At 35.1% G+C, this 141,381-nt stretch overlaps 5 protein-coding genes across 9 annotated transcripts in view; 3 read left to right on the plus strand and 2 right to left on the minus strand.

Moving 5' to 3' along the window:
• Window positions 1–1,585: 1,585 nt before the first annotated feature.
• Window positions 1,586–20,521, plus strand: LOC149410497 (cytochrome P450 9e2-like). 4 transcript variants are annotated; one of them, XM_089647965.1, is made up of 11 exons: window positions 1,586–1,690; window positions 4,092–4,314; window positions 4,423–4,634; window positions 6,298–6,461; window positions 6,902–7,045; window positions 7,379–7,587; window positions 15,841–16,075; window positions 16,784–17,005; window positions 19,501–19,601; window positions 19,970–20,138; window positions 20,245–20,521. In XM_089647965.1, the coding sequence occupies exons 3-11, from the start codon at window positions 4,426–4,428 to the stop codon at window positions 20,409–20,411; spliced, it is 1,620 nt and encodes a 539-aa protein (XP_089504091.1). In that variant the 5' UTR covers window positions 1,586–1,690; window positions 4,092–4,314; window positions 4,423–4,425; the 3' UTR covers window positions 20,412–20,521. The 4 variants fall into 4 exon arrangements, with proteins under 4 accessions (XP_089504091.1, XP_089504094.1, XP_089504092.1 ...); XM_089647966.1 differs by having other exon boundaries at window positions 1,599–1,690; window positions 4,068–4,314; XM_089647967.1 differs by lacking the exon at window positions 1,586–1,690 and adding an exon at window positions 1,788–1,998.
• Window positions 20,522–32,410: 11,889 nt separating this feature from the next.
• On the plus strand, window positions 32,411–43,789 carry LOC149410498 (cytochrome P450 9e2-like). The gene is made up of 10 exons (XM_089648258.1): window positions 32,411–32,447; window positions 37,615–37,782; window positions 38,037–38,180; window positions 40,629–40,831; window positions 41,006–41,231; window positions 41,735–41,956; window positions 42,420–42,522; window positions 42,636–42,642; window positions 42,739–42,907; window positions 43,565–43,789. The coding sequence occupies exons 1-10, from the start codon at window positions 32,411–32,413 to the stop codon at window positions 43,738–43,740; spliced, it is 1,455 nt and encodes a 484-aa protein (XP_089504384.1). The 3' UTR covers window positions 43,741–43,789.
• A 4,814-nt stretch (window positions 43,790–48,603) lies between these two features.
• LOC149410499 (uncharacterized) lies at window positions 48,604–103,353 on the minus strand. The gene is made up of 20 exons (XM_089648260.1): window positions 103,210–103,353; window positions 97,829–98,073; window positions 91,843–92,006; window positions 88,251–88,394; window positions 82,083–82,288; window positions 80,680–80,911; window positions 79,552–79,773; window positions 79,303–79,403; window positions 78,794–78,962; window positions 78,337–78,508; window positions 68,716–68,750; window positions 67,592–67,802; window positions 67,078–67,241; window positions 55,512–55,655; window positions 54,912–55,117; window positions 53,497–53,731; window positions 52,694–52,915; window positions 52,175–52,275; window positions 49,865–50,033; window positions 48,604–48,831 (listed from the first exon to the last, which is right to left on the minus strand). Exons 2-20 carry the CDS (start codon window positions 98,071–98,073, stop codon window positions 48,665–48,667), a joined length of 3,309 nt encoding a protein of 1,102 aa, XP_089504386.1. The 5' UTR covers window positions 103,210–103,353; the 3' UTR covers window positions 48,604–48,664.
• Window positions 103,354–106,666: 3,313 nt separating this feature from the next.
• Window positions 106,667–120,079, minus strand: LOC149410500 (cytochrome P450 9e2-like). Of its 2 annotated transcripts, none has more exons than XM_089647971.1 (10): window positions 119,222–120,079; window positions 116,565–116,775; window positions 115,637–115,800; window positions 113,642–113,785; window positions 113,334–113,539; window positions 112,816–113,050; window positions 112,058–112,279; window positions 107,387–107,487; window positions 107,046–107,214; window positions 106,667–106,888 (listed from the first exon to the last, which is right to left on the minus strand). In XM_089647971.1, the coding sequence occupies exons 2-10, from the start codon at window positions 116,771–116,773 to the stop codon at window positions 106,722–106,724; spliced, it is 1,617 nt and encodes a 538-aa protein (XP_089504097.1). In that variant the 5' UTR covers window positions 116,774–116,775; window positions 119,222–120,079; the 3' UTR covers window positions 106,667–106,721. The 2 variants fall into 2 exon arrangements, with proteins under 2 accessions (XP_089504097.1, XP_089504096.1); XM_089647970.1 differs by lacking the exon at window positions 119,222–120,079 and adding an exon at window positions 118,849–118,998.
• Window positions 120,080–133,355: 13,276 nt separating this feature from the next.
• The window catches only part of LOC149410501 (cytochrome P450 9e2-like), a 10,779-nt gene continuing 2,753 nt past the window's right edge, over window positions 133,356–141,381 (plus strand). Inside the window, exons 1-9 of the mRNA XM_089647969.1 lie at window positions 133,356–133,433; window positions 135,554–135,764; window positions 136,191–136,354; window positions 137,171–137,314; window positions 137,433–137,638; window positions 139,142–139,376; window positions 139,945–140,166; window positions 140,508–140,608; window positions 140,765–140,933. Of these exons, the coding sequence (XP_089504095.1) occupies window positions 135,556–135,764; window positions 136,191–136,354; window positions 137,171–137,314; window positions 137,433–137,638; window positions 139,142–139,376; window positions 139,945–140,166; window positions 140,508–140,608; window positions 140,765–140,933 (1,450 nt within the window). The 5' untranslated portion in view covers window positions 133,356–133,433; window positions 135,554–135,555. The remainder of the gene's footprint in view (window positions 133,434–135,553; window positions 135,765–136,190; window positions 136,355–137,170; window positions 137,315–137,432; window positions 137,639–139,141; window positions 139,377–139,944; window positions 140,167–140,507; window positions 140,609–140,764; window positions 140,934–141,381) is intronic.

The raw sequence follows: 141,381 nt of genomic DNA on the forward strand, positions 1-141,381 counted from the left end.
CCTCTGGTTATAGGCCATGAAAAAAATCACATTGTATCTTTAAATTCAACTAAAGCATTTCAAAGGAGTCGTGTATTGTTCAATATTTTCGCTTAATTATTATCGTTTTATAATATTAGCGCGCTCCCTCTAACATTTGTATTTATATTTCTACCTTTCAAACTATCTTTGAACGCTTACTACGGGGCCTTAACCCTCAGTGTGCCATTACATCCACTGTGGTTTTGGAGTAGCTCACCTATGCGTTTATGGCATTTTTACATTTAAAAATGCTCCTAGCGCACTATTTTTATTCGCTTAAATAATAATAATATATCTTAACATTTATCTAGCTTATGTATTTATGTATTTATTTTATATGTGAAAAACTGAGTTTGCGACTGTTGCATGTTTTGCGAGTATTGCGCTTCTTGCGAGTACTGCGAGTCTTTCAAATCTTGGATGTCTTTTGCGTCCCGTATAACTATCTACGCAATATTCGCCAGCCGCAAGACGCTGAGAAGAGTGTTCCTGTAACCGAAATACGGTTTATCCGCGAAGCAAATACACCAGAGGACATGAAAAAAATGTGGGGAATTTTTCGACAGAGAATTCTCTAACAACCTCCCCACCCATGGATTCGAAAAAATATTGAGGGGAATCCAGCACCGAGTGAGCAATACCCCAATTCCCCATACAATAATTCCTTTCGGCATAACATTACTAGTAAAAGTAAGTACAAGTGCGAAAATACTAGGGAACAGCTATTTGGACTAGATATTTATTCATACTTGTACCAGTTGTTCCAAGTATCAAGACGAGCTAGTAAGACTCACCTCTAGTACGGCCCGGTAGGATATCTCATTTCTAAAATCCTGTTCGGCTGCTGAAAAGGTTGGCCACCCATGCTTTAAACTATTAAGACGAATAGTTTATTTGCGCCCGTGCACACGCAATATGAACATAAAAAATAAATTTATTTCAAGAATTGCATTCAAATACAATATTCGATTTAATCACCGACACAATATTATACGATATTGCCTATCAAAAACAAAAATTTAATAACAGCTCGATACTCATTTTATTCCATTTTCACAAAAACACACACATCGACTCACTCAAACGACTGTAAACTAAAAATTGCGCGTCCAAAATGGCCGAAACTTTGGTGACTAACTGTCAAAAGATGCACAACTACATTCACTAGCTTTTATTGACGAGTACCGCCATATTTGCGTTGAGGTCGGAAACTTTTCAGACTACCCTCGTATTTGTACGCCTTTCTTGAAAGAATTTAATTTTTTTACGTACAAAACTATTTATTCATATTGCGCATGTACGGGCGAAAACATTAATTTGTCTAAAAAGGGTATTTTCATAACATAATTAAGTTATCGCCTAATAGGAATAAGGATATTATGACGTACGTTACGTTTACACTAAAGGAAAAAAAATATTGAGAGTAGGAACAGACATAATATTGTTGAGAGTCGTCTCCCTAAATAATTTCTTTACACAGGTTGACAATCTCTGGAATTGACAGGCAATGAACGCGGTACACCTAGATATAAATATATAATACAGTTAGTATTTTTCTTATCGGTGTATCCATTGAACAGTGTAGTATGTTCTTTTGAAGAGCCACTGTAATGCGAAGTACTCTGTGTAGATTTAAGTTGATAACGATATCATTTTTTTAACAATTTAAGTAAGTGACACCATGTTATATTTCTAAATATCCAAATTGTCTAACGATTAAAAAATGCGACGCAGACATATCTTTTACACACTTCTTTGACAGCGCAACAATCTGTATCTACTGTATCTAGTGATCAATTGAAACAAACTATCTAACACAATTTTATATTAGTGTCTTGTTTACTAATACCGTGAGAGTGATATATTCAGTTTTTGATCTTCTTTACTAGTTGGCTAAATTCGATGAGTTCAAAAGGTTCTTTGTTGCTTCGATAAGTCACCCCAGGCTTTCTTTAATTAAGTGGTCACAGTCTATTTGTAAGTCTAGATCTTTCACGTTTTACTTGCTAAATAATCATGATATAAAAATGTTTTATTTTATTGTAATAATTTTTAAGGTTATATCCGTTCATGTAATATTTAATCATAATAAAGAAGATATTAATGATTAATATAAAGGTAACAGTCACAACTGGAATCGAACCCAGGATCTCTGTCTTTCCGGGACAACTCCTTTAACTATTCGCCGTTCTTATATTATGTGTTTAGATTTATTAGTATTATCCACTTGAGTGATTTTTGGCATATTATGCCGAGTTTGTAAAACGCCTTGAGTAGGGAATGCAATCCGGGTATACCGGGATCCCGAAATACCGAGATCCCGCAAACATTTTGCGGGACTAATCTCGGTCGAAAATTTTGCGGGATCCCGCTGGACTGGCGGGATTACAGAGAAGCTTCTACAACTGCATCGTCGTCCAGTTCTTCCACATCGGCTCATTGTGAACCTCAACCATCAACAAATAAAATCACTGACCATTTTTCAAGCGAAAACAATACCGTCGAAGAGAGGGTACCACGAATGGTGTCTAAAGATGGTTTACCATTCCGAGTTTTCTGTACCTCGTCGGATTTGCAGGAGATCTTTTTAAAGCCGGGGGTTTTAACTTACCAACATCGTCTAATTCTATCAAATTAATGGTTATGAATTACAGCAAGACACTAAAAATGATGGTTATTCGAGATATTTTAAAGCTGAAAGAGAGCAACTACAGATTTACCCTCACTTACTCTGAATTACTTCGAGTCCGGTGGATTAAAAGGCACATACCTTCAATTCACTTACAATGCGCTAATGACTATTGTGCCAACCAGCGTGGAAGCTGAACGAGCTTTTTCAGCCGCTGGCTACCTTATATCCAATATCAGAAGCCGTTTATCAGATGACACAATTAAACTTTAACTTTTTTACGAAGCTATTTCCAAAATAATGTTTAACTAAACTTATGATGCTCATTGTACAAGAATATTGTTTATCGTGTGAACGTTATTATTTAAATTTAAGTTTCAGTTCAATTTCAGTTTCGGTGCCGGCAATCCGGGCGTTTATTTTATTTGTGTACATAGATTTATTTTACCCACCTCACTAGACAAAATCTGTTCCGAGGCAAGTATGTTATGTAAATTTATGTCTTATCTTATTCTTTGCCAATTTATGACTTAAACTTTACCTATGTCTAACTAAAGGTATACCTATTAATAAATCATTTAAAATGTCCCAAATAACTTGTTTTATTATTGGTATAAATTTAAAACTCTAAAAACAAGGTTGTTATATCTAAGTCCACTCTGCTGGATCCCGCAAATACCTGGATCCAGCGGGTCTAACATTGTTCAGTCCCGCAAATACCTGGATTGACATTTTCTTGCGGGATTGCATTCCCTAGCCTTGAGTGATAGCACGCCATAATATGCCATGTTGACTCGCAGAATTCGAGCATTTAGGATTTTTTTTAATACATCCTAAAAATATAAAATATAGGTGAATTTATTGGCTATATAACACTGTAATCAGCTTATACTATTGTTATTAAAATTCAAAGGTCCGATTTTTTTTAGATAAGATGAAATTTCCAATTCTAACGACAATCACTCAACTCACATTCCAGTTGTTGACACGAGCACTCGAGTGGTTAACTTCTTCTTCAATAATTAAAAATTACATTGATGGGTATAACTTACAAAAATCTTTCAAATAGAAATTAAATATTCGTTTTCGACTTGTATTAAAAGTCAACAGGTGTCCCTTAAAAATAAAACTCTGATAGGTATATCCGCGATACTGTCTTGGTTACAAATAAATTCATGTAGAACTTCGTAACCATACAAAAAAGTTTACAGCCAAAATATATGGGAATATTATTAGAGCTCAATTCTGAGATTGAAATTTGAGATCGACAAAAACGACGTAAAAAATCAGGTCGAAATGACCGAGTGGTTAGAGGCGTTGTCCCTGTAAGACAGAGATCGTGGGTGCGATCACCAGTTGTGACTTTTTATTTTCTGTGTCTTATTCTGTTTCACGTTTCGAATACATTACATATTAGTGGTGAACCTAGGTTCCATTACAGGAGAGCGAATATCAAGAACTCCTTCAATTGAAACCAATCTACATAGTTTTATGAGTGATTGCTTGAGCCAAACCGAGCTAAGCTAAGACTTTTCAGTTATATTTACTAAAAATTTACACGAAGGATTTTGCGTCAGACGACGAAGAGCAGTCGTCAATCTCGTCTTAATTGGCGTCAAGAGCGGTATAAACAACGTCACATCCGAGCCGGAGCGTTTAGATTGGTTGGTTATAATATTTTTATTTTAATTCCTTATACAACCAGAAAATTGATTGACGGTAAGAATGAATTCAGTTCAGTCATTATTTGAATTCAGGTTTTTAACTTCTAGAAAATGTTGTTCATCGTCCTTCTGGCCGTGGTCGGTTTAATGAGCTTCCTCTACCTGTTCTGGAAGTGGGAGGACACCTACTTCAGCTCGCGGGGGGTCAATAGTCCTCCAACTTCCATGCCCTTCATCGGCCACATGATGAAGGTCATTCGAAGTAAAGAGCACTTTAGAGACTGGATGTTAAGAATGTACAAGTATAGTCCTGGGGAAAGGTAAGAAAACAGAAACTGTGAAATACAAAAATAATAATTAGACACGAATAGGGTGTTCTAATAGATTTGTGATTCTGCTAGAATTAAAAGAAAATGTAAATTTTATTTAGTTATAATTTTTAAACATATTAATAAAACTATATATCAGTTTTAAAACGTTTATCTACGTAGGTACTAACATTTGAATTTCTCTCTGTTTTTAAATGTTTGTTTTTTAACTTCCTCGGATTAAAAAAATTTCATGCCAATATCCAGTTGTATTTATATATTGCATTTTTGCGTGCGGCCAACTGTTAGTTGCGAATGATATAACAAATTGCGATATCTTCTAAGATATGAAAACAATTTTTATCTACATTTTAAGCCAAATGTATCTAAAATGAGTTATTGGATAAGGATTGAAACCATATCGGTCAAAGACGCATCGTAAGTCTTTTTATGTTGCGCCTAATTTTACATTTATGATATATTCTTTTTTTTATGTATTTTTTATTTCGTTATAAAATTTTACATCTTATACCTAATATATTCTTTTCTAGGACTACTATAATATTATTTACTACTTACATACTAAAATTTGGACTTCACAACATTGAGACATAATCCACGAAAAATTGCAAGACTTTTAGCTTCCTTAACAATTACCGGGAGTTCATTGAACATTTAAAAACCTTTATAAGAAATATTGTTTTGTGTTCCTGATAAATTTGTTTTAGGAAGCCTAAAATCGTTGCAGTTTCTCGTAGGATATAAATGAACTGTACTATTAATTCTTACATTCTTTGACATATAGTCAGGTAACATTTTATTTTTTAACTTATAAATAAACACTAAGGTATTGTAAACTAATCGTTGCAAAACACTTAAGAGATTGAGTTGACGTTGCATGGTTTTTATCCTGGTGTACCTGCTACAACACAGTACTGACCTCATGCCTCTGTTCTGGATTATTTCCATTCTCTTAATTTGGGTTTTGTTACTCAGAAAGATTACACTTGTGCAGTAATTCAGATAGGGTGCTAAAGTGGTATTGTAGACTAATATCCTTGTTTTAATGTCCAATTTTCTCTTTATCCTACTGTTGTGTTCGCACAAACAGGTCTCCAAATCGTCTTAGAAGGAGTTTATAAATAAATGGTTCTTTTAAGATTAATCAGGGATTAATACTCCTTGTATTATAATGGTGACTCGATAGTCGACCTAACTAGTAGCTGGCTAATTGGAATCTGAAACAGTAAGTTTCTCTGGGAGCCTTCCCACTGGCCCTGGCGACTACTGGCCACTGGTTCCATCTTGCGGACTTCCACGCAAGCTCTATGCACTGCCATCTGTGCGTGCATCTATGAAGCTCTTACTTCCCAACACCTACTTAAGAATTTAACCTGTTAATTATAGTTAAAGATAGTGGTTAATTTTAACTTGTTATCGATTATGATTCCCAAAATATATATTTTACGACTTTATTACAAAACATAGAATTTTCTCTACTTTTTATAAATTAAATATGCATGTATTATATAAATAAAACTTCTAGGAGAAATTCTCAAATGATAGTGAAAACCATATCGAATTCATATTATTTCCTTTTTTATGGATAATAATATCAGAAGTTGCCTGTAGAGCACCAGAAATTAAGCTCACATTGCCTGATTTAAAATTTCAGCTACATTGGGGTCCGTCAATTCATGGTTCGGCTGGTCATGATCAAAGACTTGGAGCTCATGAAGCAAATTACAATCAAAGACTTTGACCACTTTACCGACCGTGTTGGATTGGTCGATGCAACCAACGATCCACTGTTTGGAAACAATCTTTTTATTCTAAAAGGTATGATTTTTTTAATTTTTTTTGAAAATTTTTCTCAAGTTTGATTTCAAATGTGCAATACGGAGTTTTCGTTGAACTGTATCACCTTTTACGTAAATATTTGTGCTTAATAATCGTGGTCAAAATAATCAACGAATCATTGTTATTTCAGCAAAAGATTATTATGTTTTTATAATGTGCACTATGGTATGTTATGATGTATCAAATAAGAACGCCATCAAAGTAACATGCAGGTTACGAACGTGGTAGCGCCTTGCTCGGTATCCTTACCTCGGCAGTCAGGCGGTCCGGCTTGCTCGCCCCGTCGGGGTGATGGCGACCGTGTCAGTTACCACGCCCGCTATTGGAGGTACTCCATTGTCATGTCGCTGTTGTGTTCGCTTTCCAAATTAATTTACTACGTCCCTGAACAACTTAACCCACTGTACTCTTCATCGCAGGTCAGAAGTGGCGAGACATGAGGGCCACCCTGAGTCCAGCTTTCACCAGTTCCAAGATGAGGGGCATGTTTGAATTGATGGTGAAGTGTGGACAGAACACTTCCGTCTTCTATTTGGAGCAGATGAAAAAGTCAGACTTCAAAAGTGAGCCCGTTACACCTATATGATAAATTATCAACGTTCTGCTTTTAATCTGTAACCAGCACTTGTAGTCTTTCGATATTAAATTATTTCAACCACTTTCAAGTAATGTTAATGATTTACCAGCTATGAACATAAAAATGTCTCATAGATTTCTGCAATTTTACCGATTATTGGCGGTTCTCTTCCAACCTTCTGAAACTAATCGGCTTATCCTATCTGTGTGTGGCCTCCGATGATAAGGAATTGCATCCATACACTTCGCATACTTTTATTCAGGGTGGAAATTGTGACGGAAACATTTTGTCTTGATGTGAATTATGTTTTGATTTCCAGAAACGGGTCTGTTAGAAGTAGAAATGAAGGACGTTTTCACCCGGTACGCCAGTGACGTGATCACCACCTCAGCCTTCGGAGTTGAGGTCGACTCACTCAAAGACGTGGACAACGTATTCTACCAGATGGGCAAAAAAGCAACAGACTTCTCAGGGGGTGCGCGGGTTCTTAAGTTCTTCTTACTATTTACGGCTCCTAAATTGATGAAGGTAAATCTATGAAAGTGCTGTACTTTGAATAGTACTGAATTGATAATAAATAACATATCTATAATGTCAAAATTATTGGTTAATGTCAAAGATATTAGAAGAACGAGATATGCTATGTTGGCGGAGTACTACCTAATTAGGGTACTTTGAATACTATCGGGACGTGTACGCACAGAAATCTGTTATATGTATTAGTGCTAACTGAAACGATACGTCCTCAGCGTAAGCGAAGGTGTGCAGTAGTATTGGTGAAAAAAACCGGCGACACTGGGCAAAACAATTCCACACAGTATGAACTGCTCATAGCACATCTCGTTCTTCTAATATCTTTGGTTAATGTAGTTATAACTTGACTTGATAACCGCATGGTGTTTTTTTAGAAATCCAAGCCAAGAAATCCCTTGGCTTTATACAGTGTAGCCAGGAGAATTATTTTGCAATCTGAGTGGGACGATTTTTAGAAGGCGGGTTGGCGAAGGGATTAGGAAGGGTTTAAAAGTAGGAAGGAAGAATCAAAGACGTGGACGGCCTCTTACACAGTTACAAGTAAGAGACATAGTTCGCTTTCATGCTGTCGATAACATCGGTGCACTGAATAATAATAATAATAATAATAATAATAATTTTTATTTCAGCTGGACAGAGCGGTGTGTGCAATGCTCTGCCTGCCATAAAAGCTTACATTCACGTTAATACATAAACATAAAATGAACAAAGAAATAAATAAAAATAAAAATAATAAATAAAAAATAAAAAATCAATACATTGATGTGCACATTAGGACTTTATGGTGGCTTGAGTGAAATTCTCCATCTCTGGTGTAGAGGCGCTCCCTGCCACTGGGCAACAGCCTGGACAAGAGTGTTGTCCGATCTCTGGTAGCGCTGACTCGTCCCGGCTATTCTGTGGCGCATCAAAGCAGCGAACCCATGCACCCTTCCTTCGGTGAACATCTGTGAGGCGCTGCATCGCCAGGGGAGGCCAAATAGGGCTCTGTATGCGTGGTTGTACTGTACTCGGAGTGTGTTCATGACGCCTTGTGTGTATGTCGTCCATAGTTCGCTAGTGTAGAAGCTCATACAATATGTTTGGAAAAGTTGCTTCTTCACCGGAGGACTGCATTTGTTGAATCTCCTGGCAAGCATGTTAGCTCGCACACTTGTAATGTTTTCGCCTTTTCACCATTTTCTTTTATTTTTATTTGTTTAAAACAATATAAAATTTTCTTCTCTCTTGGCTATGACCGATATTTAATCTTTTCTCTAAGGCTTTGCATATGTGTTCGCAGGGATGGAAAATTCCTCCCCTACAACACATAAGCCTCCATGAAAATTGGACCCTTTTCTTTGATATCTACAGAAAGCTACTTAAAGCTCTCTTGTACTATATATCTTCATAGACATATGTACTCAACTAATTAATACGTTATTTACGAACTTGAACGCAAATATTTCCGTATTTATATTGTAATTAAATTCCATCAAACGTTGTGTAATTTTTTTGATTTATGATATAGGATTTTAATTACCTTCATTTTTGTGGTAACCCCCTTGGTTCTGATCGAGGTGTTGAGTTTCACAATTTAATTGGTCTTTCCATTGCAAACCTAGACTTAAATGAATTCCCTGAATGAGCTAACTTTCCTAATGTAATTATTCTGATTCCCTGCACCCTAACAAAGTCGTAGTTAAACGCTGATAAAAGATATTATACATGTTTATTTAGACAGGTAATTAAATATAACTCAAATGGTTAGTTGTTAGTAAATTTGATTTTGGTAAACTCTTGGGTCTGTTTGGCGCCTCTCCTTTTTGATTCTGCTGCTATAAGGTACATGTAAAGATTGATTTAGTAGGTTAATGTAATTAGTTAATTGCATATTTGACGAACTCGGAATAGCCCATTTGCTGGCATAATTTGGCTCCAAATCCTCCTGCAAGTAAACGAGATGATCGTGAGTCAACAAGAAATTTGCACAATCCTTTGACACGGCTCTTTGATTGATACCTAAGTTATCGCGTCCCAAAAAGCCTTCCACGTCATCATGTACTGCATTCAAGTTTCCCCTCGAGTCCCGATACCCCCAAATTCCGACCCCTCCTTGGACTACAATTTACTTAGGGCGAACCGGTTTCGTCCTATATACAATCATATACTCACGGTTGGTGTGGACTTACGGGTCGTGAATCCTCATTCCACGTCTAAAAGAAAATGCGAGGGTGGTCTATAAGACCTAAAATGCAAGCTGTATGCAGGTCCGCATTCTCCAGTAAACAGTACATACGAATAAATATATGTATACATACAGTTTGGGAAAGGTTTATAACTCGCAATACGAGGCTATCTACCTCGCATTCCGAGCTCGGATCTCGCGCCAAGAACTCTGCGAAGCTCTAGGTCTGGTAACCGAATATATACGTACTAATAAGGTGATACTAATAAATACTAGTAGAATAAGGTCATATTTGATAGTTTGTTTTGGAGAGCTATCGAACTCCAGGCTTTTGTTTGTTTGGTTTTGACGTTTTTATTTAAGAGAATCGCCATCTCTATTGGATTTGGTTAATGGTCTTGTTATAGGAGCGACCACTGCCTCCTATTGATGAACTGTATTTGTTTTAAATTTTTCCTCCAGGTTTCAACATTAATTTTGTTCATCCTATCCCGTGATTTTCCAATTGTTTCAAGTAGTTGATTGCCACATTAGAGAGTACTCGACTCTCAAATGTCTCAGGCGACTGATGGGGTTCTGTATGAGCACCCAATCAGTAAAATTCAAATGTTTCGTATAATTATTCGATATAATCCTACTAACCCGTGATTTTTCAATTGTCGATTGTGAATGATAGGTATTTGAGAGCACGCATCTTCCAGCTGTTTCAGGTAATTAATAAAAATCTATGCGACTATCTAATCAATGATATTTAAATGTTTCATGTAATTTTTTGATATAAATCTGGCTAACCCGTGATTTTTCAATTGTCGTTTGTGATTGATAAGTATTTGAGAACACGCATCTTCCAGCTGTTTCGGGTAATTAATAAAATCCTTTGTGACTAACTAATTATGGCCAAGGTCGTTTTCAAACTATGCGGTTGACCCAATTCTCCAGTGATCCTTTGTTTTGTAAACAAATAATATAAACATCTCCTGACACACTAACCTAAATGTGAGATTTGTTTATTTTAAAATTCCTTAGAAGTCATTTGTGCCTCTTTACTTTTATTGTGCACTATCAATTAAAATATTTTTAAATCCTTTATTGAAGTTAAACTATTTATTTCATTTCCCGAATTTAGTAAACTTACTAGGTTTAATTGAAGAATAAATATACATATATAAGTACACATATCTCGATTATCAAAATATGTCAACTAAGAGTACATATATTAATAAATAAATATAAAATATATGATTCTACATGGTCTTGAATATTAATAAATACATATTTTCTTTTTCAATAATATAGATATGTCCTCGGGTAGGTATTAAAAATCGCTACCATTTCGATGTTTCGATTAATAAATAAAATACATATATATAATTACGTTACTCATATATATATTCTTTATATACAATATTTTATTTTATATTTATAAATATATATACAAATATACAATATACATATATTAATGTGTAATTCTTTGTTTTGTTGTTTTAATTTAATATTCAATTGATATACTTCCACTTCACAGCCCTTCTGTGTCTCCTGGGACCTGAAAATTATTTATAAAAGGAAAACTCACCCACGTCAAGGTATTTCCGGTCGGGTAGTACACAACAACCTTGATGAAGAAATCCTACCTGATTAATTGTATTTTTCAACTAATTTCAAAATAAATCTTTTCGACTATTTATTCCTATTTAATATTTTATTCTCGCTTGAATCGTATAAATTAGCTGATATTTAATTTTTCTTCCGAACGAAATCCTAATCCAGAAAACCCGTTGATTTAATAACACCTTTCTAGTTTAGGCTTTTGAATGATAGCTGTTTCAAATTCTTTTTCGAAATGATAGACTGATGATTAAAATTCCGGTTAAAACGACAAACACTCTTAACACTGTCGCTATACGCACGATGGATTTTAATTGAACAATTTATTAATTCTAAATTTCTTTTTATATAAATTGATAAGAAAATTTATTCCAAATTGTGCAAACTTTTAATTTACTCGACTATTAATAAATTAAATTTTTTCTAACTGTTAATTTTAGAACAAAGATTTAAACGTTTATTATTATCGAATCCTTTTTTTTTGTTTTTGTGTTTCTTTTAACCTAAGATGAAGTATTTATTACTATTATTATTATTTTTTAACCAAATTGACGTTAAATTATAATCTATTTTTAAATATCAATACGCGATCACGTTCACTTTAGATTAACGATAGCAAACTCTTAAATTTAATTTGAATGTTTTCACTTTGAATGAAATAATTATTTTTAAATTTTTAATTAATTCACAATTCACTTTTTGCACTTCACTTAACACTTTTAAGCACTGAGTTTAAATTATATTTATTTTCACTGTTTAACCAAATTAAACTGATTTAACAAAACTTCACTGGTGGGGTTTTCAGAATTTAGAAACTGAATTTAAGACTTTTTACAAAACTTTCTAAGTCCAGGGACTTGTTCAGAATTTAACACTTAGATTATTTCACTAGAATTTTACCAATAGACGTAGTACTGCCATGTAACAACTTTTCAAACCCTCGGCGCGACTGTCTCCTGACTGATGTGTTCCATCTTTTATACCCCTCTCAGGTTCCAAAAGACGTATCTGAATTTCTCTTGATGCTTAATTCTATCTCCTATCAACTCGTAAATCCAAACACCCCTTCCATCAATATCGATTGTCCTTCCATAAGATGTTCTGCTTTCCGGCTCTGGGCGGTAGTTAGTTTTTATCTCACAAATCTAAGTCGATAGGGTCCGAATCGGGTAAGTCTGTGTTAATCGCCCAAGCTCCCTTTGTCCTCTGTTCATACAAAAATGTAGTTAAAATCTCATGATTTTGCGTTCCTTTTTTTTCTCAATTCGCGATAGGTCCGTCCTCAATAACATATATATAGATCTCAATTTTATGCATCTCGTGCGAAATTGTTTAAATCCATGCTGAAATCTTTACTACGCATTTTTGAATTTCGATTCGTCTGAATTCTACTCAATTTTATTGTCCCTTATATGGGCTTTTCCATTTTCACCAGTACTTTCTCTCTTAATGCCGCAGATTTGAATTTTTCCTTATCTTCTTGGATTTTCTTTTATCCGCGACGTTTTCTTGCACAATTTCTTCTTGATTCTTATGTCATTTCTCATAACTCTTATAATTACTCATTTTCCAAGTCGTATTTATTAATTTCACGGATAAATTCGAATTGTATCGCTTTTCTCCACATGGATCATTTCCTATCTCCGTTCTTTACCCTTCCTTTTATCTTTTCTTCACTTTTCCCGATGTGTGTGGTCTCCTGGGAAATTTCATACTTCATTTATTATTAATTAATATATAGTTTTCCACACTTCTATGGGAGATATACCTAATTTGACTCTGGGATATCTGTCACTTTTATTGCCTGATCCAATCTCCGCCCCATCCTCCATCCCTCACTTACAAGATTTCACATAAATTATATGTCTGGACACCTGTTTACGTTTAAAATTTTGGTACTAGACTCGTAAATTTAATTTAATTTCAAACCTATTAATTTTAATCTCTTTTGACTAATCTAAATACTTCCATAAGGTCCACGTTAAAGTTAATCGCTTTTCTAATCGTTTATTACCTTAACGTAAATAAAAATCATGTTCGGATTTTGATTGTTTATCCTTCAAAATATACATGAGACCGCCAACCTTTTATCTTGTTTCGATCCCTCCGTAATATTGGGTAACTCTAATATATATCTAACCTAATAATCATGAAAATGTCTACTTTTCCTGAATCTAATCTATCGATATATGTTTAGTTTTACTGTCTTCTTCTGATACTCGATTTTCACGTCCCTAGGACCTTCGTAGCAGCTAAAATCTCTGTATTTTCCTTCCATTCGGTCGCCGCACTTTTCTAAAATGTCTATTTTTTTTGCGAGATTTTCATTCAAGATTGATTTACCAATATGTCCGTTTCATCTTAAATTGATAACGATTAATTTCCATTGTTTCCAACACTCACTCCTCTCTTTAGTACGATTTTTATCGAACATGACACCCTCCTTCTATCATAAATAATTGTACTACAGTTGAAAATTCTGCCAGTGATTTTCCTTCGCTTTTCCCGTCCTTTTTTATACTATCACGTTTATAATTTTTTCATTGCATTTTTGTGTGTGCGCTTTACAACTTGTAAAACTTCCAAGCACCCGATTTCAATGGTTCGATACCCCATAAACGTCTCATTTATTGTAAACAATTCCAGGAGTTTGTCACCTTGAAAGTCGATGTTGACCCTAAAGTGCGTTCACCTCTAATTTCTGTGGGAAAGAAGAAGCCATTAATTATCTTTTTTATTGCCCGATCCAAAGTTTATTCCTTTGTCCGTCGTAGACACACCTCCCTCCGCTCACTGATTGGTTACTCAAAATTTTATAGCTCTTTGTTCAGATCTATTGGTTGACAAAATTCAATATTTATTTATAGGCCTAGGAAAAGGGGAAGTACCAGTCGTCCTAGACGATTTTACGACCTCTCTGCTTAAGTCCCGGAACCTTGATTTAATTTCAACTATTACAGGTGTCTACTGCAAGCAAGCTGGATCAATTCTTTCTCCGCCAGATGTCGTTAGCATGTCCGTTTTCATAAATAATTTGCATATTTTCTTGCAGCTATGGTTTATCTGTTTTTCTTTCACTGTGATTTAAAGCCTTTCATCACACACTCAGTACTCTTCTTTGACGTTCTATGTCTTTTTTATCATTTAGGTCATCGGTGATGACATGCCCCAAATATTTGATTTCGCTGCAAATTGTCAGGTTGGCCCCGCCGAGACATATGGGTGGAATGACAGTGGGACCAGTATTTGCTTTAAATATCAGCAGGGATGACTTTTTAGCATTGTACATCAGCCCATGACTATCAACGTAAGCTTCGCATATTGCCAGAAGTTTTCTCATCGCTCTTATCGATGGAGCTAGTATGACCATGTCGTCTGCATAGCTAATATTGTTCATACATACCCCGGCAATATGGCATCCGATTCTTGTCGTATTTAGTGTTTTACTAAGTTCATCCATATACACGTTGAAAAGCGCTGGGGACATTGAGCCTCCTTGTCTAACGCCGCACTTTAATTTGGCTGCTTCTGATAGGCTTTCATTCCATCTGACAAAGTTTTCCTGTTGGTTGTACCATGTTCTCAATATATTAACAATTTGTGGTGGAACTTGTCGTTCGGTCAGTTTTTTCCACAACGCATTATGACAAACCCTGTCAAAGGCTTTGCTTAAGTCTAGGAAGCATGCGTACACCGTTGTTTTTCTGGCTTTATAGTATTCGATTGTTTGTTTCATGCTATATATGGCCGTATCAGTAGAGCATCCAGCTTTGAAGCCCATTTGAGAGTCCTCTGTATTGAGCTTGCCTTCCGTTAAATTTAAGATGACCTTTTCGAAGATTCTTGCAATAATAATAACATAGCATTTATATACTTAGCGCAGTTTTGTGTTGTTTCACTTCAAGTGCGCTTAACTATAATAAACTTAAAAATAAAATTTCCTATTGTGTTCCTTTAAAAAAAATTTAATAACATAATATGAAATAAAGAATAAACGGTTTACACAAAAGCAGAGAATAAAATTTAACAATAACAGTGCTATTTTAGTAGAGGACAACAATAAAAGACAATAACTGAAGTAACAAGTATACGTATATATATTCATAAAAATCAAAAAACAAAAAAAAAACATACCAAAACAAATAGTAATGTCTTAAAACTTCAGGATTTTGTTTCACTCAGCAAACATTTTTGGCGTATATTAAGAATTGTTGGGTTGTTGGTTATTTCAAAAAATTTGAAGAATTAATCAAACTTAAAAGATAAAAATCAAGTTTTGTGAAAGTTCGGTTATTATTTTACCATGGGTCAGTTGTTTATCACAACAGAAAATACAACAGAACTTGAACTGTACTTTAACAAAACTTGAAAATCAACTTTGAAATTTTATGAGTTCTTCAAATTCCGTCAACTGGCCCCAAGAAATTAGGCAGTTTGTTGACAAACCGTAATGAAAATAAAATGTTTTATTTCAGTACCTTAACATTTCTCTATTAGACAAGAACGTCCAGGAATTCTTCAGGAACTTGGTGGCCGATGCGATGGAAGGAAGAGAAAAAAACAACATAGTCAGACATGATATGATTCATCTGCTCATGGAGGCTAAGAAAGGAATGCTGAAACACGATGAATCGAGTAAACAAGACAACAAGGAGGCTGGATTCGCCACTGTGGAGGAGTCTGCAGTAGGGAAGCAGACAGTTAAGAGGAGTAAGGATGGTTCAAAATGTTTCTTAATTTACACTCCAAGACATAATTAGTAATTTATTTATTATTATTATTATATTTAGCTGCAATAAATAATAATAATTATTATTATTATTTAGAAGTTAGAAGTTTTCGATGACGGTATCGCAATTGTAATCCAATGAAATCTAAGAATTAGAAATATTTCGATGGATCAGTCAAGGTTGTGTTCTCCACTGTTTGCAGGTGTAATGATAGTTGCGCTACTATAGCACAGAAGACTCCAATAGTATAAGAGCTCCCGTTAGATATCTCTGTTATATAGGCTTACTCTTCCTAGGTTAAAACCAAAGAGAAATATAAAAGATTACTCTGAATACGATAAAGGTCTCCAGGCAGTCCTCTTAGTTACAGTATATAATACTTTGTACTATTATTTACTTACTATTTATTTACTTTATACTTATATAATTGAATAATTGATTGTAGTCTTCGATAGAAGACAAAGTTTGTTGGAAAGAAAAGACGGAGTTATTATTGGCATATCCTCGAGGTCATCACACAAAACAGTAGTAGATAGTTTTTTTAATGTTTTTGATAATCATCAAAATATTTTATTTTGCTGATCATTAACTTACTTACTATATTTCACCGGTGTCTATCAGTTTAATACGCATAAACTAGCTAAAAAATGAAATTAAAAACTGACCATTTTTATTTCAACGTTTACAGAATGGACTGACGATGAGCTAGCAGCCCAGGCTCTGCTATTCTACATCGCAGGCTTTGAGACCTCAGCAGTTCTCTTGTCTTTCTTGGCACACGAGCTGACGGTCCACTCAGACATCCAGCAGAGACTGCAGGGGGAGATCGACGAAGTGGCCAGCAACAATGGGGACAAACTCAACTACAATGATCTTCAGGGGATGAAGTACATGGACATGGTTGTGTCAGGTTAGCCAAAAAATGAACATTAACCATTTAACCCCCACCCTAGAAGTTGTTGTCGTTATGTTGAAAATATTTTCGCATAAAATTTGATTCCAGATAAATTGACTGTTTTTGAACGTATTTAAATAGTATATTAAAGTATAAGTGGATAAACAGGTCTTTAAAACACGCGCGATTTTTCGAGCACGACGGCGTAGCCGAGTGCTCGAAATAAAGCAAGTGTTTTAAAGACCAGTTATCCACGAATACTTTAAGCCATTTTTTTTATTGGTACACTTTGAAAACATAAATATTGATATTATTATTAAAAATTTTGTAAATAAGAACTATTAATGAATTCGTGATGTGACATCACAATATCTTGTTGTCATGGAAATGAAAAACACAAACATTAATTTGCAATCTGTCACATAAGATTAATAGTTGACATCACAGTTTTTACTAGTTATTGTGTGTTGTAAAATGAGTTCTAACATTCATAATTTAAATACCAAAGCAGAATCGCGGTTAATACCTGAAAAATCCAAAGACGTTTATAAAAAAGAATATGAAAGGTTCATAACATGGATGGAGGAGCAAAACGTAGTAGATGTAGATGAACGAGTTGTGCTTGCTTACCTTCAGAAAATGTCGGAACAGTACAAAGCATCGACTATGTGGGCCATACATTCGAAATTGCAATGTCTGTTGAGGATAAATAAAGGGGTTGATTTAAAATCATTTGTGAAAGTGCATGCATTCATGAAGGCAATTAGCAAGGATGACGTTGCTAAGAAGGCGTATGTATTCAAAGAAGATGATTTGCGGAAGTTTTTCACGGAAGCACCGGACATTACGTACTTATTTTTGAAGGTGGTAGCCATTTGCGGAATCATTTGCTCTTGCAGAAGATGTGAATTGTGCGATTTACGCTTATATGATATCAAAGAAGAAGGAAGTGTATTGCTCGACGTTTTACTGTTGGCGACAGTGGTGCAATTAATTATGTGCGTTTGATGAAGCAATATTTATCATTGCGACCCCAAAATGTAAGTACAGACAGGGTTTTCTTACGGTATGATAAGGGTAAGTGCACCAATCAAGTGGTTGGTATTAACACATTTGGATCATGCCCCTTACAAATCGCACGCTATCTTAAATTAAACGATCCTGAGAAATATACAGGACATGCGTTTCGACGTACATCCGCTACCATTATGGCAAATAGTGGCATGACAATTGATCAAATCCAACGACAAGTATGATGGAAATCGGCAGCTGTGGCGACTGGTTACGTGGAAGAGAGCATTAGCAATAAGAAGAATGTTTCAAGCATTATTGGAACTGCCATTAATGGAAGTGCAGCCTCATTGACTTCCGAGAATACTATTAATTTGAACAGCATTTCCCCCGATTTAAAAAACGGAGGTATTAATATTTCAAATAATACGAACTGCTCTTTTCACATCCATTTAAATAATTAGAATGTAAACGATGTAAAAAAGAATGTAAACTTTGAATAAAATTTTTGAAACATTTGTAATGTTTTATTTGACGTTTAAAATATTCCTGTCAGATTTATAGTTAAAAGTTGACATTTAGACTTCACATTTTGTTTATTTGTTGATGTTGCCATGGTAACTTTAAAAAACGCGCGTTCCATAAAGTGCGATTTAAACGCGCTAGAGCGTACTTTTAATGAGTAAAAAGGGCACCAATAGAAAAAAAATATATAACTGTTCTTAAAAATAAATAAAAGAATCCTCCATATTTTTATATTACTACATGCGAAAGTAAAACATATTAAAGTTTTGAACACAAACAATGACAACATAAACAAAAAGTTTTAAATACCGATGGTTTTAATCGTGTAAACTGTAATACGGAACTCTAGTCTCGTTTTTTTTTTCAATAATATAAAATCATCAAATATATTTTTGACCGTTATATTTATTTTTAATACGAGACTGGACTTAATAATTTTTAAAGTTAAAATTTTTGAGTCGTTTGCGGTTTTCTGTGTGACATCACAAGTCACAAAAAGCCTAAGTTATATTCAATTCTTTATTGCAGTATCGAGAGTTAAGACGTTTTTTATTTTTATGCTTTACCGCTTTTAATATTGAAGAAGGTGAAAGGTCACCATCTAATCACAACTGTTATTGTATTCTTCTTAAGTGCAAAAATAAATTTGTTACAGCATTTGATAAAACCAGATATAGGTATCTTTTAGCTGAGTAGTTTTTTGTAAATGTGTGTTCCTCTTTATGTATTAACTGAGTTCTGTAATTAAACTGTTCTCACGTAAATGAAAACATCTTTAAAAACTTGTATTAGATACATTTCATAACTTAATGTTAGGGATCCAAGCCAATTTCTGACAAACAATATCTTCAATCTTAGATATTGGGAGATCAATATCACAAGAAATGAACCATTCATATTATATTGACAAATAAAACGTGAAGTTTTCACAGCTAATATTTGATTGATTAATAAATATTGATTAATATTTTCAGAAACCCTTCGCTTTTGGCCGCCTGTAATTAACCTAAACAGAATTTGCGTGAAAACGTACACTCTTCCACCACCAAATAAGTCAAAGAAGCAATCATTCCAAGTAAGAAATGAAACAAGTTTATTCATTGTAATAACGTATTTTGATATTTCGATTGATTAAAATAGAAATGTTCACAAAAATTCAAAAGTAACATTGTAATCAGCACTATTTGATGCTATTTAACAGGGTATTTCAAATGAAAGGTCATTGAAAAGAAAACCGAATCACACACAATTTGTTAAACGCTGCTTCTAGGTCAATTTCTACTGCCTCAAATTGCGATTAAACAATGAAAATTCTATTTTAAAAATGCAAATTGTTTGGTCTCGGTTATCGCTCAAAGAAGAAGATTTTTAAAGTCTACTACCAAAGCCCTCTTTCCCAGTAAAATTTTTGTTTATTAATAATTTTATAATCACATTTCTCAGGTAAATGTCGGTGAGGGTGTTATATTCCCCGTCTACGCAATACACCACGACCCACAATACTACAAGAACCCGGAAACTTTCGATCCGGAGAGATTCTCCGATGAGAACAGGGGAGACATCAAGCCATTCTCGTACTTGCCATTTGGAATCGGTCCCAGAAATTGCATCGGTAGGTTGAACAATTCATCACCTAAAGTTTGCGTCAAATCGAATTTCCCAGTCCCAGTCTCAGTCCAAGCTTATTCATAGAAATTATCTGATTTTATATATTTCAGGTTCTCGTTTCGCCCTCCTGGAAATCAAGTCCGTGATTTTCCATCTCCTCCGTAACTTCGACTTTGTGAAGGTCTCGCGCACCCAGGACCCGCTTCAGCTCAAGCTTGACACTTTCGCCTTGCAAGCGAGCAACGGCTTCTGGATTGGTCTGAAGCCCAGAAATTAATGCGTGACACAATAACATCAATATCTTATGTCACAACTATTTGTAACTGAATAAACATTAATTTATTCGACCACAACAGCACAAGTTTTATTTTGTTATTATCATGGTGATTATTACATTATGAAGTATGATATAAATAATAATTCTATTTCTGGCGTTGTTGGTTGTTTTACTATCCATATTTACTGCCTTACAAAAAAACTTGTCGATTGACGATTAAACTGTGTATGTGAAAACATAAGTAATAAAGAAACTGACGCAAATAGTTGATGGAAAGATATACAGGGTGTTAAGGGACGTACTTCCCTTACTTTAACTAGTAGTACGAGAGCCCACGACCAAAATTTTTGTCTCATAGCAATACGGCCAAAACCGCATCAAATCGATAGATACGATTATCCTGAACTTGAAAATACCAATATCAGACATTTTCCGCGTAGCGTTTGATCTGACCGAATTTTCAAAATTGTCAAAGAATTTTACCGAACTGCATCATAGCAATATTAGGCCAGTCAATAAAGGTTCAAAATGAGGCTAACCCAAGCATTAATTCCCCCGTCGATGAAATTTTTGCAGTCACGTGGAGTATCATTTAGGGATGACGAATGACAAGAGATCCAACAAAATATTTAACGGGAAGTTAGTTATTTTTAGCAAAAACTGAAAAAAAATTATAACTCTCGCTGGAAAAGTATTTCTTTCGAGAACTCTTCACATATTGCTAGTATTAATTAATATCCACCTGATTAAATAGAAATCCAACAATATTTTTGTAGGGAAAGTGTTTTTTTTAAAAGAGATTTGTTTTTTAATTCTATTGTTACCGGGAAAATTACCCCCTCCAATTTTTGATCACGGAGTGTCTTTATATTGGTGTTTGCTTTATTTAATCAAGAGATCCAACATTTTTTTCTTTTGGAACATGCTTTTTTGATATCAGTCAAAAATATCGCTCCGGAAAAATCACCCGTCCAATTTTTTTACGCCAAGTTGATGGGATAGCTATGTAAAAACGATTTCTGGAAAGATCCAACAAAATTTTGAACGGCAACCTATTTTTTAAAATTAATTTCGAACGCACGCTCATTTCGCGTGATTTTTTGATGAACGGGAGCCCGCGGGGTAAGGGGAGGGGTGGGGCTAGTCGCACGGGGGGATAGCGAGCCGTTCGGCGCGGGATATAGCTGCCCGCGGGGTAAGGGGAGGGGTAGGGCTAGTTCCATTCGGGACTACGCTACGCGTTTGACGGCCGCTTCTAGAGTCTGTGTAAAATTAACAAAGGGCAAATTGCATGGTTTATTGACAACGCTTCGTATATCTGCTTTCGATTCGAGCTTTTAAAACCACAATTCCTTATGGATTAAGAAATCCAATATGGACTTTTTGTAAATTCCATTTTTATTCGAAAAAGAATCTGAACTCATCAATTTTATCAATAAATTGATTACACTTTTCAAAAAACTTTTTTTACATACATAGTTACATTGAAAAGAAAAAAAACATGACAATACTTCTATTAAAATCGAAAATAAAGTTGGCAGTTAATAAGTTAATAATTAATAACACAATTCTGAAACGAATTGATATTTGCCCTGAAACCGGGTAAAAACCATAAAAAAATGTTGCTTTATGATAAGGGTTGGCACATTCAACGATAATTAAAATACATTTTTATTAATAATTTAATTCATAACAAAACATAACACACTTTGGTAAATTTGATTTGATTTGGTAAAATTTGGTAAATTTGGAATTCCGCTTCACGGTAAATATGGAATGTTTATTTGAATTGATACTTGAATTTAGTTATATTATTACTAAAAGTCACTCTTAATGTTAAGGAAAACCTAAAAAAATATACACTTCAAATTTTTATTTCGTTTTAATTATTTCACATATACGATAATACACCGGTCGTCAACCAAAATCATAACGCCATATTACATTTGTTCGCGAGATTTCAAAGCAACTACAAAGTAATATGACATTTGCTGGAAATACCAACCAGACAAAATAAATCTGAATCCTAGTAAAAAAGCGAAAGTATCTCCTATATTCTTCTCCCTTCCAATTATTGCAATACGCCTAGAAACAAAACGATGTTTACGTTATTGTTCCTATAAGTATGTTTTTTATGTACCTGCCTACTTGTAGACGTAAAACGAGATCAGTTGACTGTCGAATTGTGTGTGATGATAACAAGTAATATGTTTTGATTTCTGTATTTTTGTACTGAATTGTATGCCACTCAATTTCAGACTTTCAATCAGTTTTTATTTGGCGCATGGATTTAAAATTACCATTGAGGTAAGTACCTGCAAACATTAAAATAAATAAATATAATATATATTTATTTCAAGCTGATTCCAGGTGAACGGGTCGGATATACAAAAGTGGGATAATAATAATGTAGTTCTTATAATTGCTTTAAGAACGTATCTCATTGCCCCTAAAATAATATATTTTACCTACTTTTTGTAGTAAATATGAAGATAGTTTTACGAAGAAAGATAATAATAATTTAATTCTGGGATTCAGTTTGCCAGCAAAAAATTTCTATGCAAAAAAAAAGAAAAATCGAGTGGGACTTTTTATTTTTGGTATTGTTTAATGATGTTTGTCGTTTTTTATAGGAAAAAGCAACATATTGAATAGCCAAGATGTCTTCCAGAAAAAGGATCGAACTTTGGTGTTACTTTTCTGAAGTAGATGGAGGGATGCATTGCTCCACAATTTAGAAATGGGAGTTAAAAAATAAACATCCGACTATTCCTCTCCAGGTCCAGCGCCCTGCGCCTTCCGTTTCCTTTGCGGCACCCATCTCAACGATTTTATTAGTGACTTGTAAAATTACTTTTTATTTTTGTTCGTAAAATAACATATTTATTATAAAGTTTGTAATATGTTTATTTTGTGGAACGACATATTGTTTTTTACTAAAGTTACTCCAAAGCTCTCCTCGCTTTAAGAACTCTGTGCTATAAAGTGTAAAGCTTACAAATACAGGTTTTCTAAGTAAAGTTATAAATGTACTTCTGCAATGTACAAAATAAATCCCTATATTTGATATTTTTTGTGTGTTTATTTAAAATGTTTTTTTAAAAACGAACACATTTATGTGAATGCGAAAAAATGGTTCATTATTGCTTTCTTTAAGTTTCCTAAATGTGAGCAATCTAGGTACAAAACCAAAATGAAGTGTCGAATCAAGGAATTAAATGAATGAATTCGATGAATTAGTTCACTTGACCAGGTGAATAAGAATGAATTGATTCATTATTGTGAATGAATCTGCCCATGTCTAGTACTAACCGAAGCCACCGCGTGGAAAGGCTCGGTCATTAGTCCGCCGTTTCCCATAGTCAAGCCCATTATTCGATCCCCTCCCATATGTTTTCTTAAATACATTGGCATCAATATTTTAAATTATGACAATAGTAGTGAAAATGATTTGCAAAGTGAACAACCATCTTCTTCAAAAAAATCCAAGTTTGTAGCGTAATTATTTCATCCGAATTAATTCAACAAACTTTTTTTGAAACACAGATTTTTTTTTATATTAACAGCTAATTTAATTTTTTTCCTCGCAATTAACACATTATGTGGGACATGTTATTTGTTTTATCTAGATTCTAGATAGTATGAAAATATTTCTTATGATCTTATTGTGAAAAAAATGTGTATTTTAAAATGTAGTTCTATTTCTATATTTTTTCTATCTTCTGTTTCTATAATAACAAAAATAATATCAACCTTTGTACCTTATTTTATTGTATTTTTGTTTTATTTTTTGGTCAGTTAGTAAATGATCTCTAATTTTAGTTTCGCAGAGTAATGTTTTTAAGGTGTAAAACTTTTTTTCATATTATAATAGATTTTTATTCAACAATAAAACGTTAAAAATAAGAACTGATCCCAATTGTTGTCATTGTATTGTAGTTACCTATAATGTCTTATAATTAATATTATTATTCCACACTAACTACACCCATTTAATTTTCTGTCACATAAATAGGCAGTTGTCAAAATAATGAATTGGTTAAAATAACATTATATTATGCAAGTATTTTAAAATTAAAATTGATATTATAGAAGCTTTACGTCTCTTTCATTGGTTTTAACAACGCTTTCGGAAATGCCTGTTTGTGTTGCTTTTTATTGAGAATTTGAGAATTATGAAACAACCTCATTTACAATGCCACAATAATTTAAAAATATATATTGAGTTTGTTTATATTGCAATTCGCATATAAACCACTAGTAATATTTAATTTAATTCTATGGTTACTATAAAACACTTTTACAGTAATAGAAAAAGATTTTGTTTAAAACATTCATTCTTCCATTGAGGTATAATATTCAATGCATTTTTCACATTTTCGGACAACCAAACACAAAAAACATCAAATCGGCTTCCCACCCCTCCCCAAGTCCCCACCGCGGCTTACTCGGCGGGCAGCGGTCAGCTATGCGCCGAACGGCTCGCTTGCCCCCCGTGCGACTAGCCCCACCCCTCCCCTTACCCAGCGGGCTCCCGTTCATCCAAAAATCACGCGAAATGAGCGTGCGTTCGAAATTAATTTAAAAAAATAGGTTGCCGTTCAAAATTTTGTTGGATCTTTGCAGAAATAGTTTTTACATAGCTATCCCATCAACTTGGCGTAAAAAAATTGGACGGGTGATTTTTCCGGAGCGATATTTTTGACTGATATCAAAAAAGCAAGTTCCAAAAGAAAAAAATGTTGGATCTCTTGATTAAATAAAGCAAACACCAATATAAAGACACTCCGTGATCAAAAATTGGAGGGGGTAATTTTCCCGGTAACAATAGAATTAAAAAACAAATCTCTTTTAAAAAAAACACTTTCCCTACAAAAATATTGTTGGATTTCTATTTAATCAGGTGGATATTAATTAATACTAGCAATATGTGAAGAGTTCTCGAAAGAAATACTTTTCCAGCGAGAGTTATAATTTTTTTTCAGTTTTTGCTAAAAATAACTAACTTCCCGTTAAATATTTTGTTGGATCTCTTGTCATTCGTCATCCCTAAATGATACTAAACGTGACTGAAAAATTTCATCGACGGGGGAATTTTTGCATACCTCAAACTCTTTATTGATTGGCCTATATGTCTGATTTGCAGACTGTAGTTGAATGATAGTTCTGAGATACCGGAAACATATTTTTCAGACGTTAGTGGTGTAGCGCAAACCCGTAAAATCACTTAAAAAAATTAAAAATGAGACAAAAAAAATGTCTCATAGCAATACGTCTGAAAATCTTTTTTATTAGTAAATTTTGGTTATTTGATGCGAACAAAACAATTTTCAGACGGAAATGTGAACGCATTAAATTTTGAGACCGTTTTGAAAATGTTAACAAATTTTACCGATCGGTATCATAGCAATATGTCTGAAAATTGTTGGACATGATAAAATAAGTTGTCCACATGTGCAAAAAATTTATATCAGACAAATTAAGTGTAGCACCTTCTCTATCAGACAACTTTTCGATACTCAGATATCATTTAAAAATCGTATTGAGGCATCTTGAATTTTCTGAGGCTGTTGAAATTAAATACTGATTGATTTGATAGTTTTGGTTTTATTTAAAGCACACTTGAGTAACTTTTACAAAAGAAATAAGTAATGACATCTGTCATCTGTCAAAGTACATATAATAGACAAGGGAGATTCTTGAATATCTATGAAGGCTGTAAATTTAAAAAAAAACATTTAACAGAGGCGTCGGCCAGGCGACTCCGAAACGTTATTTTCGTTTTTGGGAGTATATGCTACACTTAAAGTGTCTGAAAACAGGTTTTTGGTAATCATGGCAGCAATACGAAAAGTTGAAAAAAAAAATTATCCGTATTGCTATGATACAGGTCGGCTAAATTTGTTGACATTTTCAAAAATGCGCTCAGGCTATATGCTACGCGCAAAATGTCTGAAAACAAACTTTTTCGTAATACAATTATAAAATCTATGTACATTTTGGCTATCAGACGTATTGCTATAATACCGACTGTCTTTTTTTTTGACACAGCAGAAATGGCCTCCCACGCAGTTGCTACACTTTCGACCGTTACTACACACCTAGTCGGGTTCAGAATCATACAATCTAACGATTTTATAGGGTTTTTGCCGTATTGCTATGATACATGGTTTTGGTCGTGGGCTCTCGTACTATAGGGATTCTTGACATGATTTGGATTAAAAAATGTTAATAAAATTAAAAAAAAAAAAAAAAAATTATTAGGAATAGGACAGCTAGGGTAGATGTAAGGGGCTGGGCGGTTACTCGCCTGAGTGACCAGTGTAGAAATGTGGAAGAATTTTGTTTTTTGAAAATTTGAAAATGTTTCTTTTTTTTTTAAATTTATTTTTTAATGATTCTTTAGTCAGTCATAACTCAAATTGAAAGTTTTAAAAATGTTTTGTTCACATCGACGAAAAGACAAACCGAATCAGGTGTGTTTTAAAACATTAACTCTATACAGGACGCTTTGAGGGAAATAAGGTATATTTAGGTAGGAGTGATCATGGGCCCTGAAGAAACCCATGGTGTAGGATGGAGGATGGAGGCCGGAAAATCTTTCAGCGGCCAAGCTGTTAAACTCAAGATCGAGCTGTAAAAACGACCCGTTATCATATTAAATGTCAACCGTGCACAAATGTTGGGCGCACGTTCGACGTGTTTCCAGACTATGCACCTATCCAAATGGATCAATGAGGCCAGTTCCTCGGAACATCTTAAATTGGAATAACGGTAGGACAAGGACATGGCTCTTTCTTTACTGTGCCAAATAAATATTTAATTTGGGAGGCGGGTTTGGGTACCGCCGCCCCGGTAACCATTTATTGGATAACCAACACCTCTGCCACAGGTCACCCTAAGTGGTTCGCTACGTTTGGTGATTAAGCAAGGGTGCCCGGATTGATCGGTGAGATGTGATCAAGATGCGCCTACCCACCAGCCGAGGGAGGCTAGTTTGGGGAAACCCTTTGACCTCTCCGACTGATCTCTTGACCATACCTTGCCTCTTGGCCTTTCGCCGCAGCGGGAGGTATAGATCATTCATCCATCTCTCCTGGACACTCTGATTCCTAGATTCTTACCCACTCCTCGTACATTTTCTTTCCCAGAACCTCCTCGCCTTCTTTTGCTTCAAAAAACCCTCCGTAAAGCAGCCCCAAAGATGAACTGGCCCTGAGGGAAATTATTTTTCTCATGGCCTCCTGTGTGGGGTTAAAAAAAAATTAACATAATTGCATACAGAAAAAACATACAGCAAGTCATTATGAATACTCAATACACTACCAAAACTAAACCATACCTATCTGCTACACAGTGGCCATATTATCTGCAACTTTTGTTTTCGTTCAAATTATATAACGACCATGTCATTTAAAAATATATTTATATATATATATTTTTTTTTTATTTAAAAAGAAAGACAAACATTCCCGGGTTACGAATAACCTGACAATATTTGAAAATCTCCTACTACCACCACAGTAAGCTGTAAATGTTGCTTGTGTTGTGATGGAGGACTTAGCCAGCCGAGGAATTGAACACACTACGCCTGGGTGGGATCCAAACGCGATGTCAACTCGGCCACCGACCGGTCGAATATATTCCTTGACCTTTTTGATTTGTGTTATCTGACACTTAAATAAATAAAATTGCTGAAGTTATTTGCCAGACTAAGCAGTTATTGTTAAAAATTTCCAAAAAAGTGGAATTATTTCTCTGAATCGTTCCGGAAGACTACCATTCAGAATTGGAACGTGCTTAGCATAAGATGTTTTAGGCTCAAAAGTTGGGCTCTGCGCGGCCTTTTTTATACAAATTTTGATTTGTGGTCAAAATACCCAACCAATCTGATTTTGTTTAATCAATAGGCAAAGTAAATATCTTATATGGATATGTGTTACTTTATTTATTTATTTGAATTTTGTTAAAGATTTTAAATTTATTTTAAATGAATACAGAGATGAGTCCCAACTGTTCCCAACCGTTTGGAGCCAGATAGACTATGGCATCCTCAACTGGGGTGTATTGTGAGGCTGAAGGATATTGGGGAGGGGAAGGAGATGTGAAAGAGGAAGGTGAGATTGGATGGTGCTAGAACTCACTGTGAGATATTTAACTTCTTCATACAAGCACGTCTATTTCGGGTTGATGATTTAGATTAAATAATAAGGAATAGGGTAGACCAGCGATAATTGTACTAATGGTCAGTGGTACCAAAGCAAATAATTCGCTAACTACAATAGGAACGTACTCAATGATTGGTCAGGCAATGGCCCCGACACATGCAAATTCGTCGTCAATTTATCCGGTGGACACATTGGAACCCTGACGTGTACAATTAGAAGAAGTTTTGAGCGCCAGTAACTTTTTATTGGGGTCAGATAAAATGTGTATTATGTTAATTACAGTTAAAAATTTGAATTTCAATTTTAGAAATTGATAAACAACTGTTTCTCTCCGAAATTGTTAAAATTGGACAAATTCATACTTAAATTCTGTGTTTTAATCAAAATTCCTGTCCTGGTTCAACAAACCCCGTTATTGTAGCATTCCTTCCGATCCTGTTTACGCGTTTGCAATTTAATTTCTATAAGATGTAGAGAAAAAATAATATAAAAAATTGACAGACAACTAAATTAACTGTCTGTATTAACTGTATTTTTTTCATAAACTTTATATCTAAGACGCAGAGATCGGGAAAATTAAAAAACGGTACAACTGTCCATGGTCTCCCCTATGGGAACACAAAACACAGATATTATTGATGTATTTTTGTTATGACGCAATGCTTGACAAGATGACAAAAATAACACTGCAATTATATTTGGGTAACGGCAAGTCATATCACCTCACAACTACATATTTATCAAATAATAAGATATAATAGTGTAGGTATATTATAATCATATACATACACTTTTATATCACTACTATATATGATTATATATACCTACACTATCATAATGAGATATGATAGCGTAGGTATATAATCATTACATTCACTTCTAATTGGCAAGTTATACAGCACGAGATACAGCGAACATCGTAGCAAGTCATTATTAAAGGTTTCCGGAAACTCGTAAAACATACTGGAAATTGGTATATCTACATAACTGAAAACCAAAAAAAAACAATTTTTTTTACATTTTGAATTTAATTTTTTTGTTTTTTACATTTTTTCGGTAATTAAAGGCTTAAAAAAACTCCAGAAGCCGTGTCTCTACTCTTCGATGCATTTTAAAAGTCATTATACAGCTAATATTAACCCTCTAGCTACCATTTTTTTTCAAATATGACTAAAAATTTTGAAATTTCGATTAACTCTAAAACGAAAGCTCAAACAAAAAATTATAATACAAAATCGACTCCAAATGTGATTTGGATTCACCAGTTTCCCACTTGTACTACGAATTTCTGGACACCGTGTACATTTTTATTTAATTTTTATTTAAGTACATTAAACAGGCATGGTGCCCAAGAATTTACAAACATGGATGTTTAAATACATAATAATAACAAAAATAGTAACAAAATGAGTAAGCTAAATATGCAGAAGTAAATAACAAATAAGAATGGGTAAAAGGTAAGTACAAATATGTTCATAAACGATTTGTTATTGTCGCACCTGTACTGGTGAGACACTGATTAGGTACGTACAATGTTGCTTCTCATTAAATAAAGGATTTCATCACAATATCAGCTTAATATGATTAAAGGTAATACATTTTTTTTGAAGTGTTTAAATTGGTCATTAAAAATGTTTATTTCATTATTAGAGCCCATGTATAATGTTATAATTTCTTAATGTTCGCAGTACAGGGGAAAATATCCTGTATTTGTGTGGAAGGCTTTAATATAGAAAATGTCTTTCATCCTCCTTGTTGATTTGGAATATTGACGTTAATTTGGGATATTGATGGATCATGGATCCTCCTTGGAATATTGATGTTAATTTGGGATAAAATGTTTGGTGTATCAACTGATGCATGTATAATTTTATGTAGGAGCAGTACGTCAGAAAGTTTACGTCTGACCGTCAGTGAGTGTAGTTTTTAGTGCGAAATTCGGTCATTATATGTTCCAAATCGACCAGATAAACCTTCACGATAAGCTATTACACGGGCTAGTTTCCTTTGTATGGATTCAATCCTATAATTATGAATCTCATAATCGGGAGACCAAATTGTTGATGCGTATTCGAGAATACTTTGCACAGTTGATTTATATAATGTTTAAGTTAATTCTCTACTTTTAAAACAATTTGTGATTGTTAGCGTTAATCCTAATACTTGTGATGCACTTTTTGAAATTGTATCTACACGTTTATTGAAGCTAAGTGACGAGTCAAATGTCACGCCTAAGTCTTTGATTGAAGTTGTGTTCAGTAAAGGGATATTGTTAATGTGATATGTGTTTGAGAATTTATTAATGTTCTCTGTGAATGAAATTACGGCACATTTGTTTTCATTAAAATATAAATCATTTAGTGTACACCATTCATGAAGTGATGATATGTCTTTTTGCAAATCGGTGCAATCTTCTAATGATGTAATTTTTTTGTACAACTTAAGGTCATCGGCAAACAGGATATATTTTGATGTTTTCATTCTTAAAATTATGTCGTTGATAAAGATTAAAAATAGCAAAGGTCCAAGATGCGAGCCCTGTGGAATTCCCGACATTGCAGTAAAAAGATCCGCGGAGTACCCTCTTACAACCACCTGCAGTTTTCTTTCTGTAATGTAACTTTCGAACCATTTCAAAGTATTTCCATTAATGCCAAACTTTTCCAGCTTCTCGATGAGTAATGATTGATTTAACTGGTCAAATACTTTGCAAAAATCCGTGTTGATGGCATCTGACCTATAACTTGACCTTGGGTAGTTTTTATGTCATTTAGGTGCATCTCTTTTGGAATATCGGTTGTGTTTTTATATTTGATTTTTGCAAATTTCCAGAAATCATTCGGGTTAGCTTTTAAATTTTGTTTGATTAAGTCTAAATGCTTATGATAAAAAACTTTAATCAAATTTTTTGTTCTGGTTCTAATCAAGCTGAATGATAAATGATCTAGTTCATTTTTTTTTAATTTTTTTTTATAGTGAATACCTCACAAGAGTCCCAACTGCTCCCGTCTGGAGCCAGTGAGACTATGGCATCCCCAATTGGGGGATGTTGTGAGGCTGAAGGTAAGTGGTGAAGGGAAAGAGGAAGGTGGGGAAGTACCTGGCTATTCAGATCTAGTCACTAAACACGGCTAAAGCCATTTGGAGCAACGTTTCAATTCTGAATGGTGGTCTTACACCAGGGCGATACTGGTAGTATCTTCCACTCTTGAACGTGCCGCAAATATACTATATATTATTTTAATTAATTAATTGTGAAATAACACAAATTAATCAAATAAAATTTATTTGCGCACGCCGGGTTCGAACCCGCGACCTTCGGAATGGCAGTCCAATGCGTTACCACTGGACTATGCCGGCCGTCATAGTACCATATTTCTTATATTTTTCATAAAATTTGTTTTTTTTTTCTTTATCAAACGAATGAGATCTTTTGAGTACCACTTAGGAAAGTGATTTTTGTTCGTTTTGAGGGGAACATGAGAAGAGATAATTTGGTAGAGTATACTGTAAAACTGATCGACAGATTGATCAATATTTCCCTGATTAACGAATTCCCAATCAATCTCACGAAGATAGGTATTAAGTGAATAATAGTCGGCTTTATAAAAGTTTGGTCTTGGAGCGTTACGGGTTTCTAGATATGGTAGAAAATTAATAAGAACATTTATTTCTAGAGCAGGGTGGTATGGATCTTCTTTGCTTAGTGGAGATGAACAACGTATTACTGATATGTCTTCTTTATCTGATAAAATGAGATCCAATATTTGGGATTGGTGATTCACTATTCCGTTAAATTGTTTAAGATTACAGAATGATAGTGTATCGATGATGTCAGAGGCGATTGTATTTGTGTTTGTGGTGAAAGGTAATAAATTGTTTGTTTCATCGGTAATCCATTGAATGTTGACTTATTGAAATCGCCAAATATTAAGATGTGTTGGTTTGGTGTTGTTAGGTACACATTCCTAAGATTGTTTAAAAATGAGCTTACAATAGATTCTTCTTCAGTTGGCGGTAGATATACTGTGCAAACATTCAGTTTGATACTCCTGTTATTATGGTTTATATTGAGTTGGATCCACAAGTCCTCCGCTTGACATTCCCAATGCACCATCCTCTTCGCCTCTAGTTTTCTTGATACAACAATCATGACTCCTCCTCCATCTTTTTTGTTTTGTGAACTCTATCCCTCCGAAATACTTCAAACCGGTTATCTACTAATTCCGGGTCACAGATAGATTCCTTTAACCATGTTTCTGTTAGGCTTACTAAGTCATAGTCGTTGATAAGGACGTTTTCGTATATTTCATCATTTTTTGTCCTCATTCCCCTGATATTCATACACATGCAGTTAATCAGTCCTTTTCTTTTGAAGTCATTTAGTTTTGTTTTTATTCCTTTGACGTTTTGGTAGTAGCATTTCTGTTGGTATTAAAAAAACTTTCAAACAATCATAATAATACAAATTAAATTATTACAAAACTATTTACATAACAGAAATATACAAGTCAATTAATTTTCGATGACGTCCATTTTGGGATCACAAAAAGTTTCAAGAAAAATTAAATATTCGAAAAAATCTTTTCCATGCACAGAACAAAATATAAGTTAAGCATCTTCCCCATTACATAATCATTCTGTATCTATACGAATACTATATAAGATGCCGTATCACTAATATGTCATATCAAGTATGTCTTCTTGTGTTACAACACACAGAGAAGGCGTTTCTTTTCATATTTCGTTGTAAAACTCTATGAAGGCATAATACAAAATTGTTTAAGTGTAAACCAAGGTACCAACACATTCGTTACTTACTTTGAGTTCAGTGTTAGAAATAGTTCTTTACTTTTGTTTTTGTTTTCCACTTCCTTCTGTCAGCAGGTGTCACGATCTTTATTGTATCGCCTGATTGATGTTTTTAGATCAGTGGGTCTTTGGTTTTTCTTTGGTCGTTTGAAATTGAAAAAAGGAGGCCTATGGTCAAAGCCAGACTCCAACAGGCTCTCGGAGAAGAATAAGTAAAGTTCTAGATGTTCACTAGAGCTCTCTTGTAGTTATTTTTTCCCTCAATGTTTCCCTAAATATCTAACATCTTTTCAGATCGTTTTTTTTGTAGTCTTGTCCCGCAATAATATCTTTTGCATCCTCCTTAACACTATCCCTTATATTTGTAATATATTCCACTATATATAGTGTATCCTATTATTATAAGGGATAGTGTATCCCTTATAATTGTAATAATATCCATATAATATCCATAATCCCTTATAATATCCATAGTCCATATCCGGGATAGTGTTTTATTCATTTTGATTTTCGATTTATTAATTCTACTTATGAGTAGATATATATACTAAAACTTACATAGTCAGAATCAACGTTCATAAACCTATTCAGTGTATGTGTATATGCATTAATGACTAGTAAAAATTTTAATGTAACTTTTGTGGTGTTAAAATATTTAGTGAAAAAAAAATATATATGCCACTAATGTTTTAAATTATAAAATTCAACAAATGTTTGGTTCAGTGGTTTTTCTCAGGATCCGACCAACTACAATAGCAGTTCAGTGAAATCATGACTTCCTTCAGGTGCACTGCAATGTGCAGTGTGTAGAACTAGGTTTTAAAAGTTTTGAACGCATTTCAATACTGTCCATGAAAATTCCTAAGTTAAATATTGATATTGTAGATATCTGTCAATTATTTCATTTAAAATTTTCAATATTAGATTTGGCTTTGAGATATTTACAATATATTACCCGGCTTCTAAGGCTGGCCGCATACATACGTTTTTCGTATTCGATTTCCGAATTCGTTTTCCGTATTCGGACATCCGAATGCACGGAATCAGTAGAAAATACATTAACTGCCGCACACGTTCGTTTTAGTTCCGAACGGAACAAATTCCTTACGCACGTTTCAAATGCAAGCCGGCACGTTCGGAGAAACCGAATGGAAAAAACCTAATGACGTCATGTGGAACGCAGCTATTACATACAGTTTGTTTGTGCCGACGCAAACGTACGGAAATTTCCGTTCGTAATTCAGTGTTGCCAACGGATCTTGACCTAATATCGCCGTTTCTCATACATAAGGTAAATTCTCATGCGTAAAGGGAGGGGGCTAGAGAATTTCAAAAAAATAAAATTTGTCCCCAGAAAATAAAAAAAATTCGTGGGGGGGGGGGGTGGCTAGAGAATTTCGGGACACCTTTTAAGCTACTTCACTTAGATTCTCGCTCTGAGTAGCCTAAATGGCGATATATCGCCCTTGTTGGCAACACTGGTACTGACGTTTATACATTCCGAATGAAGAAAAACGAACGTTTGCGCTAGTCTCACGGAATTCCGAATACGGAAAACGAATTCGGAAATCGAATACGGAAAACGTATGTATGCGGCCAGCCTAAGGGTTAAATAAAAATAATAATTTGTTAGAGCAAGCCATTAACTTTAAGGTTTTTTCTTGATTATGTGTTAAAGACAAAAATATTCCCTGCACATTTTCTGTCATTAGATGCGTTTCGATAAAATATATATTTAGTACCTTCCTGTTATATGGATAAATACATAATTTAAATATAAAATAAAAACGTTTATGTATTTATTAGCTGTACTCCACCACTCATTGCTGTGGCTCAGTCTATCTGTGCACATAGAGAAACAGATAGAGCTGTTTAAAAATAACATATTTTTACCTGTCACAGGTCACATCTATATAATATATATAAAAATACACACGTATTCGAATGCAAAGTTGTGTCAAAATTTGAAAGCAATCGGTGAAGAACTATCGGAGATTTAAGATTTTGAACAAACGAACATTTACATTTTTGAAATATATATTTCCCCGGGGACTTATAAATGGTTTGGGGTAAAGTTTTGGGGTTGTGAGGCCCTTTTTAAGCTATAAAATTCCGATGTAAATTATGTTGATGTACCTCATAAGGTTCAGTCAGTGTTAGCAATGTAAATTCTCGAATATATTTAGTTTACGACTTGATTACAAAACATCGACTTTTTCTACTTTACTTGAATATAATATGAATGTATTGTATATTTAAACCTTTCTTAAGAAGTTTTCTTTAGATAGTGATTCTATCAAAATCCGTAGGGAAATTTAGAAGAACTAAGCGCACAAACAGACGCTAATATTTTATACTATTTAGAGATTGAACGCCCGTAGGGTTGATTTTTTTACATAATGCGGAATATAATTAATACCATTAGGTACCACAAGCTTACAATTTCATTTATTTATCATTTTACTCCCGTTATAAAGACTTCCAATCGGAGAAAAAAAGATAGAGAACTTATGAATTTTATCAACTCGTTTTGCACCTCCAGAGTTCAACAAATCCACTACATATGTTTTAGATCTATTTGAAAACAAAAAAAGTATTAAAGTCAACAGGCTTATAATACAACATTATTGAACTTGTTGTTATCTACGACATTGGAGTATATGTTTCCAAAACTTTGGATGCGTTTCATAGGCGCGTAATACTGTGACGTTGATACAATAACATGATAGCATGTTATTGCATTAAATATTTTTTTAAATGAATAAACAAGTTTCTCTCATCCCAGTCATTTACAAAACAATGAATCTATATAATTAGGTTCTAACCTAATTATATAGTTTAATTATTATGTAATTTATATAAATAAAACAAAAAAACCTAGGTTAGGTTCATAAAATAAGTTTTTTTGTTAATAAAATCTTGGTTTTACTAACTTTTCGGAATCACTAAAAATTGAAATTGGGCGGGGGTCATACAATAAGTCGTTTGAACTTGACCTAACCACAGTTTTAAAATGGCTTTAAAAAAACTATAAATAAACTGCAGAACTTAAAAATAAAATTATCAAATTTGATTAACACTAAAATAAAACATATATATATATTTAAACGGAGTTCTACGAATTAAACAAAAAAACAACAAATAAAAAAATACGTCATAACAATAACAATTGCTAAAAATCAGTGGTTTTTTAATCTTTAAAAATTATTTTTAATTTGTTATTAAAATAATAAGTTATATTTTTCGCTTTGCAGATGATTGCGTTAAGCATAACGGAGGTGTTACTACGGTTCCTGTTAGGCCTCCTGACAATTCTTTTCCTGTTCGGGAGATGGGAGGATGGATATTTCAAAAGAAAAGGCATCAAGACTCCGCCGATTCCCTTGCCCTACTTTGGCAATTTATTAGGCTGGCTATCAGGCCGAAAACACTACAAGGACATTTTGAAGGAGGCTTACGACTCTTTCCCGAACGACAAGTAAATCTTTTAATATGATTTTTAACTACCCGCACGGAAAAAAATGAGTGAAGTTAGTTTATTTAAAATTTATTTATATTATTGGTTATCCAGTTACAAACGGGGTTGTAGGCCGCTTCCTACGAACTTTTATTAAATTTCCAATATATCGGCAGACGTGTTTATGCACCTGCATTTGTCTTAATAATATACAATGACGAAATGCGGAAATATTAGGATTTTTGTGAATACGTGTTCCGACATCGTCATACTTTACTAAAAGTTTACTACGAAATTTATCAATTCATTCGTTGAGGGCCTGCAATTCCATTTTTAACCGGATTACGAATAATTTGACGAGATTCTTAATCAATTAGCAATATTCAATATAAGTTATTTTTCTCAATGCATGATCGTGCCAGTAGACTTCCATAACAGTGCTTTTGGAAGTTTTGAAATACCTGGTTACCCATCACGGATGAAGTGTTCGAACCAATATTTTTTGGTTGTATGCAGGTAAATCACGCAGAAAAAAAGAGCTACGAACTCGAGAATGTCAGTTGACATGACATCGATGATTATTATCAGGTGAGTGAACATCCTGAACATGTGGGAGTGACTCTGAAGTAGATACGGAAAGAGTATAACTGACTGAAAAGTTAGCGACCGTCGCGACGGTGAGTTTTTGATTTAGCGGAACATCTCTTGTGCAAGTTTATACATACTATTCCTGTTTTTAACCTTAAGTGATTTTGATATGTTTCAGATAGGTACTTTGGATTCAGAGAATTTCGAAATAACGTGATTATCTTAAGAGATCTGGACCTTATTAAAAAGATAGCAATCAAGGATTTCGACTACTTCGCGGATCATAATGTATTCATGGACTGGGATAGGGAACCTCTCTTCAGTAATAACTTGGTTTCACTTCAAGGTAAAACAATTAAATTTATTTATAGATATTTATTTTACATACAATGCACTTCATCAAACAGGAAATGAACTGAATAAGTCTCTGGGGTGCATTCATAGTAATTTTCAGAAATCAAGAAATTTCTGATGGGTTTAAATGAAATTTTTGAAGTGAAGTCTTGTGTATGGTCTGCAAATCTACAAACTTTGGATAACAGATTCAAATGTACTTACAAATACGAAATGTGAGCTTATGAATGATGCTTCTGCTTGCAGGACAGCAATGGCGCGATATGAGGTCTACATTGAGTCCCACCTTCACCAGTTCCAAAATGAAGGGGATGTTTGAGTTTGTCACTGAGTGTGCCGAACAACTGTCCAACTACTTGATGGAAGAGATGAAAGAGCGTGAACATAAAGGTAACAAACACTTGATAGATTATTTAGGATGGTTCATCTTTTCTATTTTTATTTATGAACTTACAGAAATTATTCTGCACTCCAGGTCATGTCTTTTTGATGATGATCTAAAACTATTCTTGGAAAAGTAAAACTTTCAAAGACTGCATTCAACTCCCGAGTAAAAGAAGTCAGATTGATTTTAATGTGTCTAAATGTATGATTCCTTCTTTCACAAGGGTATGGGGCATGTAATACTTGGTTTTACCGGTATAATGTGATCGCCTGAAGTTTAAAAGTTGTCTCCACCATGAATGCTCTTGGTATTATGTTTGATAGTAGGCTGACGTTTCATGATAATATTTAAGCAACTTAATTGAAAATGCTGGGTTTCGTCAAACTTACAGCGGGGAAATTGAGAGACACCCGAGTATCAAAGTATCTCATATAAATAAATTTATATAACACTTCTAAACAGTTAAACGGTGTTACAGTTACACATTGAATGAAGTCTGTACAAGCTTTGTTTTAAAATAATACTTTCTAAAAAATAATAATAATAAACTCTGTTTGAATGAACTGGCAACGTTGCTTTTCGCGGTCCGATGCATGCGCGTTTAGTTTGTCCGCCAAAATTTAAAGTAGCAGAATTTTAAATTTCTTCGGTAATCTCTTCATAAATCGTGATTTTCTTCATAAAATGGCCGATTAACGATCATGTTAGCATAATTCAAGATATTTAGGTACTGCTTATTTGGGATTCGTCAGTTTTAGTCAAATTATTATACAATAATTGTATTTTGAAAATTTTGTTTCATTTTAAAGTGAAGTTATTCCTGGCATCGTATATTTAATTTGAATTTGACGATGTGAGTTTAACGATAATTCCACGAAAAAGATGTTTTTGTAATGTTACAAAAACACCATATATGTATATGAGGGTGTGAGGGCGTGTTTTTATATGAGGGTAATCATGTATTCTAACCTCAAACTTCAAATTTTTTTTATTTTATTTTATGAACGAGATAAAAAGTAATAGTTTTCTTGCAGATTCCCTAAATAAAATATTTTTTGAATTTCGTAAATTGTGACACTTTTTGACGTATTTATTATCTATCTAACAATATTTAAATGTTTTCTTGTGTTTATTTTTACAAAATACGTCAAAAAGTTTCACAATTTACGAAATTTAGAAAAATATTTTATTTAGGTAATCTGCAAGACAAGTGTTGCTTTTTAACGGCATCTTCAAACACAAGAAATAAATAGCATATTTAAAATATTTTGTAAATATTCCGAATTTTCCAATGCTTTAGGTTTATACAACAACTAACTATCCTTTTCAGCTGTATAAAAACAGTATGTAAAATTTTTGTGGCTGTTATATATAAGTTTGGTCAATTTAATGCTTCTATGGAAGAGGGGTCCTGAAATATTTTATCTTATATTGTAACAAACAAACAAAAATGTACTTATATAATAAATGTAATAATAATAAATTAAGTTTATTAGTAAGTCAAGGTTTATTGCTAACAGTATGGAATATCTACAGTCTCTGGTGTCTAGGATGAACCAAGTATGTATGAAGAATGAGTTAATGTTGAATGTAAGTAAGCCTAAAGTCATGGTATTTGAAAGAAAGAGTATGGAAAAAGTGTGCAATATACTTGTGAATGAGGAATACTTGAAGCAGGTGGATGAGTTTGTGTATTTAGGAAGAATGTTTACGAGAAATGCGAAGGCTGACAAAGATATTGGAAGAAGGTTAAATGCAGGTAACTCCATCAATGGGGGACTGAACGCAGTTGGTGCTAATAAAAAATCGTCCAAAGAAGCGAAGTTAGCAGTCCACAATGGAGTACGGTATGGTACCTACCCTGATGTATGGAAGCGAGGCATGGAACTGGCAGAGAAAGGATGAAAGTAGATTGAATGCTGTTGAAATGAGATCCCTGAGGCGTATGTGTGGTAAAATCATGTATGGTCGTGTGAGAAATATGCAGATCCGCTAAGAGTGCAAGGCTGATTTAAGCGTAATGAGTAAGATTAGGAAACGGACGCTTAGATGGTTTGGGCATGTAGAGCAAACGATCGAAGAAAGGAGTGTAGAGAGGACATATGATGCAAATGCGAACGGGAGAAGAAGTCGGGGAGGCCCGAGTAAGATAGTCGATGCATAAATGTGAATGAGACTAGAAGTGTGTGCCAAGATTGAGTTGTTTGGCGGTCTCTCCTCTCTGCTTACCCCTGCGGGGAAATGGCGTGATGGTTAGTTAGTAAGGTTTTTATATTCACGGTTATTTATCAATATTATTTACGTTTTTTAACAATCTATTTTTGAAAAAGCATTAAAATAGATATTTTGTTTTGTTTTTAAAATAATAATAATTTTTTTAATCGAAACATTGAATAACGAAGTATTGAGTGTAGCTGTTTTAATTTTTATATAAAAAAAGTTATTTTTTACAGTCAAGGGCCTCGTAGAAGTTGAACTGAAAGACCTCCTCACGAGATACTCCACTGACGTGATAGCCACCTGTGCATTTGGGGTCAAGGTAGATTCTTACAAGGAAAAGGACAACGAATTCTATACCAACGGAAAGCAGACTATTGGTTTCTCCAAAACGACGATGCCTAAGATGTTGATGTTATCATTTCCCCTATTGGTTAAGGTAAGTAATTCCTTAAATAAATAATCATCACAGTGGTTTGTGCATAAATAACTCTTCGCTTCCAACTTTAATGTTTTAAGCACTGGTCAATACTAAAACACAAGCATGAGAAGTTTTCGGTATGGACAGTTGATTTTGTTAATAAGCCTTGAACATGTTTTGATTTTATTGTAGCTATTGAAGGTTCCCGTGCTAGCTGAACATGTGGGTTCCTTCTTCAAGAACATGGTGCTATCTTCCATTGAGACAAGGGAAAAGAAGAACATTATTAGGCCGGACATGATCCACCTGCTCGTAGAGGCCAAGAAGGGCAAGTTGAACCACAAGGGGGAGGGAAATAGCGACGACGCTGGCTTCTCAACTGTCCAGGAAACATTCTTAGGAACGTCTACCGTCAATAGTAAGTAACAATAATTATTTTTTATTGAATTCTAAACCCCGTTAATTAATGCTAAAAACGTGGCTATTTTATGGTAATCCTGGTTTCTCACTCAAAGGGTTATAGTTTTTTAATGAACTGTAAGGATATAAAACAACGAAAAAATTACCAACGCAAACTGATATTCTAAATTATAGAGACTCTATAGAGGTTCAAGACTGCTTTTTAATTAAACTTTTCGACAATCAAAACTGTTAAAACAACTAGTTAGTTATTTATTATTCTTCTTTATTCTTTTAGTTATTTTTTATTCTATGACTGAACATCTTTAGTATAAGCTATTTACTGAAGGATTGGTCGGCAAGTTAGTACTTGTGACTGATTGTGTCGTGGATTGACGACGCGTATGGTACATTGTTCTACACTCCCATCTCAGATAGCATTCAATGACTTCCAGAGCAGAAAATCTTGGCATTTCTGAGAATTAAACATACTTACCCATAATGTGTTTCCTGTCTTTGTAGAATGGACAGATGAAACTCTCGTAGCCCAGGCTCTGGTATTCTTTGTAGCTGGTTTCGACACAACGTCACAGGTAGAATGCTTTATAAGCCACCATTTGGCCATCCAACCAGATATCCAGAAGAGGCTGCAGGATGAGGTGGACGAGGTTTTTGCCAAAAACAATGGTAAAGTCTCCTACATCGATATTAACGGGATGAAATACATGGATATGGTGATTTCAGGTATTTGGGAAATCTATTTATTTAAGGAGAAAACACAGATACAGACAGTAATGAAAAGATAATTTTGTAAAACAATAACTTGAGAATTCGCTTGCATCCTAACTATTTCTCACAGATTGACTAATGTACTAACATTTATTTAATGTAATATTTATAATAAAATGTTTTCGATAGCTCCGGTTATATTTCTCTTTAATTCGCTGTATATGAAACATATTACAATATATCTAACAGCGAACTGTGTGGCTACACTTTCTTTCGAATAATTACTTAATTATTCAATGAATAGCTCAAGTTAATGGCTGAATTGTTGGTACTTTCAGAGCCATCCAGGTTTTCAATGATTTCCAGAGACTTTTCATTCTAAACTCAGGATAACCGGATAAACAGACTTTTGATTGGCAGACGCTTGTTTACAAAATATTGGTAATGGAATAATTTATTGAGTTTTGTCATTTTACAGAAACTATGCGGCTATGGCCAGCACTCGTAAGGCTGGATAGGAAATGTGTTAAGCCATACACACTATACCCCCTTCAAATGAATCAGGCGCTAAAGAAGTCAAAGTAAAATGGAGCAGATTTTTTTTTATTGAATTTCAATATTAACGGTTCTTAAACAAAAATTTGAAAAAGAAAAATCAGAAAGAGATACGGTCACATCTAAGACTTGAACCCAGGACCCTAGCTAATCCATGTCTCTATCAGTTGAACAGTTGAGATATTGGCGTGAGATTGATTATTACATTAATAGTTATTGAAACATTCCAACCTTATTTCCAGGTTGGCATAAATGAACAAATATGGATCCCAGTTAACGCCATTCACCATGATCCACAGTACTATGAGAATCCCACCAAATTTGACCCGGAAAGGTTTTCAGATGAGAACAAAGGAAACATAAACTCAATGGCCTACATGCCTTTTGGGGTTGGACCGAGAAACTGTATTGGTAAGTTTTTCGAATTTTCATCCTTCAAAAAATTTATTTAAAGAGTGGTAAGAAGAGCCAAGAGAAACTAGAAAAAACGAGAAGAAAAAAGAAGGGCAAGAAGGTGAAAGATGATGCAAGACGAGCTAAGGTGAGCCAAGGAGTGGCAAGAGGAGCCAAGAGAAACTTGAAGAAATAAGAATAATCAAGGAGTGGCCAGAAGAGCCAAGAGAAACTAGAAGAAACAAGAAGAAAAAACAAAAAACAAGAGGTGGCAAAAAGAGCCAAGAGAAACTAGAAAAAAACAAGTGCAGACGAGAAGAGCCAAGAAGAGCAAGATGAAGATGAACCAGGAACAAAGAGTCAAGAATAAGGAACACAACGCTCAATCAATTCATTTAATCATGCCCGTCCTAAATTCAAGCATTGACTTATAAGGTTGCCATGTACACATGTAAAACTCCAACTTCCTTCGCATTCTCAGAGGAACTGTGTTCAAATTTCTAATAAATCAGTGCTCCCTAGTGTACCGGTTTTACCGAGACAGAAATGTTCTTGGCTGGAGAGGTAACACTTAATTTAAAGTTTTTTTTCATTATAAGTTTGTTTATTGAAATACGACTATTTCGATCGTGCGCAATTGACGAAAATTAAATTAATTTTCATTTTGTTTTTCAGGTTCACGATTCGCCCTGATGAGCATAAAGGCCATAATGTTCTTCTTGCTCTCAAAATTTGACTTCGTCCCAACGGCCAAGACCCAAATTCCGCTGAAAATGTATAAAAATTACCTTTTCATGGTACCAGAAAGAGGATTCTGGGTTGGATTGAAACCAAGGACGAAAGCGATCTAACTTTGGAGAAATAATCAATTGTTTACAAAATAAAATCCATATCATGTTATTTGTTTATTTCATTTATCAACCTGCTTCAGAAGAATGTTAATAATGAATACTTGTGATTTTAAAATTAAGGTTATTTTTTTATTTATTCACATTTAAACCCGCTAAACTACTTATGTATTTTGTCAGCAGGGACATAGAGACAACATTTATACACTCATAAGATACAATTTGAACGGTACATAATTACATAAATTGGTTACATTGCAGAAAAGTTTAAATAGCAGCATAAAAGCCTTATATAATAAGCAAGTAAAAATAAATGTATGAACAAATTAGTATTATCAACAAGTACATCAATAGTTTCATAAATAGAGGTAGGTAGTCAGGTATTACAAAATAATTGTTTTTCCATTTTCTAAGAATATGAATTCCATTTCAGGGGCATCAGTATAGATCATTATTATCCAATAACCATTTCCTTAGATTATATTTAACATTAGCAGTATGCATGTTATTATTTTTAATTGTCATTGGTAATAGGTTAAAAATTTTGGGTACTATATAGTTTAAAGTTCTTTCACCATATTTATTAGTACATTTCGGAACTACCAGTCCTTCAATTTGAGTGAATCTTGTGTTATGTTCATGGCAAACACTTTCCCTATACAATGAATCAGACAATATAACATGTTGACTTACAATATTATAAAACAATAATCCTCTGACAGGTAAAATATTCAGAGACTTGTATATTAATTTAATGTTACTTCTGTGTTGATTGTCATATTTATGGATTAACAATTTTATGATGGAGTTTTGTAATGTTTGTATATAGCTTATATTAGTTTTACAAGAATGTCCCCAAGAAGTAATTCCATAACGTATAGTGGATTTAGCCAGAGATAAGTAGATTAACTTTAAAGTACTTATAGGCACGAAATATTTTATTTTATAAATCCTACCCACAATAGCTTGTAGACGTTTACAAACATTAGCAATGTGTACATCCCATTTCATGTAGCAGTCAATAGTAACACCCAAATATACATAACTTTTGACAAAATCAATGGTTTCACATGAACAGGGCTGTGCAACATTTTTATGTATGCAGTCAAATGTGTGTGTATACAATGAAGGAATTACATTACATCTGGCGTGTGGAGATCTGATGTGCATAATTTTAGTTTTTCTGGCGTTTATAAAGAGGCCTGCATCATGCGACCATTTCAGTAGGGCAATAAAATCATATTGCATAAGGTTCATTGCAGTAACCAGATCTTCGTGCGATATTACGAGCGCCGTATCGTCTGCATATACAAAATGTTTAACGAATGAAAACAATTTTCTCATAATTGAGGCATAAATAATATAAAGGGTTGGCCCTAGAATTGACCCCTGTGCAGCACCTGTTGAGATATATTTTCTTTTGCTAAATTTTTTAAGAATTTTACTCTTATTTGTCGATCAGTTAGTAAATTTTTTAATAAAACTAGCAGCTTTCCTCTAATTCCTATTGCCTCCAGTGTTTCTAATAGTTTATTTGTATCAATGGTATCAAATGCCTTAGAGTTATCTATGAATAAAACCAACACTTGTTTTTTTAGATTTAATTCATAATTTATGTGATTTGAAAATTCCTGAAGCAGCATTTCCGTAATTTTTTTCTTTTGAAATCCATATTGGTTGGGATCCAACAAAGAGAAAGATTCTAGATATTTTTTAAGTTTTATTGAAATGTATTTTTCAAGTATTTTTTCTAGGGCTGGCAATATGCTTATTGGCCTATAATTTTGAATATCTGTATGTTTGCCCCCTTTGTAAATTGGCCTAATGATGCTACTTTTTAGTTCATCTGGTATTACTGCTTGCGATAAAATAATATCGATAAAGTGTGTTATAACAGGCCCTAAAATATTAATATGTGTCTTAATGTCAAACATTCGAATGTTGTCAATCCCTGGTGACTTTGAATTGTTTAATTTGCTAACAATAATATTGATTTCTTGGCAGGTAGCTCTGGGTAGGTACATACTATGTTGCACTTCATTCGGCCTGACAGTCGATGCTAAATAATCACATTTATGTATCATAGAGCTAACACTATTTGTAAAATATTCAACAAACTTATCTGCTAAAAACGGTTTCTTCATTATTCGTATTTAACATATATTTCGAGATTATTTCGTCACAACTACTTTTGGACTTGCGTCCTAATAATTTATTTATTTCATCCCAAGTTTTTTTTGTATTTCCAAAATAATTTTTGAATTTATTGTTAAAAAAGGTAGACTTACATTTAATAATTTCTTTTGTCACCTTATTTCTGAAAGTTTTATATTCCAATTCAAAGAATTGATTCCTAGGAAAATTCTTCCACCTTCTGTACAATGAATCTTTTTTTTTAATGTTTTCTAAGATATTAGAAGTTATCCAAGGTTTTATTGACAGATTTTTTTTTGGGTTTATAATTCATAACGATTTTTCTCTGTTCATACAAATTCTTAAAGTTGTTTTTAATTTTACTATATAATATATTGCAATCTTGTTCCTCAAGCAAGGAGTGCCACTTAAAATTATTAATGTTTTTGTCGATTTTAAATTACGATAACGTACTTTGTTCATTAAATTTAATAAAATTAAGGTTATTTATATGAAAATAGATTAATATTAATAAAAAAACATACATAATAACGACAGTTTTCAAAAGAAAAACATAAAAAAAAATTCCTGCTGAAGGTAATCCAGCACTCCCTTACCGATTATTTTAAACACAATGTCTCGATGGATATGTATTAAAGTTAAACGCAATGTCTCGATGGATATGTATTAAAGTTAAACGCAATGTCTCGATGGATATGTATTAAAGTTAAACGCAATGTCTCGATGGATATGTATTAAAGTTAAACGCAATGTCTCGATGGATATGTATTAAAGTTAAACGCAATGTTTCGATGGATATGTATTAAAGTTAAACGCAATGTCTCGATGGATATGTATTAAAGTTAAACGCAATGTCTCGATGGATATGTATTAAAGTTAAACGCAATGTCTCGATGGATATGCATTAAAGCTAGTCTATTCAAACGCAATGTCTCGATGGATATGCATTAAAGCTAGTCTATTCAAACGCAATGTCTCGATGGATATGCATTAAAGCTAGTCTATTCAAACGCAATGTCTCGATGGATATGCATTAAAGCTAGTCTATTCAAACGCAATGTCTCGATGGATATGCATTAAAGCTAGTCTATTCAAACGCAATGTCTCGATGGATATGCATTAAAGCTAGTCTATTCAAACGCAATGTCTCGATGGATATGCATTAAAGCTAGTCTATTCAAAAGCAATGTCTCGATGGATATGCATTAAAGCTAGTCTATTCAAACGCAATGTCTCGATGGATATGCATTAAAGCTAGTTTATTTTAAACGCAATGTCTCGATGGATATGCATTAAAGCTAGTCTATTCAAACGACCTTCTGTCATTCTGCTGCGATGGTTTTAATAATTTTGATTCTTGTAGGTAGTGGGGGGGGGGGGAGCACGCTATCATATTTATTTATTTTCTTACTATTATTGTGCTTCTAACATTTTCCTTTTAAAACTTCCCATAAAACCTTAAGAATTACAATAATAATGGGCATTCCCAGAGAAAACCTACATTACGATAACGTACTATTTAATAAAATTATCTGATCGTAGAATCATTTCCGATTTAACGTGTTTGTATAAAATCATTAATTAAGCAGGTCTGTTACAAGACAGTACCTACCATATTATTGTAGCAATTCTATATCAACGTCCCAATATCACACTCCTATGCGACGGATTCAACAGCTAGGAAATAAATAATCTGATGTTTTTGATATATTTAGTACATCAATTTCATTATATAAGCATACCTTATTGAAGTTTTTTTCATCAAGTAGGGGAATATTTTGATAAAACTATTTAAATTGACAGTATTACAGTATTTTGCATGTTAACAGAATTTTGTCGGCTGAAAGAAATTTTTTTTTTTTAATTTTTTATATTTATTTTTTGTACCTACTGTGTGAATCAAATTAAACAATATTTTTTTAATATATGTGTTTTAAACAGTAATTTCCTACACTATTTACGAGTGTAATTTCTTAAATATTGTTATATATGTATGTAAAAGCCTTAACAGGAGTAAAATACAATGAAATAAAAATAAATAAATAAATACTGCCCATGCACTGGGTTGACTTTTGTAGACTTTTTTCAAATCTGCACTTTTTAAAAAGGTGTTTAAATTTTTTTTTTGTGAGCTTCACGATTTTTTATTTTATTCATTTTGTTTTATTAAATTTGACCTAAAAAATTCTATCTTCGGACTCGGTTTACTTAAAAACGAATGCTGAAATCAAAAAAGTTAAACCACAAATTCGATACGAAGTACTTCGAGTTTCCAGACGCCGTGAATAGGTTTATTTCTTCACTGGTTGAACTAAATATTTCAATAAAGTTTATCGAAAAAATATATCGCGATTTTTTCAGCGTAAAATAATTTTTATGAAATTAAATGCAGCGGAAAAGAAATAGTTTCGTTTCGTAAATTTCTAATCACAAAAAATCATAAAAAATTTACACACAACAATATTTAATTATTTATTTCACCGTTGGATTAGTTACTCCCTACCACCCCGTGTTCGAGGGGTAAAGCTGGATGTCGTGGTTTCAAATCCCGGCGTGCGCAAATAAAATTTATATTTTTAATTTGTGTTGTTTCACAGTTAATTACTTTCAATAATATATTTGCGGCATTTTCCAGGGTGGAAGATACTCTCATCATCGCGCTGGTGTAAGACCATCAATTCGTAAAATGTGCGCAACAGAAAATAATGTTAGTTACAAAAGTAAAATAACTTTATTAACAATAACTAATTACACATGTTGTGTTATCATATATTTATTTTCTTGGCTTTAGACCGACCCAAAAGCCATCCCGTGCGGTCAAGGTGAAAGATTCGTTCTTTATCTGAAGTGGATCCTGGGTGCGTGGAATCTTTACTAGTTCAAAATTGCGGAGGAGGTGGTAAATACAGGCCTTGGCTTCCATCAGGGCGAAACGGGAACCTGTAATAAAATATAATCGAATGATAAAACACAATGATCTCTTTAGGTAATGAAATGGGGCAGTTGAAAAATACAGAAAGAGGGACAGAAATACAGACACAATAATAAAATAGAGTATGGTAGACAAGATACAAAAAATGATAATATGCTAATTGTAAACCGTATTCATAAACCTGAAACGCCATTTAGCAACTTGTAGCAAATATAGAAGACACATGCTCTATCATTCACAAATTACAGTAGCATCCTACCAAAGAGAATTCTTTAGAAGCGAGCAGGAAGAAGGAAAGATGGGTGACCTAATTGAGATACTTGGAGGTGAACTTCGTACTCTATTTAGGACATAAAGAGTTGTGAAGGAGAAGGAAGGTTCCTCTGGGGCTAAATCAAAACTCTGAATATTTGCAAGAACTTACCAATTTTCTAAACATCCACATATCGTCAAGCTATCGTCAAGATCAACCCGACAAAGCGAATTTTTGATTTGCACACAAAACTAACATTAGAAAAAATCCTGGCAGTAAGTCAGTTCTGTGTAATACACACATTTGTAATATTGACATTCTTAGCAACCTTCGGCGGTATCGAACCAAGAACGATCATAAATTAATGCAGGAGTTTAAAATGTCAGGTAATCTAATATCAGGAGTATCTCCTATCCTTATCCTCCTCCTCCTCCTCCTCTCCCCTTTACCTACTTATTAGTTTTAAGGCATAATAAAGCTCGTTAATTTCCTACAAATAAGTACATAAATTGATGAGCCGAAGGTTCCTTCATCAGTATACAAAGTGAACTGTATAGGCATCCTGATGAAGAAACTTTTGATGCCGAAACATGTTGATAATTTTGATTATATAGTGGATTAAACAAAGTTTATTTAATTAAAATGATGCAACACAGTGAATTTACATTTGTTGAAGACGACATTTTTATATAATTGATGGTGGTAATTACACCCAGAGGAATCATTGTGAAAACCATTTCATTGTTTTTGTTTTGAAACGTTATATTTTAATGAGTTGATCAACTTACCGATGCAATTTCTGGGGCCGGTTCCGAATGGAAGGAAGGAGAATGGCTTTATGTCTCCCTTGTTCTCGTCGGAGAATCTCTCTGGGTCGAAGGTTTCCGGGTCCTTATAGTAGCGCGGGTCATGGTGGATTGCGTAGAATGGAAACAGAATTCCCTGCCCGCGTTTGAGCTGGAAAAAAAATGTGTAATCTCGATACCTTTATCTACTTGTGTCTTGGCGACAAAAGCTTCAACCAAAAAAATCTCTAAAAAAAGCCTCTAAAAGAATCTCATAATACGAGGGTTGTCCAAGAATTTTGAGACCTTTGTCATTTGCGGCGGTATGGACAAAAAATATTTCTACGAGTAGCTTGTAACGCGTACTTCCCGCTCGGATCGGGTGAGTAGTTTATTTATGAGCAGTGGGGTATAACTCCGATCAAAAATTGGAACCGTGAATTCTGACGTCATATTGTTGCCTAACTATATCCACCAATGAACGACTTCAGAATAAACGATTATATCATGCTAGCTAGAATTCCATTTGTTTAACTTATCAATTAATGATTTAACCTGTATTTATAATTTATTGTATGACTGAATTAATTCGTTCCATAAAAATATTCAGTTCACAGTAGAAATAGGAACTAATTGTAGTTTAAATTTCCTAGTCCTATCCCTTTTCATTATTAATAATAAATTCAATTTTAATATTTATAGAAAACCTACCTTTACCGATACAGTTATTAATAGTACTTCAAACCATCCCATTTCCCATAAACATTCCGCTATCTAAAATTACCTTTAATATTGAACTCTCTGTAATCAAATTTATCGCCATAAATACCGGATATTTCCATACCTTAATTGATAAAATCCTTGTAAAAAAACAATGACTCATATTTTCTAATAATTTCCTGTACAATTGTATCCCCAACATCACAGTAAATAAAAACCAAGGTTGACGTAGAATTTTATACATGAATCACTTTTCATTTTCATATGTTTTAAAATTTCGAACAGAAATTAAAGTCGCTTTTTATACCAATAATAAAATAGGTAAACTTTTAATTAAGTCAAAGGATAAAGAAAATAATTTAAGCCATTCTGGCATCTATAAACTTAAATTAAATGATTGCGAAGCATTTAACATTGGTAAAACTGCAAGAAATGTTCAAACGCGGGTAGTTGAGCACTTGAGATGCTTAAACCACATGGGTTTTTCGGAATTTGCAACACATTTAACAGATAAAGATCATTAATTTAATAAGCCGGTAAAGAAAGTGGTATTCAAACAAATATTTTATTTTAATTATTATAAAATAAAAATGTTTAATGTGTAACTGAGGTTTTTTTATTTTCCTGTCGTGTGATTTTGGAAATTTCAAAATTTTTTATTTTAGGCTAATAAGTAGGTTCCGAATACGAATTGTACACTCTATATATCGGCATATCTACGGTTAAATAGAGGACCAATTTGTTTCATACAAAAAGCCCGTGAGTATATTGAGTGGTTTATTTATGTTTATGAGTCTGGTGTGAGTGGTTTATTTATGAGTCTGGCTGTGCCTGCTGTTAGAGATGGACGCTTCGCTGTCGTCTACCGCCAAATGCGAAGTACGCTATTATTCGCCTTCTTAACTATGAGAATGGTGGAATTTATGGCGATGTAATTTTAGGAAGTAGGTGTTGAGTTCTCGAGAGGTACAACAGATGTGCATGACAAGGAAGGTGAGGGAGGTCTTCTCAATTAATTACGCATTGTTGGAGAAAATTCAGGCTAAACTTCATCAAGACCGCCCTCTGACATTCAGGGATCTCGCAATTTCGATTCCAGAAGTCATTAAGTCAACGATCTAAATCGTTATTATGAAACGTTAAAAAACTTAGAGGAGCGTTAAAGGGAGATTGAGCAAGGGCGTTTGTTTGTTGCATGACACACCCGCCCCATAGAGCAAATGTAACCGTGAGATGTCCTTAGCCACCCGGTTTATAGCCCTGACCTGGTGCTCACTGATTTTTATCTCTTCCTTCACTTAAAGCAACATTTGGCCTGAAAACGCTTCACGACCGACGAGGAAGTTCAGGAAGAGGTGTCAAGCTGGTTGCGGACCGCGGCGGGAAATTTTTATAGCAAATGGATTAAGGAACTTGTTCCCCGGTTCAAGAAGTGCGTTGAACTTGCCGGGAATTACGTAAAAAAAGTAGTTTAGATATAAACCTAAAAACCTGTTTAGATATAAATTTCCTGAATTTTAAAACGAAAATGGTGTTTAATTTTCGGACAACCCTCGTACATTAATTCAAATTTACTTAACATTATTTTCTTACCTGGTAAGATTGTTTGCTAGAATCATTTGCTGGAGGTAGATTGTATGATTTGGTGCATTTCCTGTCAATCATCACGACAGGTGGCCAGAAGCGGAGGGTTTCTGGAAGAAAACAATGCCACACTGAAAACCTCGAAATTATGATGTTTTTTCATGCGTAACCGTTTCAATAGGTGTTTAAGTGTTTAAGTATTTAAAAAAGCGACACTAGATTATTAAGAACAAATAAGTTGATTTATTTCTGAATATATGGGGTAAGTACGCTTTCTGGTAACTAAACTTTTGTAAAAAACGTTTTTTCATCGACCTACCTAGTCAAAGTCAGGCATTCCAGTCAAGAACAAAAAAAATATTGGTAGTAGCTATACCCCCAGCCAGTCAACAATATTAGGAGTTGCATAATTCAGTACAACTCCTTTGGGGTGTCTCCACATAGTGGAACTGTTTTCCAGCGTGCTACGGACGAATGCTCCGTATCGCAAATACTTCAGTAAACTATTACGAAAAGTTGAATACAGACCTGTCACAACCATGTCCATGTACTTCATCCCCTGCAGGTCATTGTAGTTGAGTTTGCCCCCGTTGGTTCTGTCCAGTTCATCAATCTCTTCTTGCAGTCTCTGTTGGATGTCCTTGTGCAGCGTCAGCTCGTGGGCCATGAAGCTCAGAAGGGCCGAAGTGGTTTCAAAGCCGGCAAATAAGAATAGTACGGCCTGGGCAGTCAGCTCATCGTCGTTCCACTCTGAGGGTAATCAAACAAATGTTTGTATAATTAGGTCTAATCCACACAGTATTTACGAATCAACCATAGGTGCATTTAGAAAGCTTAATCTTGGTGTAAAACATAAAATAGATCTACTACTTGATCTAGAAGTGAATTCACGTGAAAAAAGTGTAAACTTACGAGGGAAAGTGAAGTGACATACTGGAGAAATTTAGTAAAATAGATTTAAATCGAACACTTGGCGCTCTTTCTGTACGGCAAGGAAACCTGGCACAAAACTAAACATTAGCATGAGGATCAAATATGGATAGTAAAAATAGGTGATTCTTCAAAATAACCTGGACATCGAGGGAGAAACAAGAATTGTAAACTTATTATGGCTTTACTTTTTTTAAAGATCAAATATATTCGTCATATATACATCACGCAATTATTGATGATCTTAGTAAGGGGAAGATTGATCGAAGACGCCACAACTTATGGCTTCGTAATCTATTTCTACGTGACTGGAACCAATTACTAGTGCAGTTCAGGCTGCAATCTACAGGATTAAGATTGCCCTAACGATAAGCTAACCACCAGAAAAAGTGGGTACTTACTCCTCTGGACAGTTTGCTTCCCCACTTGAGATTCCTCCACAGTGGCAAATCCATCCTTAGCGTTGTCACCATATTTGTCATCTTCGTGCTTCAGCATTCCCTTCTTGGTATCCATGAGCACCTTGATCATGTCGTGCCTGACTATGTTGTGCTTTTCCCTGGCTTCCATCGTGTCGACCACCAGACGCCTGAAGTAATTCTGGACTTTCTCATTTACCAGAGTAACTTTGAAAAACTGAAATGAATAGATACATAAAGCTTTTTTATTGTGGAGCATTTTTTAATCTTCATTTAATTATATTTAGGAATCAAGCCGTTATTTTTAAGATAATTACATATATGTGTGAGCATGGATATAGCAAGATAGATTTTATATGTTTTAAAGGTACACTTGAAAATATCTATATCTCGTAAGGAGTTAAATGTTTTGCAGATATGTCCCATTAATACATTTATCGCATACTTAGACTTACAATCTGGTACACTGATTAAATCATTCGATTGGTGTTGTGTTCAAAGCATTGAAATGCAATTTTAATATAGTATATTATGAATCGATAATAGAGTTCACAACTTCGTATAAAAATAAGGAATGAGTGATTTTACCACATTTATATGAGATTAATTTAATTATTGCTACAGCAATATAAACCACGCATACAGAGCCCTATTTGGCCTCCCCTGGCGATGCAGCGCTTCACAGATGTTCACCGAAGGAAGGGTGCATGGATTCGCTGCTTTGATGCGCCACAGAATAGCCGGGACGAGTCAGCGCTACCAGAGATCGAACAACACTCTTGTCCAGGCCGTTGCCCAGTGGCAGGGAGCGCCTCTACACCGGAGATGGAGAATTTCACTCAAGCCACAATAAAGTCCTAATGTGCACATCAATGTATTGATTTTTTATTTTTATTTATATCTTTATTCATTTTATTTTTATGTATTAACTTAAATGTAAACTTTTATGGCAGGCAGAGCATTGCACACACCGCTCTGTCCAGCTGAAATAAACATTATTATTATTATTATTATTATTATTAATATCATAGATATTTATTTGATACTTTAAATATTATGTAAATTTGAAATTGATATTCCAAATGTCTTAAGCAAAATCATAGTTTATATGCATAATTCTTAAACTTAAAAGATATTTACTGTATTTTATTATGAACAGTATAATTATTATGGAATTTTGAAAAGAAATGACGGAATCTATTGAAGCAAAAGAATAATTTTTGACGCTCTTCTACAAATTCCTACAGTTTTACAACTTTGTCCAAATGGATTATTGAAATGTATACCTTTTATTTGATTTTCTATTTTCAGCCCACAGAAAAAACGGGTCTTTCGAAAAATCGATTTATCCACAAATTCTCAAAAATTTTCAAATAATTCAAGCATATTAATTTCACCTTTATCAATTTAGGGGTTGAAGACAGAAGGTTGATCTTGGTGAGCTGATTAAAAAAATACGTGATGGCTTCATTGGATATTTGGTAGAACGTGTTGTCCCTGTTCTTGAGCGAGTCAACTTCCAGCCCGAAGGCCGAAGAAGCGATGACGTCATTAGTGTACCGGGTGAAGCCGTCCTTTATTTCTACTTCGACTAGACCTCTCTCTGAAAATAAATTGAACGTTATCAAATAGTTTTATTGCTCCCTACGAAGAGGAGACGAAAACTAGGAATGATTTGTTAGTTTAAACTTAATGTACATTAAAATCAATAATGTTATTATTAAGTTCTGCAACTTCTTTATTACTGTGACAGCTGTTTCGACTTTCAGAGCAGAAATTGTTAATAGCATCATATAAATAAGTCACATCAACGTGACCTTACCAAAGTTTACTGGACGGCCTAGCCACTGTTTGTAAATGAATTTTAACGCCGAAACAGCTGTCACAATAATAAAAAACTGATAATAATCACATTATTTAATTTATATAAACACACAAACAATTACAGATTTCTTTTGATGGGTACAACAAATAGTTGAAAATACATAATTGCATACTTTTATTATCAGGCTTTTTCATTTCTTCCAGGTAGTAATTAGACATGTTTTGTCCGCATTCGACTATAAAGTCGAACATCCCCCTCATCTTGGAACCGGTGAAGGCTGGACTCAGGGTGGCCCTCATATCTCGCCATTTCTGACCTGGACATTGAACACGTAATGAGTTATTTGTTTATTATTATTTTGTTATATGGAACAAATAAATCTTTGAAACAATTAACTGATTTGATTGCATCATGTTCCTGATTTCAGTATAATAAAAATAATAATACACGTTTATTGCATTTCTTTGTTTGAATCAATGACATCGTCATTAGAATCTCGCGCGCTGAGAATTTCATTCATTCGAAACTACTTTTTTTAAAGTTGAATAATGTTATGTTTAAGAAATAGTTATCCATAATAATAATTAAACAAGTATATAAGTATTTTTAGTGTATTTGTGTGGTTTCTGTTTCAGTATGTATTTGGTGTTAGTACCTATGTGTTATATTTAATATTTTAGTATTTTTATGTTATTGTGATTTTCGAAAGAGATTGGGATTTTCTTGTATTTTACTGAAACATAAATCTATGTTGAATGGCAGAAATATGAGACATATGCTTTGTAATGTAGCGATTTGAATCGTAGGAAGTAATAATAATGATCAAAGCTGTCACACGCTAGTTCTGGCAATCGCCGCAGGCAGCAGTACTTGCCGAACCTAAATGCTCGCCATTAGCGTCCTAGCGGCGAAAGACAGAACTAATCGCCCAGTCGTTCCCGACGCGCCCCGGTTTGCTCGCCCTGTACAGATTCTCCCACACAACTTCAACACGTTACTCCGAGTCGGGAGCCAAATCCGAATTCAAAAGAATATCCAGACCAACGTCTTGCTCTTGAGGTGATTTTTCATAAAACGGCGCTACAGAAATCATAAAAATATTTTTACTCTAACTAATTAACTGAATTTTGTTTCCCGATTGTTATCACGTAAAGTAAAAAGCCCTGTCCACATAATTATTTAATTTAATGTACCCGACAACTCAATTGCGCATTTGTTTTTATGCAAAAGTAAAATTAACTATTATTATTTAATAGTTTGTTGTTAACGCGGTTATAATGTCTTATAATTTTTGGGGTATTTGATCAGACAAGGATTGGCATACGTCATTAAAAAAATGAAGTTGTTTTTGGCATTGTTCATACATCTTCCACCTCTTCAAATTGTTATCGAATTGCTCCGTCCAGGGCTTTTTAGGTCCAATAGGAATTCAAATTCAAATTCAAATTCACACATCAATCAACAAAGTCAATGACAGACGTCAAGTATAATTTTGCTCCGTATAAAATAGTGGAACAAAGCGCAAAAGTTTAATGTAAACATTATATAACTTGTGTATCTGTGCATCATAGTGCGGCGGAAATTCTGGAACTAATTTTATGTATGTACTGAACCGCATTCAAGATAAACTCATTACAAAAAAATTTAAAAACTGAGATTTTAACAAATTATTTGGATGCCCTACCTACATATGGCATATTTACTCTACTAGTCAATAGATGTCAGTAAATACCTACATCCATTAAAATTATAAAATAAATTGAGTTACGCCTACGAATCAATAGATGGCAATGCTTGCAAACTTGTGAAGGAAAATATTTTTAATTCAACTATTGCCCAATAGATGGTGACAGGTTTATAAACATCAAAATTATATTTATTTTTTTATAAATAATAGAAATCAAAGTTTTTAGTGCACATTGGATCATTTACTAACCCAATATAAAAGTGAATTTAGTTCAGTTGCGGGCAGCGGTCTTCACTACTACTCAACTCTACTTTCCCAATACAATTATTCTGGAGACATCAGAACCAAAATTTATCACTCGCGTTACGAATTTTGACTGCCAACAGGCGCAAGGACAACTTTACCACCTAACTAACCACATAACCACAACATGAATAATTGCAAAGCCTGTTCAGAACCCACTCTCTCCGACGAGTCCGTATTTACCTGCGCCGTGTGCAAGGGAATATTCCATTTGCACTGCAGCGGAGTGGCAGAGACCTCATACCGTCGACTCACTAAAGAACGACGCGCCCAAATTAAATGCAAGAAATGCCTATCTGACACTCCGGCTTTCAATGTCACTGCCAGCGGTGCCTCAACTTTGGACAACGAACTACTATTAAAACAAAACGCAATACTCGACCAAAACACCCAAATTCTCGCCACAATCTCAGCAATGAGTAAACAATACGAGGATATTCTACTTCGAGTCCACGAACTCGAGAATATAAACAAAAAACTTGAAAAAAAAAACTGTGATCTTGAAGCGCGCTTAGAGCTAATAGAAGGACAATTTGAAAATTTAGACAGGGAAAACAGGTCGAAAAACGTAGAAATACGAGGAATCCCGGAAATAAGCGGAGAAGACTTAAAAAATGTTGTTTTCAATATCCAAAAAATTACAAATGCCGGAACAGAAGTGAAAAACGTGGAAGCAGCATACCGTACTGGACAAAAAACCAACAAGGATTTACAACGGCCGATAATCCTCAGATTCAAAACAAACGATGACCGTGACATCTTCTTAAATGACATAAAAACATTTAACAAGCGATCTGCAAATCGGGAGGATAAACTAAACACAAATATCATAGGAATGGCAGGAAAGAGCTCTCAGATTTATATCAATGAACACTTGACATTTTGAGCTAAACATCATTGGTTTCTTGCACGTAAGGCTACACGAGACAATATTTTTAAGTTTGCCTGGACCAGAGGGGGACAAGTATATGTACGCAAAGACGTTGGGACGCCCGTTATACTTATCAATGAAAAAACCAAAAACCTTTTATCTCCCTCACCAAATAACTTATAATCAATTTTCATCCTTTGGTATACTTTTATTTTACTTGATTCTCCTGTATACTATTATATATTCATCTATATATTACTTGATACTCTCTGTTACAAAAAACATATTATTGGATTTTTCTAGCCCAAAGACATTTAACAAAAGCATGTACCCCATCATTGTTTTTAATCGATCAAATAACTTAATACAATCACCTCTTTCCAGTAATCTACTTTTCTTATCATGTAGAAAATGTGTTATTGTAATTGCATCAAAACCATTACAACTTACTATGCTTTATACAATTATATACATTGCTTATTTTGTTATTGCTTTTAATAACTGGCGAACTCCTTCTCGACTATTGCCAACAACAGAAACCAGTGGTACAACTTATTTTAATAATATTCTACATATTGATACGATTACCCTTAAATGCAATATTACTTTAATTACTAACAAGAATGAAATTAACTTTTTAAATTTTATTGTTTTTAGTTCTGCGAACAATAAGAATTTTCGGAAATATTTTTTTTTTCTTACATTACTTAACCGTGCGTTATTTTTACCTACAAACAAGATTTTTATCTCAAAATCATTATTTCAAATCCCATGTATACCACATATTCATTATACCATTGCTTTCAATTCTTATTTCTATAATCTTCCTAATTTCAAAATGACCAAGTATAAATTATATTCTTATGTTACATCTTCACAACAAATCAATACCTATATTACTAATAAAGATATCACTGTCACTACATCTTTACTATTAATAATTAACGCAATGCAAAAAACCAAAAAATGGAAGACTTAGCAGATCTACTAGATAATACAACACCTATCCCATGTTCATCAACCAACGATTCTGAAGTTGTACGTCAATTATCATTAACTAATTCTACCCTTATGATATTTTCAATGAACATTAGAAGTATTAACAAAAATTTTGATGAATTATCCATTCTTCTTACTGACCTTGCCTTAGATTTCGATGTAATTGTCTTGACCGAATGCTGGATTCAAAAAAATTTCCTTCCTAAAACAATAAAAAACTACAATCACTATAACACACTACATAACCAAACTCAAAACGATGGCGTTATTGTATACATCAAAAATCACATCCCACACTCAGTCAAAGAGATCAGAATTAAAAACGCCAACTGCCTTCAAATACAACTTGATAACCTCATAACAATCCTTACTATATACAGATCTCCGAATACACATAATATAACCCCATTCTTATACTCACTACAAGAAATATTAATTCAATTCAATTCAATTTTTCAATTCAATTTGTTTATTCCTTTAAAAACATTACAAAATTACATTTTATTTCGTTTTTAAGTATATTTGTAAAATGGTATTACATAATAGTTAGCGGTGTATAAACTATACCAGCATCAATAGAGCTTGCCTTTTAAAGGCAGCTTCACCGATGCTAAATATGTCGATATCCGAATTAATTCTGTTCAACAGCAAGACTGCTCTCCCCACCGGCATGACCATTGGCAAGTTAGTCCTGCAGGCCGGGAGATAAAACAGTCTATGCTGTCGGTGACGGAGATAACCATCAGGAACATAGAGACTAATACTCTCCATGATAGTCGGATTTACTAACCATCCACGAATCAGTTTGAAGAAGTGTGATACAATATGCACATCTCTTCTGACCCGTAGATGGTTCATACCGAGCATGCCCAAGAGAAAGTCAGTAGGATAGAGCCACGGGTAGTAGCCATACTCCCTCAGGTAGAGGATTCTCAGAAATTTCTTCTGCACTCTCTCCAACATGAGGGAATACTTCACCTGATGTGGGCTCCAAACCACCGACCCACTCTCAAGCCTACTCCTAACCAACGCAATGTATAGCACTTGGAGAACCCGGGTGTCTCTAAAATTCATCGCAGTGCGTAGGACGAAGCCCAGCATTTTCAGTGAAGCACTACACGTCATTTCGATATGAGCATGAAATGTCAGCCTACTATCAAACATGATGCCAAGATCTTTCATAGTGGAGACACGTTTTAAACTTCGGGCATTCATGGTATACCGGTAAAACCAAGTATGACGTGCCCTTGTGAAAGAAAGAATGAAACATTTAGAAATATTGAATTCGATCCGATTCCGTTTACTCCAGTCAACAATTCTATTAATGTCCGATTGGAGTCGAATGCAGTCTTCTAAAGTTTTAATTTCCAAGAATAGTTTTAGGTCATCAGCAAAAAGAAGTGACCTGGAATGCAGAATATTTTCTGTAATATCGTTAATAAAAATTAGAAAGAGGAGCGGTCCTAAATTAGAGCCCTGTGGAACGCCTGAGAGTACAAGGAATAATTTTGACATGAATATTCCATGAGATACAAATTGCTTTCTTCCAGTAAAATAGCTTGCAAAGAATATGAGAAACCGTAAAGAAAAACCTATAGTTGACAATTTATTTAATAATATGTCATGGTTTACGGTATCAAATGCCTTCGAGAAATCATTATATGAGCAATCTACTTGGTAGCCCTTATCTAAAGATTTGGAAACATAATCTGTGAGTACCAGTAGGTTAGTATCTGTTGATCGACCTTTTCTAAACCCATGCTGTTCCGATATTAAGAAAGGCTCTACTTGAAACAGAACATGTTTATGAATTATCGATTCGAATAACTTAGCCGGGGCGGAAAGTATTGCCACTGGCCTGAAATTTTCGACAGATGTCTTTGATCCACTTTTGAAAATGGGACAAATTTTTGAGACTTTCCAGGAATCAGGAAATATACCAGTATCTAAAGATAGGTTGAATATAAAACTTAGTGGCATTTTTAAAAATTCAACACATCCTTTTAAAAAAAATACTGGAAGAAAGTCTGGCCCAAGTGAATGTGTATGTTTCATGTTATTAATTGAAGATTTAACATCTGATTCGTCTATATGACTTATATCAATGTTTTGAGCTCCCTTCACATTCAACTTGGAAGCAGAAATAGGATTTAGTAATGGAGGCTCATTACTGTACACTGATTGGAAATGGGTTGCAAATGCATTGGCTACATCCGCTCCTCTAACTTCCCGATCACCATGCATCATGATGTCTGTTATACCACCATCCTTGCGCAGTGATTTTACGTAGTCCCAAAATGCCTTGGGATCATGCTTGATATCACTCTCTATTGAGTCGACATACGTTCGGAATGCTATATGAATATTTCTTCTAACAACTGCTCTGAGATTACTGAACATTTCATACTCATTTTGTTCACCAGTAGCTTTCCATTTTTTATGGTGAGCATGTTTTTTCTCAATGCTCCTGATGGTATCTCTAGTGAACCACTTCGGATATCTACGTCCACCTCTGTTGGGAGGTTTCCTAGGGAAGCAAGCGTCAAATACATTATATATACATGAATAAAAATGGTGTAGCGTCTCATTAACGGTATCGAATTTAGAAAGTTCATGCCAATCCAATTGGCTCATCATCTGATAAAGTTTGACAAAATCACCCCTACCAAAAATCCATCCCCGCAAAGTGCCGTCTGTAGTTTTAGGTAATTTGGTAGTCTTCGGAGGCTTTTTACAAGAATACCGGAACTCTAATGCGGGGTGATATTTGTCCTCATATACGAGGGGAGAATCGCTATGTATGACATTTAATTCAATGTTACACAAAACGAGATCCAACATCCTCAACTCAGAATTGGGAATACCATTATTCTGGGTGAGCCCAAACACTTCGCATAAAAAATTGAGGTCATTTTCAACATCCTTGCCGCTACGCGCTGAATGGATGTTGAAATCTCCCAAAACAATAATATTCCTTCCTCCGAGAAGATCCACGTTTTCGTGAAACTTGTCGAAGAATAGTTGATATGTTTCCAGAGTTGATGCCGGTGGAAAATATATTACACATATAAAAGTAACAAACAAATCGATTGTAATTTTTATCCACAAGTCTTCGATGTCAGCTTCCAGATCAGGCATGTGTTCGGCCTTAAACTTAGTTTTGACAGCCAAAAGGCAGCCTCCGCCTTGTCTGTGGCCACTACCACTATCTCTGTCTTTTCTGTACACTTGAAAGCTGTCATCGAATAACTCCTGGTTGCACACACTGGAGTTCAGCCAAGTCTCAGTGAGCCCTATTACATCGTAATTGTTTACCAAAACGTTAGAATAAAATAGAGAACATTTAGTTTTCAGTCCCCTAACGTTTTGGTAAAAGAAATGAAAACTATTGTACTGTCAACTAGGTTTAAAATTTGGTAGCCGTGGTGTAATTACCTTATTGACCCATTCTTTTAAGAACGAATGCTTAGGCCAATGCTTAGATTGCAGTAATTCTGCCACCGCTGACCCGGGTACACCGATTTTAAATGACGCATATTCTCCCCTCGTTTTGATTTTTGTTATCTTAAATGAGGAGATACTGACAGATTTAATTATTGTTTTGAGGTGCGATGTTAAGTCATCTACTGTAGTCTCTGGATGCAAGGGGTAAAGATGGAAGTATTTCACTTCCTCCTGGTCCTTTTGACTACCTCGTACGGTGATGGGACGCCGTTTACGATTACGATTAATCAAAGTCCAAGGTTGACTTCCTGGAGTTTGACGTAAGGGCGGTGCATCTGCTTTAGCTCCATCGGGCGGAGGCGGTGCATCCACATCAGTTCCGCCGGCCGGGGGCAGCGCATCACTATCAGATGGCGTGGAGGTAGGCGCTGTGGAGGTAGACGCAACGGGTGTCACATCAGGAGTACTTCGGGATGAAGCATAAGCGGAAGAAGATTGTCCCTTGTCTGAAGCGTTACTCGTTTTTTTCCCTCTTTGGGAGGCTTTTGCAGCCTGCGAGCGGGTTATTATTTTTCCAACGGCCAAACTTGTAGCGTCACCTGAGGTACGAGTCGGCTTAGTAGACGGGGCGACGTGCGAGGGGAACGGAACGGAGACACCGGCCCCGGCAGTTGCAGTTGTATTGTCTGCGGTAGTAGCGAGCGGGGGCGGTGAGGTGGCGGTGACGAGGGGCGCTGGCGGGCCGAGTGTGTCGCCTGTAGCGTGAACGGGAATCTTGTGCACACATGTACCTGCAACCGCAGTTTCACTATTGTACAAACTACCGACAATTAGTGGTGACGTTTTTAGAATATTTTTAACAACATTCAACTCACTAGTTAAATTGTCCACTTTAACAGAGAGAACTTCGATGGCCATCGTTAGCAAACGAAGCGCATTCGTTTCCTCGTTGATATCCATTAGGATAAACTTGTAAACTTGTAAATTATTTAATAAATTAAAATTACGGCGCGCGGCGAAAAACACGTACGTCCTGCCGGCGAATCTAGAAGAACATAAAACACTGCCAAAACACTTACATAATTGGTGACCTTAACATAAATATAATCAACAAAACGCATCCTCAAGCCAACGAATACCTAAATGCACTAACTTTATTAGGATATTTGCCAGCTGTCACCTCTCCAACAAGAGAATCAGACATAAACAATAGTAGTTGTATAGATCATGTGTTCGTTAAGAGTAAACTAGACAACAAATCCATTGTATATCAATCAACTATAACAGACCACTATGCAATCATTACTTCCATTACCAAAAAAATTCACAAACCAACTCAAAATGCTCCACCCCAAGTAATGATTTCTTATGAAATTCTCCTATATCATGTCTCGAAAGAAAATTGGGAACTCATCTATTCTTGTACTGATGCCAACTCTGCATGCGATTTATTTATAAATACTTTACATAACCACTTGGCCAAAGCAACATCATATTCAAAAACTAAAACTAACCGATCGCAAACAAAAATTAAACCATGGATCACTGCTGGTATTCTCCACTGTATCAGAAAGCGTGATAAGATCCATCACTTCTGTAGGAAAAACCCTAGCGACTATGCATCTCTCATATTCTACAAACGTTATAGAAATAACTGCAAAAAAATAATTGACACTGTTAAAAGGGATTATTACAAAAAAAAAATCAGTGAAGCTACCGATGATAAAAAAAAATTTGGAATATCATAAAAGATATAGCCAACATTAATAAAACCGACACACCTATTGTTAAAATTAATATCGAAGACAAAACAATACATGTAAATTCTGAACCTGAAAAAATATCCGACCATTTCAATCAATTTTTTTGCAATATCGGTCCCAACTTAGCAAAAAAAATTTTAGCCAGAAAAAACGTCTCAGAGAAAGATCTTGCAAATGGTATACCTATCAGTACTCTGACCTACAACCCGTTTCACTTCACTCCCACTACTGAATCAGAAATTATGGAAATAATAGCATCTCTCAAAAACAGTAACTCCACCGGAATAGATCACATCTCGGCAAAAATTATTAAACACCTTCAAAAATTTATCGCCCCCCCTCTTAAACACATAATCAACTCAAGCTTCAAAACTGGTACTTTTCCTAACTCCTTAAAACAGGCTACAATAATCCCAATCTTCAAAGCAGGTGACAAATTATCTGTAAATAACTACCGACCGATATCCTTACTAAGCACAATATCTAAAATTTTAGAAAAGGCTGTAAAACATAGACTGTGTAAGTTCCTCGAAGATAACAACATATTATCAGACAACCAATATGGCTTTCGCAAAGGTAGAAGTACATCTGATGCAATAGCTGCCCTCACGAAAATCGTTTCCTATAATCTTGACATTGGTCGCAAACCACTGGCTGTCTTTCTCGATCTTGCGAAAGCATTTGATACGGTCTCTCATTCCTTACTGCTAAAAAAACTACATCGGGTTGGAATAACAGGAGTAGCCTACACATGGTTTGAAAACTATCTGATGAACCGAACACAACAAACTCTCATCCACTCTGACAAAACACATATAAGCGAAAAATTACCTATGTCCTTTGGTGTACCTCAAGGCAGTATACTAGGACCAATTTTATTTCTTGTATACATAAACTCACTTTGTGCCATGAATATTGGAGGTAAAATATTATCATTTGCCGATGACACTGTTCTAATATTTGAAGATGTAACATGGAAATCAGTCACTAACAAAGCTAATAATGGTCTATTAAAAGTTAAACATTGGCTGGACACAAACCTCCTCACACTTAACATCGACAAAACCCAATATATGACTTTTCCATCCGCAAACATAATGTACCCAACAACTGCCCTAAACCTATTATTCACTCGTGTTCATTCAATTTACACACTCACGAAATCACACCTAATATAAATTGCACGTGTTCTACCCTTAAATCATCAAATGCAGTTAAATATTTGGGAATAATCATAGACAACCAACTACGGTGGGAAGCCCATATCAGTGACACAGTAAACAAACTTCGTAAACTCTGCCATGTATTCTGCTCCCTTAGGTCCATCCTTGATTTACAGACTTTAAGAAGCGTATACTTTGCCCTTTTCCAATCTATAGCAACGTATGGTATAGTGGGATGGGGTGGTTGTGCTGAATCCATTATTAATCCTATTATTACAGTTCAAAAACTAATTTTGAGAATTATATTTAAATGCCAACCTACCCATCCCTCTAATGAACTCTTTGCTAAAATCAGGGTCTTAGATATACGACAGTTATTTACTAAGGTAAGCATTTGTTACATACGAAAAAATAACCTACTGTTGGCTCCACAACACCAAGCTCACACCCGCTTTTCATCAAACCTGGGTTGCGTGGTTCCTCAAACTAAAACCTCTTTCGCTCAACGGCAATTCTGGTTCATCGCGCCTAAAATATACAATGCATTGAGTACCGACTTAAAGTCAAGTAATTCTATATCCATATTTACTGCTCGTGTACATCAATGGATATTTGAAAGGGGACGACCTTTCTTCAAAGATTATATGAGTTCCTAACACAAAAAAAAAATTAAAAACTTCTTTTCCAACTTGTCTCATATCACGAAAATTAAAATTAAGTGTTGAACATAAACATGTTGTCTTATAGATAATACCTAAGTTATATAAACTTGCACACAAACAATTATATGCATTAAACAATCTACATTAATTATGTTTAAATTTTAATCTTGATGTTTAATATTTTTAATTTTTATTTGTATCTTTTTAATATACATATACTTTTTCTTTATTTTTCAGTTTACTATTAATTTTAATATACTTGTTTTTAGTTTTATTTATCATCAAATTTGTTTTTCTTTTTTTTCTTCTCTAATTCTTTCTTATGTTTCTATAAAATAGTATTTTTTAGTTCTTCTAAGTTATTTTTATTATTATTACTTCATTATGATTTATACTTACATACTTATGTTACTATAAGTATTTTTTAGTTCTTTTATGTCATTGTTATTATTATTTCATGTATAACTACCACAACACGGGCATTAGCCTAGTATGGTAGTTAAAAAAAAATGTCTAAACATGTAACTTGTAAACATTTATTAAATAATAAAAAAAAAAAAAAAAAAAAAAAAACATTTTCTACCTTACGTCAATTTAAAAATAAATATCCCTCTTTAGACTTTATCAGTACATTAACAGTGCTGCTGAGGATATCGACAACACGGATGGCACAATTAGCTTAATGTTAGCTCGTAATAGAGCCGACTTTAAAAAAAATCTTCTACAATATAGATCAACAATAGCACTACCCAGAGATGATGGGAGGAAGTCTCCTAAAAGTGGGTAATATTCTGAGGCTAAAGTAAATTAGGTTTGGACAAGACGATAAGAAATATAGTAACAAACCTCCAAGAGCGAAAAGATTGTTCGCAAATACTGGATCCAATGTCTCATCGGCTACTCCCAAATGGTCGGTGAAGTGGTCGAAGTCTTTGATGGCAATTTGTTTGATGAGCTCCAAGTCTGTGATTATCACCATTGGACTGAGGAATTGAACGACTCCAATGTATCTGAAATATATAGTATGCGGTACGATTATTGACAATGGGATATTAGATGTCTGCAGTTATAACTATTTTATTATAATTTCTAATATATCAAATGAATGAAGCGCGTGGGGAGAGAAATTCGGTCAGGACTCCAGGATGTACAGGAAAGAAGAAATCGATAGGATAGAAAACCAAAAAACTAATCTTCATTCCATGGTATTAAAGACTAATGAAGATTAACTGAAAGGATTAAGAAAGCAAGATAGGTGGACATTTGCAAAAAGGCAAAAGTTTAGAAATATTTTTTATAAACATAATATAGAGAATTTTCATATTTCTGATATCGCAGAACAAATGTTCTTTTGCCTTACCTTTCTCCAGGGCTGTACTGGTACATTCTGGTTATCCAGTCCCTGAAGTGCTCCTTTCTCTGAACGATCTTCACCATGTGGCCCAAGAAGGGCACGTAGGTTGGAGGACTCTTGACTCCCCGCGAGCTGAAGTGGTTGTTCTCCCATCTCAGATACAGAAATAGGAAGCTCACCAAGCCGATCAAGGCATAAAGGACGTAAGAAAACATGTCTGAAAGTCGAATGTAAGAGTTTTGAAGAATTGCGTATACATATAACGCTACATGTGACCGAATGGGATAGGGTCAGATTAGCTCAGATGTAGAGCGAAACCCCAACTTCGACCGAATCTTTTTCGTTTGCGAGAATAATATCTTCATTTTTTTTTGTTTAACATCAATCCAACACGAGAGGCCCTGAGGAAAAAAAATTCCCTCAATGCCTATGTCATCTTTGGGTTTGCTGTGCGGCCTGCCTTCATTACCCAAGTTTAATTGGTAAACCAATTAGGTGAGGCTAATTTTAAATATATTTATCTGAATTTCAGTTTCTTTCGGAAATGAATGAATGCAAATTTTGCAATCGGAAATTAACCCACTTCCCGACATCCGATCGAGATGAGACTCTTTGTCGATGACAATGCATTCTATCTTACACTTTCGGTGGTAATCAGGTACACATTCGCGGCTTTATACGAATTTCTCTGAAATTACAGCAGTTAATGCACGAAATAAATTCCTAAAAGACATTTTAAAATATACGTATTACAGTAAAAAAAAATATATTATTTTATTTTAGGGGTATTTACATACTTATTATTTATATACTTTACTATTTAGCCAACATTTCGGACAGAATTACAGTGTCCACCATCAGGGTACATCTGCCCTGATGTAATGCTGTCCAAAACGTTGGCTAATGACGGAGGTGGCGCAACACGGCATAATACCCCGAAAAGAAATCAATATGTGTAATGCTTTTGGCCGTGAAAATCTTAAATCATATCTAAAACTGTGTTGTTTTTATTGGTTTGTAAGTTGCGTTCAATTTAACAACCAACGCGACGAAACAAATTACAATTCCGAAAAAACTTATATTAGTATACAGGTAGGTATTGATAAATATGTTTAATAAAACATTCTTACCTGCGTACTGTGCACAGTAGCGCTCTACACAGAAACTAAACAAATAATAAAACCAGTCGAAACAATAAATTATAGTAAGTGCCTACAAACAGTTTACGAAGAGATTCGTGGCCGGTGATGTGAACCAGTCAACAGTCTGCGATAGTGACCAATGTATTATGAATGTTGTCACATTGCGTAATCAACACTGATAATTATTTTATGTGAATACCATACAAGAGTCCCAAAATTAAATCAAAATTAAAACGTTTCTGGTTATGGGTTTAGTGACCAGATCTGAATAATCACCATTTCCTTTCTCACCCCACTGTCTTCAAGTTCACAACACACTGATTGGGGAATGTTTTTATGTGTCGAACATTTTTGTTATTGAAGATAACGTGAATGCGCCTAATTTAGAAACTTGAATAAGTTAAATTGACAGAAGTTTTTATTGCTGCCTTAGATTTTCAAACACATGTAACAAACGTCGTAACTTTCTCGTTGAAAACTATGACAAATACTTAGTTGCTAAGTGATTTAATAATATCAATATCAATAAACTACTTTTAAAAATGCAACGAATGTTTCAATTTATTGAAATTACCTCCACCTAAAATAAAGCTAGAAGCTTAAGGACGTATGTTAAAAAAAATATGTGAATATGTCCTGGTGTATTGGACAGACCTGCGGTAGAATTTTTCCTATCAAATCTCTAAAATAAAGTGGGAGTCTTAACGACATAAGTGATGAAGTCGTGTAAAAACAATTTTCGGTGTGATGGACCAAAACCTTCTAGGATGGACAGACCTATGGTCGACTTTGCCCTAGCAGGTCAAGAAAAACCAATCTCCGTAGGGCGCAAACAAAAAAATCGTTCTTATATTGTAAAGCACAACTAGCAAAAAGCATTCCTTGATAAAATAATTAAATTAACGCCATCTTTGAACACGTTAATTATAAAGTACGTCGCGTTAAACGTATGAAGCATTTTGAAGAAAAAAGACATAAAATGAAATTATCCAAAATAATTCTTTGTGTGATAACATAGAATGTAACATTTTTAGTGAAATTTTAAACTAGACAAACAATATGATACCCATAATAGTAGAAAGAAGAAATTTTGTAAGAGTATGTTAAAATTGCAATCAAAAAGCTAAAACACAAATATTGTGCTGTCAAAAAAGAAAAAAGGGCAAGAACGTATGGCATTGCCCAACCAATATAAGTATTAATATGGATGACTGTAGATTTATAAGCAAATGCATCTTTTTGGGTTATCTAAAGCTGCGTTTACACCAAAGTCTTCCACTAAGTTTTCCACAAGTTGCGGCAATTTGTTGCTTTTTCTATAAAATACAGCAACTTTTGCTGTCTTCCACTTGTGGAGAGACAAATCTTCCACTAAATTTTGGTTTCCCGCGGAGTGTCGGTAAAGATCAAAGAAATTTGACAACCAAAAGTGGAAGATTTGTTGCTGCGCGCTTTGCGCTAGCAACTTGTAAAAAACTAGTGTAAAACTGTTCCCCTCCACGCAAACTTACAAACTTCAATAACAAACATTGAAATCGTTGATTTTGAGATTTTAAACAAATAACCGAGACTTGTCGCTGTCCTAGTTCTTGTATGTTCAATAAGCCTTTTTTAGCAAAACTGAGTTATGAATGCCATTGTGTTCATTAGCCTATTACGCATTAATGTTGCTAAAAAAAAACAAATTTTTCGGTTTTTAACTGCTATTTTCAGCATTTCTCGAGTGCCAATATCCACTCACGGAACAATTTGTTAGTTCTTGTATGTTCAATATTCTGTATATTGAACGTTCAAACACTCAAAGTTATGCATAGAATAGTTTAAAAAAAGTTCATACATATTTGTTCAACGTTCTGCCTAGTCGTGCCGCAATTTGAGTTCTTGAATGTTCAATATTCACTTTCAACCAATCAGGAGTCGGCTTGTTACGGCTTTAGGATTGTTAGCGGCCATCTTGGTTTTTTATTGTTTTCGAACTGCCATAAGAGCTTCGCATTGTTCTATTAAAAATACGTTTAATTGTGAATAAACTGCTGTTATTGAAGTGAAAAATGACTTCACCGACTACAGAATCAACAAACCTTAGACCAGTGGCTCAAATAGAGAGGTAAGTCTTAAAATTATGTTATTTATACGCATTTCCAATATATTTTACATGTACTTTTTGAACTTGCTAGGCATATACACAGGATGCTCCATTTATTATTTATTAATTAAACTATTTATTACACCTTTCGTTCTTTACGTAAAACAAGTGATAATAAATTAGTTATTTTTATTCGTAATTTGTTTATTTTAATACGTTTTAAATATTATAAAGATAAAATTAACCGATTTGTGGACTTTATCATTAAAAACGTATTATGTTAAATATGTGGTCAATAAATAAATTGTGTTGAACAAACAATGTTCAGTTATGTGTTTTCCGTGAAATGTTTCAAACGACTGACGACCTCAGGCCCCTCCACCGAAACTAGTAATTTTTGTAGCTTATAATTTCGACACATTTTATTTTATTTTTTTATTTCAGTGTCTGTTCCGCCTTTTCATAAACTTGTTTGTCGTATTATAATCCACGGGTTATTTATTATTTATAAAAAAATAAAAATGTCTTCACGTTATAATATAATGGAAATATAAAAGGAAATAAATACTATTCGAAAATAAGTAAACTTGAAAAATAACAAACATAATTAAAAAAAAACAAAGCGAAAGCCCTCCAAATATTGTGTATGTATATAATTTATAAAATAATTTTGGTACCCACATTTTCGTTTGTCTGATATGATTTAATACTTATCAGTTCCAATTTTAAAATTAAATTTGAACTTGAATAATTTTTTGTTTTGAAGAGTTTTATTTTAAATGTAAATGTACATTTAAAATAAAACTCTTCAAAACAAAATGTCTAGAAATTGTTACATAGTTAATGCCCAAGAAATACAAAAAATTGAATAATTTTACCTATGTTGTTACACATATGAATATTTCACATCACGCATGCACCGACAACCGAAATTAGTATGTTTAATAATGCACAGCTTACTCATACGAAACATCATTAAGACGTAGCTTTGTACATAGTTACGCTTTCAAACTTATATAACCTTAATCATAATATTTGAATGATTTAAAAAGTGTCGCCTTTGTTGACAATTACCTGAAGAACGCTGTTTGTGTACATATTTCAAAGTAATAATTTAGGACAACTACTACTTACAAGATAAAATTAAATTGTTTGAAATCTGAAAATCACCCTGTACGTACAATTTACCACTATTTGGCTTATTGAACATAAAATATCTCAAAGTTTTGCACGCCGAATTGTTCAATATTCTAACAATGTGTTCAATATCCAAAAGAATTAAACATTATTTTCAACCAATGTTCAATATCCACCTTTAAAGTCATAATATGGGCATATTATAGCTTCAAACTTCGAAATTAGACGTTTCAACATTTCCTGTAATACATATGTATAAAATGAAATGACCAAAGCCGAGAATTATTTAGAATTTGCCAGTAAAAACAAAAAAAACGTCTCCTGTAAAATTTGCAAAATGGTTTATTGAACATACAAGAACTAAGGCAGCGTTGTGTAAGAATCACCAGTAGCCAAAAAACGTAATGTAACTGCTAGCTTTTCTTGGACAGGTGCTGCTTTCCTGTAGTTTGTGTCCTGTTTCTTGATTTTATGTCCGATCATTGAAATCAAATACTCAAAGTCACTACTGGTCATTCTCAGTGCAGTTCTTGTCTCTCCCGTCGCACTTCAGCTCACCACTCAACGGATCGACGTCATCTTCTCGGAGATAATGCCTAATTCTTGACACTACTGCCTTTCGCGCCAATTCTTTGGCAACAAGTTTTCCATTTGTTGTTTTAAATTTGAGAAGAGCAACTTTTAGTAGACAACATTTAGTTTCCAACTAAAAGTTGAATACAATGTTTTGTCAACTTTGGTGTAAACGCGGCTTAGCCAAAATCTGATGTGTTTTTAATAATAGTTAATGTTTTGACGATATAATGTCTCATTATTATTTATAAGATAATATGATACTACCAAAGACAGTAACGGCGTTATCACCATAATATTACTAACATGTAAAATTATGTAATACAAACTCTCATATTGTAGTCACATTGTATTATATTTAATTAAGTGACGGTGACTTGCGTTTATTTTAAAATACCCACAATCATTGACATAAATACACACATTAACAAAAATGTATCGTTCGAAATGACCACGAAAAATAGCCACAAATAAGCCAGAGGCAACTTTGGTAATTGTTGTTAAATTAAGGTTAAACGCGACGTTTGTTATAATTGATGGCGCAAATTTAATTATTTTATAAAAATACGATTTTTGCAAGTAATGCTTTACTACTAAGATGAATTACTTGTAGGCAACATGAATATGAATAAATAGTTTCGTCTGTATAAAAGCTTAAATTATTCAAGAAAGGCAAACTAATACAATATTGTATCGGTGATTCATTCTAAAATTGTATTTTTATTCCTCTCTTGAAAGAATTGAGTTTGTATACGGACTATGATCTAGATTATAATGCACCTTACTTTAACCTTAATGATAATTATTAAAAAATATATTTTGACCTGACTAATTTGTTAATATTATGAAATAAACATTTTGGTGGGCTTATATTTAAATTACAAAAAATATCCATTTATGTAGCAATACGAATTTGACGAATATTGAAGTTTGTCAGTATCTAACGCAATCCGTCCGACTTCCATCTCAATTTAAGATATTATTAAAAATCTTAGGTAAACAAACAAACAAACAATATTTTATCAAAATATTTTGGATAAAATATATATTTTTCAAAACTAATAATTATAGAAAGGGCACACATTTAAAATTCGTATTAAATATCACACTTATTAAAATATCCTTTTCATTTTTATATTAATTATTATAACTTTTTTTAGACGAAAAAATCACAAGTCGCTCAAAATGAATACTGATTAAAACATCACCAAATATTAATAAATTGCTTGGCTTACTTGCGTCCTGCGTACACTAGTGTCTCTTGACAAAATAAAACACAATTGAAGTCGATTAAGCAAGACGCTATACATTTATAGTATAGTTACAGACATAATACTTGTATTACCTACGTACAATGTTTACATAATATCGGTATCTATGGGCGAATACAGTCCAGACAAAAAGTTTGTAAACAATGCGTTATTTTATTAAAAACCAGCTGTACCCCGCCACACATTGCTGTGGCTCAGATAAAAATAGCGCGTGTTGCTATTACATCCAACAGATGGCGCAGCTTTTTTAAAAAACTATTTTTTACCTGTCATATGTGATATCTATATAAAACACACGCGTATTCGAATAACACGTTGTGTTTCAAAATTTAAAAGCAATCGGTTAAGAGCTTTCAAAGTTGTAAGATTTTGAACAAACGAACATTTTAATTTTAATTTATGTAGATAGATAGGTATTGTATATAAAATTTAAAAAAATACATTTTCATTGTGATTGTGCTCCCAGAGTTATAAAATTTATGTAGGTCAATTTAATAATAATAAATAATAATAATATTATTATTAAATTGTTTAAAACTTATTTATTAGTATTTTAAAAAATCAGCATAAATTTATAATAAATAATAACAATAAACTAAGTCCACCAATAGAAAAAATAAATTAACCACTAGAATTAATATTATTAAATCTCTCAAATAGAAGATTGGTTTTCGAATTTTATTTTTTAAATTATTAACGAAATTATAGACAGCCCTGATTTACTAATTCTAATCTTCTTCAACATACAACTAGAACTACTCGATTGAAAGTTATTTTTAATTGCAACAATAATATCAGGACAGTCATTTAGATATTCGCTTGTACCTGGATTGTATGCAGCTGGTAATACTTTTGCAAAAATTGTAGATGTATTCAACTGCACGGAATATAGTTACAGGAAGGCTATAATAATATACCTCCGTAATAATAACAATTAAGGTTAGCATAATATTATCCTTCTGTATGGGGTCTATATAAATTAAATGCAAATTGTACTTTTGATTCCTCTTCTACTGAATTACTTTGTCTATATTATCCCATTTTTGTAATAGCCTATATGGGCGTATAACATATGAATAAATGCATAATCATTGTATTTTTATTTTTTATACACACCTTAAACGAGCAATTGACTGTGCAGTGTAAAGACTATATCAGCGTTGTGGGTTACTTTCTGATAAAATTTTGCACACTAAACAACAGGAAAATTAATTACAGTCTACATACGATTTCGAAAAATTCTACGTCTAATTCTAGTCCGTGTAGCGTATTTCCCTTTCCGAGTTCAATAGGATGCAGGTTTGTTACGCTAATTATCTCCTATCGTGCACGGGTTTGCAATGCTAGCTGCTAAGCCCTCAATCAATGCGCATGGTAATTATAAACACGCGCACGATTGGAGGACGCAAGCTTCGAATTGAACACGAGTTTAAAAAGAGAATTAGCGTAACAAACCCGTGCGTGTTTCAAGGCAGTACTTACCCATTTTAAGCTATGTGAATAGATATATTTTTCTGGATATTAATTACGGCTGTTCGAGCTGATACGAACATAAATATTATATATTATATACTACAAATATCAAAAGTTGATAAACAGTGTTCATTTGAACCAATTTTTTTGTTTGTTTATTGAATTATTACATAATCGACTGGGGGTAGCGAAATTCTGTTTTAATTTTGCCACATTCCGGATCCAGATGGTGTCCTTATTTGATACTACATTTTTAACCCGCCAGAGTTCGCATGATCGTGGTTCCATGTACTACGAGTTATCAAATCGGAATAATTAATATTTAAGGTACCTACCGGCTAGTTTGAAAAAGCAATTATTGTCATTGAGATGGTGAAGTTTCTTTGGACATATTTTGTAATTCTTTGTATGAAATAATCAAATAGGTAAGTATAATGATACCTACTTACAAATCTTATAATTTAAGAGGAAATCTCGGTTTTGATTTAGTAATTAAGATGAAATGAGAAATGTATACACTTTTTTGGATGCGAGGTCTACTGTTCACAGAACTACTAGTAATACTTTTGTAAAAAGATTCAAACTTTGTGACTATAGTGTAGTGATTATGAGATATAAAGATTTTTTAGTTTACAAACTTGATGACATATAATTATTTTAATTATATGAATGGCTTACATCTTGTTTTGGTGAACATTCCTTTATTCTTAATGTCGGCATAACACGAGGACAATACAGAAGACAATATAATAGTGTCCTGTGCAGGACAATGCGACAATTCTACAAAATTGTTACACGACGACGCGCGTTACGAGGAGTTGACAGAAAATATTATCTTTCTATTGGTATTTTATACCAAGACGTATTGTAGTGTTCCATTTAAGTGATATTTTAAAGCAGAAATACGATATCCGAGAACTGAGATACGTAAGCGAGGAGCGACTGGATATTGTCCTACTGTCTTGTCAAAGCGCGTTTACACGCGGACTAAGCAGGCGGGTGCGGCGGTGGAGGTAAGACTATGAACTGGGACGGTTCCATGATAACTCAACACACTGACAATTCAACACAATTTTAAAAAGTGATATAAAGTATTTAGAAACGATGAACAAAAAAAAATTACCCCAACCTAACCTACTTAAACCAGTTAATATAGTTTTTATTTCATCACTTTCCATGACTTTATATAACTTTTTAAAGATGTGATGAATTATCATTGTGATGATTTATCCGGTAACCTTCTGGGACAGTGTCTTGGTTCATTGTCCCGTCTTCCAAACTACTGTTCACACTAGGACAGTGGGTCCGTAGCTGAGACAAACCAGTATTGTATTGTCCTCGTGTGATCACGGCATAAGATTAATCGTATTCCACATGCCGTGCACCAATTTTTTTCAGTTGTTTTTTTCTTAAATTTTATTTCTTAGTTGTGATGTCATACCTGAATGAGTTCCTCGATGAGTGGTTATTAATTTTTTACAATTCTTTCTTAACAATCGATCATAGATTTTCGATGAGGTTCGTATAATTAAAAAAAACGTGAAATAAAAGCATTTTTACATTATAAAACAGATAATATTAAAATTATAATGCACAGTTTATAACTCTATTATGATTTGATTTATATCTACAACCTCTCTCCATGGCTATAAATGAATGGTTTTGTAATTTTTTCGTTTTATATAAACTTTTGTTTTGTATAATTTTTTTTATTTCATATTCCTTTCTATAATATTAACATTTTATAAACTGATTCCTTACTTTGCTGTCTCAGTAGAGGTAAAGTCACAAGGAAGATATCCATAATTGGTTTTATTTTGGCTATATAATACTTAAGTACAAACTGATTACATGTAAACTGTCGATTTCCCAAAAAATAATAAATAAATAAAGATATTTATTGATTTTGTTCATGAGAAGCAGATACTTTGTGATGTGACATTAAAATTAAAAATAAAACAATAACTTGGTAAAAACCACTTTTATTTTTTATACTTATGGCCGACCGGGTTTAGCTACAACCGTAGCTTCGTCAGCCCTTACGTGACCCTGACGTGAAGTACAAAAAATAAAAGTGGTTTTTGCCAAATGAATGTTTTATTTTAAGATATTTATTGACCTTTGAACAGCCATTTTTTTATAAGATTACAGAATACATTGCTTTTTTAAATTAGTTTTATCAAGGTTAATTTATAGAACTTCATTTTAATTTTCAGTTCTTTTTTTTGTTTTCTTTTCATTTAACCCACACAGGATGTCCTGAGGAAAATAATTTCCATCAAAGCCTATGTCATCTTTTGGGATGCTGTGAGGAGGGTTTTTTGAGGAAAAGAAGGAGAGGGAGTTCTGGGAAGGTAAAAGGTATGAGGCTTGGGTAGGAATCTAGGGATCAGTGTGTAACAGACATATTATATAAAAAATGTAATACCCATTGGCAGCACTATCAAAGGAATATTTTAAATTGAAATATTGATTTACCGAAGCAATTCAAAGCATACCGGGTCAATAACATAGCAAATTTCATCTGAAGAAACGTGAAGTTAGCGACTAAACGCGAAATGTAAAAATGACCGTGTTTTTGAGGATTGGAAAAAAGCACTATCAGTCTAAAAATCTTGCATAAATATTATTACGTGTAAATATTGTAAGCCGAGCTGTATAACGGCTCGCTTCTTATATACCATTCTCTTATACCAGCTCTGCAGGGGCGTATAAAGGATTTTTGGTAAGTAAGACTGGAAATATTATTTCATTTTATTTATTAATCTTAAAGATACAAGTCGCATAAAATACATTAAGTTTTTTGGTTTTTATCAATAACAGATATTAGACATGAACGAGTAAAGCAAAAATAAGAACAGAGGACAGAATATAATACAAAATACCTATATGAGGAATATTAATTTAATTTTATAAATTAATAATTATAAAATACTACTAAAAGAGTGTTTTAAGATTGCAAATGAATTATGAAATAATGGTTGTAATAATTAATTAATAACAAGTTATGATTTTAAATGCCTTTATATAAACACTGCGAAATTAACAACTAAAACAAGTAACTATTACTATTTAGGATCCCTATTCTTTATTCCTATCCAGAATCCGTTTTCAGGCTCAAACGTGATGGCCTTCAGGGATATCTTTAGTGGATTCGAAGTCTTGGCGGAAGGTACTAGCGTGAACTTCTGCAGCAGCTGAAAGATGATGGCCTTGCACTCCATTAGGGCGAACCTGGAACCTGGAAAACACGGTGTCAGAATTAGCTCTTATGAAGTTTCGCCTCCAAGTATATGAGAAACAATAATTCGAATTTACTAAAGATATGTTCGATTTGCAGCCCGGACAAAGTTTGCCTTGCATGTATGTAAATTATTGTATAAGCCTATATGAAATTAGAAGTGGCAAATTTAACAACAGCGTATTATCAATTTTGCTTTATTATCAATTTATTATCAGAAAGTAACATTAAATGGAACCGTGAACGATTTAAAAAAATTCCGTCCAAATAATATTAAACCCTTACCAATACAATTTCTAGGGCCAATTCCGAAGGGTAGATAGGTCAGTGGGTTGATGGAGCTCTTGTTCTCGTCGGCGAATCTCTCGGGGTCGAAAGTGTCGGGGTTCTCGTAGTATTTAGGGTCGCGGTGTATCTCATGCACTGGGATCCATAGTCCGTCACCAGGGTTTAACTATATACACAAGATTTTTCAGATCGATAAGAAGCTGTAAGAAACAGATTAGGTACATCGGGAAGAAATGGTTGAAACAAAGCCACCATTGAAAGTTATTGGGGTTGGCAGAAGATAATTTTATATGTCATATCCCAGGCCAAAGAAAGATTCATAAGTAATAAGGAGACGAATCAATTCGTAACTTGTAATTGTAAACTGTAGACTGTTGGGTGGGTTGGTCAAGAATGGATGGAGCAAGTTTGATTCAGAATATAATAGACCATTTTCCTGGTAATTAACGATAAAACGTCGAGGTATCATGGATTCAAGATAGTTCCTGGTAATATAAGTTTCTTACAGTCATCCCCCTTTCAGCGGAGTCACATGGAGGTGGAAGTGTGTAGGTCTTTACACACTTTCTTTCCAGTGAAACCCCGGGTGGCCAAAACCTCAGTGTTTCTGTAACAAATTTAATTTATTTGTAAGATTACTCGATATTTTCAATAATATTTTAATGGGTAATAACTTGAATGAGGAATAAATACAACATGTCAGAGTCTGTCTTATGGTCTAGTTAAAACTTTTAAATTTATATTATATTATAAACCTGTGACAACCATATCCATGTACTTCATTGCAAGTAGGTCAGTGTAGTTGACCTTCCCACCGCACTTGGCTGACACCTCATCCACTTCCTCCTGTAGCCTCTTCTGTACCTCCGGGTTCACAGCCAACTCGTGGGCTGCAAAACACAGCAGGTTGGATGAAGTCTCGTAGCCGGCAAGGAAGAAAACTACGGCCTGGGCGGTTATCTCGTCATCTGTCCAATCTAAAAAGAAAATGTTATTAATGTAAGCCATGTCAAAGGGTGTTGTGTGGAAGAGTGACGTGTAACAGGTGGATGCTTGGGCAGAGAGGGAGATTGAAGATATCGGATGGTTCCTTGTTATGGAGTTATTAAATGGTCTTTAATCAGATTAAAATTAAGAACAAGTGGTTGCGAGGAGTGTAAGAAGACTCAGGCATCATAGAATCTTAGATAAGTAGAGTTATTCCATAACATCACGTAAGTTGGACGAGGGAATCAATGGAAGGGACCATCTTATTCTTAAAAAGGAGAATTGCGGTGGATGCACTTTACTGATAAATAACCGAGTAACTGAAGTACGATACTATTCTCATAATCTTTAAACACGTCGTTTTTTTGTGGAATATTCAAGACAGCAATAATTTACTGCTTGATGGTAACTTTTAAAAGCTTTTTCGTGATATTTGATCCAAAAGCCGTTTTCTTAACTGGTTAGCAGTGAAGAAATATTAACATAAACCTTAAGACCCAGACTTTAAACTTTACTGCCTAAAGTATATTATTAAGTGAACCAATTATAAAAATGCAAGTACGATTCGAATATACAACCCCGGCCAGAAGCACCCCTGTGCCAGTTCACCATAGTACACCAAGGGGCACTGTTTTATTAAGACTTGGAACATTTGCTCTGAAGATGGGAAGAAGGTAAGAGTTTATCGACTGGTCTTTATAAAGGCAACCTCGAGCCAGTATTGAAATGTAGGACAGAGATATTAATGGATGGAATAAGCTCAGAAGCAATTTTCTTGCCTCTTCTGGTATATTTTTGCCTCTTCAAGCGTCGTCGTCTTGTTTCTTCTGCTCTTCTAATTTATTTGTGGTTCTTCTAATAAATTTATGAAATGTAGATGTTACTTTTATACTAACTTCTCTTGACAGTCTGCTTCCCCACTGCCGACTCCAGCACTGTTGCAAACCCTGCCTCTGTACTGCTCTCCTCTTTGCTCTCATGCTTCAGTGACCCCTTCTTGGCTTCCATCAGCAGCTGTATCATATCGGGTCTGATGATGTGCTGGTCCTCGCGAGTCTGCATTGTGCTCGACACCAGGTTCCTGAAGAATGCGCTGACTTTCGCAGATAGAATGGTCACGTGCAGCATCTGAAATGGAAAAACAGAACGTAATAAATTTAGTCAGATCATAGACGAAAAAGTATTAAAGGTAACGAGTGGGCTGACGGATTAGTAAGGCAAGGTGCAGAAGTAACGCCCAGCTGACTGCACTGAAAATAATAGGAGAGGGCACCCGGCCAAAATATTCACAAACGGACCAGACCAGGATATAAAGTTTAAAAATAAATAATTTGACGAAAAGTCATAAGATTCTACTTTTAATTATTACAAGATACTTTTAATTCAGGATTTTTATTCAACTAACCATTCCATGTTTTGTATGAATCTAAAAGAAATTAGAAGAATGTTTCTAAATATCACGAAATATGTTTTTTACAACACGGATTTTTGTAGATAAAACCAAAAGCGATACAAAATTAACAAATGGTTGAATAGTTGCCTCTGTTCGCGAGTGTCAGAATTACAGTAGAAATCAAAACGATTTCTTGAGAAGACATAGGTTGTGTTTTGAAGAATATTTTGATATCTTTGATATTTTGAAGCTATTAAAATGGTTTTTATTTTCATTACCCTTCTTGATTCCTTTTCATACCTCCTACAGCCTCACAAGTTTCCTAAATGGGAATGCTTTCGACCCACTAGGACAGGGCAGTTGTTTCACGTAAGAAATTACGTTTCAAGGACTATTTTTATCTATCATAAACATTGTTCACCTCATTTAGTCGTTCATTATTTAGTAATTATTTCGTAAATAAAATAAAGAGAGATGAGATTTTTTTACATTAGCTCCACACAGAAGGCATCTTGGCCTATATTGGAGATACTGCATGGAGGGTCATCCTTGGAAAGGAAGGATAGGAATTTCTGGGAAAGAAAAAGGGATCTGGGAGACGTATGAATCCATCCCTCCCACTGCAATGCAAGATGCTCTAAGAGCGTCTTATTGGAGAGGTCTAAAGGTCTCCATTAACCTCTGTCAATCAGTTTGTGTGAAGACCAATCTACCGCCAAAACCCGGATAAACCTCACCCCATGAACTCGGGCACCTTAGGGGTTGCACACTCGGGGGTGACCTTAGGCAAAGGTGTTGGTTATCCAATAAATGGTATCGGTGGTTGTGGGATCCATACCTGATAAATAAATCGTTTTTCCAAAATCTCACTGTTTCAAAACATGTTTTACTCTTAGATCATTTTACCTTCATAAGACTCGGACATATGACCATGAAGAAAAACTTGACGATCACAATTCCTTTGAAATTGGTGGCTTCTTTTCCCATTGTGATGAACTCGTTGTTCCTGTCCTTGAGCGAGTTGATCTTTATCCCAAAGGCGGAGCTGGCTATCACATCGTTCGTGTACCTTGAGAAGAGGTCTTTGAATTCCAGTTCTAGGTGACCTTTATCTGAAATATTAAAATACTAACTTCAACTTTTTAACCTATTATTTTTTAACATTGTCACCATGCTAATCATTTCTCATTGGTCAGACTTTGAGTTTTTAAATACCTGAAATTAGCTTTAAACCTTCTTTTTTTCATACCGATCTCTGTATCGGGACCAATATAAAAATCTTCGCTTAATATGATCATTATTTTCATACCTGCAATTTCCCACAGATAGTTGCCATTAGAGAAGAAATAATATTTTGGGGTGGTAGTAAATCGTCAAAAAATACAATACAAAGATTTATGGTTATATTAAATATAACCATAAATCAAAATTATCAAAGCATCCTTCCCCTTCGTTTGCGAGCTGTGTCACGTGCTTGGTCGTTACCTAATCGATGTTTTTGTTTACCCGTTCGTCTTTGAACTTTTATCAAAATGATTTTTATATATGTAGCGGTACGCCACTACTTCATTTGAACGGAATTCCAGAAGTTTCGATATTTTCCAAACAAGATTCTTGGATATTCTTTTATTATTTTTCATTTTTGTTTGGCAAATTATACATAGCAACCAAATTGTTCTAGAAGCTTTAACTTATAAAAGCGGCAGCGTGAAGGAACTCGCTAGTATTCCGTCTCCAAACCGCCAGTCTAGTTGACCTAAATATCGCTAGCATTTTATTGTGAATAATAAACTAGATTTTTATGTTGTACACTAAGATAACTACAGTGGTGACACCGACGTGATTTTGAATATATTTTTTAAGTGTTATCGTGTACTACGGTTGTATTAAAAATGTCTCGCCCGACCGACTCTACGACGTCAGCAGTTTCGCCGGCGGAAGTCAACCGCGTAGCTGTGCGGATTCCCCCGTTCTGCCCTAACGATCCGGAGCTGTGGTTCGCTATGGTTGAAAGGAGTTTTGAAGCTGCAGCAGTGACGGTGGAGTCGACGAAGTTCGGTTTTATCCTTGGGGCCTTGGATCCCACGTACGCCCAAGAGGTCCGGGACATTATTGTCAACCCCCCTGAAGTTGGAGCGTACACCCTGCTCAAGAGGGAACTCACGAAGCGCTTGAGCTCTACCCAAGAGCAGAAGACGAGGAGACTCCTGGAGCATGAGGAGAGGGGTGACCGAAAACCTTCGCAGTTCCTTCGTCATCTACGCACCCTTGCGGGCAGCGCAGTGCCTGATGAGGTGCTGAAGACACTTTGGATGGGCAGACTTCCCCGAAGTATGCAAGTAGTTCTGGCGACCCAACAAGGCACCACACTGGACAATGTGGCGGATCTCGCGGACGCCATAGACGACTATGCTGGCAGGCCAGGGGTCAGTGAAGTCTCTCTCCGGGTTCCCGACGAAGACTGCGTGATAGACAGGATGCAGAAGATGATGCTGCCGCTCCATGATGAAATAGCCACCCTACGACAGGAAATTTCGACGCTGCGCTCTCAGGAACGCCCATCCAGGACTACCAGTCCTCGTTGGCGGCAAAATCGTTCGCGCAGTCGTTCCAGGGGTCGTCATATAGAAGGCAAATGCTGGTACCACTGGAAGTTTGGTACCAAGGCGCACTCCTGCATCAAACCCTGCAATTTTGAGGGAAACGCCCCGGGCTCACACTGATGGCGACCAGCACCAACAGCCCGGCGCAATTAAGTCGCCTTTTCGTAACGGACCGGGTAACTCGCATCCAGTTTCTCGTGGACACCGGCGCGGACCTCTGTGTTTACCCACGACGCCTAGTCCAAGGCCGTCCGGCTAAGCAGTCCTACGAATTGGCGGCCGCAAATGGAAGCACCATCGCGACGTATGGAAGCCTGACGCTCAACCTGGACCTAGGCCTGCGTCGTGATTTTACTTGGAGTTTCGTCATTGCTGACGTCTCCAGGCCCATCATTGGAGCGGATTTCTTGGCACGATTCGAGCTCCTGGTCGATGTCCATAATAGGCGATTGCTGGATCAGGTTACGAACCTGACAACTACAGGAAGGCGTAGTAACAACATGACCGCTTCCATTAAGACTGTCACAGGGACATCCTCCTACCACAAACTGTTGCAACAATATCCGGACCTTACGCGCCCTGAAGGAAGTTCGCCATACTACCCTTCATCACATTAGGACTACTCCAGGTCCTTCAGTCGCAGAACGTCCTCGCCGCCTCGCCCCTGACAAGCTCAAACTGGCCAAGAAGGAGTTTGAGACCATGGTCCGATTAGGAATTGCCCGGCCTTCTGAGAGCTGTTGGGCATCCCCACTTCACATGGTCCCTAAGAAGGATGACCAATGGCAACCATGCGGTGATTACCACGGATTGAACGCCAGGACCATACCTGACCGGTACCCAGTACGACACATTCAAGATTTCGCCCAGTCACTGAGGGATACCAAGATATTCTCCACAATAGACCTGGTACGAGCTTACAACCAGATTCCTGTAGCTCCTGAAGACATCCCGAAGACATCCATATCCACGCCGTTCGGACTCTTCGAGTTTCCAGTCATGTTCTTCGGCCTCCGTAACGCAGCCCAGACGTTCCAACGTTTCATCGATGAGGTCACCAGAGGATTGGACTTTTGTTACGCCTACATCGACGACATCCTCATTGCCTCATCATCAGAAGAGGAACACATGAACCACCTCAAGACCTTGCTCCAGCGCCTGCAAGAATATGGGGTGGTCGTCAACGCCAGCAAATGTCATTTTGGTTTGCCTGAAGTCAAATTCTTGGGGTACCTGGTGTCTGGTGAAGGCACTACACCTCTGCCAGAGAAAGTCGACGCAATAAACAATTACAGTCGGCCTGAAACGGTGAAAGATCTACGACGCTTTTTGGGAGCTCTCAATTTTTATAGGAGGTTCATCCCCAGTGCAGCAGAGACGCAAGCACCGCTCAATGATTTCCTCACCGGAAAACAGAAAGGCAAGCAGCCCATATCCTGGACAGCAGCGACCATGGAAGCCTTTGACAAGTGCAAGGAAGCCCTTGCTCAGGCGACCTTACTAGCTCACCCAAAGTGCGAAGCCCCCCTATCCATAGTCAGCGACGCTTCTGACATCACGGCCGGCGCCGCACTCCAGCAGCTCATCGCAGGTCACTGGGAACCGCTGGGCTTCTTTTCAAAGAAATTTAGCGCAGCTGAAAGAAAATACGGCGCTTATGACAGAGAACTCCTGGCCATCTACCTCGCTGTGAAACACTTCAGACATATGGTGGAGGGCAGGACGTTCACCATATTCACGGACCACAAACCCATCACTTTTGCCTTTCAACAGAAGGCTGATAAATGCTCCCCAAGGCAGTTCAGACACCTTGACTTCATTAGCCAGTTTACCACGGACATTCGCCACGTAGCAGGCAAGGACAACATCGTCGCAGATGCCCTCTCCAGGGTCGAGACAGTCGACGCTCCCCTGGACTACGCAGCACTGGCAGCTGATCAGGTGGACGACGCGGAACTAGAGCAATGCTTAAAGGGAAGTTCTAGTCTACAACTCAAGAAAGTGCGCATTCCCGACATAAACACGGAAATGTACTGTGATATTTCTTCAAATACAGCGAGACCTTTCGTCACGAAAAAGTTTCGGCTCGCAGCATTCAATGCAGTCCATCAGCTGGCTCACCCAGGCGTCAAGGCAACGGTCAAACTCATAACTGAACGTTATGTCTGGCCGGCCATTAAGGCAAACGCAAGGGAATTTGCACGCAACTGCCTACAGTGCCAACGCAGCAAAGTGTCACGCCACGTGTCGGCACCCCTAGGAACGTTTCCCAGACCATCAGCCAGATTCGAGCATGTGCACATAGACATCATCATCATGCCCTCATCTGAAGGATGCCGATACTGCCTCACCTGCGTGGATAGATTTACAAGATGGCCAGAGGCTTTCCCGATTAGGGATCAGGAAGCAGCAACTGTGGCGCGTGCTTTCTACCAGGGATGGATTACTAGGTTCGGTACTCCGCTCCGAGTTACTACCGACCAAGGAAGACAGTTTGAGTCGAGGCTGTTCAGGGAGTTAAACTGCCTGGCAGGTACGACTCAGATACGTACCACGGCTTACCATCCTGCGGCTAACGGCATGGTTGAGAGGCTACACCGCCAGCTTAAGGCAGCAATCAAATGCCATCAGAATGACCGCTGGACTGAAGTTCTACCCACAGTGTTAATGGGAATCAGGGCAGCTTGGAGGGATGATCTCGCTGCCACTTCGGCCGAACTGGTGTACGGCGAGCCACTCCGCCTACCTGGAGAATTCCTCGTTGCTCGGCCAGCGAACGACGACAGCACCAGCGATTTCCTCAAAGAGCTGAGGCAACATTTTAATAACCTAAGGCCGGTTGAAGGTTCCCGACATGGTGAAAGGAAATGCTTCATTTTTAAAGACCTTCCCGCAGCTACCCATGTGTTTCTAAGGGACGACACCGTAAAAAGCCCGCTTCAGAAACCCTACACTGGCCCTCACCAAGTGGTACGACGGAACGAAAGAACGTTTACGATTTTAAACAGAGGCAAAGAGGTAACGGTGACTATAGACCGCCTCAAACCTGCGTACATTGCCCAGGAAACTAAGGGAACTACGCAAGGAATAAGATCAACCCTTCCTATGCCCGCTACCAACCCGGATCGCACTCACACGACCACACATTCTGGTAGGCGTGTTCGTTTTCCGGACTACTTTAACGTCTAAAAGCACGTTCAATCCTAAATGCAAAATTATGTGTTTTGATGAAAGCGGAGTCATGTAGTGATCGGTTGAGGCATCGTGGAGCTACGTGCACCAGACCATCTCTGCACAAGCGCGGATAATAGTGCTCACAATAGTTATTTTAGTGTATTCTCAGCCTGTGTCGTGAACAGTGTTTGTAATTTATAATAATTTTTTTTTTTCTAACCATTTTATTTTAACGTGAGAGAATACTACAACAACCGTACAGTGGCCCTGAACCCAAGATAAATGCAACAACCCCAGGACCAACCCTTCTTAAGATCATCAATAAGCAAGATCTGACTCAGCTTTTCTTTCTATCGCGGCCCTCAACCATGCCGCTGGAAGGGGAGTACTGTAGCGGTACGCCACTACTTCATTTGAACGGAATTCCAGAAGTTTCGATATTTTCCAAACAAGATTCTTGGATATTCTTTTATTATTTTTCATTTTTGTTTGGCAAATTATACATAACAACCAAATTGTTCTAGAAGCTTTAACTTATAAAAGCGGCAGCGTGAAGGAACTCGCTAGTATTCCGTCTCCAAACCGCCAGTCTAGTTGACCTAAATATCGCTAGCATTTTATTGTGAATAATAAACTAGATTTTTATGTTGTACACTAAGATAACTACATATATATTACGCCTTTGCAAAATTGCGGACTTGTACACTGTATCTTGATCGGTGCGATATTCGTATAATATATCAGTTGAAAACTGATATATGTTTTAAATATACTGTATAATGATGCAACATTTTCACGTAATATAGTTTCGTTAAATAATTAGAGATGAAAGATGACAGATGATAAAGTTTGACATCTGTCAAAATATTAAACAATGTACACCATATTTATTATACGTATACATACGCGAGCTGAACTGCCGAACTGAACCTAAACTATGGGAAAGAAACGAAGCAACTGCAAATGGCGCGAAACACCTCTTGAAGTTGCTTTGTTCCTTCCCCGTACTTCGTGGCTTGTAAATGTGTATGTACCATTAAACTGTGCAAAAATTGGTAATCGGTACAAAAGGTACCAACTACCAAACTAGAACATGTCAATTTTTTCATCCCGAATAGACAAACCGAATGAGAAAAGCGGTGTAAAACCGGTATTACACTCGTCTTAAACAAATATATACGTAAATTTGTTCTTCCTTAGTTTTCATTCATTCCACAACATGCTCTACTATTTGGAGTGGTCCATGTTTAAAAGTTTCACGGGGTCCAGGTAATGGTATAAAAAAGACGACAATCACCTTTACATTCTGTTTTTTTCAACTCTTCATCAAAGTGTGACATTAAATCTTCTCCACACTCCGTGACAAACTGAAACATCCCCTTCATCTTGGAGCTGGTGAAGGCCGGACTTAGAGTTGCTCGCATGTCACGCCATTTTTGACCTGAAAATGACATTAAATATTATAATTGTATGAAATAGGTGTGTTTGAAGATTGTTTTTTGGTGGCATTTGGCCGTGTGTGACTAGGATTGTGATAATGAGAGTTTACACATTTTTCTAAATGCGGAATTAAAAAAACAAGGGTCTCATAGTCGATTGATTCAATTTGGGAGGTGGGTATGGGTACCACCGCCCCGGGAATCATCTATTGGATAACCAACACACCTGCCATAGAAAACCGCAAATGGTTTGCTGCGTTTGGTGATTTAGCAGGGGCGCCCGGGTTCATGGGGTGAGGTTTTTCTAGGTATTGGCGGCGGATGAGTTTGCCCATTTACTGTGTGACGGGCTGGATCGGGAGAGACTGGTTGGGGGAGATCATTTCACCTCTCCAGCAGGACTCTCTCGACCTATCGCCCTGCACCGCAGTGGGTGGGATGGATCATTCATCCATCACCTCTGGACAGATTCCTACATAACTTTTTCATTCCCCGAACTACCTGTCTTACCTTTTCTTGAAAAGACCCTCCGAACAGCATCCCCAAAGATGACATAGGACCTGAGGGAAATTATTAACTACAAGGCCTCTGCGAGGAATAGCTGTATTTGAAATGGATTGAATATCTCGCGCTCATTGGTCTCGAACGGTAATAAGTAGTAAGTGAATGAATGAAGAGGTATAGTGCAACGCTCAGAGGCGGATTAACTGTTGAGAGCGCCCTAGGCAAGCACCTCATCGGCGCCCCTCTAGCGACCACATATTATAAATTTTAACAAGTACCTAAAGTAGCCGAATTTGTAGTTAGGTGGGTTTTACGTGAAAATAAAAAATTCATGGGGGGGGGGGGGGGGGGTGGATAGAGAATTGTTTAAAATTGATGTTTTACGTGAAAATTATGTTTTTAACTTGACTCTGAAGTAGCCCGACCAGTCGCCTTTTAGATTTTTTCAGCGCCGATTCTCGTTCTGAGTAGCCTAAATGGCGATATATCGCCCTCGTTGGCAACACTGCCAGCTATCTTTTTTTTAGTAACATATACCTATACAAACACACACACATATACACTTTCGCAGTTATAATATTAATAGGGATAATTAATAAAACATAAAAAATTTAAATGATCAATTATTTATGTAAAGGAATAAGTACTCACTAATAAGTACCTACCTAGAAATGCCTAGGATCCCTTTGTGTTTAAATTACGAATTTTATTTTATGCACTTTTCAAATGTCACTTATGTGTTGTCTTGGTTACACTTAAACAGCATTTATTTATGAACAGCATTGTGTACTCGCTATGTGGCTGACTGAGTGACTAATAAAAATAATGTAATTTTTTAATATAAAAAAGGACGACAAATAAACTTTAAATGTCGTTTCTTTGTACTTCAGAGCAACGCATTGTTTTATTTGTCTTATAAAACGATATTTTTAGTGAAGAAAAATGGAAAAGTTACGATTCACATTTACAGTGTTAGCAGCATTGGGTGGAAAAACCGGTGTGAACTGCATAACTTCAATCGAGTCACCCGATGAACATTTATTTGATATTCCTGATGATTTGAAACTTGCAAGAAAACACACCGCCATAACAACTACGGACGTTTTTACTAAAATTCAGAATTCTCTAAAGAAAAAACATCAAACACGGAAAATATTTATTAACCGGTATTTCAATGGAAGATGCTCCAAGGAACTAGCATCATTGATCCCCTCGGCACCGGTGCATAGTCGGGAAACACACCAAACGCGCGCCCAACATATGTACACGGTTGACATTTGTCATGTGACAAATGTCAAACGGGTTGCTTCTACGACTCGTTATTGTGTTCAACAGCTCGGCTGTGGAACGATTTGCCGGGCTCTGTGTTTCCTCCTTCCTACAACATGGGTCTCTTCAAGACCCACGTTCACTCCTTCCTCTCCTCAAAAAGACCCTCCACACAGCATCTTCAAAAATGACAGAGGCCCTGAGGGAAATTATTTTCCTCAGAGCCTCAATGTATTCTTGTGTTTCGTTATTGATATCCCACTTGACTGGGTCACATCCCACGATAAACAGTCTATTTTGCGACTGCCTCACAACTTCTACGGCTGACGGAGTAGGCAGCATGGACAAATCGTGTTGTTTAGAATTAGTAGGAATTTCACATTGAATAGACTCGGTAGAAGACGCACTGTGAATTGCGTTAGAAAATTCCGAATCATCACTTTTTAATTTAGAAAAAAATGTCTCAATATGTTTCGTATGCTTTATAATATTTTGATTTTTTTCTTCTTTTTCCTTAGCCTTCCTTTTATAAGCTGCACCACTAGGTTTCTTCTTCAATTCACTCATTATTTGGGTAATGAACTAAAACGCAATGTACTAATTAATTCACACAAATACCGCTGCGAGTACGTAATCAATAGAAGCGCGCGTAACCGGCGACATCCAAGCTGAAAGTGATGAGTGTGACTGTCACCCCGTCATCCGTTCGGAAGTCCGGTGCCGGCCGCTTAGCCCCTGCCCCCGCTGCGCCCTTTGCCCTGCAATCTAGCAACGCCCGCGAACGAATCCACGAGCGAGCGGTCTTCTATTAAAAAATCATGCGATGGAGGCATGGAGGAATAATCAAGAAGGCGAGTATGCTTTGGAAGCTCTGCATCTCTACAGAAGTAAATAATCTTTTATATTGTGTAAGCAGGTGCATACTTACTTACAAAATTAAGTTTATATATATATTTTTGTAATTCTAGGGGCGCCCGCCGGCGCCCCTTTGTAACTGGCGCCCCTAGGCACGTGCCTACTTTGCCTTAGGGTTAATCCGCCACTGGCAACGCTGACGGTCAGCTGCGCGAGTCAAGACGCGCTGCGTGCGAGGACCATCGGTCCAGCTCGTCAGCGATGCGTAGTATATGAGAGCATTCAGTGCCACTGTGTATTCAGTGAACTGGTGGGCGTGCATGTGTGCACTGCGCAGTCTTGTGAAAAAATTAATATTAAAAAAGAGCGGGTTATTAATGAGGCGCATCTTCACTTTGGCGCGTCTTTGGGACTTTATAAAAAAGATCAGAAACTGAAATCTTGGCTTGAAGTGTGCGAAGCACCGTTTCCAGCCTTTCATGATTACGATATTGATACGAACGACTTAATTAATTGAAGTCGACTGCACTCGGGAGACGTCAGCGAGGCACCGTGGCTGACTGTGACAGGTGAGTACGCGGTTTTTTGGAACTGGAAGTACGTAAATTTAATTAAATCCTTTGAAAAGCGATAAAATAGGCACCCAAGTTATCTTATTAAGCTTCATTTGATATGTGTATTCATTTTTTCAAATTTTTGATATTTGCTAGGATAAATTACTAGAGTAGATAAACGTCGTAATTCTTTCGGCTTCACAATTCCTATAATTCGTGTCTGAAAAAAGTTATTTTCTTATTTAGCGTGCTCAATCAATTTTCGTACCAGTTAGTGCCACCAGGTTGTTGCCAAACAACGGGTCCATATGTTCATCCACAATGCTGATATGATCCTGGAAGCTATCAAAGTCTTTGATGGTGATCTGTTTGATAAGTTCCAGATCCGTTATCATAACGATGGGTTTGGTTAACTGATGTAAACCAACGTATCTAGAAAAAAAACCGTTCATATTGTATTAATAATGTATCCCATTGTTCTTCATCTTTCGTTACCTTTATGGATATTTAGCAATATATTTATAATTAGCAAAGTAATCTAGCGAAAAACATTTTAAACCTAAGTCTCGAAATTCTTTATTGAAGCATCGAGAAACATAATACATTGAACAGACAATCAATTTGAGATGGGTAGATGATGAAAGATGATGGTGGACAATATTATACTGTCCAAAGTTTTGGCCCAGTAAGGATGGAGCGTTTTACGGCTATTGGCCAAATCAATTAACAAACAATACATGCAAATAAAAATAGTCTTTTTTAATCACAATAAATTATTTGTTCTTAAAATTTTATTTACGTTCATTTTATTTGTTCATTACCGCGCAGAATACACGTTTTAACCCCGTGGGAGTAATTACGTTGCTATTATATAAACACAAGATAAAAATCAATCAAAACAGTTAAACTAGAAATGCACGGGGTTTACATATGCGATCAAGAGCGTCACCAGCCTCCAAGCTGGGGGGCTGGGCTGTAAACAAATGCGTCGAATTACCATGCAGGCGCGGTGACTTAAAACCACCGCTGGCTAAGTCCTTAATCACTGTGCGTAAGCAACATTTTCCACTACCACAATGATGTGAGAGAAAAAAAAATCCGGGATCTGTGTCCTTAGTGTGTATCATATTGGAACCTAGCCAGGGCTCCCGATGTTGAAGCCCTACGGAAAATTTGATATAGGTTTATTTTTTAGGTTAAAATTATGTGTTTCACTTGTCAGCAGACGCAATTCGTAGCTTTGTCATGTCTTACAATTCAGAGAGCGCGCGGGCAGAACAGATCGGCGCAGCGATAGAAGCGTGGGCTTGCGTTGCGTGGGACAAGTGTTTTCTAAAGCATCTACTAATATAGAAAATTATCGACCTATCGACCCAGTATGTTTCTACATTTAATTCACATTTATCGTAAGTTTTGCCGGGAGCGAGGTGTTCCGCGAGGCGGTCACAAGCTTAACCCATTATGGACGTGCTGTCGATAATAGAAAACATAAAATTAGAAATTTCAAATATTTCTACGGTAAAGGACTCGAAAGCTAAAAATAATCTGGAATTAAATATAAAACTATTAGAAGAAAAATGGACTCAGGAAAAAATATCTTTTCAAAACGAGATTGTTTGTCTCCAGTCAAAACTAATTGAAAAATTAGAAAAAAAAAATCGAGAATACGAGCAATTTTGAAAAAAAAACATACGCAAGTTGTCTCAAAGTAATCCTGGAATCCAAATTCTCATTGATCATCAAAGGTGAAGATTCGAACATGACATCGGATGCTATTAAAGAACAAATCGTAAAGAAAATTAAAATAGCAAACTTGGGTATCGCAGTGAACGGAATACGAAAAGCCTCGCAAAATAAATTAATTATATCTTGTCCTTCAAAAGAACATGCAGAGAAATTGACAGATAAAATCAATAAAACCCTTAAAAAAACATGGTTGCAGAGGAATTAAGAAAGAAAAATCCAAAAATATTCATAAGAAATCTTCAAGTAGATTTAACTGAAGAAGACATAATTGAGGCAATAAAAACACAAAACGATGGAATAAAAGATATCATGAATAGCGATACTAAAAACACGATTAAACTAATAAAAATGTTTAAACCAAAAAACCAAAATGGACTCACTAATTATATATTTGAAACCAGCCGAGCAGTAAGGTCATACCTCATGGAAAAGGAAAAAATTAACATTGGTTTTAGCAGAGTACGAGTGGAAGATGCCAGCCCCTTGACGCAATGCTACCATTGTCTCAAATTTGGTCACACTGCATTAAAATGTTTTAATAAGGACAAACGTGCGACGTGTTTACATTGCGCAAAAGATCACGAATGGAAGGAATGCCCTAACAAAAACACTGAAGAAAAATGTAGTAACTGTGCACATCAGAACACCTTATTCAAGATGACCCTAAATACCAATCACAAAGCTAATAATACTAATTGTTCTTACTACAAAAAGATGATGCATATCGCTCAAAGTCGTATAGACTATGAGCATTATGTATGTATTATAATTCTAAAAAACAATTACAATGCTAATCACAATTTTTTCATTTTTTAACTTCATATTATCACTTTCATTTATGCATCGTAATGTATATAATTTATTGAGACATAAATATTTCATATCCTTGCCGAAAAATTTTGCCATTTATGTTACAATGCATTATCCCATTGCCACAGTGTTAAACGCTAGTACATATACTGAAATCTATGATTATATTGATGTTCGCGCACTCTTCGTGTATTCGTATGTGTAGAAAAAGTTCAATATGTAATTATTGGTGCCAATTAGTAAACCTACCTTGTTCTGTACAAAACTACAATCTAACCTGGAACATATCGGAAATACTTACTGCTATATTGTTATGTATCTATCGTATTTATATTTATAAATCCCAATACATGTTTATATATTATTGCTGCCAATTAAAATATTATTCTATATGGGTGACTTGAACTGTGATTTTGATACAGCAGAAATAGATTATGAACGCACGTCAATTTTTGAAAACTGGGCTACAAAAAAACATGTGTTAGGAAATAATAAAATAACTGCCCTCAACTTAAATATACGATCTTTATCTAAATATTGGGACACTTTACTATTAATTGTTTTTAGCTCTTTGAGAAACAACGACTTAATTTCGCTATGCGAAACGGCTATTAATGAAAATAATATAAATCTTTATAAATTACCGGGATTTAATTCGTACCATTTTTGTCGAACAAAAAGATCGGGTGGCGGTATTATTGTGTACGTGAAAGATCACCTTACATTTGAAAAAATAAATATTATGACTAATAATTTTGAATGCGTTTACGGAACCATTTCAGTAAACAAACATATTCGCTTACATCTTTTAGCAATATATAGACCGCCTAATACAAAAAAAATTATTTCTTGATGAGCTGGAGACAATATTGGGAAATATTGATATAAAAGAATCCGTATTGGTTCTAGGTGATACGAATATTAACTTATTAAAAGTACACGAACCCATAACTATGCAATATGAAAACCTCATGTCTCATTTTGGAATGACCAAATGATGTGACCAGAGAAGCGATATTGACTAACTATGTAACGGCTTCATGTTTAGACCATATCTATGTAAGAGTGAAGGAGACGACCGAAATCAGTTCATGCGTATGCGATTCAATAATAGCTGACCACTACCTAACTGCAGCTAGTATTAACTTCTGTTACTATGATAAATGTACCGTCGACAAATCGCACCAAGAGTATTACACTGCACTATCGGACAAAAGGATTGATTTATTGATCGAAATCACCGATTGGAATGCAATGTTAAAATTGTCTGAACCAAACATTATTTATGCAGAATTAAAATCGATTTTTAAAAATATTTATGAAAAAGTACCTTTACAAAATTAAAAACAAAAAAATTTCGAAATAACCAAAAAACTTGGATGAATGACAGTCTCGCTGAAAGTATTCTAATACGAGATGCCATGTGGAAAAAGTGGAAAAACACGCCTAATAATAAAAAATATGAAATCGCTTTCAAAAAATTTAGAAATAAACTTAATAAACAAATATTAAACACAAAAAAGGCATACTATAATAACAAATTTAATCACTGTTTCAAGGACATTAAAAAACATGGAATGAAATTAATACAATTTTGGGTAGGAAAAATAAATCTGGTTGCGATGAAGTCTTATCTAAATATTTCCTAAAGTCACAATCTTCTGATGCAGTGGCAGAAAATTTTGCTAAATTTTTTGATGAAGGAGTTAATAAGTTGTTACATGAATGTGATTTCCGAGCGTCTAATCACTTGCAAGAATCCCTACCGCATTCAATGTACTTACCTAGAGCTAATGCTAAGCAAATTGAATATATTATCGGAGGTATGAAAAATTCAAAGTCACCGGGCATAGATCTAATTCGTATGTTTGATTTAAAAAAACATGTCAATTACTTAGCCCTGTTATTGCTCACTTTATCTTTTGAATAATCGATACCAGCCTCATCCCCGATGAATTAAAAAATAGCATTGTAAGACCTATTTTCAAAAATGGAGATCACTCCGAAATTAACAATTACAGGCCAATTTCTATTCTCCCGCCACTAGAAAAAATTTTAGAAAAATATATTTCGATAAATTTAGATAAATATTTGAATAATTTGAATATTATAGATGAATGCCAGTACGGGTTCCAGAAAAAAAAAGTTGTGATAAATTGCTGGAAAAATTTTCTGATTTTATAAATTCTCAACTTAATTCTAAAAAACATGTACTGGTGCTTTTTATTGACTACTCAAAAGCTTTTGACACTCTCAGCCATATACAATTAATTAAGGTTCTTGAAAACATTGGAATCCGGGGTAAACTCCTCTCATTTTTTAAAAACTACTTAACTAATAGAAAAATGAACGTAAAGATTTTAAATGATATGAGTAAAGGAAGACATATTAAATCAGGAGTACCGCAAGGATCAATTTTAGGTCCAAAATTGTACATTATATATGTTATTGTTATGTCAAAACTCTTTAAAAAGGCCTTTAGATTCATTTTTGCTGACGATACTGCACTTGTAGTATCCAATGAAAATCCTATCATAGCTATTCAACAATTGCAAAGTGATTTTAACGAGCTACTTAAATGGGCTCATGATGTTGGTTTAATTATTAATGTTAAAAAAACAAAATGTATGTATGTAAAATCACCAAGCCTGGGAATATGGAATATACCCAAAATAATTGCTCATAATTCTGAATGTATTCATAGAAAAATTGAAAATATTTGCCACTGTGAAACAATTGACTTTACTAACGAATATACTTATCTGGGACTAATAGTAGACAATAAATTTAAATGGGATAAACAAGTGGCTAAAATCTGTAACCAGCTCCGATCTTTTGCAAGTAATTTTTATAAACTGAAATTTGTTTTGCCTCATTGTACTCTTAAAATAATTTATTTTTCTATGGTCGAATCCATACTCAGATATGGCATACGAACTTGGGGGCACTCAAGCAATATTTATATTAAATATATACAAAACTTACAAATTGCTATAATAAAAAAAATTGTACCACCGAATATCTACAGACAAAGAAGTAATCTAAAACTACTGTATGGTTCTGAGGGCCTACTTCCAATAAAGGGTCTTCTTTGGTACATTATTATAATGGATAATGAGGGAGATAGCAAATATAAAAAGCAACCGGTGCATAATCACACAACAAGATTCACTGAAAATAAGGGCCTCATTATTCCAAGAGTAACAAATAAGTATGGAAGCCGAACGCTTAAATATTTAATACCAGAGATTTTCAATAAATTTAATAATTCTTTTAAACCTCAGAATAATGAGAGACCCTGCCCCAAAAACACTAAGCGTTGGCTAATAAGCGACGAATCAATGTATCTCTGAACTTTATTATTGATGTATTCCTGAACATCTCAACGTACCTGCCTAAATAATTTGTATATAGGTAGGTACTTTGACATATATTATTTTGTGATATTGTTTATTGTATAATTTTGTGTCATACATGTATTAAAAATTAAAAATGTTTATATATATTATTTGTAGAACCTACAGACAAGCCGTCATGTGTGACAGCTTTGTGGGACTGCATAAAACTTGTATCTTTAAAAATTTATAATAAATAAAAAAAATAAATAAAAAAAATGAACGCACTCTTACCAAACAGTCACTAAATATTCCTAAAATTCCTTTGGCCGTGAGAAAAATCAAACATATTATTAAACTCACCTTTCATTTGGGAACGCGTTATACAGGCGTCTGGTCATCACGCTTATGTGTTCCTTAAGCATGAACACCTTGAACATATTCCCAAACAATGGCACAGTGACTGGGATGGCTTTTACACCCCTACTGGAGAAATAGCTGTTCACCATTCTCCTGTACCAGAAGAGGGCCAATATCAGCCCACATATGAATAACGCCCATTTGGTGCACAGACAGTTGCAGACGCATAGGTCAGCAACGGATACCATCTGAAAGAAGGAATTTTTTTTTTAATACGATGCACCATGTAGTGTAACATTTGGAATCGGGCCGCTATCAATAAAACCCCTTTTGTATTGACATATAAAATTATTTCTCGTGAACACATTTTTTTAAGCTCCTAATAAATATGTTATTTTTGAAGATAACCGCCATCAGATGACAAATTTCTATTTGGTCTATTTTGAACGAATGAATGCAAATCTTGAAAGCGAAAATTAACCCACTTCCCGACATCTGATCAAGCTGCAACTCAGCAGAAAGACTTGGTGTCGATGACAATTCACCCTGTTAACTTTTGGTGGCAATCAGACATACACACGGAGACATACACGCATTTCTCTGAAATTGGCTAGTAGCCGGCCCAAGAGATGGCGCGTGAAGTGAAAATAGATGTATTATGGTAAGAAGAACTTTGTTTTTATTGGGTTAATTCACTTTCATAATTTTATTTATTAGTTGCATTGAATAGAGAATATAGAGGGTATTTTTTTAGTCATTAATGAGTTTTAAGAAAGTTTGTGTAAATGTATAAAATAGACGTTCGTGTGTGAAATAAATACCACGATTACGCCAACACGTAGAAATAGGTGTAATTTTTAAATTATTTTCTTTTTATTGTTATGTTAAGCCACAAAAACTGCTCCCAACCGTCTGGAACTTGTGAAACTATGGGATTCCCAGTTGGGGTATGTTGTGAGACTGAAGGTAGTGGGGTTAATTTGTGAAATAATTAATCTTTGTCTCCTTTCGCGTTATATATGTTTACTAGTAATCTTCCATGAAGTAACTTGTACAATTAATGCGAAACTAAACATTGTAAATCGTGTGCCTACCAACAATCAGTAATAATCAATTACACTACCCATCATCATAATGAGAACGATCATTCACAGATAAATAAAGTCTGTGAACGACTGAGATCTATTATTAGTAGATTATATAAATTAAAATTTTATGTTCCAATATGCACACTTCGAATAATTTATTTATCACTAGCTGAATCTATTATAAGGTATGGAATTACAGCTTGGGGATTTTCCTCTAAAACAAAGATAAATCATGTTCAAGCAGTTCAAAATTCTCTTGTTAAATTATTAGCTCATAAAAGTTTATATGAACAAAGGCATAATGTTCCACAACTTTATCAAAATCTGAAAATCCTCTCGGTAAGAGCAATTATGTGGTATAAAATAATTTTTCAGCACATAAATAGCCCTATGTACATAAATAGACTGGAACACACTTACAATACTCGATTTACATTAAATGAAGGACTAATCGTACCAAAGCATGTAAACAAATATGGAAAAAGAACGCTAGACTACATGATACCAAATTGTTTAAATATGTTACCTGCAGAAATCAAAAAAATGTACAAATATAAAAAGAAATTTTTTGTTGAAAAATTGGCTAGCTGAAAGAAATAGTTTGTACTAGACTCTAATACAAACTATTTCTAACTGCATACGCTTTAATTGTTTTTTGTTTTTATTTTTATTGTATTACACCTCTCATGATATGAATGTATACATTTGATATAATCTGTTTAAGTTAAAAGCACCCAATGACAAACTACTTTAAAGTAGTTTATTGGGACTTTTTGATTTTTGTATATTATTTTGATATTAAATAAAAAAAAAAAAAAAAAAACTAAATATCTACCATACTAAAGAATTACAAAATGGAACTACCTAGTCCACCACAAATTGGTGTAGTTGAGGTCACCACAATAGTAAATTTCTCCGGCTATAGAGTCTATATGTACCCACATTCTTTCGTCAATTCTAATAAATTATTATGTAATCCAATGGGATGCATAGCTATCGGAGTCATCGTCATACCTATAAATAATATTGCAATTTCATCATATTCATTAATATTTTTCAAACCGGCCAGCTAGCCAGTCGGAATCATAACAAACTATTTCTGGGCAATAAATATTTATGTGTTTCCCAAAACAGATGGCTTAGAGCTTAGATGTTACATATATTTACCTAACTACATCTCGGTCCTATTTAGCTTCCTGTTTATAAAATAACTCTATTTGAATTTATTTTTGTTTTCGTGAACGAATGAATTCAAATCTTTGAAGTGGAAAATAAACCACTTCCCGACATATGATCGAGCTGAAACTCAGCAGATTGACTCACTGTCGATGACAATGCATTCTATCATATATTGGTGGCACTCAAGCACACACACCATAATTAATTTTACAATATTTTTTATATAATATTGACGACTAATTTTGGAACTTAATCGTAGAAATGAGATCCCTGAGGCGTATGTGTGGTAAATTAAGAAAGGACGCATAGATGGTTTGGGCATGAAGAGCGAATGAACGAAGAAAGAGAATATTTGACGGAAATGTGCATGGTAGAAGAATCAGCCAGGTACTCCCCCACCTTCCTATTCCTCTTCTCCTTTTCTTCCTAAATACCTAAAACCTTACAACATACTCCAATTGGGGATACCGTAGTCTCACTGGCTCCAGAAGGTTGAGAGCAGTTGGGCCTCTTGTGCTGTATACACATTAAAAAAACGAAAACGATGGAATTAAAATTTATTTGGTTTTCCATTTTGAAAATGAAAATATCGAGTAGAATCATTTATTATAAAACCAAAAAAAAATAGAATCAATTGTTTTATTTTTTATTTAGTATGTAGGACGTCGGAAAATGTAATGGAGTAAGTGCCAGCTGTTCCACAGAACTTTAACAATTCATAAACATTCAAAGTAAATAAAATATTATTACATAGTTCGAGCTACATGACACACATTAGCCAGGATGCTGTCCTATACATTCGAACAGTGAATCAAACAAATAGTTCGAGATACATGACACACATTAGCCTCCTGACTGTCCTATTCACTCGAACAGTGAATCAAACAAATAGTTCGAGATACATGACACACATTAGCCAGGATGCTGTCCTATACACTTGAACAGTGAATCAAACAAATAGTTCGAGCTACATGACACACATGAGCCAGGATGCTGTCCTATACACTCGAACAGTGAATCAAACAAATAGTTCGAGCTACATGACACACATTAGCCAGGATGCTGTCCTATACACTCGAACAGTGAATCAAACAAATAGTTCGAGCTACATGACACACATTAGCCAGGATGCTGTCCTATACACTTGAACAGTGAATCAAACAAATAGTTCGAGCTACATGACACACATGAGCCAGGATGCTGTCCTATACACTCGAACAGTGAATCAAACAAATAGTTCGAGCTACATGACACACATTAGCCAGGATGCTGTCCTATACATTCGAACAGTGAATCAAACAAATAGTTCGAGATACATGACACACATTAGCCAGGATGCTGTCCTATACCTACACTCGAACAGTGAATCAAACAAATAGTTCGAGATACATGACACACATTAGCCTCCTGACTGTCCTATTCACTCGAACAGTGAATCAAACAAATAGTTCGAGATACATGACACACATTAGCCTCCTGACTGTCCTATTCACTCGAACAGTGAATCAAACAAATAGTTCGAGATACATGACACACATTAGCCTCCTGACTGTCCTATTCACTTGAACAGTGAATCAAACAAATAGTTCGAGCTACATGACACACATTAGCCTCCTGACTGTCCCATTCACTTGAACAGTGAATCAAACAAAAGTTCGAGCTACATGCCACACATTAGCCTCCTGGCTGTCCTATACACTCGAACAGTGAATCAAACAAATAGTTCGAGATACATGACACACATTAGCCTCCTGACTGTCCTATTCACTCGAACAGTGAATCAAACAAATAGTTCGAGATACATGACACACATTAGCCTCCTGACTGTCCTATTCACTCGAACAGTGAATCAAACAAATAGTTCGAGATACATGACACACATTAGCCTCCTGACTGTCCTATTCACTTGAACAGTGAATCAAACAAATAGTTCGAGCTACATGACACACATTAGCCTCCTGACTGTCCCATTCACTTGAACAGTGAATCAAACAAAAGTTCGAGCTACATGCCACACATTAGCCTCCTGGCTGTCCTATACACTCGAATAGTGAATCAAACAAACAAAACCGACATTTCAAACGTATCGCCACTAGCCTCAAAGTGCTTCGCTTTGGGTTATTACTTTCTTACATACTAACTCAAATGTATCGATAGTAATCTGTACTTTTATGTAATTTTTATCATTAGTTATCTTATATATTCTTATCTGCTCTACTAATCCTAAGCAGATGTGTTGATAATCAATTGATAAATGGAATACACGTAGAGGCAAAATTATTTTTTTTAACTACAGAATTTTTTAAATTCCTGTACAGTGATCATATGGCTATAGGTTAGACGTTAGACCGTTGATTTTGAAAACGATATAAAACTTAGAAATTTTTATTTAAAACTATTTTTTACTTTTCTTACAGCTGATTATGAAAGTGTCTGAAGAAGACATATTAATTTAACAAAACTATTTAAGTGTAAATATAATAAATTATTGTTTTTTTTTTCTTTTTATTTCTGGCTTTCACCCTTAAGGGTGTTCTTGGCCATCATTTAAAATTATTGAGAAATGAAAGGTGAATTTAAATATTAATTTTATTTAAATAGGCAAATTTCAAAATTATAATGAAAATTGGAGTCGAGTTCAGACTTAGAAGAGATGAGATGTTGAATGGAGGGGAGGCAATTTTAGATAAGGCTTGATAGAAGAGAGGATATTTGTTTAGAGAGGGACAACCAAAAAATATGTGATCTAAAGTTCCTTTTGAAAAAAAATTGTTATAAACTGCGTAAATATACAGAAAATAGGGCCACACTTAATGCGTACATATTATTTTACACTTTGTATCAGTTGGATAATATTGAGAAGTATAAGAAGACGAAAGTAAGAGAAGAAATAAGTCCAGAAAATTAAAAATAATGCATTTTAGTATCAAATTGATAATTTCACGTATTTTTTACACCGTGTTTTGACATAATAATATTAGGAAGTTTAAAAATATTTTTTAACTAAACCCAAACTAAGAACCTTTTTTAAGATCATATCTTCACATTTTGAGTCAAATAATCATAAATGAAATCATGTAACCTTCATCATAGCAAGTAATACCAATCTGAATCTACCTTGAATAAGTCACCGGTATTATTATTATTAATCACCACGCAGTGTAAACAATTCGCCTACGAGAACCGGTAAAAGAATAACAAATAACAGACACGAACGTTTCCCAGTTCACTGGCACCAAACAAACACTTCGCTCGGCGATATTTTCGACACTGGCAATAGTGGCGATTGGCCTACTGACTTAATAGGCTCACCCACACGCAATGATGCCATACCTACCGAAATATCGGTAGATCTACCGAGTTCGGCAAATATCTGCCGATCTACCGATATTCGTAGAAAATCTACCGGAAGTTGTGAAAATGGAAATTTTTTTCCGAAAATCACAATGTGGGTAATTTTCTTTTTCGAAATTCTCTAGCTATTTTATATCCAAATCTCTACCGATTTTCATTGTTGCGGCATGACATCCCACACGTACACTTCGGAGCGGCAGGAACAACGCGCCGCTACAGGCCGCCTTGGATTCTCACAATGGACTGCGCTGTAAACCGTTAAACGGCGCGAAACAGCGCTTGCGGTGGCTTTGTTTCTTTCCCGTAATTCGTGGCTTAGATAGCGGAAATTTTATCTTGTTTATACGCACCTTTAGGCCCTTCGTATATGGAGATACTAAATCCAGAAGTAGCAGCGGTCGGGAGTGGCGCGCGTTATCGTCGCTCCAAAGTGGACGTGTAATGGCCGCTATTGAAAATTGCCACAGATAGTCGATATTCCTGTCCCAGTTACAGGGAACCGATTCCCTTTGTGTCACTGGAACCGTCGATATTATTTCTTTGAGGAACCGGTTATATTTGGAACATTTCGTCACCTTTGTTGAACAAGGTTCTAACCGACATTTTTTTCCTAACTGACACATCTTTATTATATTTCCGTAGATGCTTACGAACTACGAAGCTCTAACATCAGGCTATGGATCATTAGCATCATTTTATGGATTCCTTTTATTTTACAAGGTTCTAACATCACTTTGAAATTTTTGCAATAGCGATTTTGTTTTGTATCCGACAGTTGATCGTTTGTTACGGTGTGGTGCAGTGTGGTTCGTTACTTTGGTTGGAAAAGGTTCTAACTGCGATTTACCGTGGACTGAGGTATCAAAGTTTGCAGAGACGAATTATTACAATCTATTTAACAATTTCTGTTTTTGAGGTTAAATGTTGGGTAAAGTATGTTAGTTTATCATTTTTTAAAGGAAAATATTTAAATAGGACGTGACCCCAACTTGAAATGGCACTAATGAAATGTAGTTAGTACCTTATGCAATGCATTATTATGCCCATTATGTAAAAATACAATATAAAACAGTAAAAAAATATGAATACTAAGTTTGTTTTTTCATTTCAAATAAAAACTAGGTCCAACAATAGTAATATCTAAAAAACATTTAAAAAATAACAACTAGAATCACTATCATCGATTAAAAATGTACTATTTGTTTATGTTTATTTTGATTCGAATAATTAAAACTTAAAACTTATAGTGATTTGTTTTTGGGGTATCATGACGTGTTGCGCTACCTCCTTCTTTAGCCAACGTTTGGACAGTATTGCAGAGTCCATCATCAGGGCAGATGTGTAACACATATCTGATGTGTTAGATGTGTTAAAAATCTGCCCTGATGATGGACACTGCAATGCTGTTCGAAACGTTGGCTAAAGAAAGAGGGAGCGCAACACAACATAATACCCCAAAAACAAATCACCATAATACTTTTGGCCGTGAAAATCTCTATAAAAACTATTCAATGAAATTAAAAATAAAGTTCATACGATTTTTCATAGATTATTTTTAAAACCAAAATGTATAAAATAAATCGATAAGGAAGCAATATTTTTTTCATTGGACAATCGATAATTTTAAAAATATTACGAATTATGCCAGTCATTATTAAATACCTGACAAATACCTGTTATTCTTGCCGACCAAATATTGCAAATTCCGACCACTGCTTTCAATAAATAATGTTCAACTCTCTCAATATAGCTTTATCTTATAAGTGAGGTTTGATGTTCTTCACAAAGTCCTTTACCTTTCGTCTCCAGCTCTAAGACCATCCTCCCCCGTCCTTCTTTCATCCAATCACGAAAAAACTCAATCTCTTCCTTGGGACTGCCCTTGTTCGCTTCAACTGAGACACCAATTTGGTCATATTTTTTAGTATCCCGTCGTCTAGATTTCTTTCTACATGTCTAGCCCATTGCATATTTTGACACTTACAAAAGCTTACGGCGGCGGCGGTTACATGCTCGTATCTTTACTTTACTATGTAAAATAATTTCATAGCCACCTCTTCTAACTTTCTATCTGTTTCCAAGGCTCTAGATTCACAGTGATGGAATGCAAGGCCATCATTTTCCAGATCGTGCAGAAGTTCAACCCGGTGATCACCGCGAAGACCTGCCACCCCATGAAGACAGCTCTATCCAGTTTCAACTTCATGCCAGAAAACGGATTTTGGATCGGAGTCAAACCTAGGGATACCAAATAAAAACCAATAGTTCGTTATTTTTAAGTACACCTAAGCAATTAATATAATTGCTGTCACCAACATTAATGTTTAAGTGTTCATGTTTTTCTATTCTTCCGTATAGACAATCTTCCCGCACTAAACATAACTAAAACGAAAAGTCTAACATTTAGCCTCAATAACTACTTTAAAAAATATTTATGTAGAGATCTCACTATCTGTCTATGTAACCCAATGGTAGGAGTAAATTTCACTAGACACTTGAGTGTAATAATTGACAATAAGCTTTGTTGGGAAGATCAAGTAATTAATGTTTCAAACCGTATGAAGAAACTGGCATATATCTTCAAATCGTTGTGAAATATGTTAAATAAAATGACAATAATACAATACACCCTATGTCAATCAATTGTATCTCGGGGTATAATAGTCTGGATAGGAAAAATAAAGGCTCAAAAATTGACAGGACGGGCTATTTACAGAGTACATTATATTCAGTTCAGGAAGGACTTCAAAGTAATTAATATAAAATCATAATACGTCCATAAATTCCAATTTGTCAAAATAAAAGGAATCACACCATAAAACAAGATAATCCAACCAATCCAACTATATTATTCCAATAGCGAAAACATCAATGGCCCAGTTACAGTTAAACATTTTCGCTCCTAAAATCTTCAATAATATATCAACTGAAATTAAGTCCTTAGCCAAAACTACAGATTCTGGAAGGCACTTGGGAACTTTTTCATTAGTGAATGTGATAATATTAGTTTTCCGTTTTTTCGTAACCAGGTAGACAGTAGTGCGTGTGTGTTTTCTGCTCGAGTGTGAGAGGTGGGTTGTTGACATTGTCACACCATAGAAATCAGAAAAAAACTGAATATATCATGTATGTATCTAATATAATCCTTAAGCATGTCTTTTTCATGTACAGAACATTATAGTTAGACTACGCCGTATCGCAAAAGGTGCACACCAGAAATAATATTGATTTTAGTAAAAAAATTGTACTTTATTTACAGGTTGTGTACAGCATATTTATTTTCTTGGCTTCAGACCAATCCAGAAGCCGTCGCGCGCGGCCATTGAAAAAGAGTCGAGCTTTATCTGAAGGGGATCCTGGGTGCGAGGAATCTTCACGAAGTTGAAATTGCGAAGGAGGTGGTAAATACAGGCTTTGGCTTCCATCAGGGCGAAACGGGAACCTGAAATAAAAGATCTCTATTTTTATTTTTAAACTGAGAGAAATAAACTTAAATTCTACCAATGGCGATGATGGCAATTAGAAATAGGATTGATTTATTGACGAAATTTTTTTTATGTTTTGAAATGTAATATTAATTGGTGAATTGATGAACCCACCGATGCAATTTCTAGGACCGGTTCCGAATGGAAGGAAAGAGAATGGTTTGATGTCTCCCTTGTTTGCGTCGGAGAATCTCTCCGGGTCGAAGGATTCCGGGTCCTTATAGTAGCGCGGGTCATGGTGGATGGCGTACACTGGAAACAGAATGCCCTGCCCGCGTTTGACCTGAAAAACAAATCAAAAAGTAATTCTAACCTTGATACCTTTATCTACTTATAACTTCAATTACTGTAAACAGAAAGGTGAAAATATAACTTTGTCTATCAATTTCTGAAAAGTTATTAAAGTCATTCTTATAATAATTGTCACAGCGTATTTATTTAGTATTTTTTCTAACCTGGTAAGATTGTTTGCTAGACTCATTTGCTGGAGGCAAATTATATGCTTTCGTACATTTCCTGTCAATAGACACGATAGGTGGCCAGAAGCGAAGGGTTTCTGGAAGAAATAAACACATTAGTAAGTATTAAGGCGCTCTAGGGGCGGCCGGCTGCTTTTTTAAGCGCTCCGCGTTTATTTTGAAAAATCTTGGGAAGTTTTCAATTTTTTCGGTGTAGATAAAGTGTAAAATAACCGTAATAATTTTTAAGTTAGATGTATAAAAATAAAATAATTTTAGTGTCGCTGATTCGAGATTAACTAAAGTTTTAATACAAAATTTCAAATATTTTAAGTTCAAATCTGCCACGTTGTTCTAGAAGTGCATAATAACGCTGCAGCATCGGTAAAATCGGTCGAAAGAATTGGCCACATGTGCAGTATGAAAGACAAGCGAGCAACCGTGTCAAGTGTAAATGCGTCAAGTGATTTATAATGGGTATTCTTTGAACTATGGTGACTGTAAACAATATCCGATACGACAGGGCGACACTACTACATCTCAAAAGTGAAAGTGTTTTTTTGGACCCTAAATTAGCCGCAAAAATATCATTATATGACCTTGGACGCGATAATGATACTACTCGTAAAATTAGATTTCGTGGTTGCCGTGCTGGACGCTATCATAAAAAACATACACTGTGCATCAGAAAGGAACAATATGACACAATACTTTGTGATACAGCACAGGCCGAAAACACTCCTGCTGTAAGTGATCGGGCTACACTCCTAAGTTTTAAAAGTGATAGTGTGTTGAACCCTTCAGTGACTGCAAAAGAAACCATATACAATCCAGTCCGTGATCCGAATGTGAAATTTAGATACAGGGGGTGTCGCGGTGGACAAAAAACAAAATATTTTTGCAGGGAGGAACAATACGTTCCAAAAATTATTAATAATAATAATAACAGTGGTAATGAAAATAACAATAAGTCTCCGTCAGTACTGGATGTTCAAGTAGTCGAACCGATCGACAAACAGAATTACCTACCGTCTAAAGCCCTCCGCGATTCTGATAAATTCCACAACAACTTAAATGAAATTAGATTAGAACGACATGCCAACTATAGGAGCAGACAGCTTGCGATTGGTTCCTGGAATGCTCGATCCCTTAACAACAAACTAGAGGTGGTGGACGATATTTTCAGAGACCAAAAACTCCATATCCTAACTGTCACAGAAACTTGGCACGAGAACAGTGATTCGTACACAATTAAGAGACTCCGAGCTTTAGGGTATGTGGTTCTTGAAGAAGCCCGACCTAGTAGGGACCTACCATCAAACAATATCTCACACGTGAATCACGGGGGTGTCGCGATAATAGCCCGACCAGGATTACGGCTAAACAAAGTAGCTCTCGGTACATTTAACACGTTTGAGTATATTGGATGCAGGGTTTCTTCTTCAGGAACGTCGTTCATGTTGTGCACCCTTTATAGGCCCGGATCGAAACCAATCTCTGTCGAATTTTATAATGAGTTTTCACAGTTTTTGGAAGTTTCAGTCGGACTCTCCGACACACTCATTATTACAGGCGACATTAATATTCGTCTCGAGCGCGTGACATCACCAAACACTGTTAAATTCTTAGATCTATTAGCCAGCTTTGGATGCCACCAATGGGTCGACGTCCCAACTCATGATGCTGGTGGTACATTAGATGTACTAATTTCAAAGAACAGTGATCCACCGCTTTCAGCAGATATTCGTGATATAGGACTGTCAGACCATCGGCTCGTTTGCACTGATATTGATTTTAACCCGCCTAAAGTACCATATAAAACAATTGTATCAAGGGAATGGCGTAAATTTTGCTTTAGCGATTTTCTGGAAGAGTTACAGACCTCTCTTATGTACACCCAATGTTTGGGAAACAAAGACCCCTACCGAACTTGTCAAGACATATAATAAAACACTTTCATGTCTGTTAGATAAATATGCCCCGACATCATCAAAAACACGCAAAGTTCGAAAGTCTGACGGCTGGTTTGACGATGAATGTCGAAACCAGAAGAGACTTATGCGGAAATTAGAGAGGACCTATAGGAAAAACTCTTCTGTAACTACAAGAGACGAGTGGATCCTTTCTCAAAAACAGTATACGTGTAAAATTAATTCCAAAAGATCAGACTATTGGAAAGAAAAGATTAACTCTGAGCGAACCAACCCGCGACGTCTTTGGAACTCAATAAAGACAGTAATTTCGGAAGTCACTGTTCCAACGAAAATAGATATTACCCCGGAAGCTTTCTCAATTTTTTTTCGGGAAAAAATTGAATCCATTCGTGCTTCCGCGTCTCACGCCCCTCCGCCAATATTCACTTTAAATTCTAAAGGAATTTTGTCTTCCTTCAAACCCACAACGCTGGAAGAAGTAATAAAAATTATTTCAAGCTCGCCTAATAAACAGTGCAGTCTTGATCCCATACCGACATGGTTATTAAAACAATGTTATACTGTTTTAGCTCCATTCCTAGTTCACGTTTTTAATAAATCACTTAGCACGGGTGACTTTCCTGAACCAAGTCAGCTGTAGTTACACCAATCCTGAAAAATTCAAAACTAGACGCCGATAACTTAGGTAATTATCGGCCCGTTTCAAACTTACCATTTATTTCAAAAATCCTGGAGAAAATTGCTGCCGCACAAATAACCAGTCACTTGAATTCAAATAAATTATTCGCAAAACGTCAATCTGCGTACAGAAAGTTCCACTCAACTGAAACCGGACTACTTCGTATGCTATCAGACATAACTCTGGCCGTAGAGTCAGGTAAGTTATCACTTATCTCACTCCTAGACATGAGTGCAGCGTTTGACACGATTGATCATGAATTCCTCATTAGGAGATTAGAGGAAACATTTGGTTTGAATTCCGACATAAAAAATTGGCTGGTATCCTATTTATCCAATCGCTTACAAGCCGTGAGGGTTGGAAATAAATTGTCCAACTTCGCAACACTATCTTCAGGGGTACCCCAGGGATCCGTTTTGGGTCCACTTCTCTTCATCCTTTTTACAAATGATGTCGCCAAAATAATCGAGTCGTTTGATCTCTTGTCTCACTGCTACGCTGACGATCAGCAAGTTTATTTTTACTGCGCTCCAAATGATATCAATAGTCTCAAAATCCGTATAACTGAATGCCTAGAAGCAATAACTCGTTGGATGTCTTCAAACAAGCTGAAGCTCAATCCATCTAAGACTGAGTTTCTCTAGGTAGCCACAAACAAACGTCAACATTTCATAGACAATTCACCTATTACTATTTCCGGCAGCGATATCATCCCAAAAACAACAGTCAAACTTCTCGGTGTCAATTTAGATTCAGACGTTTCGTTTAAAAGTCAAATAAATAGGACTGTAAGCACCGGTTTTTTTCACCTAAGACAACTCAAGTCTGTCCGAAGAAACCTTCCTTCAGAAGCAACAAAACTACTTATCAACTCTTACGTAGTCTCACGTCTCGATTACTGCAACGGCATTTATGCCAGCCTTCCAAAATATCAAATTGACAAACTTCAATCAGTGTTTAATGCAGCAGCACGGCTCATAACCGGGGTTTCAAAATATTCGCACATTTCAGAACACCTTCGTAACCTTCATTGGCTCAAGTGCCCTGAAAGAATCCAGTACAAACTGTGCTGGATGGTGTTTAAATCCATCAATGAAATGGCCCCACCCTACATCTCTGAACTATGCTTCCCGGAAAACACTGGTCTGAGGCAGTCAACGCTTAGATCAGCAACATCAGCAGCTGTAGGCAGACTGATAGAACCTATGCGCAAGCCAAATACTAAGTTTGGTGATCGCGCTTTCGGAGTATCTGGGCCGAAGGCTTGGAATAAACTCCCTCCGGAACTAAGATCCATAACAAGTCCAACAGAATTCAGGTCTAAATTAAAAACTTACCTTTTTAAGCTGTCGTATCCTTAAATTAAATATACCAATCCTAAGAGAAAGTCCAGTTATATTCAATTTTTCAATTAAGTCCTAAATCCTGTATCTAAATTTCGCCAATAAACAATTAGATAATGATAATTAAGTGTTAATCTCAAGTGACCTATCAGGTAAGTATTGAACTGTATATTTTCTCCATAAATAGTTAAGTAATAACATAGACCACTGTACAAATGTATTATAAGTTTGTACAGCGCCCTTGAGGTGTTTTTGCACAAAAACGGCGCTATACAAGTCATCCAAGTATTATAATTATTATTATTTCGAAAACCTCATGTTTCGATAGCAGCTGTCTCACAATTTTAAGGGTAAGTCGCTTCGAAATAAATAACAGTCCCAACAGCTCTCAACCGTCTGGAGCCATCTATGGCATTCCCAATTGAGGTATATTGTGAGGCTGAACGTGTTGGAGGGGAAGGAGATGGGAAGATAAAGTGGGGGAGTACCTGGCTATTCAGATCTGGTCACCAAACACAGCAAAAGCCATTTCAATCAACGTTTCAATTCTGGATGGTGGTCTTACACCAAGGCGATACTGAGAGTATCTTTCACTCTGGGACGTGCCGCAAGTACACTTTATTATTTTAAATAAATAAAATGTGACATAACACAAATTAATGAAATAAAATCTACTTGCCCACTCTCGAATGGTTTATTAAATCATACTGACCTGTCACAACCATGTCCATGTACTTCATCCCCTGTAGGTCGTTGTAGTTGAGTTTGTCCCCATTGGTGCTGGCTAGCTCATCAATCTCTTCTTGCAGTCTCTGCTGGATGTCTGAGTGTAGAGTCAGCTCGTGGGCCATGAAGCTCAGGAGGGTTGAAGAGGTTTCAAAGCCGGCAAACAAGAATAGTACAGCCTGGGCAGTCAGCTCATCGTCAGTCCATTCTGTGGGTATTGAAACAAATGTTCATATTACTTAAAAGTTGGGACGTTTAACCTAGGCAGAAATCTCAAAAAGTAATTCTCTACTGTATCTGGAAGTGAATTGTGTGAAAAATATGTTAGTTTGCAAGAGAAAAGTGGAGTCACAAAGTGGACCAATTTTGAACGACACTCGTGTAGAACAGTTGAAAATCAATCACTTTGTATCAGTTCAGAATGGCGAGTACACAAAACCAAGTATAAACATGGAAGATTAAAGCTATTCTCACAATACCCTGGACAAAAAGGGAGAAACAAGAATTGTGGAATATGTTTAGTTTAGATTTTTTTAATGATTCAATGTACTCTTCATATTATGAGGAACGAAAAATACAAGGTTACCAAATTATTGATGGTCAGGGAAGAGTGATGAAAGTCGAAACAAAGGAAGACGCTACATCTAATGGCTTTGCAATCTACTTCTATGTATGACTGCAACCTATAAAGAGTGCAGTTTCTGTGGCATTAAGATTGAACCAACAAAAGGAGTATGTATTTACTCCTCTGAACCGTTTCCTTTCCCACGTGAGATTCCTCCACAGTGGCAAATCCGTCCTTAATAGTATCTCCATGTGTGTCGTCTTCATGCTTCAGCATTCCCTTCTTGGTATCCATGAGCATTTTGATCATGTCGTGCCTGACTATGTTGTGCTTTTCCCTGGCTTCCATCGTGTCGCCTACCAGGCGCCTGAAGTAATTCTGGACTTTCTCAGTCATTAGAGTAACTTTGAAAAACTGAAATTAATTCGTAAATTATATTATTTGTTTTAAGTATAGCGACGTAGTTCGAGTCACAAAGACAATGAAATTGAATAGGTGTCGCGAGATCTGCTTGTACAGTTTTACAATGTCCAAATGGAAAATCCACATTTTCACTAGTTTGAAATAGTACAAACTCTATAACTTTAACGTGTTCTTTTTTCTCCTTTTTGCAGCCAATTGCATAGTAATATAGCTTTAAAAATATATTAAGAAATTTTGCAATCATTTTCTAATTCCAACACACGATTAGATTTACCTTTATCAATTTAGGGGCTGAATACAAAAGAATGGTCTTAACGAGCTGAGCCCCAAAGTATTCGGTGGCTTCATGGGTTATCTGGTAGAATTCATTGTCTTTATTCTTGAGCGAGTCGACCTCTAACCCGAAGGCTGTGGTGGCAATGACGTCATTGGCGTAACGTGTGAAACCATCCTTCATCTCTATTTCGACTAGACCCTTATCTGAAAAACAAACGAAATAATTTAAAAACTCACCCTGCTCTTCAAAATAATAATCTCTTTTGATGGGTACGAATATTTTGTGGATTTAACATGAATGGCTACTTTTGTTTTCTGGTTTTTTTATCTCTTCCAGGTAGTAATCAGACATGTTCTGTCCGCACTTGACCACAAAGTCGAACATCCCCCTCATTTTGGAGCTGGTGAAGGCTGGACTCAGGGTAGCCCTCATATCTCGCCATTTCTGACCTGGAAAAATTATCACATAATGAGTTAATTACTTATTTTATTAACCTTTAGGGAGAGGTTATATATAAGAAAACGTATAGTGCTAGGAATGCGGAGTAAAAATGTAACTGGCTTAACAATGCAGTGTTTACTTTTTGAAGCAACTAAAATTGTTCCTCTGAAACCGCGTGAAATTACTAATTGTGCATATTGGTAGCCTCAAGAAGGCAAAAGTCGCTGTCTGCATAACTTGCAGACGTTTTAAAAAACGGGATGATCACTACTGCGATAGAAATTCAGGTTAGGCTTACAGATTATGGTCGACAGTGATCTTCCCTAGAAGTCCTATCTATCACCTTTGGTGTTGTATTAATGTATGTTTTTTGTTTTTGTTTTTGGCTGTTTTATGTATTCTCAAGGATACGGCAGTTCTTTGAGAACTCTTTATATTAGCGATGACCCGGGGATATACATCACATGAGAAGACTATGAACTCATAATAAATCAATCAAATGAAGATCTAAATAATATATCAATAGGGCTGAAGAAAAATAAACTAAAAACAGTAACACAAACAAAAAAACAAATATTGATAGACGGCGAAGCTTTGAAAGAAGTGTTAAGAAGTGGAAGAGCAAAATAACAACAAAAGAACAAATAATAAAAAAAATCACTGTTGGGAAGAATATGAAGATTCCTAAACACAGTCCCCAGTAAAAATGTATACAACGCAATCATTGTACCACACGCTAATTACTATAGCAGCATTCTATTTTTAGCCAACGATGGATTAATGAAACAAATGATATTACTACAAAATACAGCTATGAGAATTATACTGAAGAAAAATAGATATTCGAAAAACAAAGAAATTTTGAATGAGTTGAATATTTGGTCATTTAAACTAATTATTTATTTCAATACTTTATTTTTAATCTACAAAATAATTAATGGTCAAACATCAAATGAATTTCGAAGAAAAAATTAAAACCTGCACACACATGAAACGAGAAAAAGAAACGAAATAAGACTACCCAAGTAAAAAAACCCACAGGCAAAGTAATTGATGTGTGAAGCAATGAAGATTTTTGGCCATTTTTTTAGTTTTTATTTTTTTTATTTATTTGGTTTTACGCCAATAACCAGAAGAAATAAAATTAGGAGAAAATATTAGCGAAAATAACTCATTATTACGAAAAAATGTGATTGATTTATTCTTAAAAAATATTTTAAAAAAATATTACATATTTAATAGGTAATTGATATTCCGTCACTGCATTTTTAATGTGAATTTCGTGATTCTTTCTTTTTACTGCTTTTTTTTAAATTACCACGTACTGGTATAGGTTATTATAAATGAATTTGTTTTTCGCTTCACCTTTGTGGTTTTAGTATTTAACAATTGTGTTTGTGTATTTCCCATCAGGCTCATCTATAAAATATTAACTGACCCATTACTTCATACTATGTTACTGACTTCTGCTATGCATGGAACCTTGATGTTTTAGATTCATTCAACATATATGTAGCGTAATTTATTAAAAAATACAGTCCTTGTGAGAGTCCTGAAGGAGTAACCATCTGTTACTTTTAGACCTCCAGTGTAAATATTGGTAGATAAAAAATGACAGATTGCGGCTTTAGTTTAAAGCCAAATTGAATATAACTTATTCTTATTATTGGTATTCCTTTTACAGACAATTTAAAGAAAATTTCTACGTTTTTTTTTCAATATATGAGAAGTTATTAAAAAATTTGAATCAATTTAAAAAAAAGTTTATCAAAGATTTTAAACAAATTTAGGCAGGTAGTCAATTGTGAGGATGAAGTAAATTAGGCTTAGGCAATACAATTAGAAATATTATATCAAACCTCCAAGAGTGAAAAGATTGTTCGCGAACACTGGATCCAATGTCTCATCGACTATTCCCAGATGGTCGGTGAAGTGATCAAAGTCTTTAATGGCAATTTGCTTTATGAGTTCCAAGTCTGTGATCATCACCATTGGACTTAAGAATTGAACGATTCCAATGTATCTGAAATTTGAAGAATGCTGCATGATTATGGTATAATAGATATCTGCAGGCTTAACTAACTAACTATTTAATTATGGTGGAAAACTCTTAATTTTTAGTTAAAAAGGTATGAGTATAGTAGGTAAAATTTGATATTTTGTTAAAACTCCTTCTAAATGTATAGAAATAAAAAAGAAGCGTGAAGGACAGAGTCTCAGGACGGCGCTCGAAGATATACATAGAATATTAAATCGACAGGATAGAAAATCAATGCAAAAAAAATCATTCGATGGTATCCAAGAGTAACTAAGTGTAACCAAATGTATCCAAGAGTAAGCAAAGGTGACCGAGAGTAACCAAGAGTGACCAAGATTAACTAAGAGTGATCATGAGAAACCAAGAGTAACTGAAAGTAACCAAGAGTAACCGAGAGTAATCAGAAGTAACCAAGAGTAAGCAAGGATAATCGAGAGTAACCATTCTTGACGTGATTTTTCACAAAAACGGCGCTACACAAATCATCCAAATATTATTTTGATTATATTATTAACCAAGATAAGCAAAGATAAGTGAGAGTAACCGAGAGTGAACAAGAGTAACTATTGAAGGGGAAGGCAAGTTAGGTGGAAATTTATGAAAACGCTCACCAAGAAACCTAGAAAAATAGAACTAGATTAGAGATTATCCGATGGTGGCTGTAGTTATGGTTGAAATACTCCTTTTGAACGATTTTCAAAATTATTTAACAGTTTTGGTAACCCAGTATGCAGAATATATTGCCTTACCTTTCCCGAGGGCTGTACTTGTACATTCTGGTTGTCCAGTCCCTGAAGTGCTCCTTTTTCTGGATGATCTTCACCATGTGGCCCAAGAAGGGCACGTAGGTCGGAGGACTCTTGACTCCCCGCGAGCTGAAGTGGATGTTCTCCCATCTCAGGTACAGAAATAGGAAGCTCACCAAGCCGATCACGGCATAAAGGACGTAGGACAACATTTCTGAAAGTCGAATGAAATATTTATTATTGGAAATTTTTGATAACCCTATTATTATGCCATGGACTTAACGAGCCTTATTACCTTGCGTGTACCTACGCGTGAGACAAGACTGACTGATTTTGCCTAATGTTCCAAAGTCTGCTAGTAATTATTTAGAAAATTCACCAATTCAAAGGCTACACGAACTTGATAATAAGTAGTTCAACCAATATTTACCGCCACCACTCAGTGTCCAAACTAAAAGTCACTGAAGAAGAAGATAATTCTTAGCGAAACATAAAACAGTACAGTACTCTGAAAAAGAAAAAAACTGTCTCCACTAGGAATCGAACCCAGGATCTCTTGTCTCACCGAACAGCTTGCTTATAAAAAATTATGAATATAAAAACCTTCAAGGCGTGAATAAATAAATAATTTTTTTGGAAGATTGGCCGAATTTATTATATGGTATTACTTCACTAACAAACTTTCGCAATTTGTTATTAAATTTAAGGTATCCTTAATTCCTGTACTACAATGCCTGCCATGCCTGGTTCCTGGCATGGTTTTTGTGAGTAGTTTCTTGATAAATAATTACTTCCTCTTCACAACCAAACAATGTTTCTATTTAGTCTAGATATTCTTATAATCGGGAATGAGTGTGTAGGATTTCCTGGAGGCCAACATCCTCTCTATCATGCTCTCAAAATCTTTCTGTTGCTAAAAACTAACTGCTAACCCAACTCGGTTCTGAACATGTAGGGGCAAACCTATACACTAGAGATATATCTTGTGGAACTCTATAAACTCTATGAACTACTAGCACTAGAGCCATCTATGTTATGTACTTCGAATGATAACAGTTATGTGGCAAACATATTTCCATACATTTGCATAACAAGTTGGTAACACTATAAAAGGAAGGAAACGTCAAGCATTTCTCATATATGAAATAAATGATAATTGAACGATTTTATTGACTTGACCAAATTGAAAAAATGTGCTCAACAAAACGAGTTAATTAAGTTCAAACTTATTCTTAGGAAAAGGGTTGCATACTACCTCCTGGGTTATCTAGCACGATCGATCGATGCTTTCAACAACTTGTCATCGTACCCAAGCACGACTGCAGATCACCAACGAACAAAAAATGGTTCACAGCGACTAAGTGTTCTTCATTTATTCGACGTGAACTGTTGTTTGTACGTTAGCAATTTGCAGTCGTGCTCGGTAACAATGACAAGTTATCGACATTCATGTCGATAATTCTTTATCGATCGAGTTATAATATTATGTTACGTATACATTTGCGAATCGAAACGCGAGCCGAGCCAAGAATTGCAAGCGGCATTTCACCCCATTTGCGCTTACTTCGTTCCTTTCCCATAAGTTGAGTTAAGTTGAAACTCGGCAATTCGGCTTGCGTATGTATATGCAGCATCAGAAGGTACACGCTTCATCTTAGATTCGTGTAATTATATTGATGTTAGATTAACGTGTATAACTAATTTGATAAAAAAGTGCTTTATACACTATTTTGTCCCATTATTATAAAAACTAGTTTATTGAATACAATGACGATAGGCATAAACAAAACAAATAAATAAAAATTGTAAAGCAGAATTCCTTAAAAATTGAAAGAGAGCATCGATAGGGAACTGTGTTATTATAGTGTAAATCACCGGTTTCTGTTTTTAATCAAAAATATTATAAAAAAATGTTTAAGTCATCTCACTAGGCAGAGCTTGCTTCGAATTTGAAAACAAAAGTGAATGTCATATAGATGTATTGGTGAATAAAATTAAAATAACTTAGAGAAACAGAAATAAATTAAACAATTAAAAGGTAATATAAAGAAATAAAAATAATAAAAAATGAAAGAAATGCAATAGAAATGAGAAAAAATGATGAAAAGGAGTATAATTAAGGCATGAAGTTTGTTGTTATATTATATATGGTATCGATGAGAAAAAAATAGACATTCAGAAAATCGACATTGTTAAAAACAATTTTGAAACTTTTTTAAACAAAGTACGTAATTAGTGAATATTAAAATAAAATTGTAGCTTTTGTTAATATTTTTTTCATACATACCTGCCTACTATTTCCACTATCACTCTTCACAAAACAAGATAATTTTTCAAGACAAGTCTAGTAGATCAATAGTCACGAAGAGAAATAAACGGAGAGATTCCTGTCTGTCAAACTGAACCTAACCGGTCGAAAGTCAGCGGCAGTAGCCGGTGACCTCGGGCTGGTTTATCAATTTGGTCAGATTGAGTAATCGACATAATGCGTCGTCAAATTTCAAGTGGTAAGATAGATAAAACAATGTCATTATTTTAAATTGTTGTGTCGCCGATCGTCATTTGTCAATAGTTAGCCGTCAGTCGTTCTTTAAATATTACATTTTTATCTTATTTTTTTATTATATCTGTATCAGAAGTAGTACATCCTGTAGATTCACCTTAAATGGGACTTGGGTTCAGGATTGATTATAAAACGTAAGGCTGGTTGAATATTTACAGAGATCGTTTATTGCTTGCTAACTGTGAGACTACAGAATACCGAATGGCAATACAGACTACCGCCGAAGTGCTCCCCGCACCTCGCGGCCCGTAGGTAGGTACCGAGTACCACATTCTCCCCCACTTAAGAGGAGAACTCCTACCAGGTTTACATCTTACCTGAGCCTGTTTACAACATATTTATAGAGTTATCATATATAGCAAAATTATAATAAAGGTTGTTACACATTAGTTTTTTCTATGCCGCAGCCTTCCAGTCCAAGGAGACTGCCACGGTGGTTCCTGAAACAGAGGAGAAGACCCATTAGCCCCTTTCCGAAAATAATGGGAAAGGTCTAGGTCTGATACTCTCATATCAGAGCCTAGATCGTCACTATACACTTTTTCACGCTCTTTAGGATTCCACCTTACACTCATTGGTGTCAGTTGATCCTCATGTCTTTTCCAGATTTGCCCTGTGTCTTTTATGAAAATTAAGTAGGTATTAAATCCAATTCTTTTTTTAATGATACCTACCACCCAACCTTTTTTTCCTCTAAAATCCTTAGTCATCACCTTTTTCCCCACCACAAATATATTCATATTTCTTTTCTTAGATTTATAACTCTTTTTCTGATTTTCTCTACTAACTAATATTTTACTCTTTACTTTATCCGACATACACCTCTCCCCCCTCCTTTCCGCAATCACTGGAGAAATGAAATCAAACACGGACCTTAATCGTCGTCCTAACATAGCCACCGCTGGTTCTACACCAGTCGTGATATTTGGGGTATTCCTATAATCAATTAGGAATTTTGTTAACCTATCATCGACGTCTCTAGGTAACCCCCCATTATGTAAAATCTTTTTTAAAAAATTTTTACACGTTTTAACTCCGTTTTCAGCTAACCCATTACTCTGCGGATGATTCACAGGAGAAGTGATGTGCTGGATTTTTCTATCTTTACAAAAACGCTTAAATTCTTCTGAACAGAAAACAGACCCGTTATCCGATACAATAGTTTCTACAGTACCAAATTGAGCAAACATCCTCTTTAATTCCCTTAAAGTATTATCCGTATTAGCTTGTTTTAAATTAATGCATTCTATCCACTTGGTACTTGCATCTACTATAATTAAAAAATTTGTATTAGCCATCGGACCAAAAAAATCAATATTAATTCTTGTCCACGGCTTTTCCTCAATCGGCCAATGTTGTAAAGGAGTTTTTGGTGGATTCGCCTGATTTTCCAGACACTCTTTACATGATCTAACTAAATTTTCTATATCTTTTCCCATTTTTGGCCACCAGAAATACCCTCTTGATAACCCTTTAGTTTTAGCTATACCTAAATGTGAACGATGTAACATATTTAACAAATCCCCTCTCATAGAATTTGGAATGATGGCTTTATGTCCCCAAAAAATACAATCTTCTACTAAAGACAACTCATCTCTAATTTTCCAAAAAGCCCATAACTCACTATCTTTTGGAATTTTCCTTGGCCAACCCTGCCTTAAATATTGTTTTACCAATGATAATACGTCATCTTTAATAGTGGTTTCCTTTAAATTATCAACATTTAATGGAACCTGAGAGTTATCACTAACATAAAATAACAACTCTTTTTCAATATCCTGAAAATTAATGGAACTTAGCTTCTCAATATATAAATCCTCCGATTTATTTGTCTCTTCTATTGGTAATCTTGATAAAAAATCTGAACAATTTTTTTCTGATGCTACATATTCAATTTCATAGTTAAACCCCGCCAAAATTAAACTGTAACGTTGCAATCTATTAGCACTCAATACAGGAATGCCCTTCTTTTCTGACAAAATTCGTACTAACGCTTGATTGTCGCATTCTAATTTGAATTTCCTACCGTATAAATATACAAATAATTTTTTTAATGCAAACACTATCGCTGTTGCTTCTAAATCTAAAATACTATATTTACTCTCTGTGTCTGTCAATTTCCTTGATGCAAACGCTATAGGTCTACTACTACCATTTGAATAAGTATGTAAAATTGTCGCACCCAATCCCTCTAAGGATGCATCCGTTACTAATTTTACTGGTAAACGTGGATCAAAATGTACTAACACGCAATCAGAAGAAATTTCTCTTTTAAGTTCTAAAACTGCATTTTCACAGTCCTTTGACCAAATCCACTCCGAATCTTTTTTTAATAATTTATATAGAGGTCCTAACAAACTAGATATATTCGGAATAAAATTTCTATAATAGTTAACTAAACCTAAGAAACTTCTTAACTGGTTAATATTACATGGGCTACTAGACTCCATTATTGCTTTAACTTTACTTTCTAATGGTCTAAAACCTTCCTTCGAAATAAAGTACCCCAAGTATTCAATACTTGTTTTGAAAAATTCACACTTTTCTTCATTTACCGTGAGACCACAAAGTTTTAATCTATTCAAAACTGCTAATAAATTTTTATTATGTTCCGCAACTGATTTGCCCGTAATCAAAATATCATCGTAAAATATAATTGTTCCGTTTAAACCTTGCAATGAATTAAACATAACCCGCATAAATATACCTGGTGCTGCATTCAAACCATACACCAGTCGAGTATATCTATATAAACCTATATGTGTAGCTATGGTAGTTATATCTCTACTACCTTCACTTAACTGTAATTGTGAATATGCCATTTTTAAATCTAATTTAAAAAACATTACCGCTCCACTGATTTGTGTCAATAAATCCGTAATTACGGGTACTGGAAATTTATTTACAACCAAACCTGGATTAACTGTTAATTTATAATCTCCACAGATCCTAACCGATCCATCTTTCTTAATTATTGGAACAATGGGAGATGCATATCTACTCGTTTCTACTGATTGTAATATTCCCTCTGAGACTAGTCTATTAATTTCATGTTCGACTTTATCTTTAATAGCCAAAGGTATTTGCCTTGCATTGCACATTTTTGACTGAAATCCCTCTATTAATTCCAGCTCAACGCTATATTTATTAAATTTCCCTAATTTATTCGTTAATACGTCTCCAAATTGTGTTTTCAACTTATCGACATCTAAATTGCTTTCTTCATTAGCACCAAAATTATTTACTACCGTGCAATTATTCAAAAAAACTAATGCTAATCCCAAATAATTCCATAAAATCCCTACCTAAAATTAAATCCGATCCATTTTCAATAACCACAAATTCAAAATTTTGTTGATTATTATTACATGTAACAAATAAATTTATTTTACCGCTCGCTTTTAGCGGCTTGTTATCGTAACTCGCTAAGTGTAAATTAAATTGCATTAATTTAACATGTTTAAAATATAATTTATAGATACGTTCGGGTATGGCACTAATTCCCGCTCCTGAATCTATCATTGCCTCGAATGAAATATCATTTATTTTCAATTTAATTATATACGGTTCAATCCTCTTATTAATACTTGATACAAAAATCTTTTTTTTAATGCAAGAAATATTTCTACAAAATTTAGCAATGTGACCTTTTTGACCGCATTTAAAACACTTCGAAAATTTATTATTCACAACCTTGCACTCTGATTTAAAGTGCCCGAATTTATTACAATTAAAACACTTTTTCTGTTCCGAATCTAGATGCTTCAATTTCGGTTTAAAATTATTACTATCGCGCGATGAACTTCTACTATGCCTCGAATTTAAATAAACACTTCGATGTTTCGATACTGATGGATTATTTTTCGGACTTTTTGATCGTGAACGTGAACTAGCTACTTGATAACACACTTTTTCATCTTTAAAATTTGCTTCTGAAGCCTCTAAACACGCTGCGATTGAAATTAATTTCTCAAACGAATTTTTTTCGCCCTCAATGAATAACCGTTCTCTAATTCTAGGGTTTCTTACTTTACAAATGAATAAATCTTTTAAATTATCTTCAAATCTAGTACCGAATTTACAATTAATGGATAAACTTTTTAACCGTGCCGCAAATTCTTTTACACTTTCTCCAGATTCATTAACTACATTATAAAATTTTGATCTTTCTTCAAACAACGAAGTAACATTTTCACAATAATTACCCAAAAATTCACACAAAATTTCTACTGTGACATCATTTATTTTTTTAGGAGTAACCAACTCAATCAATAATTTAAAAGTTTCCTCCTCCAAAGCGTTCAAGAATATAGCTCGTTTCTTTTCAGCAGAAATTTTCTCATCATATAATATGAAGTAATTCTCCAATCTTGCTTTGAAAACCCCGAAACAATCTGATTTATGACTGAAGGTCTCTAATGGTTTGATTTGAGCCATGTTTTTACAACAAAAATACAACAATATTATTAAAAAAAAATTATTAACACAAAACTTAAACTATGGACTTAACTTAAGGCTAATGATGTTGAAGCTCTGGTTCTGGTCATCTACTCCCTCCTGTTGCAGATCTTCCTTCTTAACCTCTGGTTCTGGTCATCTACTCCCTCCTGTTGCAGATCTTCCTTCTTAACCTCGGCTGTACTCCAAGAATAGCTCTCGACCGATAGTTCCCAAGGATCCGCTCTCAGCTGCTCCTTGCTCCAATACAGCTCCCAGCTGTGCTGCTGTTGTTCAGCCCCCGGCTTCTTATGGTTTGAAATATATATATATATACAGCTCCCCGCTGAATATTTATGCTCTTCACGATAATTCCGCTCCCGCGTGATTATCTGGAACTATTTTTTTTTTTTTTTTTTTGATTCTGGTTTCGTAATTCAGCTCCCCGCTGAATTATTTTCAATCTTATCTTACAAAGATTCAACGATCCTGTTCTATTAATGTAGCGAGACTCCCCGTCCGTCACATTTAAAAAAGCACCGCCATTACGTGAATACTCTCCGAATTTCTTGAATTTTAACAACACGTTTGCCGCGTAAATTCTTTTAAACTTCGTCACTGTTTTACTATAATTAATGACTCAGTTTCCTCGTCGCCACTGTAGTATCCTGTAGATTCACCTTAAATGGGACTTGGGTTCAGGATTGATTATAAAACGTAAGGCTGGTTGAATATTTACAGAGATCGTTTATTGCTTGCTAACTGTGAGACTACAGAATACCGAATGGCAATACAGACTACCGCCGAAGTGCTCCCCGCACCTCGCGGCCCGTAGGTAGGTACCGAGTACCACAGTAAACATGATTTATTTCTGTGATTGAGAATCGCTGGGTATCAATTTAGCAACATGAAATATAAAACGTATAAAGTTTGAAATCTAGGTACAGGCAGATACTCTCAAAGAACACACGATTGAATACATAATTTGTGCACCCTAGCGATGAGTCGTTCAAGAGTGAGCCGCACAATTTACTTAGCTCTTTTTGATGAGCCGTATTTGTACGACTCCCGGTAAACCATACCACAATTGAATTAAAATTATCGATGTGCTAGTTGTTATGACAGTGCGACATCTACTATACCTACTAGCTACCTAGCTTCTTTTTTTCATGCGCTAGGAGCTGGGAGCCAGGAGCCATATCGGGCAAGCTAAAGCGGGGGAGCTGTACCGAGGGAACTGTATCGAACGAGTCGTATTGGGCGAGCACAGTATTCACATCTCATACCCTCATCGCTCTGAGTTGGATGGTCCCGATCAATTGAGCCGTCGTTCAATTGAGTCGACTCTTTGAGCCGTACGAAAATATTGAGCTTGTATCGTTTCTCCCGCTCTTAATAAAAAGAGTCATGAGCCATCGCTAGTGCATACCGATGGCATGGAATTTTTTTATTCCGTATTTAAATAAGGAAAACATGACGACCAATCACTTACCAAGAAGGAGCACACAGCATAATCACAATATAGTGAGTTCCACCGCGATTACTTTAAGTAATTATTGCCACAACACAACGAATGAATACTTAAACGATATTGACCACTTTCAATATAATAAACTTCCTTCTTTTCAAAGATTATGTACACGATAAAACGCCAACAAATTGCTTCCATTAATTCAATACTTCTCATTTTTCAAAACAAATGCATTCGAATTTCCACTGCGTTGTTGCCATTGTTCCGAATTTCAAACACTTCTCCAGCAAAGTGATGGTTAGGGATAGGTAGAAGCTGGATAAATGACATTTCCATTCCCTCATTTCAAAACCAAAGACACTTCTCATAGTCTTTTTTAAAAAGCGGTCTACTATGTTTTCGAGCATCCATGATGGGACCATCAGTAGGTCGTCCATTCTGCAGCCATTTTATGTGTGTATTTCTTGATGTTTTGTAATATGCCTGCCCGTAAATAGCTTATTTGCCCATTCCAACCAGCTGTAACCGTCTGCTATGCTTATGCTGTAGGGGGAAGTAATTTAAATGCCTTACCCTTATGTTAAAGGCAGATATTACTGAGGTACGTAAAACTTGAACAATACTTTTTTAAAGATCATCGATTTAGGCTGCGTTTATCACGGTGTTGGTTTCACATATATTATCTCAAGTTGACCTATTGCTAATTGGGAATATCTGGAGTAGGATCGCCATCGGCGTGGACCCGTACTGTATATTTATGTAGGTAACCCGATAGTTCCTAGAGCAGTATGCAATGGTCTGTGATCAGAAAATCATTCAACAAACAAATAAAAAATTGGATCGCATGAACATTTTTGTCATCTTTGCACAAGAATTTTTTGCAATAACGTCATAAACTTAATCCGAACATGCCTTAACAAACTTTAAAAAATCACGAAAATTAATCAAGCAGTTAATTGGTAAGGCCTATACTGACTTTACACGTGAAGCAGAGAATAGTATTATAACAGACCCCACTCGATTATGGTCTTACACGAACGATAAACGCCGCGGCTGTGACAAACTTAATCACATGACCTTTAATGAAAATCAATACAATGGATATTCTGAAATCGCAGAAGGTTTCGCAGATTATTTTCAATCAGTATTCAGCAACAATATTCCCAAACTTGACATTTCCTCTATAGCTTCTTCGTCACACAATGCTTTACCTGTTCAAATTCACGAAATTAACGATGATGATATTGTTGCCGCTTTTCACAAGCTAAAACCTAAATACTCTGTCGGTCCAGATTTTATACCACCCATCATACTCAAAAAATACTCAAAACATTTAATTCAACCTCTAAAGCACATTTTTAACCTTTCACTTCGTAATAATACCTTCCCTGAAATGTGGAAACTAACAAAAGTCACGCCTATACACAAAAAAGGCAAAAAATCGGCAATCGATAATTACAGACCTGTAGCTTAGGATGGAGCGACATTGCAAAAATCAAATCTCGGTATTGTAATAGCTGCCAAAAGATGCTTCATGTCATTCATATTCTCGTAAAAATACTAAAAAAAATCTAAACTTATGTCTTCATTCAACGACCTAGCGATTTCGTAAGGTAAAAAACGTAAATTTAGCCTTTTTTTCCCAAAATCTGAGTACAGTCTCAAAAATATAAAATAATATCCATTACTTTCAATTGCATTTACCTTATTGAACATTACATGTTTTATAAAAAAAAAAACACTGCACAAATTGCTGTTAAACTAGTGAGTTTGTGAGCGCTGTGGAGGTGGGGGGGATAATTTCGCTCCTATTGTTTCGTCGCAGAAACTAGATGCGACTTGCATCTAGTTTCGTTTCGGCTACCGCTGACCATAGACGTGTTAGAATCCTTGTCCGATTAAATTTTAACACATATAATTGTTGTGAAAATGAATGCAAATTACACGAGAAGCAAAATTTAATGTCCAATATTCGGGGCACCAACTAATTTGTTCTTACGATATGAGCGTAATCTTAACTCAAAAAAAACCGTCAGTATTCGACATAAAAAGTGTATTTCTGCAATTGTTGAAGGAATTTGGAAGCGCGCTTCTATTCCCATTGTTTCACACAATCAAGTGATGAAACTGATCCAAGATCATTATAACGAATACTTAAAACTTAAAAATTGGCCAAAAAAAAGTGTGCATTATTATGTTAAGTTAAATTCTTATAAAATCAAAATGAATAAACTTTTCGATATTGCTTCATGCAAATGTTACAATCTGAATATCTGTTCCTGCGAAAAGACGCGCAAGGTACCCACCAAAGAACAAGCATTCCTTCAAGACCAAAGATCCTCGAGAAAAATGATGCTGGGAGCAATAGACACTGACACAACAAAAAAATTACATCGGAAAATGAGGATGCAAGCTCGTTTATCTGAACTTGCTTCGAAGGTCAGCTCATCTACAGCATCAGCGACAAAACCACGTCAACCCTTTTTTGATGAAAATCAATCATTTTCTTCACATTCTTTGCAACCTCCAGAAAATTTCCGTATGATGTTAAAACTCCCCACTTTGGCCAGAATCTGCGATCAGTTTGGTTTGTCAGACAGGTCGGCATCAGCTGTTGCAAGTGCTACATTACAAGATTTTGGCATAGTAACCGAAGACGACTCTAAAATGGTGATTGATAGGAGCAAACTCAGACGAGCTAGACAAACGTGTCGCACTTCTTTAATAAAAACATGGCAGATGTCATCGGAGTCAACAAAAATTCGAAGTCTATATTTCGATGGAAGGAAGGATAAAACACTGTCTCAGGAAAAAATAGGGGATAGATATCATCGGAGAACGATTTCAGAAGAACATTATTCCATTTCATCTGAGCCGGGGTCTCAATATGTTGGACATGTTACACCATCATCAGGAACTGGCAAAAACATCGCAAAGAGCATGTTAGACCATTTAAAAATGAACGGTTTTAATTTAAATGATTTATCAGCGATTGGATGTGATGGGACTGCTGTCAATACAGGCAAAAAAAATGGAACTATTAGATTCATGGAATTGGAATTAGGTCATCCGTTACAATGGCTTATCTGTCAGCTGCATGCAAACGAACTTCCCCTTCGCCACTTGTTTCAACACTTAGATGGTGCTACAACAGGACCTAAAGAGTTTTCAGGACCTATTGGAAAACTTCTTTCAAGCAGCTCTAAAAACACCGTTATAAATTATTCAAAAATACACTTTGAGATGCACAAACTCAACGCAGAGGAATTGAAAAATTTGAGCACGGACCAAAAATACTTGTACGAAATATGTTTGGCAGTTACAACAGGTCACTGCCCACCAAATTTAGCAAACCGTCATCCAGGTAGTATTTGTCACTCACGCTGGTTGGCGACAGCAAACTCAATACTTCGATTATATATAGGAACAACTAACCCTTCAGTGAACCTAAAAATTCTTTGCTGAATATGTTGTTAAAGCATATGCTCCGACATGGTTTGAGATAAAGAGGCACCCGTCGTGTAAAGATGGGGCATTACATGTTTTTACTATAATAAAACTCACCCGATATTTGAGCACCGATCTACGAGATATAATTAATCCAGTGATTCAAAGAAACGCCTATTTTTGCGACCCGGAAAATCTGCTACTATCCATGATAATGGATGACAACCTTATTGTAAGCGAATTGGGTTTGAGACGAATATTAAAGGCGCGAGATAGATGTCCGAGTCCATCTGTTGTTAGAGACTTTATTATTCCAACAATAAACTTTTCAGCAAGTAAATATAACGATATTATCAACTGGCAGGAATGCGAAGTTACACCGCCACCGATACTATCCGAAATCAGTAATGACGACCTAGTCGAAATGATAAATAATTTCGGTGAAGAAAAGGACAGTATTGAATTTCCCAGATTTCCCTGCCACACTCAAGCAGTCGAGAGGTGCATCAAATTAGTTACCCAGGCATCGTTGTCTACAGTTGGGCCTGAAGCAAGAGATGGATTCATTCGGGCGACAATAAAATCTAGGCATATAATGCCCGAATTTCACACCAAATCTCATTTCAAAACACGATAAATATTATAAACCTTCGATATTGTTAAAAAAATTCTCTTTGATAAAGTATTTTATTTAATAAAAAAACATGTTTCTCAAAAACACGAAAAAAACAATAAAAAATCAATAATCCTCATCAAAAAACCAAAAATAGACCCCGCCTTGAAACTATGGTAATTTTATTTTTATTTTCACATGTGTTATGCACCTTATTAGCTATAAAACCCCTAATAAAATTGTATTTTTGGTATGAATATCGCTTGTTTATAATGCTTGGCAGAGTTTTCAGCGACTTTTTTCATACAATTTTTTTCTAAATATAAATGTGCTGGTTGTTGAATAAAGGAATGTTTCGATCGAGTTGATTTTTTTAGACGAAAAAGGTGTTATATAAAGGCAACTTTTTTTTGCTATTACAGTACTGGCATCTTTAAAAAAAAAAGTCCCATACAACGTCACTCCACCCTAATGTCTGTAGCTGTCTTATCAGCACCCGCAAAACTTTTAGAAACCATAATTTACTCACAAATATATACTCAAACAAAACATACACTCACCGAGAATCAGCATGGATTTCGCCCCACTCTATCACCCACAACAAACCTTATGAATCTCACCACCTATATAAATAAATCGTTTGAAAATTTTTTACATGTCGATGTGATTTATACAGACTTCGAAAAAGCATTTGATAAAGTCGACCATGATATTTTACTATTAAAATTGAGAGACATCAGATTCTCTCAGGATTTTCTCGCTTTTGTAGCTAGCTACTTACACAATCGTCGTCAGTATGTCAGTTACGGACACCAGTTCTCTCACGAATACAAAACTAACTCCGGGATTCCCCAGGGATCGAATCTAGGACCCCTCCTCTTTCTTTTGTTCATTAATGATATAGGCAAGACCATTAACCGCTCAAAATATCTCCTCTTTGCTGACGATATCAAACTTTTTAGAGCTATCAAAAGTTGTATCGATTCCATTCTTCTGCAGAATGATTTCGATTCTCTTGTCAAATGGTCGGAATTAAATAAATTGCCCTTCAGCATCCAGAAATGCAGTGTAGTTACATTTACAACATCAAAAGATACATTTCTATTCCCATATCACATTAATAAAAATATATTAACACGCAAAAACGAGATTCGTGACCTTGGGGTGATCTTCGAAGCAAATCTCTCTTTCAAATCCCACATATCTGACATTGTCTCCCGCGCCAACAAAATGCTTGGATTTGTTCTTCGTAATGCGAGATCATTTACTAATGGAATTGCGATACGGAGAACATACAAAGCACTTGTCCGCAGCATCCTGGAATACAGCTCCATTATTTGGGCCCCTTCTGAACAAAACCATATCTTAGAAATAGAAAAAGTACAACAAAGGTTTATGCGTTACCTGTATATGAGGGAATATACATACTATCCATTCCTGTATCCATCCTTGTTCTTAACAGGAATGCTCGATTTCAATACATTAGAAGCCCGCAGAAAAATATTTTTAGACAAACACTTTTTTAAGTTAATCTCTGGTACAATACACAATCCGCCTATGTTGAATGAGGTTAACTTTTATGTCCCTAACAATTATACTCGGAGATCCCATGCACTCTTATATGCTCCGAAAACGAGGACTTCTGCCTATCAGAACGCGCCAATAAACAGAGCGACTCAACTGCTTAACAATTCTGCATTAGCCATCGACATTTTCAACGTCACCTACAGACAATTCAGTAACTATCTTATTAAACATGTCACAGAATAGTAAAACTGCCTGTGTAAACGTTTTAATTTGTAATCTTCTCCATGATATATTGCTGTATAACAGTTTTATGGAGAACATGAAAAAAAAAAAAAAATCAATCAATAAATAAATCAATTAATAGTAATTAATATCCAAAATATGATTGACATGACATAAAAAAATCATGTGGTTTCGTCCATTATATGATTTTATATTAAGATGCAAAGAAAACTCCCACTATACCGGAGTACATGACACATGCACGGACATCAAGAGTGGAAGGGGGCTTTTCAAAAAGACAACCCCCGTGAACGGTGCTGTCGTCAGCGTAGCAATGAATTGGTGCACATTCAACTAGAGTCGGCGACAGCACAGATCCTTGTGGCACCCCCGCATTAATTTCGTGCAGAGAGGAAGAAGAGCCGTCAACTACGGTTTGAATTTGAGGAAATTAGAATCATAAACGATAAAAAGTTTTGAACATTTTGAAAAAAAATTTTAAGATTTATTGACAAAAAAATGAATAATAAATATTCGACTTAAAAAAAGCAACTTCTTCTCCAAATATAGTATACATATACAATGATATACATATTAATACAAATAATAATAATGGTCTTATCTTATCTTATCCAGAAACTAATTACATCATGTTTATTTATATACTCATATATATTATAGCTGCTAGAAGTAAATTTTACTTAAAATATTTTTTTCCTACTTCTCTTGATTCTGCGCAAAATAGATAATGTAATATCTACAATAATAAAATTAACACTCCTCTTCCAACCACAAGCTAATGCTTCTATGGAAGACTAGTATTAAATATTGTCATTTTAATTGTAAATCTTATTACTTATATTTACTTTTTCCTTTAATAAATAAAAAATTCTCTTGCTGTGAGAACGTCCGCAATTCAACTATGCAAGGTTAAATGGTTCCCATACGATGGTAACTTTCCGACAACCCCCGATGCCAGACAGAGAAATAGTTAGATACTGGAATATGCATCGCCAATTAGGATTCAAAAATATAAAAAGTACATAGATAATATAGAACTTATTCAAAATAAGTTAATAAAATATCTTACCTCTAACATCAACAATATCTTTGAATGTACATTTCAATCTTTGCAGCAAAGTAGCTGAATAACTTTTGTACATGGAATTTTAAACAATAACATCGACTGTACCTAACTTCTTTCCCTGATTAATGTTTAACATACCATTGAGACGTGTACGATACACAGGGATATTCCACACGCTTAATTACAAAACAAATGCAACTTCTAATTTACCAATTAACCGTGCTCTTCAGGAATTCAATTATATTCGTGTAAATTCAAACATCGAATTTTTTTCGAAATCGCTGCCCAAATTTAAAAGTGACATCATGTCAATAATATTATAAGCCAATCAATGCGCATACATATCTACATAAACACGTCACCCGGTAATTACTGAATATACATACCTACCACATTAAAACCTTTAAATATTTAATATTTGTAAACTGTTCCATCATTGTAACCAATGTACAGTTTGTTCCTATAATATTAAAAATATATACATTTATATATTTTTTAATAATTTCCACATGTTAGTTCACCTGGTTTCTTCACTGGGTTTACTTGTATCGCTATGTTGTTTATTTTCTATTATTTATCTTTAAAACAAGCTGAAATTTCTGGCGTTGTCCGGGCTTTACGCACAGTTTTTCGAAATCAGATGTTGACAGTAATCTTCAACTTATTTTGAACGACAAGTGTGCAAAATTGTATTAATAGTATCAAAATTATGATTTATGTGGTCTGAAAAAAGAAAGGGAGTGGATTCAAGTCACCTTCCTCTTGTTTTGAAGGATAAGCGCGCAAAATTTCATAAATCTCGGATAAAATCTGTATATTTGTTTAAAAATCCAATCCAAGCTGCCCGCCTCAGAGACGCTTCTTATTTAAATAATAATATATTTATTTTTATATAAATTCCACACAGGAGACCCTGGGAATAATAATTTCCGTCGTGGCCTATGTCATCTTCAGGGATGATGTGGGTAGGGTCTTTTAAGGAGTGAACATGGTTCTTGCAAAGGGGGCGAAAACATAGAGGTTGGCAAATCGCACAGCCGAGCTGTTTAACTTAAGAACGAGTCGTAAAAACGACCCGTCCTCACGTAACGAACGTCAATCGTGTACAAATGTAAATACAATTTACTAAATTTGCACTATTCTGACACGTTTGCTGTACAAATGTTCTTTTATATTTAAATTTGAGATGTAAATACGGCGCTTTAAAAAATATTATTATTTACTGATCCGATTGACCTAAATAAATATATATGCATCAATTATAATATATTTATGTAACTCTTGGGAGTAAAATCGCAATGAATATACTTTATTTAATTTAAAAACAAAACAAAAAAATTCACAAAATTTTTATATTCCCCTGTAGATATCGATATAATGTAAACATTATACGTAATATTATGTCTGTAAGTATTGAATTATATAGCGTCTTGCTTACTCCACTTCAATTAGGCTTTAAATGTGTGTTATTTGCGTGAAGAGACGCTAGTGTGCACAGAACGCAAGTAAGCCTCGCAATTTAGTATTAAATATTTGATAAAGATTTAATAGTATTAATTTGACAGATTTTTGATTGAACCTTAGAAAAACGATTCAAATAAAAATATTGAAACAATTAATAATAAAATATTGTAGAAAATGTTTTTTTACTTTAAAATAAGTGCGATAATTAATACCCATTAATAAGGTTTGAGGAATACAGGGTCGACGATTTTGAGTTTTCAGCCCCTTATTCCTCTTCAATTTCAATATTCGACAAATCTGTATTCTTAATTAACTCAAATTATTTCTTAGGTCATTTTTGTAATTTAAATTGAAGCAGACGAAAATACCTTTTCACCACTTTTTTGTATTTGTATTTCATTATATTTGCATATTAGGTAAGACCAAAAATTTATATTAAATAATTACCAGTAACTCAAAATAATTGCTGAAGTTGCGTCTGAAATAATGACAAATTGTATTCTTTACTGGCCTATATTTCATTTGAAACAAAATATATATAATATCACAAAGGTAGCGTCACACAGTGGGCTGAAAATCGCCTTTCATAGACATAGAGACTTGAATTTTCAAGGGTATTTTTTTTGGCTAGAAATGGATTCTGCTGATCATTACTATGCTATAAAATGTCGTACGAAGCAATTGTGTATACAAATGAAGGAGTTATAATTTTTTTAAGAAAAATTTGTATGGCGCTGACATTAAAAATGAGGCTATCTCTGGAATCATAAGGTTGGCCGTTCTATCCTTACACAAAGATAATACTACTATTTATTTGTATTTTTTTGACATACTTCATATTGTGGCGCAAGGTGCGATTTTTTTTTTTTAATCCTCAAAGTTATACAATTTTTTCTTAAAAAAATTATAACTCCTTCATTTGTACACGCAATTGCTTTGTACGACATTTTATAGCATAGTAATGATCAGCAGAATCCATTTCTAGCCAAAAAAAATACCCTTGAAAATTCAAGTCTCTATGTCTATGAAAGGCGATTTTCAGCCCACTGTGCGACGGTAGAGTCCATGTAAATCTTCAGTTGAGCCACATCCTTCTTTATTATTATTTTTATTTTAAGTATCTGTTCGAGGTCACTTCCAATGATATATCTATTTTTGTTATTATGGGTGTGTTAAAATTAACGCAAGTCACCCTGACTTATGTATTATATAATGTTATTACATTTTTACGTATCACCAATATTATTGTGAACGTTGTCATCGTGATATTACATCATTGGTTTTATCTTATCTTATAAATAAGGAGCGGAAAATTTTGCGCATTTAAAAGCACCAAAACGTGATTAAAAATCCAAGGGTTTAGAATAAAAGGAAAGAATAACATACAAAAGAAATTATTTAAGACGATGCAAATGATTTTTAAACGAAAATCACAAACAGGTTTTTGGTTTTGTTAAAATTCTAAATTCATTTTTTCTATGCAAAAGTAGTTGCCATTCTTTACAAATTAATTTTTAGACCATTGATTTATTAAAAATTTTCTTTGTATCCTTGTTATTTAAAAAATATATTTGGTGAATCTGAAAAATCTGTGAATGTTTGATAGAAAAGTAAAAACGCAAGTCACCCTGACTTAACTATTATATAATATTATTACATTTTTGCGTGTCACCAATATTATTGTGAACGTTGTCATCGTGATATTACATCATTGGTTTTATCTTATCTTATAAATAAGGAGCGGAAAAATTTGCGCATTTAAAAGCACCAAAACGTGATTAAAAATCCAAGGGTTTAGAATAAAAGGAAAGAAGTACATAAAAAAGTAATTATTTAAGACGATGCAAATGATTTTTAAACGAAAATCACAAACAGGTTTTTTTGTTTTGTTAAAATTCTAAATTCATTTTTTCTATGTAAAAGTAGTTGCCATTCTTTACAAATTAATTTTTAGAGCGTTGATTTATTAAAAAATTTCTTTGTATCCTTGTTATTTAAAAATATATTTGGTGAATCTGAAAAATCTGTGAATGTTTGATAGAAAAGTAAATGTAAATATAGAGTTCTTTGAATAATAAGATTTACCTATATCATATCTATAAGTATTTACAGTATGTTGACTCTTCGTATATTCTTCAATACTCTTTATTTCGGCTTTCAGATATGTTGTCCTACGTCCTTTATGCCGTGATCGGTTTGGTAAGCTTCATACTCCTGTACCTGAGATGGGAAAACAACCACTTCAGCTCGCGGGGAGTCAAGAGTCCTCCAACCTACGTGCCCTTCTTGGGCCACATGGTGAAGATTATCCAGAGAAAGGAGCACTTCAAGGACTGGATAGCCAGAATGTACAAGTACAGTCCTGGGGAAAGGTAAGGCAAAAGAATCTTCGTAATAGAATATCAAAAATATGAAAACATTCCATATCATGCTTATAAAAAACCATTTCGGAGAAACAGGTTAAATAATAGTAAAAAATAACAACCATCGGATAAACTTAAAGCTACTTCCACTTTTCTCGATTCCGCTTTCGCCCTTTTATAAAATATATCCACCTAACGTGCTTTCTTATTCCTCTCAGTTAATCTTCGTTAGTCTTGAATACCATCGAAGGACGCTTAGTTTATTTGGTTTTCGATCCTATTGATTTTCTCTTTTGTGTATCTTTAAGCCTTGTCCGAATCTCCCTTCCCTCGCATTTCTTTCATTTTCTATTTTAGAATTTTTTTTAAGTAGTTATACCTGTAGAGATCTAACATCCCAAAATCAAAAATCTTACCGCATACTTTATATTTCAGATACATTGGAGTCGTTCAATTCCTCAGTCCAATGGTGATAATCACAGACTTGGAGCTCATCAAACAAATTGCCATCAAAGACTTTGATCACTTCACCGACCATCTGGGAATAGTCGATGAGACACTGGATCCAGTATTTGCGAACAATCTGTTCACTCTTGGAGGTTTGTTATTGAGTTTCTAAACGTTTTGTCTAAACTTATTCATTTCAGCCTCGGAATATAACCCAATTCCAGGAGCTTTCCTCACATGGTCCCTGCACGGAGGAAAACGGGAACGGCCAAAGCCATTTCAAGCAACGTTTCAATTCTGAATGGTGGTCTTACACCATGGCGATACTGAAAGTATCTTTCACTCTGGAACGTGCCACATGTATACTATATATTATTTTAAAATAGTAATTTGTGAAATAACATAAATTACTATTTTTAAAGAAAATCTACTTGCGCACCCCGGAATTCAAAACAAAATAAAAGAAATCAAGGCAAAGACATTGCGCGTCACTAGCACGTTTCTTATCTGTCTCTGATCTCACACTGATCTATTTTTGGGTCATTTTCACTTGGGCATGATTTTTTATGTCCTTTTCCACAATATTCTTTCTCGTGATTTAGGTGCGCATTTAGGATGTACAGAATCTTGCGATAGAATTGAGTTCTGGTGTACATTAAGTTGTTTATATAAAAATATGCAAACACTAAATACTGATTGACAAAAGATTACCACAAAAATACACAAAACACACCTTACATAATTATTGCTGTTATAATTCAAATAACAACATTTAAGTTTTATGTAAATTAAATCTTCAACACGGGAGATCTCGATGAGGATATCATTATTACAAAGAAAGAAATACAATAAAACATATATTATCATTCTGAAATCAGGGCCCTGATGCAATCAAACCGATTACTTGTCTCAAATGATTACGCGTTCAATAGAATAAAAAAATAAATCAATACATGTTCAATGTCCAGGTCAGAAATGGCGACATATGAGAGCCACCCTGAGTCCAGCCTTCACCAGCTCCAAGATGAGGGGGATGTTCGATTTCGTGGCAGAATGCGGACAGAACATGTCAAATTACTACCTGGAACAAATGAAACAGCCAGATAATAAAAGTAGGCATTACTGCAATATCAATTTTTTTTGTACCTACCGAAATAAATCATTCCTAGTTTTAATCTCATCTTTTTAGGGAGAAGGATTTTTTTTAAAGAATCGGTATTTTATTTTCAGAGAGGGGTCTAGTCGAAGTAGAGATGAAGGACGGCTTTACCAGATACTCTAATGACGTCATCGCCACCTCGGCCTTCGGGTTGGAAGTAGACTCGCTTAAAAACAGGGACAACGAGTTCTATCAGATAACCAATGAAGCCACCGGTTATTTTATGACTCAGCTCGTCAAGACTAACCTTTTGTATTCGGCCCCTAGATTGATTAAAGTAAATCTAATGTGTTTGAATTAATTGAAAAAAAATCAGAGTTCCTTGTGTGCGTTACCGAAAGACCCGTTTTGTGAAAATAGAAAAATCAAAGAACAAAACCTATAAATTCCGAATTGTTGTAAAACAATGGATTGTACATAGGAACAGGGTTGTGGAGATATGGGAATTGGTAGAAGAACATGAAATAACCATTTTTTACTTCAATAGACCCCGTTATATCTTTTCGAAATTCCGTAATATTTTTGGTGTTCTAATTGAATATACCGAAAATATTTTTTATGGTAAAGTATATTGCCGTACATTCAAATTTTGCCTCAGTATTTGGAATCCCCAGTATCAAAATTATTCTGTAAACATCAATTATTATTAAACACCTGTCATATCGCCTTAGTAATCATCATTTTAATCTTTATAGTAATTTAATTTTTGGTTATTATGCCGTGTTGCGCCACCTCCCTCTTAAGCCAACGTTTCAGACAACTTAAGAGTGTCCATCATCAGGGCAGATCTTCATGATCTTTTATAATCATTTTGATGTTTAATCTCTCAAGAACAGGAATAATATCTACTCCAAAAATAAATCACGATAATGTTTTTGGCCGTGAAAATCTCAAATCGTAGCAATTTAATCCTATTTATCTATACAAACGTAGTAAAATCACTGATGCGTTATGCTTATACAAAATTGTGAACTGTGTTATTGATTCATCGTATATATTTGATATGGTTGCGTTTCGTTGCCTTAAACGCCTCACCACATCGAATAATTTATTAATTCATTAATACATTATAAGTATACCACATTATAAGTGTGCGCGAAGTTCATTAATGGGACGTATCTGCAAAAAAATCAACACGCAACGAAATGTAGACATTTTCAATTGTACCTTGAGAACATATTTATAACATCAAATTGGTTGTAGAATTTTGATGCTTTTTTTTACTGTTTTCACTGTTGTTATTGTTTATGTACATAGAACATATGTTATATTGTTTATGTTTTGTTTTGTTTTGTTCACATTATAGTATAAACATCGACCAAATATCGTTATTACCAGTGTATGATTATTTGTTTTGTATATGAAGATAATTAATCATAATAATATTAACAGTTTATTCTAGAATTTAAGGAGGGGTAGTACAATGCAATACATTCCATATTTTAAATAACAAAGAAAAAGTTAGACAAATAATAAGAAAAACGAATTAGATTAAACCACAAAACTTAGATAGGTATATGAAATAAATAGCGAGAGCGAAAAAATAATAAATGCGGAAAAGACGTGAAAAATTTTAAGCCTGCATCAGCCATTAATGAAGTAGTACCGTCTCCCGTCTCCAGAAGGCCATGAGAATGGAACTTAATTTGTGTATCGTATATTAATTTTACAATAGAGTTATCTCACATATAACGGTTTGATTCCTAAACAGAATAACACAAAGATTAAAAAAATACTTCCCATAAAAAAATTAAAAAAACAATTTATGAATTCATTTCAGTTTTTCAAAGTTACTATAATGACTGAGAAAGTCCAGAATTACTTCAGGCGCCTGGTAGGCGAAACGATGAAAACCAGGGAAAAGCACAATATAGTCAGACATGACATGATCAAGATGCTCATGGATACCAAGAAGGGAATGCTGAAGCACGAAGACGACAAATATGGAGACACCGTTAAGGAAGGATTTGCCACTGTGGAGGAATCTCATGTGGGGAAAGAAACGGTCCGGAGGAGTAAGTATCGATTTCTTCTGGTGGTTAGCTTAACATCAGGGCAATCTTAATCCAGCAGGTTGCAGCCTGAACTGCACTTGTTCTATGTTCCAGTCACATAGAAGTAGATTACAAAGCCATTAGTTTTGGAGTCTTTCATCAATCTTTCTCTTACTTAGATCATCAATAATTGGTTAACCTTCTATTTTTTATCCCTGTTAATATAATGAATATGTTGGATCATTAAAAAATGAAAAGAGGAAAAATTTAAATTATCCCAGGATATTTTCAAGAATTGCCAATTTATATTATCCACATTGAGAAAGCTATGATCTCCATGATAATGCTTGGTTTTGTGTCCAGGTTTCCTCGCCATTCAGAAAAGTTATAAGGCAGTCACAACGTCTACAATGTCACATACCTTTATATCATAAACATAACATTTTTCATATGACTTCAATTCCAGATCAAGTAGTAGAGACTTTTATTTTAAGATTTCCACCTAGGTTAAGCGTTCTAACTGCACCTACGGTAGATCCGGAGCTATGGATAATACATAGGTTATGCGAACATTTGTTATTACCCCCAGAATGGACTGACGATGAACTGACTGCCCAAGCCGTACTCTTTTTGTTTGCTGGCTTTGAGACAACTTCGACCCTCCTGAGCTTCATGACCCATGAGCTGACGCTGCACAAGGACATCCAGCAAAGGCTGCAAGAAGAGGTTGATGAGCTAGCCAGCACCAATGGGGGCAAACTTAACTACAATGATCTGCAGGGGATGAAGTACATGGACATGGTTGTGACAGGTCTGTCTGGGCAAATGAACCCTTTAAATAATTTATTGAAGGAATTGCGATACAGACCACTCATCCGCAACACGCTGGAAAACAAAGCTGGGGACGAGGAGCTGTGCTGAATCATGTTACTCCTGATATAGTTGACTGGCTGAGGGTACATCTAATACCACTTTCTTATTCCTTAATCAAAAATTTTAAAAAGTCTTTTTTGACAAACGCTTTGTTATCAGAAAGCGTGCTTACCTCATGTATTCGGATAGTTAAGGTAACTTTTTTTAAAGATACTTTCGTTTAACGGTTATGCATTAGAAAACAGCAGATTTTCTAAATATAACACTGTTTTCTTCCAGAAACCCTCCGCTTCTGGCCACCTGCTGTGTTTGTTGACAGAAAATGTACCAAAGCATACAATCTACCTCCAGCAAACGATTCTAGCAAACAATCTTACCAGGTAAGAAAATAATTTTAAATGAGTCTTGATGAAAATATTGTGAGATTCTTTTAAGAGTTTGCTGGATATAGTGTCAGTCATTTGCTGAAGCTTCTGTCGCCAATATATGAGTGGATAAAGGTATCAACGTAACAGTTTTCTTAATTTTTTTTTCAGCTCAAACGTGGGCAAGGAATTCTGTTTCCAATTTATTCCATCCACCACGACCCGCGCTACTACAAGGACCCGGAATCCTTCGATCCGGAGAGATTCTCCGACGCAAACAAGGGAGACATCAAACCATCCTCCTTTCTTCCATTTGGAATCGGCCCCAGAAATTGCATTGGTAAATTTATCAACTCACCAATTAATTTAACGTTTCAAAAAAATATATTGCTTACACACTTAATTACAATCCGTACTAGATATTTACTAAACCTTTTGATTTAAAATATATTTATGTGTTTGGTTGCGTATTTTGGTCTCAGATCCAAATTTAAGTTTTGCATGAGAAAGCAGCGCAGCCGTCAGTAGAGTTGCGCAGTTGGGAGATGACTCTGGACCGATGAGGATGACGGTGGTGAGTCGATACCGCGTTGGTGGAGACCGTACTCGTGGATGTGTTCAGCACTGGTGAAGACGTGGAGTCTTCCAGGTACTCCAGTGTGAACAAGGTATCCGAAGATGCGATGGGCCTGGTCGGCAGACGTACGGGAGATGCAGGCAAGCGACGATACCACGGGGCCAAAGCGCAGACCGGCGAAGTTTTCACAGGGTCTAGGCGCGTGAGGAGC

This window comes from Hesperophylax consimilis, chromosome 27 (assembly GCF_061612785.1).
Source record: "Hesperophylax consimilis isolate HC1 chromosome 27, BYU_Hcon_1.0, whole genome shotgun sequence".
NCBI classification, from domain to species: Eukaryota; Metazoa; Arthropoda; class Insecta; order Trichoptera; family Limnephilidae; genus Hesperophylax; species Hesperophylax consimilis.

What these genes read in the sequence shown, in the direction of transcription:
- LOC149410497 (XM_089647965.1), top strand. Translation starts at nt 4,426, where the DNA reads ATGTTGTTCATCGTCCTTCTGGCCGTGGTCGGTTTAATGAGCTTCCTC. An exon ending in CAATCTTTTTATTCTAAAAG is followed by an intron (nt 6,462 to 6,901) that starts GTATGATTTTTT and finishes TCTTCATCGCAG; the next exon opens with GTCAGAAGTGGCGAGACATG. An exon ending in GAAGCAGACAGTTAAGAGGA is followed by an intron (nt 16,076 to 16,783) that starts GTAAGGATGGTT and finishes CAACGTTTACAG; the next exon opens with AATGGACTGACGATGAGCTA.
- LOC149410498 (XM_089648258.1), top strand. Translation starts at nt 32,411, where the DNA reads ATGTCAGAGGCGATTGTATTTGTGTTTGTGGTGAAAG. An exon ending in CATTTCCCCTATTGGTTAAG is followed by an intron (nt 40,832 to 41,005) that starts GTAAGTAATTCC and finishes ATTTTATTGTAG; the next exon opens with CTATTGAAGGTTCCCGTGCT. An exon ending in TGGACCGAGAAACTGTATTG is followed by an intron (nt 42,908 to 43,564) that starts GTAAGTTTTTCG and finishes TTTGTTTTTCAG; the next exon opens with GTTCACGATTCGCCCTGATG.
- LOC149410499 (XM_089648260.1), bottom strand. Translation starts at nt 98,073, where the DNA reads ATGGTATCCGTTGCTGACCTATGCGTCTGCAACTGTCTGTGCACCAAA. An exon ending in GAAGCAGACTGTCAAGAGAA is followed by an intron (nt 79,774 to 80,679) that starts GTTAGTATAAAA and finishes TTTTCTTTTTAG; the next exon opens with ATTGGACAGATGACGAGATA. An exon ending in CATGGATATGGTTGTCACAG is followed by an intron (nt 79,404 to 79,551) that starts GTTTATAATATA and finishes AATTTGTTACAG; the next exon opens with AAACACTGAGGTTTTGGCCA.
- LOC149410500 (XM_089647971.1), bottom strand. Translation starts at nt 116,773, where the DNA reads ATGTTGTCCTACGTCCTTTATGCCGTGATCGGCTTGGTGAGCTTCCTA. An exon ending in AAGTACAGCCCTCGGGAAAG is followed by an intron (nt 115,801 to 116,564) that starts GTAAGGCAATAT and finishes TTCAAATTTCAG; the next exon opens with ATACATTGGAATCGTTCAAT. An exon ending in CTAGCAAACAATCTTACCAG is followed by an intron (nt 107,215 to 107,386) that starts GTTAGAAAAAAT and finishes TTTGTTTTTCAG; the next exon opens with GTCAAACGCGGGCAGGGCAT.